This window comes from Phyllostomus hastatus, unplaced genomic scaffold (assembly GCF_019186645.2).
Source record: "Phyllostomus hastatus isolate PE091 unplaced genomic scaffold, TTU_PhHast_1.1 phas_scaffold_190, whole genome shotgun sequence".
Classification (NCBI taxonomy): domain Eukaryota; kingdom Metazoa; phylum Chordata; class Mammalia; order Chiroptera; family Phyllostomidae; genus Phyllostomus; species Phyllostomus hastatus.
In genome coordinates, this window is record NW_025334014.1 from 261508 (window position 1) to 405686 (window position 144179).

General features: G+C 37.5%; 8 protein-coding genes and 6 pseudogenes across 8 annotated transcripts; 2 read left to right on the forward strand and 12 right to left on the reverse strand.

Moving 5' to 3' along the window:
• Nucleotides 1-3750: 3750 nt before the first annotated feature.
• Nucleotides 3751-6702, reverse strand: LOC123832448 (annotated as a pseudogene).
• A 45-nt stretch (nucleotides 6703-6747) lies between these two features.
• On the reverse strand, nucleotides 6748-7707 carry LOC123832469 (olfactory receptor 4C15-like). The gene has a single exon (XM_045860114.1). The coding sequence runs from the start codon at nucleotides 7681-7683 to the stop codon at nucleotides 6748-6750; it is 936 nt and encodes a 311-aa protein (XP_045716070.1). The 5' UTR covers nucleotides 7684-7707.
• Nucleotides 7708-23838: 16131 nt separating this feature from the next.
• LOC123832449 (olfactory receptor 4P4-like) lies at nucleotides 23839-24777 on the reverse strand. The gene has a single exon (XM_045860096.1). It carries the CDS (start codon nucleotides 24775-24777, stop codon nucleotides 23839-23841), a length of 939 nt encoding a protein of 312 aa, XP_045716052.1.
• Nucleotides 24778-28990: 4213 nt separating this feature from the next.
• On the forward strand, nucleotides 28991-30421 carry LOC123832450 (annotated as a pseudogene).
• Nucleotides 30422-40310: 9889 nt separating this feature from the next.
• LOC123832451 (olfactory receptor 4S2-like) lies at nucleotides 40311-41248 on the forward strand. Its single transcript, XM_045860097.1, is given in 2 exon segments — nucleotides 40311-40616; nucleotides 40619-41248. Coding segments are annotated over 2 exon segments (936 nt in total).
• A 5481-nt stretch (nucleotides 41249-46729) lies between these two features.
• Nucleotides 46730-47662, reverse strand: LOC123832473 (olfactory receptor 4C16-like). The gene has a single exon (XM_045860118.1). It carries the CDS (start codon nucleotides 47660-47662, stop codon nucleotides 46730-46732), a length of 933 nt encoding a protein of 310 aa, XP_045716074.1.
• An 8656-nt stretch (nucleotides 47663-56318) lies between these two features.
• LOC123832452 lies at nucleotides 56319-58130 on the reverse strand (annotated as a pseudogene).
• A 584-nt stretch (nucleotides 58131-58714) lies between these two features.
• Nucleotides 58715-59650, reverse strand: LOC123832459 (olfactory receptor 4C15-like). The gene has a single exon (XM_045860104.1). It carries the CDS (start codon nucleotides 59648-59650, stop codon nucleotides 58715-58717), a length of 936 nt encoding a protein of 311 aa, XP_045716060.1.
• A 9782-nt stretch (nucleotides 59651-69432) lies between these two features.
• LOC123832453 (olfactory receptor 140-like) lies at nucleotides 69433-70359 on the reverse strand. The gene is given in 3 exon segments (XM_045860099.1): nucleotides 69433-69906; nucleotides 69908-70269; nucleotides 70272-70359. Coding segments are annotated over 3 exon segments (924 nt in total).
• Nucleotides 70360-80308: 9949 nt separating this feature from the next.
• LOC123832460 (olfactory receptor 4A5-like) lies at nucleotides 80309-81259 on the reverse strand. The gene has a single exon (XM_045860105.1). The coding sequence runs from the start codon at nucleotides 81254-81256 to the stop codon at nucleotides 80309-80311; it is 948 nt and encodes a 315-aa protein (XP_045716061.1). The 5' UTR covers nucleotides 81257-81259.
• Nucleotides 81260-92343: 11084 nt separating this feature from the next.
• LOC123832464 lies at nucleotides 92344-93283 on the reverse strand (annotated as a pseudogene).
• Nucleotides 93284-103862: 10579 nt separating this feature from the next.
• LOC123832462 (olfactory receptor 4C15-like) lies at nucleotides 103863-104801 on the reverse strand. Its single transcript, XM_045860107.1, has one exon. The coding sequence runs from the start codon at nucleotides 104796-104798 to the stop codon at nucleotides 103863-103865; it is 936 nt and encodes a 311-aa protein (XP_045716063.1). The 5' UTR covers nucleotides 104799-104801.
• An 8850-nt stretch (nucleotides 104802-113651) lies between these two features.
• LOC123832454 lies at nucleotides 113652-114606 on the reverse strand (annotated as a pseudogene).
• A 19958-nt stretch (nucleotides 114607-134564) lies between these two features.
• LOC123832471 lies at nucleotides 134565-135503 on the reverse strand (annotated as a pseudogene).
• Nucleotides 135504-144179: the final 8676 nt, after the last annotated feature.

Genomic DNA, 144179 nt, shown 5'->3' on the forward strand with positions numbered 1-144179 from the left:
AAATCAGTCATGCATTCAGATTCATTGCTAATATATGAACATTTATTCTCAAATATTAGTGAACAATGTAGTCATGACTTAGAGAGAATGTCTCCTTATTTGTTTTATTATTTTCACTTTGGTTCCTTTTGCATATGAAACATGAAGCAGATGGACACTCATATCAATAATGGTAATACTAACTTCTTTTCCAAAATGTGAACTCAGACACAAGAACCACAGCTCCATTGCAAATAACAGCAAATCACCTCAGGAACACCACAAATAAAGTCACAAAGAAAAATGAAATTGCACCACTTTTTCTTCATTCATTTTTTTAAACTAACACACATTATTGATAAAGAATGGAACCCTATCTCTGTTGCTTGCCTCAAACTAATTAATTATATGAATAGGGTTTGCACAGCTCTGTACTAGTAATTGTGGGTATGAATGCACATACACATATAATCCCTTTTTTATTTTTTATTTTTTATTTTATTTTTTATTTTATTGTTGTTTAAGTACAGTGGTCTGCATTTTCACCCCACCTCTCCTCCTCACCCCAGCCATCCCCACCTCACTCCCTTGATTTCACCACCCCTTGCATTTGTCCATGTGTCCCTTATCATTGTTCCTGAAAACCCTTCACCCTTTCCCCCCTCATTATTCCCTCCCATCTCCCCCTCTGTTTACTGTCTACTTATTCTTAATTTCAATGTCTCTGGTTATATGTTGCTTGCTTCTTTGTTTTATTGATTAGGTTCCACTTCAAGGTGAGATCATATGGTATTTGTCTTAAAGTATGTTTTAAAATTTTAATATTTCACTTTTTGTTTGTTTTGGACAGTTATAGAAAATAATGGCCATTGGAAGGGGTTTTGGTGAATTCTTCCAGTAAGATGTTGAAGAAAGTTTCCAGGATAGGGCAGGAAGGATGAGAAGAGAAAACAAAGTTAAGTGCAGGATACTGGATCAAGTTAAAAAATATACAGTCTTTGAACAGAAGGAAAATAAGCTCTTCCTGAAACCACCTGGGGATGGTGGACACTCTAGGTACCACTTCTGTTGCCTACAAAGATTTTCAAAATTCTCTTTTTGATTACTTCCCAGCAGACCATGCTAGAGCAGAAATAACCTAGTGTTCGCAGCTACTGGGGTAAGACTGAAGAACTAACAACTGCCAAGATTTCTACTCGTGCTGAGTGGCATCAGGGAAAGGTGCTAGCACACTGAGTATGTAGGAAGGTTACTGTCATATCAGTGCGGTGTGGAAAGTTAACTCGTCCTGGGTAATATTGGGAATCAGGTTGCAGAGAAGATCCAGAAAAATGGCATTAAAGCTCCCCCTGATGTCTAGGAATCCATGATGAAATGTGTTCTCAGATTAGAATGGACTTTGGCTGGATTTCAAGTCATCATGAGTTTGCTCTTTGTCATTTTGGAATTGGCATTGGCAAACTCTAATCTGGGGGTCTATGGATTCTTGGAACAGAAGCAAATGCTTTTCTCAGTTATTTGGGCACTTCTGCTTCCATCCCAGTTGTGAAAAGTGGCAAAACCAACTAGCTGTATGGATGTAAACTCAAGTATTTTAAAGATGTCACTCTACTGTCTCCTAGTTTACACTGTTTCTGGTGAGAATTCTGCTGTAATTTTTATCTTTATTTCCCTGTGCACCAGTGCCTTTTCTCTTTAGCTCCTTTTAACAATTTGCTGCTGCTTTTGATCAATTTATTATAATTTACCTTTTATTGTAATTTCCATGATTTTTATGCTTGGGATTTGTTAGATTCTTGGGTTTATGCATATACAGCTTTTATTAAACTTGAGGGAAACTTGCCCTGGCTGTTGTAGCTCAGTGGATTGAGCATGGGGGGCAAACTAAAAGGTCGCTGTTTCCATTCCCAGTCAGGGCACATGCCTGGGTTGCAGGCTGGGTCCCCAGTGGGGACCACCTGAGAGGCAACCACACATTGATGTTTCTCTCCCCGTCTTTCTCCCTCCCTTCCCCTCTAAATATAAATCAATAAACTTCATAATTAATTAATTAATTAATTGGGGGGGGGATTGGCTGATATTTCTTTTAGCATTTTTCCCTGTCTTTCCTCCCATTCATTCTATTCTTTGACAATTTCCAAATCAAGTAAAGGAACAGCCACACAATCTCATCCTTGCCCAGGTTGGGGCATCCTGGTTCACGGTCATTTCTATAGCTCTCCAACCCTTTTATTATTTTGACCTTCATTATTATTCTTCCCACAAGGTGTTGCTTTAACAAACTAGTCACAGCTCTGAGTTTCACCTCATCATAGAAGATATTGTAGATTTGCTTGTCTTCAGGAAATATTAATGTACACATTTTTAACCAAGCTGTGCTTCATCCTTTGATTCTAGTCTATTTATTCCATTATGTTTCTCTTATCTTTTCTAATCAAGCCCTTATCTAAAATATAAGATCTGGGATCTCTATTATTTAATAATGAGAAGGAAATTCCTGAAGCTTTCTGAGTTATCATTTAGTCACAAATAAACATTTTTCTCACTCTATAATAAATTTGAAGGAATAACAAGAGATAAGAATTTAGGTTTTATTTTGAGTGTCTCGGTTACTTGAGAATCATTTTCACTTAAGTATAATCTTCATAAGACCAGATTCAAATGCTCTCAAAACAGAACTGTAAGAAATTAGGAAAATTCTTCATTTGAAAGAAGTATGAAACTAAATAGGTATTTCTGAATATGGCATTGAGAGCTCTGAAAAATGTCCCATTTGGGACTAAAATATTTATTATGCCACTGCTTACCTGAACCAGAACTATTGGGACTCTTTGGTGCAATATAATATTTTGTCTTCAGCTGATGGAAATGCTTCACATACTTATGAGTTTATTGTGTCTCTTTCTCAATAGTCCATATGACTAGGAGTAATACTTTCTGGTGCCAACTTGATGGTAATTATAAACCTCGGTACTGAAATGGCATGACAGTACTTGATTATGAGATTATGAAGTTGAAGTGGAGTTGGTGGGGGATGTGAATTATGCACATGGATTAGGTTGTCTTCCATATGAAAAAACACATTTTAAAATATTCTCCTGTAAAACTAAAAGACCAAATTTGAGAAGTACTAGGCCTCACTTTTAATACCAGATTCTTCTCCAAAAATCTGAATTTTGACTTTTGAGATACTATAGAAACAAACAACAAAAACAAAACTTCTTTCTTGATACCCAAATAAACATAAGAGCCAAGGAAAATTATTTGCCTGCAAATGTTCATACACCCAAAAGTAATGCTCAGGAAATAAGAAAGATAAAGCTCTTTCTCTCCCAACTGGACAAGATTTCTGCTTCCCTTTCTCCTTTTCTCTCTCTTCATCATGCATGTTTCTCTGTCCTCCCTCCTTTCCTGACCTTCACTTATTTCTGCTGCCAAACCCTCTACTGCCTCTTCCTTTCCTTTGTGAGGAGCAGTGGAAAGACCCCAAAGAGCAATTGACTCACTGACAGCACTGTCTTGCCCAAATATCACAGTCCTCCCTCCCTCACCATGCACAGAATTAATTTTGAGAGGTTTTCCAGGGACAGTGTAGGTTTTCACTTCTGTTTCCAGTTTTTATCGGAGTTGGAGGGTTCATCAGTGTAGACACCCCCAGTGAAGGAGGCTCAGGAACAGATTTCCAGAGGAGTAATTTCTCAGAACATCTTTTCTAATCATCAGCTTGTCTATATGGCACCCTTGAGTCTGTCAGTGTCCATGCCCTAGGGATTAACTCTGATGACTGCATTTATAGGAATGAAATGTAGGGGAAAAAAATGGTGCGTATACACACATGCAAGCACATGCACTTATTCTGTCATTTGTCAGTACTTTTCTTTCCAAAGAAAAAAATGTATAGGAAGCTAAATTACCTAATGAGTATGACCAAATGTTGATAGAATTTAAGCAAGGGTCATCCTAGGTTGTTCAAAATGATTATGGGACTTTAAGTGATACCATATTCTAATGCAATCCTCTCAGATTTCTTGTTTATTTCTCCCAAAGAATATTTTACCTTTCCTGCCCATGAAACAAAAAAATAAGATATTAAGGAAGCATACATTGGAGTCCCTGTATAGTATTTATTAACTGAAGTCATACTTTGCTACACCTTAAGTTTTTTCATGGCATTTTTCACCTTGGCATTCCTCAGTGTATAGATCAGAGGGTTGAGCAAGGGTGTCCCAATTGTGTAAAATACAGCCACCATCTTGTCTGCTGGAAACGTGGTTGGTGGGCATGTATATATGAATACATATGGACAGAAAAATATAATAACCACAATAAAGTGGGATGTGCATGTGGAAAGGACTTTTCACCTTCCTTCTATGTTGGGGTTTCTCAGAGAGTACAAGATGACAACATAGGAGATAAGCAGGATTATAAAACTCACCATGCAAATGGCCCCACTATTAGAGACAGCTAGCAAATTGATCACATATGGGTCCACACAGGCAAGTTTCAACAAAAGCTGCAAGTCACAAAAATAGTGATCAACCACATTGGGGTTGACCCACAAAAGGGCAATTGCAAAGCCAGGAAAATCTGTGCTGAAGAGTGGATACAAGATCCCACCCAGGCCAGAACACCAACACACCAGAGACTTGCTGGCTCATGATGATTCAGTATTGCAAGGGTCTGCAAATGTCAATGCAGCAATCAAAGGCCATGAGGATGAGCACAAAGATCTCCATGCACCCACAGAAGTGGACTGTGAAGACCTGAGTCATGCACTCACTGTAGGAAATGGTCTTCTTCTGAGAAAGGGCATTCACAATCAATCTGAGGGCTGTGGTTGTACAGAGGCAGGCATCAGCATAGGACAGATAGAACAGGAAGAAGTACATGGGATTCCCAAGGGTCTGGCTTGTTTTAATAGTCACTACAATGAGAAAGTTCACTGACAGTGCTGTAAGGAAAAGAATCAAAAAGACCACAAATATTGCTTTGATCAATAATAGAGATCAAATATAGAGATGATCTCCCTAAAAACTGATGTTGTTAATCAAAAACTTGTAAGAGATAAAATTATGGACAGATGTTGGACAACCATGAAAGCCAGGTCATATAATTCTCCTTTGTTTTATTTTCAATAAGCAAAGAGAAGTTTCGGGGACATAAGACACGAACTTAGCTCCTGAAAAGATGTACACATTAGATCAGACCAACACTTTCGGAGGTTTTATCACTGAACTCACTCATTCATGTTGCCTAACACTCCTGCACTTTCCTAACTCCCTGATCCAGGGAGAGAACACAGTAGTGGAGAATGTAATTTTCCCTTCTTTAATTGTTACTTTTACCTCTTGAAATTTTAAACCAGTTCAAATATATTTGATACCACAAGTCTCCCCTTTTTTCCAAGATGGGCAAATGCCTCTATCACCTTTTCATCTGTATTGCTGTGTGTTATTAACTATATATTGAATTAAATGACACAATCCTAGATTATATATCATTCTTGTTGTATAATCTTATTATTCAAACAATTTTCACTAAGGTTATTTCATTTGACCTGCACATTCTTTTATAAGGTAAATGTGCCCATTTTCTTGGTCCTTTCAATGTGGAAACTTTGACCTGAGATACAGAAACTTTTCCCACTTATAGGTGAGATCATATGATATTTCTCTTTTACCACTTGGCTTATTTCACTTAGCATAATGCTCTCCAGTTCAATTCATGCTGTCAGAAAGGGTAGGACTCTTTCTTTCCTTCTGCTGCATACTATTCCATCATGTAAATGTATCATACTTTTTTCATCCACTCATTTACTGGGGAAACAACAAAACAAACAAGAAATCAAAATATAATCAGAGACATTGAAATTAAGAACACACTGACAGTACCAGAGGGGAGATGGGAGGAGATAATAGGGGGAGGAGGAAAGGGTTGTCATCAACATGTACAAAGGACTCAGGGACAAAACGAAAGAGGGGTATGATCAAGGGTGGGGAGTGGGATGGCTGGGTGAGGAGAAGTGGTTGTGGGGAAATGGAGACAACTGTACTTGAACAAAAATTAAAAAGAAGGAAGGAAGGAAGGGAGGAAGGAAGGAAGGAAATTTTTCCAAGTACAGTTAGGTTAAAATTAGAGTGGAGTACTACTAGGTAGCCTCTCTCGCTAGCATTCACCAACCATGTCACATAAAACTTCAAGCCCATTTCATGTACATTTCATGTAGACTTTCTAGGATCATGTAGATCCTAGAAAAGAAAAATTCTGATCCCTCCAAGAATTACATGAATTAATACCTTAATTTTCTGGTTTAACTCCAGAATCAAGTTCTGTATATTGCAAGTTGAAGCAAATATCCAAGCAGAAAATAGAAACCTAAATAAATAAGATTGCTGAAGAATCAAGAGGACAGAATGGGTGAAGTGAGTACAGGAGAGAGGAGAGAGTGAGAGTGAGCAGAACCAAGGAAAGAAAACTCAGAGAGTAGCATACAGAAAGACAGACAGGGGAGGGAGCAAATGAAAATATTACAGAGGATAGTTTGATGCAAGATTTCATCACAAAACTCAGTTACTGTCTCTATGACCTACTGCAATATCACTGCCCCCAAACCAGAAAGAAAGTGCAGTTATGAATCATGGACAAGGGTTCTTGAAAACCCAGGTATGGAGAAAGATCAGCCCTGTCCTCGTTCATTGCAGGAACTACATTCAGCAGCTCCATCATGTCTTAGAACACACACTGAGTGTAGATTCCATTGAATCAGTCTCACCTTTCATTACAAACTACCATTACTCTGTTCCACACATTCTTCATGGCATTTTTCACTTCCTTATTCCTGATGGTGTAAATCAAAGGATTGAGCAAGGGGGTTAGGATGGTGTAAAATATTGTCACCATTTTGTCAAAGGAGAAAGTGGATGGAGGTCGGGCATATGTGAATATGCAGGGGACAAAGAACAAAACCACAACAGTAATGTGAGATCCACAAGTGGAGAGAGCCTTCAACCGCCCTGCAGTACTGTGGGTTCTCAGAGAGCACAGGATGATGCCATAGGAGACAAGCAACAAAGAGAAGATTATGATGCAGATAAACCCACTGTTGGCCACCACCAAAAGGCCAAACACATGAGTGTCAGTGCAGGCCAGCTCTAGTAAAGGGTACAAGTCACATATGAAATGATCGATGACATTGGGGCCACAGAAGGGCAGCTGTAAAGCAAAGAGAATTTGTATTGTGGAATGCAGGAAGCCCCCTGTCCAGGCCACCCCCATCAGAATGCCACAGAGCCTCCAGTTCATGATAGACGAGTAATGCAAGGGCATGCAGATGGCCACATAGCGGTCATAGGCCATGACTGTGAGGACAATAACCTCTGCTCCAGCAAAGAAGTGTTCAGCAAAGAGCTGGGTCATGCAGCCCTCAAAGGAGATGGTCTTCCTCTCAGAGAGAGAGTCCACAATCATCTTTGGGGCAATGGCGGTGGAAAAGCAGGCATCCAGGAAGGACAAGAAAACCAAGAAGAAGTACATGGGGTAGCTGAGGAGTGCTGGGCTGCTGCTGATGGTCACCACAATTAGCAAGTTGCCCCCAAGAGTTGCCATGTAGCTGAACAAAAATATAACAAATACTATTTTCTGAACGTTTGGATTCTGTGAAAGTCCCAAGAGGACGAACTCAGTTACGAAGCTTTGGTTTTGCATGATTTCCAAAGAAAAGCTAAATGCTGCCAGTGTAAGCATATAAAATCTGCAATAATGAGAAAAAGAAAAATTCACTTGGGACCAGTTTATGATACCATTGCATCACAGTCATCAACCAGTTGGTGCATCCATGTGAAAAGCTGATTACATGTTTCTGTTGTAAAGGAAAAGAGAAAATTAGAAATTTATTGAAGGCTGTAGTAGGAGGTCAGGCAGAAGTCAGGAGGAGATAAATTCTTCAATACTTTAAAGTGACCAGAGCTTATCTGTGGGAGAAGTATTCATATACCATAGGGAAGAGACATAGTTTTAATCTCCACTGCCAAAGTAGATTGCTTAGCAGTCGTTTCCTGGACTGAATTGCTGAGGAGGGTTCTGAAGTCACATCCACACTGAAGACAAAGAACTTGTAATTTATTGGTCATTCCTGTCATTAGTGTGGAATGGGAATGGGGTAGCTCGCATGTCACCACTTACCAGGAGATGACCTTATCTACACAGAGAAGAAGAAATAACCCTTAGTTTAAGAGTCATTTGAAAATCATCACTACTTATCCAATTTTTTTTAACATTGAACTGAATTGGGCCTTTAAGATGAATACAGAAAGCAGACTGACAGCTGTCAGAGTGGAGGTGGGTTAGGGGACTAGATAAAAAGGTGAAAGGATTAAGAAAAACAACTCATGGACAGACAATAGTATGGTGATTACCAGAGGGAAGGGGGGTGCCCACAGAAGGTATGTAGAAAAGCTTAAAGGGTGAATAAATGGTGATAGAAGGAGTCTTGACTTTTGATGGTGAACACACAATACAATATATAGGTGATGTATTATAGAATTGTACACTTGATGTCTATATAATTTTATTAACCACTGTCACCCCAATAAGTTCATTAAGAAAACAAAACAAAAAAAGATGAATTAATTCATTACCTATAAAAAAGGAAAACTCTATGGAAAAGTGCCTAGCTCTGCACTAACACATAATAAGTATGCACATGCTGAGTTAGGTTCTTTCTTCATTCATCATTTAAAAAAAGAACAATTTGTTTATGAAAAATAATAATACCTACTTAAGGGTATTGTAAGCATGACCAAGTTAACTAATGTAAAGAAAGCAGCTGTTTAAGAAATAGTCCTAAGAAACAATTCATGTTATATCTTATTATCCCTATTTTTCTGAAAGACAGTCCATACTTAAAAAGAAAATGTCAAATAACATGCTGGGTCTGGAACTGAAACACAGAATCCTGGCTCCAACACTTAAGTATTTTTAATGGATCTAGAGAGAAAAGAGCAGAGCTGGCCCTTCTGCTGCCTTCATACACCTGTGGAAATCAAAGTCTTTGATTCCTTTCCTTGTGCTTGAAGGAGGCCCCTTAATGACACAGAGCAAGATATGTAGATTCAGAAAGTAATAGTCCAATTATTACAGATACAAATTGGCAACAACCACATAGGTAAGGAATAGAAACAGTATGTTCAGAATAGCTAGAGTCTTGAGACTTTTTAAAATATTTATTAATTGCTTATACTATGTGGCCCAATCTAATATTATACAAGTTATCATTTATATAACTTTATTGCAAACTAAGTATGTTCATGTATAACCTATGAGCTCATCCCACAGGATTATGGTGTCAAATTGGCAAAATGCAAAACTTGCTTATGACAAGTGCCCTCACCAATTTTAGTCACTATTCTCTCACTTAGCAAGACAGCAACCTCATCCATAAGTCTTCCAGATAGTTACTCCAACTACTGACTATTTTCCATAGCCAGACATCAGTTTCCAAGAATGGTTGTTCCTCACCTGTACATATAACAGAAATTTATTTCTCAAATGTGTGTGTGCATATACATATAATCAGTCTATTAAATCAGTAAATAAAATAATAATGAGGCTTACTGTGAGAATGAAAAATAACCTGATCTTTGTGAAAACCATTCAGAGCTAACAAAAAGATTTTACAATAAAGGTATGATTGTTTATGGTAATATATGTTTTCATGCTTACTTTAAAATAACCATTCCCATTATATTCCCAAGGTACTAGATATTCTTTTAAAAAGCTGCACTGTGAACACCATATTCAACTACAAATTGCCAGCAAGAAAACAAGAGTATAAAGCCAACCCTGGAAGGTCACTGAATCAGTCAATGACCATTTGTTAAAAAGTAAAAGATACCAATGTATGATCCAGCATTTATCAGCTTGTCAGCAATGAACATAGTGGGCATATATTCTTTCAAATCAGTGTTGTGGGATTTTTCAGATAAATTCGCAGAAATAGAATCACTGGGTTATAAGACAATTACATGATTAATTTTTGAGGTAACTCCATAGTGTTTTCCAAAATGGTTGTGCCAATCTGCATTCCCAACAACAGTGCAGCAGGGTTCCCTATTCTCCACATCCTCACCCTCACTAAAGATACATTCACACAAGAGAATACTTCTGGGCTGTAAAAAAAAAGAAAATCTTACCCTCTGAGACAATATGGATGGATCCAAAGAGCATCATGCTGAGTGAAGTAAGCCAGTCAGAGAAAGACAAGTACCATATCATCTCAGTCATATGTAGAATCTAATGAACAAAGTGAATGAACAAACAAAATAGAGACAGACTCATAGATAGAAAGAACAGGATGACAGCTGTTGAGGGAGAGGGCTGCTAGGTGGGAGAAGTGAGGGCACTGAGCAAAAAAAAAAAAAGAAAAGACAGAACACTCATGGTCATGGACAACAATGTGGTGATCGTCAGGGAGAGGAAAGGGGGGTGTGGTGGAAGAGGGAATGGGGGGATAAATAAATGGTGACAGACAGAAACTACACTTGTAGTGCTAAACACACACTACAGTGTACAGATGATGTGTTGTTGAATTGTTTGCCTGAAAATTGTATAATTTTGTTAACCAGTGTCACCCCAATCAATTCAATAAAAAGGGGCAAAATTATATTAATTCTAAAATTGCAATCGAACTACTTGATTTCATGTAATCCTTTCAGAAACATTTTAACAAATATTTCCAGGATTATAAACCTGTTTCTATTCCTTTTTTTAGAACCCAATCCTGAAAAATTTTCTAAAGATGAAATGAGGGAGTGTAAGTTCTGTAACTGAAGATGATGCATGCTTTTCATAAGAGTAAAACTTTAGAAATACATAATATGTTCAATAATAGGAAGATGTTTATGCAACTCAGGGTACTACAAATTAAGATGCTGTGAATACTAAATAATACAAGGACATAGATGGTGAGGCATGTTTATAATATGTTAATTGAGAAAATAAAAAATTGTAATAATTCTGCTTCTTTGCACAGACATTTTAATATAATTTTGAAATTTAGAAGAGAACATATGGTAGACTTACTTTTGGCACGTAGAGTTAACATTAAGGGTCAAGCTTAAACCCTGACTGGTGTAGCTCAGTGGGTTGAGAGTCATCCAGAAAACCAAAAAGAATCAAGTTTAATACCCTGAACACCACATTATCCTCTATCTCTACTGTTAAAAACAAAGCAGATGAGTGTTGAGTACAATTTTATTACCTCCAGTATAGTTAATTTGCATAAGTGGAACTAACATGCTAACATACATAGAATCTTACACTAAAAATCGTAAACTAGTGGAAATCTTCTATAAATAGCCAATCATTGGCCCAGCCCTTCCCAATCTTTATACTCACTTTGAAATCAATTTGTAGCTCATACAGTCCTACAGAAAGCAGCTGATTCTGTTCATATTTTCCCTAGAAGATTCCAAGGTCCTTCCTTTCTTCATAGCCATGTATTTTAATATACTGGAGCAGCACCAGATTGTGCAGGGCCCCTCCCACCCATGGACTGTAGGCTTTAGTCCACCTCATGGGGCTATGGCCTTGGGAATTTGGCCTCCCCTCTCTCCCCAGTGCCCACTATTTCTTTCTCATCCATTCTGGCAGCAAACTGATGCTAGCATCCATTGTTCCAAAAACAATAGAAATTCCTCTTTCAATTTCAAAGTACATATAACATTCCAAAGTATGAAAAATTAGTAGTAAGGTTCTCATAAGTAGTACTTTGTAATTATATTGCAAGCAGTGAATTTTAGATGCATTTATGCATACCTATTTGTACATATCAGTCACATTTGCATGTATTTTTCTAAGGAAATATAATTATTAAAAATTTTAAAAATAGATCTAAACCACATTAAAACTACTCCCGTACTTAAGTTCCCTAAATCCAGTGTATTCTTTACTTTCGCAATAAAAGATTTATTTTCTAGCTAACTAATTCTGTTCTTTTTTGACTATCTGGGAAATGTTTTCTTCAGATTTCAGAGCCCTTTCTCTCCTCTCCATAATAATCTGCTGATGTCCCTAAGTGTCTCAACTTGTACACCATTAATGATTCTGGAATTTGAAAGAAAATAACTTTCTCTGTGCCCTCCTATGTCCTTCCTGACAGATGCCCGAACTGTCTTTTCTTCTATTGCCCTAGCGATTTGGTTCACTTTAAGAAAGAGGCAAAGCCACAACCACTAGCACTAAACCATTTTAAGTTCAGCCATGTAACTATTCCTGAAGAGTTCTGATGCAGAAATCTGAGGCTACTTATGACATCAAATGCACTGGGGAAGATTAAGTGAACATAATTAAAAGTAGAAGATTCTGCTCTGTGACTTCAGTAAGACACTCTTTCCTACCCTTAATGAATGGCTGTGTGCCTTTAGTATGGAAATATTAGTGCAATCTTATATCTACAAATGTGAATGATAAACAGCAGTTGAATTATCCTGCTTCTACAACAGTATTTTTTATACAGCCTCTGAAAATTCCACTTTTTAATCTAAAACACCAGGATAGTAATATTCAAAACTACACGAGGACATTCATCCTCACATGAATGGTAATTGAGAATACAACTAGAAAGAATAAATTAAATGCTGTTTGAAAGTCAAGACAGAAATATGCACTTGTTGCATTTCTAAGGTATTTGGATTTAACATAAAGATGGAAAACTAAACACAGGTCTGATTTCGTTAGATGAATTAATAGGGCCTCCTAACCTTCCAAAAACAGTTTGCATTCTAACAGCTGATATTTATTGAGCATGGACAGTATTATGTGTCAAGCACTCTCCTATTGACTCCACATGTATTATTGGTTTCTAAACCCTGTGAACTTGGTGATATAACCCCCATCAAAAATAAAGATTCTGAGAGCCAGAAGGTTATGTATGAAACTAGTCCAAGTGTGCACAGTTAAATGACAGACTCACACTTTGCATTAAACCTCATACCTGGACCATGACACCTTACTTTTAAGTACAGCATTACAACTTCGGATTTTCTCTAAAAAGGAAAAACTGTGAATTATAGATCCCACCATGAGTGAGTTCCTTGAAAGTGCTGGTGATGGCCATCTCTATTCTCTATAAATAAAAGTCCATTCAGTGGCTGGAAAAAAAATGTGAAGGTATTTTCCAAGTCTTACTTTTACATCTGAGAGAGAGGAAGAACATCTGGCAGGGTAAACAGAATTAGCTGAAATGCATGGCTGGGGACTGTATTTTCTCCATGGTCTGAACTGAGCAGTTCTGCTGTCACCCGCTTCTACCTACACATTCCAGAAGGACTCATTCTGGACAAAAACACACATCTTTTTTATGTGAATGGATACCTGCTGTGGTGCTACATTTCTCATTCACACAATGGAAGCATTATTTTTCTATAGCAAATGAATGCCTCATTAATTGCCTCTGCAATTGTTTCCCTGTCCTTGATACAAATCTAATTATTTAAGTAACTGCCTATACCTGCAAGTGTGTTCTGGAGTGTGTGCATGCATGAGCTTTAGGTAAAGGACTGTGCATAGGGGTTTAAAAAATATCTCTGATGTTGATGAATTCATAAAATTAAGGAAAGGAAAGATCCAAGGCAGAAAGACATCTGTATTAAAAATTATAATTAAGCACTGGCTGGGGTGGCTCAGTGGATTGAGCACTGGCCAGTGAAAAAGGGTCAACAGTTCGATTCCCAGCCAGGGCATATGCCTGGGCTGGAGGTCAGATCCCGGGTCTGGGGCACACTAGAGACAACCACACATTGATGTTTCTCTCCCCATATTTCTCCTTCCCTTTCCTTCCTTTCTCTTTAAAAATAAACAAATAAAATCTTTAAGTTTAAAAAAAGTTATAATTAAGAAACTATTGTTTATTGATTATAAATCCTTGTTTATTGCTCTAGTTTGGTCATATACTCACTGGGTCTCCATGAAACTCCATTTGCTCAGTTTTAAAATGATGATCAGATCAGCACTTCTCAACCTCAACTGACCATTGGAATCATCGTGAGGGATTTTTGAGCAGATAATAGTATGTATTCTAAGAGTTTCCAAACCAATAAGCCTGGATACGAATATCTTGGTTACATCTTTCCAAAACCAAGAGGAGACTCTATGAACTCCTCTGTTTTGTATTCCCCCTGAGGAACTTTTGTGAACAAGAACAAGTTTATAAGGTCACTAGTGGAAACTTGAGTACTATTTCATATGTTTCACTTCCTGGTTTTTGAGACTAATGAGGCTCTCAGTTTTTCCCTTCTTAGGAACTTCACCCTCAACATCACTAATATGCCTTGATAGTCAACACCTTCATGCAAAGACATAAAAGCAAGAGCATAGTGTACAAAAGTTATCAGATGAATAACATTTATTTTTCCATAGTGTTCTAAACTCAGTTCAAGTATAGCTTCCTTTGTGTTCATTAGCCAAGCAGGTAGGGATATCTGACAAGGTCTGTCCAGAAAAAGTCCAGCAATTGTTAATATAATGAAAATTATAATTCTATGTTAACATAATGAGAATGTTGTTTGAACAACATTGATGTAACCTGGCAGAAAAGAAGAGTGGACTGGAATGCAAATGCATGAACAATCATGATTTCACTGTACTAGTCAGTGGGGGTGGTAAGTACTGTTGAGTGAGCATGTGTACTGTGTAGCCATCACATTCAAAATGACTGAGCAATTAGAGCAATGGATCTGCATCAAATTTTGCTTTAAGCTTGAACATTCCTCTGTGGAAACTATTTGGATGATTCGTGAACCCGCAACTCTGGGCAACTGGTAATTGTCAGCTTCATCACAATAACACACCTGTTCATGCATCATGTCTCCTGTAGAGTTTTTTGGCAAACCATCAAATCACCCAGATGACTCAGTTCCACTACAGCCCAGATTTGACACCCTGCAACTTCTGGCTTTTCCCAAAACTAAAATCACCTTTGAAAGGGAAAAGAGTTCAGACCGTTAATGAATTCAGGAAACTACCACAGGACAGCTGATGGCAATTGGGAGAACTGTGTGAGATCCCAAGGTGCCTACTTTGAAGGGGACTGAGGTATCATTATCCCATGTACAATGTTTCCTGTATCTTGTATCTTCTTCAATAAATGTCTCCATTTGGCATATTACATGGCTGGATGCCACCTGGACAGAACTTGTCTATCCAAAGGTACAGCTCTTTGCATTTCATTGTCTCATAGACCTCTTGTGCTCTAAGAACATCCAGTATTATCTAGTCTCAATGTTTCCAAATCTAAATGCCCAATGTGCCATGAACTGCATAAAAATGATGACAGGGCCTTGTTACAAAGACAGGCTTATTAAAATAAACACCAGAACTAGATACTGCCCATGCAGCTACAGACATTTCTGGTCATCTTCACCTTCCAGAGTTGGGTGATCTCCCCAGAAGGTAACTGACTAAGGTCAACATCAAAACTAACCCCTGATTTGATCAGCCTTTGTCTTCATCACCCTTTCAATATACTTCATTACTTTTCTGCCTCCCCTAGCTCTAAGCTCTCTACTTTTTCAGGCAGTACATATGTTTCTTTGAAAGAGATAAACTATTGTTAAAAATCTTCATCAACTTAGGGCTAATCTCTGCAAATGTAATTCTCACCTGAAAACTTGGATTTCAGTTACACAAGGCACAATGATGCATTAAGTTTATACAATACAATTTTGCCCTGCCTGGTGTGCCTCAATGGGTTAAGTGCCAGCCTGCAAACCAAAAGGTCACCAGTCAAATCCCCATCAGGGCACATGCCTGGTTTGCAAGCCAGGTCCCCTGTAGAGGGAGTGTGAGAGGCAATGACACATTGATATTTCTCTTTCTCTTTCTCCTTCCCTTCCCCTATCTCTAAAAATAAGTAAGTAAAATCTTTTTTAAAAAGGTATATACAATACAATGTCTTCTTGGAAACTGAGATGAACAGAATGAGCACGAGAAAATATCAGGTCCATGTCTCTCATATTTGATATATTGGGTTTCCCACCCTCTCAGCCTTGGTTCCTCAGGTGTACAATGTGCTAATGGATGACCCTAGAGAATGTCAGAAGTCCCTTGTAATTCACAGAGCTATAGGATTCTGAAATAAATTAAGGAAACACATCAATGTACCAAAGGTGACCTTGTCCTAGGCCAGTTTTCAAGTGGTTATCTCTGCTTCTTAGTTCAATCTTCTTTATTTTTCCCTAATGTCAGGACCTACCTGAGTGGAAATTAGACGTATGTGCACAGTATTAAAGTAACGTCAACATATGCCTTTTGCATAAGGAACACTGAAGATTAGCAAAATTAACCTGGGAACACCCATCTCTTTAGCATTATCCTTTCTTTTTTTTTTAAAGATTTTATTTATTTGTTTCTAGAGAGGGAAGGGAGGGAGGAAGAGAGAGAGAGAGAAACATCAATGTGCGGTTGCTGGGAGTCATGGCCTGCAACCCAGGTATGTGTCCTGACTGGGAACCGAACCTGCAACACTTTGGTTCGCAGCCCGCGCTCAATCCACTGAGCTACGCCAGCCAGGGCTGCAATATCCCTTCTTAAATTAGGGCCTTACACAGGAAGGGACATCTCCTATGTTGCACATTTATAAAAACCATCAGTTTGTTCACTCTGGGACAATTTAAAGATTGGATTATAAATACAGTCATAAAATTAAATTTCTATCATTGAATAAAAAGTGGTTCATCATCCCATTTGAAACTTCTAAAGACAGGATATACTATTGGTAGGGTACTAAGACTTAATCAAGATAACTTCCATAAGTATAGTGCAAATAGTATAATTATACCACCATTGCAATGTTTTAGAAGTATGATTTGTTAATGTAAAGAGTTCAAATATAAAATACTAGTATGTGTTTTGGCATTGCTTTATTTTTCATTGCAATGGAAACCTCAGACAAATGGAAGTGCTTAGGACCTCTCTGTCTATCTGAGAGGCATGTCAGTCAAGATATCTATTTCCTAAAGCAAGGCACAACTGCCAGACCATGCTGTCTTTATGATTTGCCCTGACAAAAGTGCTTATAGGGCTCACTATGTCTGGGATTATAATGTGCAGAGTATTCCAGAATCTCAGGCATAAGTTACTGAATGTCAGAGCTTGAGGGGACCTGGAGATCGTTTGGCCAACTCCCATGGTATAGAGACCTAGGCAGGTAAAGGGAGAGGAATTGAGTGACTGAAGGCCTTCTCTCTTCACACTTGCAGCCTTTGCTGACAACACATCACTCTCTGTCCCTGCAGTTATACCTGTCAACATTAACAATTCTGTGTGTAGAAGGAGACCTACAAAGGGTCACACACCAGAGGCTTCACTTTCCTTCATATAATCCATATCAAACATCACCTTTCCTCATGGCATTCTTCATGTCTGTGTTTCTCAGCTTTCAGATGAAAGAGTTAAACATAGGGGGAATCATGGTGTAAAACAGGTCAAAAGCCTTGTTATTACTGACAGAATAGACCATGGGGACCTAAGTGAAGATGAAAGTCAAGAACATGAACACAACAGTGATGTGTGAGCCACAGGTGGAAAGGGCTTTGCAGCAGCTCTCAGAGGAGCATGTCCTGGGGGTGGACAGGATGATGAAGTAAGAAATTACCAAGATAGCAAAGGTCAGAATGGACAGCACCCTGGTGGTGGTGGTGACTGCAATAACCAACAGGCTGGTGCTGGTTCAGGCCAGCTTCATCAGGGAGAACACGTCAAAGAAATGGTGGTCTATCTGTTTAGAGCCACTAAGGGAAGTTCGCTAATAATCAGAACATGGAGGGTTGATGGATAAATGCCTCAAAAATTAAGCCATCACAAGGACATACCACACCTGTCTGCTCATGATGACCATAGAGTGAAGGGGTCTGCAGATGGTTGCATAGTAGTCATATGTCATGACCACCACATGAAGGTCTCAATGGCACCAAAGAAGTACACGTAAAACATCTGGGCCATGCAGCTGTCATAGGAGATAGTCTTCCATGGGGCCAGTAAGTCTGTGATCAGTTTGGGGGACAATGTAGAGGTGAAGCAGATATCCATCAAGGACAGGTAGCTGAGAAAAATGTGTAGTACAAGAGGCTTTTCACTGAAGCAACTGCCCCTGATGGTGGAAAGAATGAGCAGGATTCCTGAGAGAATTATAATCTAGCACAGCAAGAGGAGCACAAAGCAGGCGACCTTTGCATCCTCATGACTAAATGCTTTCAGGAGGAGAAATCCTGTGCTTGTTGTTATATTCCATGGTTGCTTTTGGTTTGATCATTGGCAAGGGGAAATTAATATACCTGAAAAATTCAACTTGTTGAAATTATTGATTTATTTTAAAAGTCTCTGATTTATTCAATAAATATACTTTGTTATGATACTGATCCAATAGCAATAATCAGTGCTAAGGGTAAACAGTTACAAAGTACATACAATCACTATTCATAATTAGGGGACTGTTCATTAGGACAAACAGACTGTAACAGTAATAGCACAAATAATCAATCACTTGCAATCATAGTAAATCCCGAAGTCTCACATGTACCATGAACAATAGAAGAAATTCTTAAAAGATGAAACATCCTTTTTCAGGAAAATTTTGGCATGCAATTTCACAATTATACAATAAGGGTGATTTTTAAATCTTTGAGATAGTCATTTCTTCTTCAAAAGCAGTGAAGTCAGTATCATTTTCAGATCTTCCCAGTGACTAATTCTGTGCTAAATCGCAAAAGTTCCGTCACATCATTAGACTTCAATAAGCTCATAATTTTAAATATTGGACATGTGGGTGACAATTTTAGAAAGTACCTTTAGAACGTTTTCACCTTTTCCAAATGAATGAAGTCAGCAAAGAAAAAAATAACTCATAGACACAACAGTATGGTGATGATTATCAGAGGGTAAATATTTTCACATTAATTGGTTACTATTTTTAAATTCCCTATCATTAACAACTGTGCCTTTACTTCTAGCCCACATGAATATGTCTACCTTATTTGGGCCATCTATGTGGAAATCATAAGAATACAATGTTATAAATAAATTATTATTATTGGTATGATTCAAGAGAAAAAATATTTCCCCAAAATTCTAAGGGGAATTTCTTTAGAAGAAAAAAAGTAGTTTTTACAAAAAGAATAATGAGTACAATCTCAATAGTTAAAAGTTTTCTAAGATAAAAAGTCTCCTTCAGCCCTGGCTTGGTGGCTCAGTTGGTTAGAGCATCCCTCCAATACACCAAGGTTTTAGGTTAAATCCCTGTTCAGGACACATACAGGAATCAATCAATGAGTGCATAAATAAATGGAACAAAAAACCAGATCTTTCTCTCTCTCTTTCTGCTGTTTCTCTAAATTTTTTTTTAAAACTCCTTCAGAAATGTGAATTTTCTCACTGTATTCTGTCATTATTCTAGAAGGATCTAGGTAAACATGAGAAAAATTCAAAATATAATCCCAAGTAACAACAGGGATAGTAGCTAGATTATATACATTGTCCCTTAAAACATAGAGATCTTCCTATTATTGTAATCTGGTGCATCTTTGTTCGTCAGGAAGAACAACCAAGTTGAAAGTCCATGTTCAGATACTAAAAGAACAGAGTCTAATAAATGAGCTGCTAGGAAGGGGAACCTGCCAGACTGTGGATATAAGTATATCAAGTGTAAGTATAAACAGAGAACACTGCAAGTCAACATGAAGCAGGCAACGAAAGCACCAGATCAAAGTCACAATGCTAGTAGTCAGGCAAGAATGGCTGATACACAGCAGTGAACATCGATAGCTGTTTGTACCTGGGCTGTATCTTCTATTTTAAATTGACTCTGGCCCTGGCTGTACAGTTCAATTGCTTAGAAGATTGTCTAATATGCCAAGACTGCAGTTTCTATCCCCAGTCAGGACACATACAAGTGTCAACCAATGAATGCATAAGTGGGTAGAACAACAAATCTCTCTCTCTCTCTCTCTCAAAATCAATATATAAAAGAGGTATGTTGAAATTGACTCAACATCACTCCATACATGTGTTCACATTGCCTATTTTCCTGAAGAAACTAATTCTCATTTCCCGAGTTAGGATTAAATTAACTGCACAATAAGAAGATAATATCCTCTATGGTCTTCTTCTAGATCAGTCCAAACTCTGAAGAAAAATTGGAAAGATCCATTCATAGTCTGTCATCAGAGACCAGTGCCTTGCTCCAGAACTTCCTCATGGCATTTTTCACTTCTGCGTTTTGCAGCATATAAATCAAAGGGTTGAGCAAAGGTGTTCCAAGTGTATAAAATACAGCCACCAAAAATGCAAATCTTTCTAAAAGCAAAGCACAAACAAAACAAACTAAATGGTGAGAAGCCATTTATTTATATGGTACACATTAAGGGGGCATATATACATACACATATAAAATATCATATATATTACATAAGATACTACAGAAATAAAGCAGAACATATTAATTACATTAATAAATTTAATGACAAAGTTAAATCCAACATTGTCCTATATATGAGAGAAACTCAGCAAAGAGATTCAGTAAAGTTAAAATTAAAGAATAAGTTAGTAATTTCTAAATTAATTACATTATTGTCACAGAATATATTCTGAATGATTTGAGCCCATTGTAACTTGTTGTGGCTTGCTTTATAATCCAGCAAATGACCAACGATGGCAAATATTTTGTGTGCACTGAACAACAAGTATATGCTGGTTTTCTTGGGAGTCCTATCCTGTAACTGTTAAGGAGGTCAAATAAGTCAGATGAGTCACTTAGAAGTTCTATATCCTTAGACATTGTATTGATGCCATCATGCTTGAGGCCAACATTTAAAAACTTACACTGGGTGTCTCTTAATTAGCATTAAGTTTAATTTTGCTTATAGTAAACTGCATGTGATTAAATACAAAAGGCAGAAGCATCAATGATATTTAAACATTTTAATTCATTTAAACTGATTGAATGAAGGATGATCTAAAATCTACAAATGCCCCCACTATGCCATCATCATGAGCCAGCAAAGGTGTAAGTCCACCCTCATAGCATCGTGCCGGCGTCAGGGGGTTTGCATTCCTTGGACCTGTTTCTTTTTACAATTGTCTTACTTTCTGCACCATGTACCCTTTGTTGAAACTGGCCTGCCCTGATACACACAAAACGGGTTTCTTGATTGTTGTCAACTCCATCCTCATGGGTCCAAGGATCTATATATATAGATAGATATATTTATATATCTATCTATATATATTTTTTGGGGGGGGGGTGAAGCACCTTCAAGGATTTCAACAAAGAATTTTCCTAAAAAGGAAGAGGTCCTCATGCTCAAGGAAATATAGTGGACAATCTGTAATGATTCTTCTGGGGGGTCATGGGGAGCAATCCTTTGACAGAATTTAATGCAATGAAGATCATCTTTGGGGAATGGGATTCACTCACCCAAATACATGTTTTGCCTAAAAATTTTAACCAGATATTCCTCCATTGTATCTAGTCTGAAAATTTCATCCAATTCTCCCTTCTACTTTTTCTTCTATATATTATACATCACTATCAAGAGTAAAATCTTTAATCTCATTTGTATGAAGACTTGTCCCTTGCTGGCAAGCTTGAAATAAAACTTTGACAGCTACCACCAATTTAAGATTTATTTTTACCTAAATATTCAACTTCTCCTCTAGGTTGGAGTTTGATAATTAGACAAATTTTAATTCTGAGAGTTTCAGTTTATCCATTTGCAAAATGAAGCAGATAATTAGATCATTAATTCAGAACTAAAGTTTATATAGCTTTTTAAGAAAAAAATTCTCATAAATACCAAGTGTTGATTAAAATCATATTTTATTATAATGTTACTTAAACATGATGGATATGTCACAAAAACCTTATGTTTATATGTCTAATACAAAAACATTTAGAATACAAAATGAAATATTCATGTTAAAAATTTTATTCATCTGTTTCACAAAATTAATTTACCAATATTAAAAACTAACAACAATAAAATTATTTTCAGCAGTTTCTATTTGAAGAACAATACTCTTTTCCATTTACCCTCAAAATTCCCTTATAGGATAGCTACTATCATCCCTTTTTTATAGAGGAAGAAAAAGAAGAGAAAGCAAAATTGCCTTTCTAGGGCCCCTCAACTAGCATTTTCATTCATCTATGTGTTTAGTGTTCAACTGTACCCACTTTGTATTTTTTATTTTGAGCAAAATGAGAAATCTTTTCACTACAATTGTCATCTTTGTTATTACTTTATAATAATTTATAAAAGACAATTATTTTATTGGGTGATAAATTTAAGGCTCTACCAAAGTAAAGTGTTTTAAAAAATAAAACATTTGTTAATAATGTATTCATTGCTTCAAAATTATCTTTGAAAACTGACTGGTATCATGGTGTAGATTGCATATAATTTCACTAGAAATTCAGTTACAAACTGCTCTAATAACAATTCTCTTAAATTTCTAATATACCAACAAACATGCACTGTTTAAGGATGTCTCCAATTTTCTCTCTATTTGAAGTTCTTTATAACTTTTCATTAGACACTATGTCCAAACTAAGCCATATTTGAGTACAAAAGTGGGGGGTCTACTTAGAATGACACTGAGATACTAGGCATGAATGGGATTGTCCCAGAGGAGTGGGATGTCTGGCTACTTTCAAATGTCTGAGAAGAATGGACAGCTTAGGGAAATGCTACTGGCAGTGATATTGTGGCTTAGTTTGGACAATAAATTATATGGCTACTTTATCCATAATCAATACCATGATTTCATTACCATATAAATGAGAATTTTATAGCAAATTTTTATATAATGATTAAAATTTTATGATTTTAAAATGATTTTATTAAAATCACTTTAGAAAAACTCTTCCAGTTTTTATATAACCATATCTGCACATAAATTATATTTTTTCTAGAGCTTTTTTCTGTTGTTTTCATCACCTTTTATTTGGCTCTATACCCTCTTCCACCTCCACCCATCCTCCACCCCCTCCAATTACCATATTGTTGTCCATGTCTTTTTTTTTCCATTTTCACTCAATCCCTCCACCCCCTCCCAAACGTCCCCAGAGCTGTTGGCCTGCTCTCTATTCATGAGTCTGTCTCTATTTTGCTTTTTAGTTCATTTTGTTCATTAGATTCACTTGCGTGAAATCATATGGTACTTGTCTTTCTCTGACTGGCTTATTTCACTTAGCATAATGATACATACATCCCTATATTCATTGCAGCATCAATTACTATATCCAAGATTTGAAAACAGCCCATGTTCATTAGTATAGTAGTGGATAAAATAACTATTGTACATTTGCACAATGGAAAACTACTCAGCTATAAAAAAGAAGGGGGAAGAATGGAGGAGGAAAAAATAGTTCTAAATTTCTGAGGCTTCTTTTTGATGAGAATGCAGGAGGGGGACAACAAGGTATTATGGACTCTCTGGGTCTGGGATGGTCTGTATGATATTGCTTACATACATTTGGAGACTCATTCATGGGACCCAAGTGCAGAGAGATTAAAATGGTGACCCCAGTTAGCAACTCAGGGAAATCTGAAGGAAAAAAATATCAAAGCAAAGCATAACAGAACTTGAACAAGGAAATGGTGACTCAAATTATTAGGCAAATATATAAATAAGGAACAGACTAAGAAACAAAGGAGAAAGTATGGTATAGTAAATTTTAATGTTAATGAAATGACATCATTATTTTTTATTTTTCTGGCTATTTTTCTCACAGCAAAGTTCCTGGTTTAATAAACTGAAATGGAACAAGTATCACTTGAACAGGGTCTGTGGTGAGAAGGGAAAATGCTTTCAGATGATTTGCCTTCCAATCAAAAATGCTTTCTGGCACCACACTTTCCTCAAAGCAGTCTTCATCTCCATGTTTCTGAGTGTGTAGATCAGAGGATTGAACATGGGCGCAATGATGGTGTAGAAAAGGGCAAGCACTTTATCTTCTGGAAAAGTTGTGGCTGGTCTAATGTAAATGAAGAGAACAGGCCCAAAAAACAGGACCACAACTGTAATGTGAGAACTGCAGGTGGAAAGAGCTTTGGCACGGCTCTCTGCAGGGAAAGCCCTGATGGTATGTAGTATCAGAAAATAAGACACCATCAAAATCACAAATGTCACCAAAGCAATCAGACCTGAATTGACAATTACCAAGAGACTGATTCTGGAGGTGTCAGTGCAAGCCAGTTTCAACAAAGGATACACATCACAGAAGTAGTGATCTATCTCGTTGGGGCCACAGAACGGCAGAAAGATGGTGAGAAGAAACTGACTGGCAGAGTGTAGAAATCCCCCAGTGCAACAAGCTCCAATGATCGTGTTACACCTTTGCCTGCTCATGATGATGGAGTAGTGCAGGGGCTTGCAGATGGCCACATAGCGGTCATAGGCCATCCCTGTGAGGATGAAGATTTCGATGCCTCCAAGGAAGTGAAGGATAAAAAGCTGTGTCATGCAGTTATTATAGGAAATGGTCTTCCTTTCTGCCAGTAAATCAGTCATTAGTTTGGGCGTCACTGTTGATGTATAGCAAAGGTCGGAGAGGGAGAGGTAATTAAGGAAGAAATACATGGGTTGGTCAACTAGCAGACTGAATGTGATAGAAATCATTATGAGCAAATTTCCCATCCAAATAGCAACATAGCAAAATAAAAACAACACAAAGCAGAGGATTTCAATGTTCCTGTTTTGAGATAGTCCTAAGAGAATAAACACAGTAACATTACTTCCACTTTCCATGGTCCAGTGCAGTAAAAATGCATTCACAGGGCCCTGGAAAGACATGATGCATAAGTCAATGACAGAAATGTTCATGGACAAGATTTGTGCTAACACTAATATCATGAAACTATGTTTAATGGACATGATCCAGTGTTCCAGAAAATAAAAATCCAATAGTATTTTTCCTAATTAGTCTTGTGATGATTTCCATAGGTCAGCCTTTCAGATAATTATATTTAATCTTCATATTAATAAAAATGAATGCATTCAATCAATTCAAAATATTGCAAAGCTATTATTACTTGCCAAATATTTTCCAATTCTAAAGTAATGTACATCTAAGTCCTTGGAAAAGACATCACTCTAAATCCTTTCAAACTCAGATTTGTTGAAGATGCAAGTCCAAGTCCTACAAAGTTTTTGTTTAATGGTACAAAAATAAATGCAAAGCTTAGCAGTGGTCACTAGTGGAATACATGCTCCTCAAAGTAATTTAGCACAATGTAGAAAACAAAATTAAAGCTTTATGTACTGATATAGCTATATTTACATGGTGGAAGATAAAACCTCTCTACAAGAGGCCTATGCAATTAGTTTAAATAATTTTTGATTGTTTGTTTACTTTTTTCTTAGTGATTTGTGAAGATAAAATGCTGATATTTCATAATGGAAGTATACTTATTTTTACAGACATCAAATAACCATATATGTAAAAGAACCACAGAACAAAGCAACAGTTAAAATTGTTTAAAGGGAGCAGGCAGCAGTTATTTATTGCATGGTTTTGCTCTTGACTAGGTATACCAAATTTTGAAAGTCAATTTGTTCTTAGTGGTTTGGATCGAAATATGAATTTCCAGTCTATTTTTGTCCAACTGATGTGTTTGCCAAAACCCATAAAGAATCTTGACACTACATAGTTTGTTTTTTAAAAAGTTCATGGGAAGTTTGTGGAAAAGGTTCATATGAAGACAAACAGTTGGGACCTATAGGTTCTATTACTAATTATACCAGTGCATGAATTTGGGCATCAATCACTTTATTTCTTTGAATTTAAGTTATCTCACTTGTGAAAGGAGGAAATTTGTTACAGAATGAAACTCAAACAAACCATTAAATGATCATTAATTTTTCTCACCATAAAAGTATTCACTGTTGATTTTATTATCTTGGTGTTAGTGTTACCAAATCAGTAATCTAAAGTTATCAATAATAAAGTCCAGTGAATATGACCCCTATAGAGACAATGATATTTCAACACGATAAAATTATTTTGAATAGGAGGGAAACTTTGAGATCTACTAGTTCTAAATAAGAGATATTTTAACAAAGTATATAGAAAATATGTAGGATAATAAGGGTGTTGAGGTCCTCCCTACCTGGTCTCAGGAAACTGTAACCGCCTGTGGCTAAGGCTGAGTAAGAGGCCTCCAAACCAGGAGACACTAAGGAGACAAAACTTATTTCCCTGGCATGAACGCTGCCTGGTCTGTGCCTGCCCCCAATGCTTGATCAGTTAGCCAATGACGGGTAAGATTTCCCACGGGGGACGCGGGGAATCGCCTAAGACAGTCATGATCACATGGAGGCCTCAGGGTAGGACTTGGGGGGCTGTGGAAATGAAGGGGTGATTGACATCAACCCTTTCCCCCTCAGCTTTGCCAAAGCCTGAGTCCTTGAGAAATCCAAGTCTCCTGGCTGCCTTTGTCTCCTCTGCCCAACTCAGGCCTGTGGAAATAACAGGGTTGGTGCAGTCCAGACCAGAGTCAGCGGTACCTCTATGGTAATCAGACCTGGGACATAGAATAAGAATGATCCTGTAAGATCTGCTTGCTGGAGGATGCTCTTAATTAGAATATGAGGGCACAGGCAGGAAATGAAACTAGCCTTTTAGGTCCTATAGTATTTTTAAACGATAAAACCCCCAAATCTCAGAATCCCAGTGGGAGATCTGCCACTCCCTTTCAGAGCTACTTGTTTTATCTTTCTGGTCAGACTGTAATTCAAAAAACTGTATTGGTATGTTTAATAAAAGCCTGCTCAGGCAGGAAAATGAGGCACTTTCCAATAGAGAGAGTGGCCGTTTTGTGCCTATTTCTCCACAGGACTCAGTTGTCCATGTGTATGTTTTCCTCATGTTTCAATGAGCATCTGCAGTGATGGATACCGCTGGCCAGGTATCTGTCTCATAAGGGTAGTTGGAATTTCTTCATTATTTAGCAATTATATTAAACCAACATGATTTCATACCTTGAAATGTAGGTAGCTCAGTAGGGGTTGAGCATACCTTCTGCTAACTTATTTTCAGTCAATACAGATGAAAAAAAATAACATAGAACTTGTAACCACACGGTGCAATGCTCTTCACTATAAATTTTGACCCCAAACTGTATTATTAGTATATATCACTGTCTCTTAAAACTTGTGCTATACCTTCTGTCTTAACTTGTAGCTATATTTTCTTATTAATTAATTTTTAAATTCGTATCACTTTTTATGGATTAAGTTAATTGTGTCACCTTCCAATTAAAAAATATTTTGCCATGGAGCTTTAAAACAAATGAAATTATTTCTATAACTGAATTTTAAGATTTAGAATTAGTTTATAGAAGAGTCATTTAAAGGTAAGTTTTCATGACTCCAAATATACCATGTAAAGATTTCCTTACTTACAAATAAATAAATACTATTCTTAAAGTAATATTTAAAATCTTGGTTTAAAATTTACTCTTAAAGTTATTGTTTGTTCATTAGACAGAAATAGAAAACATTATTTTAATTATGTGCATGAAAATAACAATCACTTGAATTGCTTTCTCCTCCTCCTCCCCTGAAACTAAACAAGAAAACATTAGTTCATACATAAAATTAGGCTTTTGAAGAAAATAAGGTTGTTAGAATATTCAGGGAAAGCCAATCATTCTATCTTCCCTTGAAACAAAATTGATTTTCATGCTAATTAAACATGGTTTGGTCTCCTAACCAAACAATTTTGCTAAATATCTGTTGAATCTTTCATTTTCTCCATTCTCAAGTCCACAGATAATGCTTTTTTCCCCTTCTTGACAATCTCTTTTCATTTCCACTTGCCCTCATCCACATTCTCCACCATGTGTAAACCACCTATGTTCCTGGCTTCTCAATCTTAGACTCTGAGAAGATCTCTAGTTTCTATTCTTGATGCAGTCATCAATTTTAAGTGTGAACTCTCAACTTTATATCCTTCAACACTCTTCTTTATCTAAAATGTAGAGAAATAATTCTTCCCCTAAATAAAAGTTATGAGTTTCAAATTTAAAAATGAATGAAGAATTTAAAAAAATAAAACATTATGCAAATGCCTACAATATTAAGTTCATTTAGAAGCACAGACAAGAGTAATAGTACCTTAGACTCTAAGGCTTAGAGAGGTAAAATTTAGGTGAGGCTCTTCTAATAAAGTATTTACAGAACACCTAACTGGTATTTAGCAAATCAGAACTTGAAACCAGAATTCTGAGTCTAGAGCCTGAGTTCTTACATTAAAAAAAAATGGAGTCAAACCAACAAATTTATGTTAACAATCCCACTTTTTCACTTAATTATTATCTGATTTTTTTAACCTAATTATTTCATGTAAAACCAGATGACTTCCAAAGTTATGGTCCTTGAACCATTTCAGGTATTCTTATTTTGACACACAGATGATAAAATGAGATAATAAATTAAGCCAAACTCTCTGAGTCTACAAAAAAAATGGCGCATACTCAGACAAAACTACACACTCAATCTGTTCCTCTCCTCTACCTATGTAGCTCGTTTATAAAGAGTAAAACCATTATGCTCACATAGGTGAATTAAGGGCCCTGAAATCCTCCTGCTCACAGACATGAGGGATGCACTTGGCTGCAAAGAGTCTCTCTGGGAGAACAACAGCTAGAGAAAGAGAGAGAGACTGGGATTTACTCTGTGGTATAGGCAGCTCTTTAGTTCATTTTGGGGGCTTGTATGCACTTATTCTAAGGTTTCTATCATTTAAATGATGAAACTAGGGCACCAAGGCCCCACCTCCTCCTCCATTGTCCCTTTGCAGGAGGGACGTTGGAGAGAAGGGGACCAGAAGATGAAACTGGAGCCCTGCTCTTGAACACTGGCACACCTGGGTCAAGAGGACATTGATCCATTAGGCTCTTCCTCGGTCCCCGAGTCCTCTCTTCTCGCCACATGCCAGACCCGGCCTCCCACCCTGGGCATGCCGCCATTGGAGCGCAAAGACAGCAGGACCTTCAGTCTGGGGAAGACGATTTCAGCTAAACCAGGGACAACACATGATTACAACAGGAAGACCAAGGACATCCTGGTTTATGAATATGAAAGATCCAATGGCAAATTACACGTGCCCACTTCTACCTTCAGAGTAACCGTTGGTGACATAACCTGTACCAGTAAGCAAAACATGGGGTTGCAGAGGCTGCCATAAACATTTGGAAAGCCAGTGGAAGTATTTGCTTTACAGTTCCTGACCCCTTAATGCCGGGCCCTTCTGAGCAACCAAAGAACCAGCTTAATCCTGTTGGTTCATTACAGGAATTGGCTACTCATCATGACTGAAGATTTCCTGAATCTACCCTTTCCTTGGAGAGAGGACCTGCGCATAAGAGAGAATAAACAACAATTTGCAGGCTAGAGTCATTTATGGAAACAGGAAAGGGGGCATCAAAAAACAAGCCAAGAGAAATGCTGCTGAGAAATTTCTCAACAAATTCAGTGACGCTTCTCCAGAGAACCACATTTCTTTAGCGAATGTGGTGGGACATTCCTTAGGATATACTTGGCATTCCATAAGGAATTCTGGTGAAAAGACCAACCTACTGAAAAGAAGCCTCCCCAGTATTCCAAATACAGGTTACATCCAACTGCTTAGTGAAATCGCCAAGGAGCAAGGTTTTAATAGAACATATTTGGACATAGAAGAACTGAGCCCCAACAGACAGTACTGGCATCTCACTGACATGTCCACCAGTGGCATTATAATCTGTCACAGCCCAGGGAGCTGCTGCAGCAAGGCACAGAGGGATGCCGCTCACAATGCTTTGCAGTATTTAAAGACAGTAGCAGAGAGCCATCAGGGAACATGTATAAAGAGCACGTGGACAAAGCCAAAGTGGGTAGGATAGAGGGTGGGAGGTGAGGGTGGGTGGGTGGGGTGGGGTCAAGGTGGAGTGAAAATGGAGACAACTCTACTTGAACAACATTAAGAAGATAAAATTTAAAATAAATAAAGATAATAGTAGAAAGAGAGTAAACTTGGAACAACTTAGAAAACCTTTCAGCTTCACATGAAAAGTTCCTCTTTCACCCCTTCCCTAATAAAACATTTAAGTGTATGTGTTGTTTCTAAATCTTTCATACATTCCCTCAACATTCCAGATTTAATTATCTCCTAGTTGTTATTAAACTCTTTTTAATAGCTTCAACTTTGTATTGGCGTATTGCTTTGGTAGACTTTGTCCCTAGGCAGAGGGTAGCACCATTTGACAGTGCAGTGCACATAGAAGGAAGAAACTGCATGTTTATAGGTGATGATGATGAAATAAAACTACTGTTAACAAGTTTTTCTAACTGGTGCTTAACCTCTTCTTTGTGCAAGGCACTGCAAAGAGGATTGGAAGGTAGCCCCTAAGGACTAGAGTGTTGAGGAATGCACTGGCAGGTTTTTACTGAATGTGATTATTCAATGTCAGGGAACATGACTGGTCTGCTGTGGATTTGAATCTATGCAATAAAGAGCAGTTGTTATAATGGGTTCTATTCATTTAATGAATGTGATACTGACTTGAAAAAATGATCAGTCTAGAAGTTTTATAAGACAGGTTTCAGTTAAGATTTTGCATAACCCTTAGACTCTACAATTGTTTAAAAATTGGAAAAACCTTGAACATAATGAAATGAAATTTATTAGTTTTATGTTCCAGCTTTGTTGTGAATGACTGTATGGCCTCAATACATTATTTAACTACACTATCAGCAGGTCTAATAATTCTCATGTTAGCTTACAATTTCATAATTCTTGTGTATCTAACACTCCTCTAAACACTTTATAGGCATAAACTTTTTATATCCTCACAACACTAAGAAGTAAATGTTAATAGTAAACATTTCATAGAAGAGAAAAATGAATCATAGAGATATTCATTAGGACAGGACCATTGACCTAAGAAGTTAATAGTGTCAAGATCTAAAACCACATAATCCCACTTGGCAATATACTTAGTAAAATGTTATACACTTAGCACAGTTCCTGATGCATAGGGTATATTCAATAAATATATGATACTATTAGGATTTAAAACAGAGGGTCTCAGTGACTCCAATAATGCAATCTGTAACCAAAGTAAATTACGTCCATTATTATTTTGCATGATCCTAAATTCCTCAATGACAGAGAGACTTTCTTACATTCTACTTTGAAATAATAAGAAGCATTTACACAAATTTAATTTTGAATTCTGGCCACCTGTGCCTTACCTATGTGAGTTTTAGCAAGTATTGTTTTCTCTCAGATCATCACATTGCTGATGCGTCCATCTATCTCTCAACATTTTTGTGAGAAATAACTAGATAAAGTATGTGTCACCCAGGACATGGTAGGAGGCTGATAAATATTTTCAATTATTTTATCTTTGTTCTATTTCTTTTCAAATACAGACTATCATTCATTTAACTAATGATCAGTAGGCTGCCATTCAGTTAGCCAATAATCAGTAAATGTGTTAAGTTATTAGAATAAATGTGTTCAGTGATTTAAAGAGTATATAAGTAAAATATTTAATAAAATTATCGTCACAGTTTTTACAAGCAACAAGGGCAGGCAACATAATAAATAGAGACAGGGTAAACAGAGACTCAAGTTTTCAGATTCTTCTATTTGATTTTATAGTGACCTGCAGGGAGTCTTTGGTTAATTCCTAGGCCAACTTTTGTCTTGGGGAAGAAGGGAATAGTGGTCATGGTAGTGGTTACAGAAGCGAGCTTATTTTCCCTTTCATTTTGGGTTTTCTCACTTTCTTGGGAACCTGTGAATCACTTTTATTCTTAATCAGTGCTTTGTCGATCTTGGATAATGATTTCTTGTTATTTGAAATTTATTATCCAGTCAAGCATCAATTCTCTGTCACTGTCTTCCTGTCCTTTTAGAGTGTTCTATCACACCCTCAGTGGGAAATTTCTTGAATTTATCACTGCCATAATCTCAAAACATGGTCTATTAAATTCAGAGAAGATGCCTGTATTTAACTTTAACTGCGGCCAAGCTGCTGTCTATACAATAAAGACAAATATATATCAACTGCCATCACGCATTCAGGCAGGATCATGGAAAGGAAAGAGAAACAATTCACCAAACGTGCTCTTACATTTCAGTTGTTATCAATTGATTCCTGTTCCTTGCTTTCAGTGTTTTCTCTCCTCATCACAATTCTGGTCATGTAACTGCTGTTCAGAGTCTATCATTTCAGCTTCTTGAATTCATATTTCACTCAGAACAGTCCATCGGCCATTCAAAGGGAAGAAAAAACTTTGTACCATTTCAGAAACAACTGTCATTCAGTTGTTCAACTGACACCTGTCATTCAACTGACACCTGTTACCTAATCAATTTTCACATGAGCAGTGAGCAGTCATGTGCTCAGAGAAAGAGTTTAAAGACAAGTGAAATGATTTTAATGCCTGAACAAGTCAAATCACAATCTATATTTTCAGCACTAAAATTATTCTTAGAGATGTCCAGGCTCACATGTCCAGGCTAAATGCTTCATAGAAAATATATTCTAAAACAGAATTTCTTTTATTCCGGAGCATTAATTAGTCCTTGCAAGCTGTTTTGACTTACCTTCCCAAATCAAAAGCTCACCAGGTGGACTTCCTTTACATCCAAGTCATCGACCTGCTGCTGCTAGGGTAGAATCTGAATTATAAATAGTAATCGAGCCACAATAACCTCTGTAGGATTGCATTTTCTCTCCCCCTTGCCTCCCCCTTTCCCTCTCTCTGTCTCTGACTCTGTGTGTGTGTGTGTGTGTGTGTGTGTGTGTGTGTGTGTGTGTGTGTTTGGATTTTGCTAAGGAAGACACTATCAAATGTTTCTCTATCATTTCTTGAATGTTCAAGATATCTACCAGGAGATGTATTATCACTGAGTACTAAGTTCAAGTAATTGAAACCATATTATGCTAAATTGTGCATAAGCTTTCTGTGTATTTGCAACATGCTACCTTAACAGGTACTAGTTAAACACTAAAGAAACACATTTACCTCAGAAAGTACTAAACTTCTTAACTTAATGTTCATTATGCCAAGTAAAGAATTATTTAATTTTTCATTCTTTATATATTTCATAGTTTTTTATGCAATATGATAAATAGATTGCATAAACATATGGTTTACATAATCCCGAGGGCTCAATTCTAGCATCACTGACTGCAAACCACACCTCCCAACACAGAATACACTCTGGTTTGATAAGGAGAAAGACATTCACACAGTCACAACTGTTCAAACATATGAGTACCCACCAATAAAGGGTAGCTAGCTCTATGATTTGTAATTCCCTATAGCACAGTTCAAATAGGATATCCCACCTTCTCTTCTTGATCACTTCCAGTGGAAAGGAAGTAACTTTGTGTATCAAGATGTTCATTTCAACATATCATTAGTTTATTTTTGAAAAGTACTATTCATACTATTGAATCAAAGGCTTTTTATGTAATGCCATTCTAAAATAATTTTTCTTCAGATAATGGAGACATTATGTAAGGGATTTTTGAAATGTAGTGTTACAAAGGCCTTTAGATAGGCAGCTATTTGTGTGATTGGTATATAGAAACCACAACAATAGAATTCTGTAACTCTAAGTGTAAAGGTAAGAAAGTAAAATAGTGTTGTTAAGACTAAATGAAAAGTAAAAATATACCAGGGATACCACATATTTTCTGAGATTGAAATACAGAATAGCAAAACCTAGTTTGAAAAAAAAGGCATGCTATCTTATTTAAAGCTATATTGTGTTAATGAAAACAAAAGAAAGTACCACAAGCATGTTAGAAACTACTCACTACACTTGTCTCTGGTGAATAGGGTGAAAAAGAACCCACATAGTGTAACAGGAAGCCACTTCATTTCTCTCTTTCACATTTAGTTATTTTAGATTTCACATATAAGCAATATTATGCAGTTATGTTTTTCTCTGATTTATTTCACTTGTCATTACTCCCTCAAGGTCTATCCATGTTTTCCCAAGTAACAGAATTTTCTTCTTTTTCGTGGCTTAATAATATTCCACTTTTATAGATACATTCTGTTTCTTTATCCAGTCATCTTTTGAGAGATACTTAGTTTCTGGCCATTTTCTGGCTATTTTGAATAATGTTCCAATAAACTTGAGAGTGCAAAAATCTCTTTGAGATTCTGTTTTTATTTCTTGTGGATAAATAGCCAGAAATGGAATTTCTGGATCATATGGTGATTCTATTTTTAATTTTTTGAGAAACTTCCAGACTGTTTTCCTTGTGGCTGCACTAATTTATACCCCCATCAACACTGCACAAGGGTCCCCTTTTTCTCACAGCCTCACCAAACACTTCTTATCTCTTGTCTCCTTTGTAATAGTCATTCTCACAGATATGAGGTGAAATCTCATTACACTTTTGATTTGCTTTTCCCTAATGATTAGTGATTTTGAACACATTTCCATGTACCTGTTGGCCATTGGTATATCTTTGGAAAAATGTTATTAGCTTTTTGGTATTGAATCATGTATGTTCTTCATATACTTTGGATATTAATCCTTTATCAGGAAGAAGTTTATCAAATATTTTTTCCCATTTAAGTTTTGTTTTTTTTACTTTTGTTATGCTTTCAATTAGTACTATAGGCCTAAATGCAAGAATTGATTGAGTTTTAAATTTAGCAAATAGAAAATAGTTTTAAATATTTTTAACAAATCAAACAGGTATCTAGAAATTAAAGTTCATTGTCAGCTGTCTGCTCTGGTTCTGCTTACGAAGGGAGACTAGGGGAAAGGTTTTCCCCAAAGTCATTAACATTTTGCATCATTCCTTTTAAATAGATCTTATAAAAGGAAAGGAAAGACCATTTGTTGCCAAAGATTCTGTGAAATGGCAGATTTCAGTAGGTGAAAGACAGAGCCTGAATAACCAAGACACAATTCCTATCAGCCTTTGCCTTTTGGGGGTCAGGACTTCTCTGGTAGTAATTATTCAGAAAGCAAGTTCTAAGATCCCATTCTTTATTTTGGACAGCTGCACAAATATTACCTCAGAAGACAGAGGAAAATAAAGCAAAACTCTACCTCTAGACAATACTGGTGAGATTTTTTTTTTCTTCTGAAACTAATATAAAAGGTTTGTGAAAGGGGGATTCAATCTAATTATTTTATTTTGAAAACTTGTAATGTAATAGCAAGACCCTTATTCTCAGAGATAAGGGGGGAGGATAAAGTTATAAGATAATGACAAGTTAATAAGTTAATAAAATACATCTAGACATGTCTATGAGACAGGGTAGCATGATTGCAAATAAGAAAGTGACAATAATTTCAAAGGCACTTGAGGCAGCATCATGTTTGAAATGCTCAGAAAGTGGAGGAAGGAATTTTTTGTGATGAGTCTTGATTCCAGGAGAAAGAAGAATTCTTCTAGGACCTTAAGGTATGAACAATGGAGGCAGAATTCCCAGGCTTGTGTTTAAATACCCAGTTTGTTTTAGATGAAAACCAAGCAACACAATTAACAGTTTTCAAAAGCTGCTATTTGAACACTCAGACTGCACGGTGTTCAGTGAGAAAATAACTGTAATTTTTACATGAATGAAAGTCTGGTGTGCAGCAGCATACCAAATCTTTTTTATTTTATTTTATTGTTGTTCAAGTACAGTGCTCTGTCTTTTCACCCCACCCCAGCCATCCCCACCTCCCTCCCCTGATTCTACCTCCCCTTGGTTTTGTCCCTGTGTTCCTGAAAACCCTTGCCCCTTTCCCCCCATTACCCCCTCCCACCTCCCCTCTGGTTACTGTCAGGATGTACTTGGATACTTGAAGTCTCTGGGAGAAATAAAAAAGTTTGTTCTTGATTTCAGTGTTTCTGGTTATATTTCTCTCACTTGTTCATTTTATTGATTAGGTTCCACTTAAAGGTGATATCATATGATATTTGTCTTTCATTGCCTGGCTTATTTCACTTAGCATAATGCTCTCCAGTTCCATCCATGCTGTTGGAAAGAGTAGGAATTCCTTCTTTCTTTCTGCTGTGCAGTATTCCATTGTGTAAATGCACCATAGATTTCCGATCCATTCATTTACTGATGGACATTTAGGTTGCTTCCAGCACTTGGCTATTGTCAGTTGTGCCCCTATGAACATTGGGATGCATAGGTTCTTATGGATTGGTGTTTCAGGGTTCTTTGGATATAATCCCAGGAGTGGAATTGCCTTGTCAAAAGGCAGTTCCAGTTTCAGTTTTCTGAGGAAATTCCATACTGTTTTCCACAGTGGCTGCACCAGTCTGCATTCCCACCAACAGTGCACTAAGGCTCCCTTTTCTCCACATCCTCTCCAACACTTGTTGTTTGTTGCTTCGTGTATGATGGCCATTCTCAATGGTGTGAAGTGGCATCTCACTGTGGTTTTAATTTGCATCTCTCTGATAGGTAGTGATGCTCAGCATTTTGTCCTATGACTGTGGGCCCTCAGTATGTCCTCCTTAGAGAAGTGTCTGTTCAGATCTTTTACCCATTTTTTTAATTGTTTTTTTTTTTTGTCTTCCTGGAATGGAGTTGTGTGAGTTCTTTATACATTTTGGAGCCCAAACCCTTGTCCAAGATATGATTGGCAAATATATTTTCCCATACAAGCCTTTAAGCAGACTCATCAAGAAAAAAGAGAGAGGACCCAAATAAACACAATCAGAAATGAAAGAAGACAGATTACAACTGATACCACAGAAATACAAAGGATTGTAAGAAATTACTACAAAGAACTATATGCCAAGAAATTTGAAAACCTAGGTAAAGTGGACAGATTTCTAGAAAAATATAATCTTCCAAAACTCAATGAAGAAGAGACAAAAAGCCTGAGTAGACCAATAACAGCTGAAGAAATTGAAGCAGGAATCAGAAAACTCCCGGCACACAAAAGCCCTGGACTGGACAGTTTCACAGGAGAATATTACCAAGCATTTAAGGAGGAGCTAACCCCTATCCTTCACAGACTATTCAAAAAAAATTCAATAAAATGGTCATTTTTTTAATTCATAAGGAAAATTCAAAGGAGAATGACCAGGTAAAACCAGCAGGATGTGTCTGAGTCTGAATTGGAATGGTTATTATTACTATTACTATTATTATTACTTTGTGTTGTATAATAGAGGGCACACCTATAATGACTACCCTACCAACTCTGATATACAGACCTGAGGAGAGCCAGCCCTGTAGTTTCCTGAAAGCTAGACATGCCAGTGCAATAGTGCTGCAAAGGGAGAGCTGAGAGCACTGAACTTGACACACCTTGGGAGGATGTGGCCTCAGATGGACCAAACTTCTCATGAGTACCTCAGGTGCTGTGTAACCCGATCCTAAGATATAAGTAAAGGAATCATGTACATCTGTAGCTTCTTTGATGAATACCTCGCAAGCCCCTTTAATCAAAACTCTTCCACATAACTCCATTCCACAGCTCCTGTGACTTTACTAGAGTGCCTGAAATTCCACCACTGAAAGTTCATCTATTTAAATTAAATATTTTCTCCTCCTAAACCCCTTCAAAGTATCTTTTAGTGATGACCTCTTCCAAAAATACTTAATTCCTATTTGTAATGATGATACATAATTTATAATTCTGTGTAAGTATATAATTATACTTAAAATAAAATAGCATAAAATTGAAAGATTAAAGAGAATGCATGAAGAGACACCAACATCAGTATGGTGGTTACCAGAGGGAAGAAGGGGGGAAGAGAGTAAAGGGTAAAGGGGGTCAAATATATGGTGATGGAAGAAGATTTGACTTTGGGTGGTGGGCACACAATGCAATATACAGATGATGTATCATTGAAATGTACTTTGGAAATCTGTATAATCTTATTAACCAATGTCACCTGGATACATTTAATTTTTAAAAAAGGTAATTAAAAAAAGGTGCATGAAGGAATGCTGAGATTAAAAGCAGAGTCTTTCCTTTCTTCTTGCGTTTTGTCTCTTTGGGCTTTTTTCCAGTTAACGAAGCTTTAAGTCACGATTACAATCAGGTTTCTTCCATGCATATATGTGCTCCAGTAACACTAGTAAGATGGCGTTGCAATGCAGTTGCATAGACAAAACTTTGCTTAAAAAAGATCCCTGGGTCTGGACTATGCATATTTTACTTATTTTTATACATAGAACATGTATATCCTACAGTCTGCTCTTCATTAGCTGTGAATATTTTCTTATGTACCAGAGCTAACTACTTTATATTTAATAAGTATATTTGGAACTTATTAAGATGCATTTTAATTTATATCATGTATTGTCTTTTAATGACTTGCTAAAAACTTGAGATAAATTACATTTATTTGGGCTTTGAAGGAGCCCACTTAAGTTTGACAGAAATGTATTCCTTTAAAATGAATTTTTAAAAGTGAAAATCATAACAGTGGTTATTATATCACCTGTACATCCTGCTTACATGAAAATCCAATTTTATACTATTTGTGTATTATAGTCTGCTAAGACAAAATGCAATATTCAAATCCATAATGTGAAATGGTTATTAAATAAATTGTGATGATCAGTTTAGAGCTATAAGAGGAATTTGTTTTTTTCTATTATGGAAGCATTGCCTAATAATTAAAAACAAAAATTGCCCAATATTTCTCCCAAATTTTACTGCACTTTTAAAAAGCTACTTTTCCTTATAAATTGTTTATATAAACAGTGACAAAACAACATAGATAAAAAACACACACTAAGCCTTTACTTCTGTTTGAATTGTCACACCCTTATTTTTCTCAAATATTTGAATGGCTTCTCTCCCCTGTGTGTATGCCTCTTTTAAACATGACCATATTTACTCCCCTAATATAAAAAGGGAAACTGAAGAACCATCATATTGAAGTCTTTTGTTAATTGAGTTAAAGAAAAGGTATTTCTTAAAATAAAACTTTTGGGCTCCTATCAGTGTACCATCTAATTCTCTTTTTCTGGAGCATTTGCTTGTATTTTGAAGTGAAGATGAAAGATGAATATGACTTTTATTATTTACATTTTCATTGTTTTATCTCATTTTTTATAATTATAAAATATTTTAAATATCATTGTGGGTGAATGATGCCTTTCAAAGCATTCCATTTTTCTTTAAAACTCTCCCTTGTTCATAAATGAAAATCTAATGTAATAGTGTTTAATTCTAGCCTTCCAGCAAACAAAATAGTTTTCTCCCTTTTTTTCAAATCTCTTTCCTTTTTTTGTTTTATTTTAATCATTATTTAAGTACAGTTTTTTCTTTTTCAGTGCTATTAAAAGTATAATAGCATTATACTTTTTGTAAAAGTATAAAGAAAAATACCAAGTCAAAGTAATCCCTAGAGAAAGCACCTGAAACTTCACTTCCATTCCTCTCAAATCAGACAGGTCCTGTTGTGTCTACAGCAGTTTCTTTTATTGCTTTATCTTCTCTTATCTCTGCAGCCTTATCAGGGATTCCAGGTTATTCTAGGCTGACACAATAGACTTAATTTCATGGTAGAAATAACTGAATATGATAGATGGTAGTGAAGTTAAAGCACTCACATTTCATAAACGGGATAACAGAAGCTCCAGGAAGCTACACAATTTGTCTCAAGATACAGCAACATTACCCCAGAATCAGGTTGCATAATTTTGGTCCTCTTTCCACTACATCATACCATCATTCTGGTTCTAAGAACTTAGTATCAAGTAGGGGCATACATTCATATAGCCAGAGATCAGAGTTTCATAAGAAGACTAACCAGCAGAGGTCAAACTTTCTCAACGACTTGAAACATTCATGGCAGTACTCAGAGGGAAAAATGTGAGCATGTGTTTCTGTGTCAAAAATCAGACAAATTTTTCCTGATAGATAAGTGTTACCATATCCCTAAATACAGAAGTTGTTTTCAAAATAAGGTTGCATGCCTTCTACAGAATAAGAAGTAAGTAAATTTAAAAAAATAAACAGATTTTTAAAAACCCTTAATAAAAGGTGAGGGAGGTAAGACTCTTGGCTAGATGTGTGACTTAGATGGCCTGCATTATCTCCTTGAATTTATTTACTAGTCTCAAGTGAAGGAAAGAACTGTCATACTCAGGTAGAATGATCAGAATGTGCACACTCCAAGTCCTTTATGTATACTTGCCAAGCAGCAGGAAGAACCCATTTTTCTGTTTGCAACTACTGTGATTATCCTTTTTATTTTGAGTTAGAAATAAATGTTGTTGGTCTCTGTTACATTTTTCTTTCAGATAACTTAATTGGGAACTTGGCCTGCTAGACTAATTCCATGGAAAAAATAAACAATGTAACTGAATTTGTTTTCTGGGGTCTTTCTCAAAACCCAGAGGTTGAAGAAATTTGTTTCCTGCTGTTTTCTCTCTTCTACACAGTCATTCTCCTGGGAAACCTCCTCATCATGCTGACAGTTTACATGGGCAACCTTTTCAAGTCTCCTATGTATTTCTTTCTCAACTACCTGTCTTTTGTGGACATTTGCTACTCTTCAGTCACAGCTCCTAAGATGATAGTTGACCTGTTAGCCAAGAACAAAACCATCTCCTATGAAGGGTGCATGATGCAACTCTTTCGGGGGTACATTTCTTTGGTTGCACAGAGATCTTCATCCTCACTGTAATGGCCTATGATCGTTATGTGGCCATCTGTAAACCTCTATACTATGTGGTCATCATGGACCAGGACAGCTGCAATAAAATGTTACTGGGGACCTGGTTAGGTGGGTTCCTCCACTCCATCATCCAGGTGGCTCTGGTAGTCCAACTGCCCTTTTGTGGGCCCAATGAGATTGATCACTACTTTTGTGATGTCCACCCCCTGCTGAGCCTTGCCTGTACAGATACGTACGTTGTTGGTGTTGTTGTGACAGTCAACAGTGGGACCATTGCTCTGGGAAGCTGTGTTATTTTGCTAATCTCCTACACTGTCATCCTGGTGTCCCTGAGAAAGCAGTCAGCAGAGGGCAGGCGCAAAGCCCTCTCCACCTGTGGCTCTCACATTGCCGTGGTCATCATCTTTTTTGGTCCCTGTACTTTCATGTATATGCGCCCTGATACTACCTTTTCTGAAGATAAGATGGTGGCTGTATTTTACACCATTATCACCCCCATGTTAAATCCGCTGATTTATACAATGAGAAATGCTGAAGTAAAGAATGTAATGAAAAAACTATGGGGCAGGAAGGGTTTCTGGGGATCTAACCATAAATAGGTGGAAGTAGCAATTCAAGCTGGATAATCTTAAATTTCCTCATCTGTACAGTAAAGAAAATAACAATTCATGGATTTCATGGATGAAATTGACACATTATACAAAAGTAAATTATTTATCATTATTATGTTATTTGTTCTAGTGCGCTATAATCAGATCATTTTCTGAAACATCTGGACCAGAAACATCGTATTTAAACTCAGGAACTCACCCAGATCATTCTTAGCATCATTATTTTCTCTCCGTTTTTGCCTTTTTGCTATTTTCTTTAAAGAATGAGTTTATTGTGAAGTTCTTAAGGCTCTTTTCTAGTGGCTAGAACTGCGATTGCATATACTAATCATTTGCTAGGTATATCTTTAGGAAAGAAGTGATACATGAAAAAATAACACAGATCTGACTAAAACTTGTTTATATAAGCCCTCCAAAACAGAATGAAAATAAAACCTAGTAAAGCTGTAGCGGGAGGAAGCATGTCTGCAAAATGTAAAAGAGATAAAACATAGGTATAAAAAATAAATGACTTGATTTCATCTTCTGGTCTTGGGAAAAAAACTTTTCCTTTCTCTAGGACTCATTTTCTTTACCAAAACAATAAGGGAATTGGAAGAAATTACCTCTAAGATCTTTCTTTTAATTGCAACATCCCAATATGTTTCCACTAACCCTGATGTTGTAGCCTATAGGCTGCCATCCCTATTAACAAAAAGTGACTAACAGGAAAAATTAAGAAAATAATAAAAAGTAAGCCATTGGTGACAAATAGATGACTGTGACTCAGTTGGCAGGGTAAACAGAATTTGCTGAAATGCATGGCTGGGAACTGTATTTTCTCCATGGTCTCAACTGAGCAGTTCTGCTGTCACCCTCTTCCAGCTACACATTCCAGAAGGACTCATTCTGGACAAACACACACATCTTTTTTATATGAACTGATACCTGCTGTGGTGCTACATTTCTTATTCACACAATCGAAGAATCATTTTTCTAGAGTAAATGAATGCATCATTAATTACCTCTGCAATTGTTTCCTCGTCCTTCATACAAATCTGATTGTTTAAGTAACTGCCTATACCTGCAAGTGTGTTCTGGAGTGTGTGCATGCATGAGCTTTAGGTAAAGGACTGTGCATAGGGCTTTAAAAATTATCTGTGATGTTGATGAATTCATTACATTAAAGAAAGGAAAGATCCAAGGCAGAAAGACATCTGTATTAAAAATTATAAATAAGCACTGGCTGGGGTGGCTCAGTGGATTGAGTGATGGCCTATCACCCAAAGGTCACCAGTTCAAATCCCCATCAGGGCACATGCCTGGGTTGCAAGCCAGGGCCCCAGTAGAGGGAGTGTGAGAGGCAATGACACATTGATATTTCTCTCTTTCTCTTTCTCCTTCTCTTCCCCTATCACTAAAAATAAGTAAGTAAAATTTTTTTTAAAAAGGTATATACAACACAATTTCTTCATGGAACCTGAGATGAACAGAATGAGTACCAGAAAATATCAGGTCCATGTCTCTCATATTTGATATATTGGGTCCCCCATCCTCTCAGCCTCAGTTCTTCACGTGCATATTGTGCTAATGGATGACCCTAGAGAATGTCAGAAGTCCCTTGTAATTCACAAAGCTATAGGATTCTGGTATAAATTAAGGAAACACATCAACATACCAAAGATGACCTTGTCCTAGGCCAGTTTTCAATTGGTTATCTCTGCTTCTTAGTTCAATCTTCTTTATTTCTCCCTAATGTCAAGGCCTACCTGAGGGGAAATTAGACAGATGTGCACAGCTTTAAAGAAACCTCAACATATGCCATTTGCATAAGGAGCACTGAAGATTAGCAAAATTAACCTGGGAACACCCATCTCTTTAGCATTATCCCTTCTTAAATCAGGAACTTACACAGGAAGGGACATCTCCTATGTTGCACATTTATAAAAAGCATCAGTTTGTTCAGTCTTGGACAATTTAAAAATTGAATTATAAATACAGTCATAAAATTAAATTTCTATCATTGCATAAAAAGTGGTTCATCATCCCATTTGAAATTTCTAAAGACAAGAATACACCATTGATAGGATACTAAGAATAAATTACAATAACTTGCATAATTTGAGTGCAAACAGTATAATTACTTCACTATTGCAATGTCTTAGAAGTATGATTTGTTAATGTAAAGAGTTCAAATATAAAATACTAATATATATTTTGGCATTGCTTTACTTTTTTATTGCAATGGAAACCTCAGACAAATGGAAGTGCTTAGGACCTCTCTGTCTATCTGAGAGGCATGTCAGTCAAGATATCTGTTTCCTAAAGCAGGACACAACTGCCAGACCATGCTGTCTTTATGATTTGCCCTGACAAAAAGTGCTTATAGGGCTCACTATGTCTGGGATTATAATGTGCAGAGTATTCCAGAATCTCAGGCGTAAGTTACTGTATGTCAGAGCTTGAGGGGACCTGGAGATTGTTTGGCCAACTCCCATGGTATAGAGACCGAGGCAGGTAAAGGGAGAGGAAGTGAGTGACTGAAGGCCTTCTCTCTTCATACTTGCAGCCTTTGCTGACAACACATCACTCTCTGTCCCTGCTGTTATACCTGTCAACATTAACAATTCTGAGTGTAGAAGGAGACCTACAAAGGGCCACACACCAGAGGCTTCACTTTCCTTCATATAATCCATATCAAACATCACCTTTCCTCATGGCATTCTTCATGTCTGTGTTTCTCAGTTTGCAGATGAAAGAGTTAAACATGGGGGGAAATCATGGTGTAAAACAGGGAAAAGCCTTCTTGTTACTGACAGAATAGACTATGGGGACCTAAGTGAAGATGAGAGTCAAGAACATGAACACAACAGTGATGTGTGAGCCACAGGTAGAAAGGGCTTTGCAGCAGCTCTCAGAGGAGCATGTCCTGGGGGTGGACAGGATGATGAAGTAAGAAATTACCAAGATAGCAAAGGTCAGAATGGACTGCACCCTGGTGGTGGTGGTGACTGCAATAACCACCAGGCTGGTGCTGGTTCAGGCCAGCTTCAGCAGGGAGAACATGTCACAGAAATGGTGGTCTATCTGTTTAGAGCCACTAAGGGAAGTTCGCTAATAATCAGAACATGGAGGGTTGATGGATAAATGCCTCAAAAATTAAGCCATCACAAGGACATACCACACCTGTCTGCTCATGATGACCATAGAGTGAAGGGGTCTGCAGATGGCTGCATAGTGGTCATATGTCATGACCACCACATGAAGGTCTCAGTGGCACCAAAGAAGTACACATAAAACATTTGGGCCATGCAGCTGTCATGGGGGATAGTCTTCCATGGGGCCAGTAAGTCTGGGATCAGTTTGGGGGACAATATAGAGGTGAAGCAGATACCCATAAAGGAGAGGTAGCTGAGCAAACTGTGTTGTACAAGGGGCTTTTCACTGAAGCAACTGCCCCTGATGGTGGAAAGAATGAGCAGGATTCCTGAGAGAATTATAATCTAGCACAGCAAGAGGAGCACAAAGCAGGCGACCTTTGCATCCTCATGACTAAATGCTTTCGGGAGGAAAAATCCTGTGCTTGTTGTCATATCCCATGGTTGCTGTTGGTTTGATCATTGGCAGGGGGAAATTAATATACCTAAAAACTCAACTTGTTGAAATTAGTAATTTATTTTGAAAGTCTCTGATTTATTGAATAAATTTACATTGTTTGTTGTCATACTAATACAATAACAATAATCAGTGCTAGGGATAAGCAGTTACAAAAAACATACAATCACTATCCATAAGTAGGGGACTGTTCATTAGGAAAAACAGACTGTAACAATAATAGCACAAATAATCAATCAGCTGCAATCATGGTAAATCCCGAAGTCTCACATATACCATGAACAACAGAAGAAATTCTTAAAAGATGAAACATCCTTTTTAAGAAAAATTTTGGCATGCACATTCAGAATTATACATAAGAGTGATTTTTAAATCTTTGAGATATTTCTTCTTCAAAAGCAGTGAAGTCAGTATAATTTTCAGATCTTCCCAATGACTAATTCTGTGCTAAATCCCAAAAGTTCAGTAATGTCACTAGACTTCAATGAGCTCATAATTTTAAATACTGGACATCTGGGTGACAATTTCAGAAAGTACCTTTAGAATTTTTTCCAAATGAATGAAGTCAGCAAACAAAAGAACAACTCATAGACACAACAGTATGGTGGTGATTATCAGAGGGTAAATATTTTCACATTAATTGGTTATTGTTTTTAAACTCCCTATCATTAACAACTGTACCTTTACTTCTAGCCCACATGAATATATCTACCTTAGTTTGAGCCATCTATGTGACAATTGTAAGAACTCAATGTTATAAATAAATTATTATTATTGCTATGATTCAAGAGAAAACCTACTATTTCACCAAAATTCTAAGAGGAATTTCTTTAGAAGAAAAAAAGTAGTTTTTACAAAAAGAATAATGAGTACAATCTCAATAGCCAAAAGTTTTCTAAGATAAAAAGTCACCTTCAGCCCTGGCTTGGTAGCTTGGTTAGTAAGAGCATCCCTCCAATACACCAAGGTTTTAGGTTAAATCCCTGTTCTGGGTACATAAAGGAATCAATCAATGAATGCATAAATAGATGGAACAAAAATCTGGTCTCTCTCTCTCTTTCTCATTCCCCTCTCTCTCAAAAAAAAAATTTTTAAAGACTCCTTCAGAAATGTGAATTTTCTCATTGTATTCTGTCATTATTCTAGGAGGATCTAGGTAAACATGAGAAAAATTCAAAATATAATCCCAAGAAACAGAAGGGATAGTATCTAGATTATATACATTGTCCCTTAAAACATAAACATCCTACTATTATTTTAATCTGGCACTTCCTAGTGAGTGAGGAAGAACAATCAAGTTGAAAGTCCATGTTCAGATACTAAAAGAACAGAGTCTAATAAATGAGCTGCTAGGAAGAGAAACTTGCCAGACTGTTGATATACATATATAAAGTATAAGTATAAACAGAGAACACTGCAAATCAACATGAAGCAGTCAAGGAAAGCACCAGATCAAGTCACAATGCTAGTAGTCAGGCAAGAATGGCTGATACACAGCAGTGAACATCGATGGCTGTTTGTACCTAGGCTGTATCTTCTTTTTTAAATGGACTCTAGCCCTGGCTGTACAGTTCAATTGCTTAGAGGATTGTCTAATATGCCAAGACTGTAGTTTCTATTCCCAGTCCTCTCTCTCTCTCTCTGTCCCTCTCCCTCTCCCTCTCCCTCTCTCAAAATCAATATATAAAAGAGGTATGTTGAAATTGACTCAACATCACTCCATACATGTGTTCACATTGCCTATTTTCCTGAAGAAACTAATTCTCATTTCCCGAGTTAGTTAGGATTAAATTAACTGCACAATAAGAAGATAATATCCTCTATGGTCTTCTTCTAGATCAGTCCAAACTCTGAAGAACAATTTGAAAGATCCATTCATAGTCTGTCATCAGAGACCAGTGCCTTGCTCCAGAACTTCCTCATGGCATTTTTCACTTCTTCGTTTCGCAGCGTATAAATCAAAGGGTTGAGCAAAGGTGTTCCAAGTGTATAAAATATAGCCACCAACTTATCCACAGAGAAGGTGGTTGCAGGGCGGGTGTATATAAATATGCAAGGACCAAAGAACAAGACTACCACAATGATATGGGAGATGCAGGTGGAGAGAGCTTTTCTCCTCCCTTCAGCACTGTGGTTGCTCAGAGAATGCAAGATGAAAATGTAGGAGAACATCAGCGTGACAAAACTCACTGTACAAATGGCCCCACTGTTGGACACCAGGAGCAGATTGATCATGTAGGTGTCTGTACAAGCAAGCTGCAACAAGGGCTGCAAGTCACAAAAATAGTGATCGATCACATTGGGACCACAGAAAGGTAAACTCAAGGCCAGAAAAATCTGAGCTAAAGAATGCACACACGACCCCATCCAGGCCATAGCCACCAACACACCACAGACCTGTCGACTCATGGTGGTCATGTAGTGCAGGGGCTTACAGATGGCCACATAGCGGTCAACAGCCATGAGTATCAGGATGAAGATCTCCAGACAGCCAAAGAAATGGAATGAAAAGACTTGGATTAGGCACTCACTGAAAGAGATTGTGGCGTCCTTCAAAAGGGTGTCCACTATCATTCTTGGGGCTATGGAAGTAGAGAAGCAGGTATCCGATAAAGTCAAGTGGAAAAGGAAGAAATCCATTGTACTCCCAAGTTCCCGGCTGGTCTTGATAGTAGCCAGAATCAGAAAGTTACCCAGCAATGTCCCCAAATAGAAAAGCAAGAAAGTGACAAACACTATTTTCTTCCTAACAGGATCCTGGGTCAACCCAAGCAGAATGAATTCAGTCACATTGTTATTCAGCTGCATAATTTCATGAATGAGGATGAGGGGTGAGTGTGAAGTTGTTTATCTGCAAAAAAATAAAGGAAGTAATTCATGGTGCAATACGTGATTTTATGACATATCTTAAGAAAAATAAATATTCCTCAACATAGGCATTTTGGTTGTGGTTTCTTAATGTGTCATCTCAGCATTTTGTCTTTGAACTTGTAATGACCACTTCATAGGGCCCTATGAGTCTCAAATAAGCTTGTGAAATTTATATTTTTCTACAGTGCTCTTCAAATACAACTCTTCTCTGGGAGCCTTTGGTGACCACTTTGTGATAAAGGAAATTCTCTCTCCTCTTCTCTAAAAGCTCCTTTTGTAGCTTTTCTTATAATAGTACACACTAAAATTTAGTTATATGTGTGATTCCTCTGGCTCCCTTTTTAAAAATAAGAATCTTTAGAAATTACATTCCTGGGATTTGCTTCTCCATAGTTCCAAACTCAATGTCTTGTACACTGTAGGCACTTCAAGTGTTCTTAAAGTGAACATTCTCTAGCACCTTTTACAATATCACATTTATATGATATGTCAGTACTATTCTGATTACTGAACACATTCAGATCATTAACCTACTGTGACCTTCCATCTATTATGTATGCTAAAGAGATAAACATGATCCCAATGTATAAATCCAGGAAAAATATTCTGAGATCAATTTTTAAATAAGTGAGTTAATCAGCTTCACAAGCTGGAGCAGGTGTTGCACTCTGTATGGCCATGGAAGACTGGGGGACTCTGCCACCCAGAGAAATGATTATGTTACACATTTGACACTTTTTACATGAATCCTTGGCCTTTAAAGAATGCAAGGAGAGCTTTGACAGTGTTCATGTCCTCTGATCCTGATGCAGGGTTTAGTGCATGTCTTTGTGGATGATCACATTCACTTTTCCCAGAGGTGCATTAACACCTTTTGTCATGGGGTTCTCAAAGCAATTTGTCCCAAAAATGGGCAACAATGATCAGATATGAAACAGCATTAGTAAAATAGTGCTTCTTCTAATAACATACCTCAACTTCCCCAGCAAGTTTGGCCAACTTTAGAGTAGCTGGATTTGTCAAAACTATAGCAAACAGATGACATGTTGGGTTGGGAGGTAACAGGAATGAGCTGAAAGGAAAGCAGACAGTGGGGAATAGGTGAGAGAATAGATGAGGGTGGAATACGGAGGGTAGGCATGCCTTCCCATCCTAAAAGTCGCTTTTGTTGCACAGGCCACAGTGAGAATCAGCATTTTCCTCTTCAACTACCCAACCCTCGCTGACTCAGTTCTACTACACTTCTACCTCTGGGAAACTCCCTATACTCATTTCATGTCTATGCAAAATTTACCACTCTCTGCTGGAAAGCTAATAGATTGTATCACAATTCTTCATCCCTCAAAAGCCCAAATTAAAGAACATAAAAACTCCCTCTCATGCACATGACACATTACCTTTCCCTTTCATTGTAGTTTTTCACCTTCACATTGTCATGGTTTCTCTAAACTTTCCACGAGAAGTAGTTATTCAGCCTTTCAGACTGCATCTCAGATGTGTTTTGACTGCAAATTGTGTTCTTATTATATCATTCTAGCAACATGCAAACAGTAATCATTTGAAACTGTGCTATACAACATTCCACTTAAAACTGTCACTCCTTTATTAACCATTTCCCCAGCTTCTAATTAGATATAATCTCTTCTAACGTTTAACACATATAATGAGGATGAATCTTGCTCAGCTATCACACATGAAAAGCATTTGAGAACTTGTCTGCACTCTGCCACCTCAAGTAACTTTAGGACATGGAATTCATTCTTCTCTCCCTACACAAGGATGGCTTATCACTTAATTGGAGCTCATAAAATATTTGTTGAATTCAAAAGATTGTTTTATTCCAAAGCTGATTTTCATTCTAGCTATTTACTACATTAATAGTACACTTCTAAAAACATTACTTTTTCTGTTCATCTCTCAGAGAAAGTAGGTACAGCATAAGACATACAGAAATGTACTTTTAAACCATGTTGGATTAGTTTGTAATGATACATTTCTGAGTTCAAAGATATCAATCTGTCACTTACCTGTGACAACATTCTAAATTGGTGTAAAGTGTTTTTAGCCCTCTTTAGAAGCAGCTTTCCATGATATACAAGGGGTAAAATCCCTTTCTGCATTCCCAAGGGAAAATTTTAAGGCATAATGACATACAATATTAGCATCCTGGAGAGTGGCATTCCCTAGAGTCCCCTTCCTTCACTGATCAGAAACATCCCACAGGTTGTAGTAAACTTAACTGGGGTTTATCTATTTAGACTACAGAAGAGGAAATCAACCCTCCTCAACCTCAGTAACCAAATGCAAACAATGTTTGTGAGGTATTAGGTGCCTCAGGATGACCAAACATATCAGGCGATAGGAGCCCAATACAAAGGATGATTGAAGGTGATAAAGAAAAAACAGGAAGAAGAAATAGAAGTGTCTTTGGTAGAAGAGGAAGTACATCAGCAAGAAACTACTTTGCTCCCATCCAGGGCCCTAAGATGACCTTCCAGCATTTGGAGAAAAAACGTTTCTATTTCCTCTCATTTATTTGCAAGTACAATCCAAGGAAGGCAGTGTGGTGCCTGAAACCTGAGGTTCAATTCTTACCCAATTTATCTGTATCATATTTGGAGAAAAAATTTGCACACTAAAATAGGCAGGTGTTCTGTGAAGGAAGAAAGTCTTTGAAGCAGACTTTCCCTTATATATTAAATATTATTAAAATATTTGAGCTAGAAATTTAAATCTGAGTTATGTGATTATGATCCTATTAATAAGAAACATATTTATAAAAATGTTTCCATCTAAGTCCACATACCTATATTAATTGTGACTTGTGGATGTTCAGAGAGGCAGGACAGTAAAGCACCTTAGAATATTGCGTGATATCCTAAAGTTCTGTGCTCCCCAGAATTTAGCCTGGGCTCAAAAGCCTACCAAGTAAAACAAGATCTTCTTTTTGGAAAATAATCATGAGATGTATCATCTCTACTCTCTTACTGATTTGTTGCAGACCTCCATAAACAGATGAACCTCCAGAATCTTGAGTCTGCATGTCCTTCAGCAGACAAGAAATTCCTTAAAAGTGAACAGCTCAAAAAGATGTCCTGATTAAAGATAGAATTACCTTAATCATGTTTTGTAACTTAATAATTCAATACGAAGATTGGCAGGATAGGGTGAGTAGAGGAATAAGTGAGCACAGAGGATTATTAGGGCAGTGAAACTGCTCTGTAGAATACTATCATGATGGATTCATGTCATTATACATCTGTTCAAACTCACAGAATGCACACCACCAAGAGAGAACCGTAAGGTGAACTGTGGACTTGGGTGATTACCATGTGCCAATGTAGGTTCACCAAGGGTAACAAATGCAGTGCTCTGGTAGAGGACATTGATAAAGGGGGGAGGCTGTACATGTGTATATGAGGCTACGTATACACAAGGTATATGGGAATTCTCTGTACCTTCCACTCACTGTTGCTACGAAACAAAAAAAATGCTCTAAATAATGTCTTTAATTTTTAAAAAAATCCAATGTGACTTGTTAGCTGATGTATAGACTTTTACATACATGTGCCAAGTGTCTCTCTGAGGTGTAACTCCTTGGGTTCATGAGCTATATTGAGGCAATGATGGTGATGTATTGTTCAGATCATTCTTAGTTACAGACAGCTGGACTGTAGCCCTGCCTTTGGTTCACAAAGCAGGGAAGGAAAAGTATATTCCCTGTGGTACATGGCCAACTGTAATCACTATCTCCTTCCAACATGGACTCATGGTCTCCAAGGCTGATGCAATGCTTTAATTATTTAGAATGCTTGGTGCCAAAACTACTTCAACAATAATGGGAACTTTTTTTTTAATCAACTCTCCAGTGATACCTTCTTATAGCAATCCAAGATTTTTTGGCAAGCTTTGGTGCTGAATCTTCCTATTGAACTACTGAAAATGGCTCCTACTTGCAGACACAATTCCCCAACATAGTGAATTGTCTGAAGATACTACATCAGCCACCTTGAATGGCATCTCTGGGTCCAGTGACCTGCCCTGGTATGAACCATGTCTGAGCACTCTTTCCTTTCTCCGCGTTATTGAGTTCATGCCAGCTCTCTGCCTTTACACAAAATATCTTCCTGAGATCCCTCTCCTCACCTTCCTGTCATTCAGAGCACTGGCCCAGCACCGCTGTTTACATACATGGCATTTAAGGTCACCCTTTTAGTGTATGAACAACTGTTTCTCAAATATGAATATCTTGTAAAAGATTTTAAAAAATCATTCTGAGAAGTTCAGCTTCAGCTTGATATTCAGCCCAAATGATTTATCAGCCCAAATGATTTATCAGTGTAAACTTCAGTGTTTGAAAGGCTGAAGAGCTCAATGCCATTCCAGGGTCATTTCTGGTATTTCTGCCCATCAGGGATATGACAGCTTAGGTTACTGTCACATCCAATCAGCAAAATGTTTCTGTTTACAAATCAGTCATGCATTCAGATTCATTGCTAATATATGAACATTTATTCTCAAATATTAGTGAACAATGTAGTCATGACTTAGAGAGAATGTCTCCTTATTTGTTTTATTATTTTCACTTTGGTTCCTTTTGCATATGAAACATGAAGCAGATGGACACTCATATCAATAATGGTAATACTAACTTCTTTTCCAAAATGTGAACTCAGACACAAGGACCACAGCTCAGCTGCAAATAACAGTAAATCACCTCAGGAACAACCACAAATAAAGTCACAAAATAAAATGAATTGCACCACTTTTTCTTCATTCATTTTTTTAAACTAACACACATTATTGATAAAGAATGGAACCCTATCTCTGTTGCTTGCCTCAAACTAATTAATTATATGAATAGGGTTTGCACAGCTCTGTACTAGTAATTGTGGGTATGAATGCACATACACATATAATCCCTTTTTGTTTTTTATTTTTTTTTATTTTTTATTTTATTGTTGTTTAAGTACAGTGGTCTGCATTTTCACCCCACCTCTCCTCCTCACCCCAGCCATCCCCACCTCACTCCCCTGATTTCACCACCCCTTGCATTTGTCCATGTGTCCCTTATCATTGTTCCTGAAAACCCTTCACCCTTTCCCCCCCATTATTCCCTCCCATCTCCCCTCTGTTTACTGTCTACTTATTCTTAATTTCAATGTCTCTGGTTATATTTTGCTTGCTTCTTTGTTTTGTTGATTAGGTTCCACTTCAAGGTGAGATCATATGGTATTTGTCTTAAAGTATGTTTTAAAATTTTAATATTTCACTTTTTGTTTGTTTTGGACAGTTGTAGAAAATAATGGCCATTGGAAGGGGTTTTGGTGAATTCTTCCAGTAAGATGTTGAAGAAAGTTTCCAGGATAGGGCAGGAAGGGTGAGAAGAGAAAACAAAGTTAAGTGCAGGATACTGGACCAAGTTAAAAAAATATACAGTCTTTGAACAGAAGGAAAATAAGCTCTTCCTGAAACCACCTGGGGATGGTGGACACTCTAGGTACCACTTCTGTTGCCTACAAAGATTTTCAAAATTCTCTTTTTGATTACTTCCCAGCAGACCATGCTAGAGCAGAAATAACCTAGTGTTCACAGCTACTGGGGTAAGACTGAAGAACTAACAACTGCCAAGATTTCTACTCGTGCTGAGTGGCATCAGGGAAAGGTGCTAGCACACTGAGTATGTAGGAAGGTTACTGTCATATCAGTGCGGTGTGGAAAGTTAACTCGTCCTGGGTAATATTGGGAATCAGGTTGCAGAGAAGATCCAGAAAAATGGCATTAAAGCTCCCCCTGATGTCTAGGAATCCATGATGAAATGTGTTCTCAGATTAGAATGGACTTTGGCTGGATTTCAAGTCATCATGAGTTTGCTCTTTTGTCATTTTGGAATTGGCATTGGCAAACTCTAATCTGGGGGTCTATGGATTCTTGGAACAGAAGCAAATGCTTTTTCTCAGTTATTTGGGCACTTCTGCTTCCATCCCAGTTGTGAAAAGTGGCAAAACCAACTAGCTGTATGGATGTAAACTCAAGTATTTTAAAGATGTCACTCTACTGTCTCCTAGTTTACACTGTTTCTGGTGAGAATTCTGCTGTAATTTTTTATCTTTATTTCCCTGTGCACCAGTGCCTTTTCTCTTTAGCTCCTTTTAACAATTTGCTGCTGCTTTTGATCAATTTATTATAATTTACCTTTTATTGTAATTTCCATGATTTTTATGCTTGGGATTTGTTAGATTCTTGGGTTTATGCATATACAGCTTTTATTAAACTTGAGGGAAACTTGCCCTGGCTGTTGTAGCTCAGTGGATTGAGCATGGGGGGCAAACTAAAAGGTCGCTGTTTCCATTCCCAGTCAGGGCACATGCCTGGGTTGCAGGCTGGGTCCCCAGTGGGGACCACCTGAGAGGCAACCACACATTGATTTTTCTCTCCCCGTCTTTCTCCCTCCCTTCCCCTCTAAAAATAAATCAATAAACTTCATAATTAATTAATTAATTAATTGGGGGGGATTGGCTGATATTTCTTTTAGTATTTTTTTCCCTGTCTTTCCTCCCATTCATTCTATTCTTTGACAATTTCCAAATCAAGTAAAGGAACAGCCACACAATCTCATCCTTGCCCAGGTTGGGGCATCCTGGTTCACGGTCATTTCTATAGCTCTCCAACCCTTTTATTATTTTGACCTTCATTATTATTCTTCCCACAAGGTGTTGCTTTAGTCAAATAACAAACTAGTCACAGCTCTGAGTTTCACCTCATCATAGAAGATATTGTAGATTTGCTTGTCTTCAGGAAATATTAATGTATACATTTTTAACCAAGCTGTGCTTCATCCTTTGATTCTAGTCTATTTATTCCATTATGTTTCTCTTATCTTTTCTAATCAAGACCCTTATCTAAAATATAAGATCTGGGATCTCTATTATTTAATAATGAGAAGGAAATTCCTGAAGCTTTCTGAGTTATCATTTAGTCACAAATAAACATTTTTCTCACTCTATAATAAATTTGAAGGAATAACAAGAGATAAGAATTTAGGTTTTATTTTGAGTGTCTCGGTTACTTGAGAATCATTTTCACTTAAGTATAATCTTCATAAGACCAGATTCAAATGCTCTCAAAACAGAACTGTAAGAAATTAGGAAAATTCTTCATTTGAAAGAAGTATGAAACTAAATAGGTATTTCTGAATATGGCATTGAGAGCTCTGAAAAATGTCCCATTTGGGACTAAAATATTTATTATGCCACTGCTTACCTGAACCAGAACTATTGGGACTCTTTGGTGCAATATAATATTTTGTCTTCAGCTGATGGAAATGCTTCACATACTTATGAGTTTATTGTGTCTCTTTCTCAATAGTCCATATGACTAGGAGTAATACTTTCTGGTGCCAACTTGATGGTAATTATAAACCTCGGTACTGAAATGGCATGACAGTACTTGATTATGAGATTATGAAGTTGAAGTGGAGTTGGTGGGGGATGTGAATTATGCACATGGATTAGGTTGTCTTCCATATGAAAAAAACACATTTTTAAAATATTCTCCTGTAAAACTAAAAGACCAAATTTGAGAAGTACTAGGCCTCACTTTTAATACCAGTTTCTTCTCCAAAAATCTGAATTTTGACTTTTGAGATACTATAGAAACAAACAACAAAAACAAAACTTCTTTCTTGATACCCAAATAAACATAAGAGCCAAGGAAAATTATTTGCTTGCAAATGTTCATACCCCCAAAAGTAATGCTCAGGAAATAAGAAAGATAAAGCTCTTTCTCTCCCAACTGGACAAGATTTCTGCTTTCCTTTCTCCTTTTCTCTCTCTTCATCATGCATGTTTCTCTGTCCTCCCTCCTTTCCTGACCTTCACTTATTTCTGCTGCCAAACCCTCTACTGCCTCTTCCTTTCCTTTGTGAGGAGCAGTGGAAAGACCCCAAAGAGCAATTGACTCACTGACAGCACTGTCTTGTCCAAATATCACAGTCCTCCCTCCCTTCACCATGCACAGAATTAATTTTGAGAGGTTTTCCAGGGACAGTGTAGGTTTTCACTTCTGTTTCCAGTTTTTATCAGAGTTGGAGGGTTCATCAGTGTAGACACCCCCAGTGAAGGAGGCTCAGGCACAGATTTCCAGAGGAGTAATTTCTCAGAACATCTTTTCTAATCATCAGCTTGTCTATATGGCACCCTTGAGTCTGTAAGTGTCCATGCCCTAGGGATTAACTCTGATGACTGCATTTATAGGAATGAAATGTAGGGGAAAAATATGGTGCGTATACACACATGCAAGCACATGCACTTATTCTGTCATTTGTCAGTACTTTTCTTTCCAAAGAAAAAAATGTATAGGAAGCTAAATTACCTAATGAGTATGACCAAATGTTGATAGAATTTAAGCAAGGGTCATCCTAGGTTGTTCAAAATGATTATGGACTTTAAGTGATACCATATTCTAATGCAATCCTCTCAGATTTCTTGTTTATTTCTCCCAAAGAATATTTTACCTTTCCTGCCCATGAAACAAAAATAAGATATTAAGGAAGCATACATTGGAGTCCCTGTATAGTATTTATTAACTGAAGTCATACTTTGATACACCATAAGTTTTTCATGGCATTTTTAACCTAGGCATTCCTCGGTGTATAGATTAGAGGGTTGAGCAAGGGTGTCCCAATTGTGTAAAATACAGCCACCATCTTGTCTACTGGAAACGTGGTTGGTGGGCATGTATATATGAATACACATGGACAGAAAAATATGACAACCACAATAAAGTGGGATGTGCATGTAGAAAGGGCTTTTCACCTTCCTTCTATGTTGGGGTTTCTCAGAGAGTACAAGATGACAACATAGGAGATAAGCAGGATTATAAAACTCACCATGCAAATGGCCCCACTATTAGAGACAACTAGCAAATTGATCACATATGTGTCCACACAGACAAGTTTCAACAAGGGCTGCAAGTCACAAAAATAGTGGTCAACCACATCAGGGTTGACCCACAAAAGGGCAATTGCAAAGCCAGGAAAATCTGTGCTGAAGAGTGGATACAAGATCCCACCCAGGCCAGAATCACCAACACACCAGAGACTTGCTGGCTCATGACGATTCAGTATTGCAAGGGCTTGCAAATGGCAATGCAGCAATCAAAGGTCATGAGGATGAGCACAAAGATCTCCATGCACCCCAAAAAAATGGACTGTGAAGACCTGAGTCATGCACTCACTGTAGGAAATGGTCTTCTTCTGAGAAAGGGCATTCACAATCAATCTGAGGGCTGTGGTTGTACAGAGGCAGGCATCAGCAAAGGACAGATAGAACAGAAAGAAGTACGTAGAACTCCTAAGGGTCTGGTTTGTTTTAATAATCACTACAATGAGAAAGCTCACTGACAGTGTTGTAAGGTAAAGGATCAAAAAGACCACAAATATTGCTTTGATCAATAATAGAGATCAAATATAGAGATGATCTCCCTAAAAACTGCTGTTGTTAATCAAAAACTTATAAGAGTTAAAATTATAGACAGATGTTGGACAACCATGAAAGACAGTACATATAATTCTCCTTTCTTTTATTTTCAATAAGCGAAGAGAAGTTTTGGGGACATAAGACACGAAGTTAGCTCCTGAAAAGATATACACATTAGATCAGACCAACACTTTTGGAGGTTTTATCACTGAACTAACTCATTCATGTTGCCTAATACTCCTGCACTTTCCTAACTCCCTGATCTGGGGGGACATCACAGTAGTGGAGAATGTAAATTTCTCCTCTTTAATTCTTACTTTTACCTCTTGAAATTTTAAACCAGTTCAAATATATTTGATACTATAAGTCTCCCCTTTTTTCCAACACACAAGCAAGCAAAATATAATCAGAGACATTGAAATTAAGAACAAACTCACAGTAACCAGTGGGGAGGGGGGAGGAGTTAATGGGCGTAAGGGGGATAGGGTTGTCAGGAACATGTACAAAGGACTCATGGAAAAAAACAAAGAGGGGTATGATCAAGGGTGGGGAGCGGGGTGGCTGGGATGAGGGGGAGTAGTTGGGGGAGAAATGGAGACAACAGTACTTGAACAACAATAAAAAAATAATAAAGGAAGGATGGAAAGAAGGATGGGAAAAAGGAAGGAATGAACAAAGGAGAGAAGGAAGTTTTTTGAAGTATGGCTAAGTTAACATTAGAGTGGGGTACTGCTAAATAGCCTCTGTCTCTAACATTCACCATCCATATCACATAAAACTTCAAACTTATTTCATGTAGATTTCATGTATACCTTCTAGGATCATATAGATCCTAGAAAAGAGACATCCTGAGCCCTCCAAGAAAGACATGAATTGAAACCTTCATTATCTGGTCTAACTCCAGAATCAAGTTCTGTATGCTTCATGGTGAAGCAAATATCAAAGCAGAAAATAGATACCTAAATGAATGAGTGTTGAAGAGGCAAGAGTAGAGAATGAGTGAAGTGAGTACAGGAGAGAGGAGAGATTGAGAGTGAGCAGAACCAAGGAAAAAAGAGTAAGAGAGTAGCATACAGAAAGACAGAGAGGGGAGGGAGCAAAAGAAAATATCAGGGAAGATATTTTCATGCAAGATTTCATCATAGAACTTGCTTTCTGTCTCTATGACTTACTGCAATATCAGTGCCCCAACACAAGAAAGAGTGTGTAGTTATGAATCATGGACAAGGATTCTTGAAAACCCAGGTGTGGAGAAAGAACAGCCCTATCCTGTTTTCATTCTAAATCACTTCAAGTGAGGGGTCCTTCAAGACAGAAATTTCTGCCAATCTGGCCTCAAATCCGTCTACAGTTACTGGACCATCAGGGAGTAGAGATGCTATTGAGAGTGCTGAAGCCAGGAAAGACTTAGGGATCCTTGACCACTCTAACTCTTTACTGCAGAAACTACATTCAGCATCTCCATCATGTCTTGGAATACACATTGAGTGTACATTCCAACAAATCAGTCTCACCTTTCATTACAAACTACCATTACTCTGTTCCACACATTCTTCATGGCATTTTTCACTTCCTTATTCCTGATGGTATAAATCAAAGGATTAAGCAAAGGGGTTAGGATGGTGTAAAATATTGTCACCATTTTGTCAAAGGAGAAAGTGGATGGAGGCCTAGCATATGTGAATATGCAGGGGACAAAGAACAAAACCACAACAGTAATGTGAGATCCACAAGTAGAGAGAGCTTTCAACCGCCCTTCAGTACTGTGGGTTCTCAGAGAGCACAGGATGACGCCATAGGAGACAAGCAACAAAGAGAAGATTATGATGCACATAAACCCACTGTTGGCCACCACCAAAAGGCCAAACACATGAGTGTCAGTGCAGGCCAGCTCTAGTAAAGGGTACAAGTCACACATAAAATGGTCGATGACATTGGGGCCACAGAAGGGCAGCTGTAAAGCAAAGAGAATTTGTATTATGGAATGCAGGAAGCCCCCTGTCCAGGCCACCCCCACCAGAATGCCACAGAGCCTCCAGTTCATGATAGAAGAGTAATGCAAAGGCCTGCAGATGGCCACATAGCGGTCATAGGCCATGACTGTGAGGACAATAACCTCTGCTCCAGCAAAGAAGTGTCCAGCAAAGAGCTGGGTCATACAGCCCTCAAAGGAGATGGTCTTCCTCTCATAGAGAGAGTCCACAATCATCTTCGGTGCAATGGCAGTGGAGAAGCAGGCATCCAGGAAGGACAAGAAAACCAAGAAGAAGTACATAGGGGAGCCCAGGAGTGCTGGGCTGTTGCTGATGGTCACCACAATTAGCAAGTTGCCCCCAAGAGTTGCCATGTAGCTGAACAAAAATATAACAAATACTATTTTTTGAACGTTTGCATTCTGTGAAAGTCCCAAGAGGATGAACTCAGTTACAAAGCTTTGGTTTTGCATGATTACCAATGAAAAGCTAAATCCTGCCGGACTAAGCATACAAAATCTGCAATAATGAGAAAAAGAAAAATTCACTTGGGACCAGTTTGTGACACCATTTATCAGAGTCATCGACCAGTTGGTGCATCCATGTGAAAAGCTGATTACATGCTTCTGTTGTAAATGAGAACAGAAAATTAGAAATTTGTTGAAGGCTGTAATGGGAGGTCAGGCAGAAGTCAGGAGGAGATGAATTCTTCAATACTTTAAATTGGCCAGAGTTTATGTATAGGAAAAGTATTCATATACAGTAGAGAAGAGACATATTTTTAATCTCCACTGCCAAAGCAGATCACTTAGTAGTGGTATCCTGGAGTGAATTGCTGAGGAGGGTTCTGAAGTCACATCCACATTGATGACAAAGAACTTATAATTTATTGGTCATTCCTGCCAATAGTATGGAAAGGGAATGGGGTGACTCACATGTCACCACTTACCAGGAGATGACCTTATCTACAAAGAGAAGAAGAAATAACCCCTAGTTTAAGAATCATTTGAAAATCATCGCTACTTATCCAATTGTTTTTAACTCTGAACTGAATTGGGCCTTTAAGATGAATACAGAAAGCAGACTGACAGCAATCACAGGGGAGGTGGGTTAGGGGACTGGATGAAAAGGTGAAAGGATTAAGAAAAACAACTCATGGACAGACGATAGTATGGTGATTACCAGAGGGAAGGAGAGGTGGGCACAGGGGGTATGTAGAAAAGCTAAAGGGTGAATAAATGGTGATAGAAGGAGGCTTGACTTTTGATGAAGAACATACAGGTGATGTATTATAGAATTGTACACTTTTTTCTTTTTTTAATGTTTTATTTATTTATTTTTAGAGAGGGAAGGGAGGGAGATAGAGAGAGAGAGAGAGAGAGAGAGAAACATCAATGTGCGGTTGCTGGGGGTTATGGCCTGCAACCCAGGAATGTACCCTGGCTGGGAATCGAACCTGGGACACTTTGGTTCCCAGCCCATGCTATAGAATTGTACACTTGATGTCTGTATAATTTTGTTAACCACTGTCACCCCAATAAATTCACTAAAAAAAAAACAATGAAAGATGAATTAATTCATTCTCTATAAAAAAATAAAAGCTGTATGGAAATGTGCCTAGCTCTACACTAACATGTAACAAGTATGTACATGCTGAGTTGGGTTCTTTCTTCATTCATCATTTAAAATAAGAATGGTTGTGCCCTGCCTGGCATAGTTCAGTGGATTTAGCGTGGGCTGAGAACCAAATTGTTGCAGGTTCAATGCCCAGTCAGGGTACATGCCTGGGTTTCAGGCCATGACCCCCAGCAACCACACATTGATGTTTCTCTCTCTCTCTATCTCCATCCCTTTCCTGTCTAAAAATAAAAATAAAATCTTAAAAATAAATACTTATCACTTTCCCAACTACATATTTAAAAAAAAAATAAGAATAGTTGTTTGGAAAGAAAATACCTACTTAAGGGTATTGTCAGCATGACCAAGTTAACTAATGTAAAGAAATTTGCTGTTCAAGAAATAGTCCTAGGAAACAATTCATGTTATATGTTATTGTCCCTATTTTCCTGAAAGGCAATCCATGCTTAAAGAGAAAATGTCAAATAACATGCTGGGTCTAGAATTTAAACACAGAATGCCAGCTCCAACATTTAAGTATTTCTAATGGATCAAGACAGAAAGGAGCAGAGCTGGCCCTTCTGCTGTCTTCATACACCTGTGGAAATCAAAGTCTTCTAATTCTTTTGGTCATGATTGAAGGAGGCCCTTTGATCACACAGAGCAAATGATGTACATTCAGAAAGTAATAGTCCAATTCTTACAGATACAAATTGCCAACAACCACATAGGTGAGGAATAGAAACAGTATGTTGAGTATAGCTAGAGTCTTGAGAGTTTTTAAAAATATTTACTAATTATTTATACTATGTGGCCCTATCTGATATTGTACAACTTGTCATTTATATGACTTTATTGTAAACTAAGTATGTTCATGTATAACTTACGTGCTCATCCCACAGGATTATGGTGAGTGTCAAATTGGCAAAATGCAAAACTTGCTTATGACAAGTGCCCTCACCAATTTTAGTCACTATTCTCTCATGTAGCAAGACAGCACCTCATCCATAAGTCTTCCAGATAGTTACTCCAACTATTGACTGTTTTCCATAGCTAGACATCAGTTTTAAAGAATGGTTGTGTCCTCATCTGTACATAAAACAGAAACTTATTTCTGAAATGTGTGTGTGCATATACATATAACCTGTGTGTTAAATCAATAAATAAAATAATAATGAGACTTACTGTGACAATTAAAAATAAGCTGGTCTTTGGGAAAACCATTCAAAGCTAAAAAAAAAACAATTTACAATGAAGATACAATTGTTTACTGTTAATATATGTCTTCATGCTTACTTTAAAAAAACCATTTCCACTACATTTCCAAGGTACTAGACATTCTTATAAACATTCTGTACTGTGAACACCATATTCAGCTAGAAATTATCACCCAGAAAACAAGAGTATAAAGCAAAAGCTGGAAGGTCATTATATCAGTCAACAACCATTTGTTAAAAAAATAAAAGATACCAATGTATGATCCAGCAGTTATCAGCTTGTCAGCAATGAACATAGTGGGCATGTATTCTTTCAAATTAGTGTTTCAGTTTTTTTCAGATAAATTCCAGAAACAGAATCACTGGGTCATAAGGCAATTACATTATTAATTTTTGAGGTAACTCCATAGTGTTTTCCACAGTGGTTGTGCCAATCTGCATTCCCACCAACAGTGCATCAGGGTTCCCTTTTCTCCACATCCTCACCCTCACTAAAGGTACATTTATACAATAGAATACTACTGGGCTGTAAAAAAGAAGAAAATCTTACCCTCTGCGACAATATGGCTGGACCTGAAGAGCATTATGCTGACTGAAGTAAGCCAGTCAGAGAAAGACAAGTACCATATGATCTCAGTCATATGTGGAATCTAATGAACAAAATGAATGAACAAACAAAATAGAGACAGACTCATAAATAAAAAGAACAGGCTGACTGCTGTTGAGGGTGAGGGCTGCTAGGCAGAAGAAGTGAGGGGACTGAGCAAAAAAGAAAAAGAAAAGACAGAACATTTATGACCACAGACAACAATGTGGTGATTTTCAGGGAGAGGAAAGGGGGCGTGGGGTGGAAGAGGGTATATGGGGAGATAAATAGCAACAGGCAGAAATGAGACTTGGGGTGCTGAACCCACAATACAGTGTACAGGTGATGTGTTGTTGAATTGTGTGCCTGAAAATTGTATAATTTTGTTAACCAGTGTCACCCCAATCAATTCAATAAAAAGGAAGAAAATTATATTAATTCTAAAATTGCAATCAAATTACTTGATATCATGTAATCCTTCTGGAAATGTTTTAACAAATACTTCCATGATTGTTAGCTTGTTTCTATTCCATTTATTAGAACCCAGTCTTAAAAAATTTTCTAATGGTGAAATGAGGTAGTGTAAGTTCTGTAATTGTAGATGATAAATGTCTTTTATAACAGTAAAACTTTAGAAATATATAAAATGTTCAATAATAGGAAGATGTTTCTGCAAATCAGAGTACTACAAATAAAGATGCTATGAATACTAAATAATACAAGGACATAAATGATGAGGCATGTTTACAATATGTCAAATGAGAAAATTAAAATTGTAATAATTCTGCTTCTTTGCACAGACATTTTAATATAATTTTAAATTTTAGAAGAGAACATATGGTAGACTTACTTTTGGTACATAGAGTTAACATTAAGGGTCAAGCTTAAGCCCTGACTAGTATAGCTCAGTGGGTTGAGTGTTGTCCTGAAAACCAAAAACACTCAAGTTTAAAACCCACAACACCATATTATCTTCTATCTAAACAGTTAAAAACAAAGGAGATGGGTTTTGAATATAATGTTATTATCTCCAGTATAGTTAATTTGCACAAGTGGAACTAACATGCTAACATACATAGAATCTTACACTAAAAATCGTAAACTAACATAAACCTTCCATAAATAGCCAGATCATTGGCCCAGCCCTTCCCAATCTCTATACTCACTTTGACATCAATTTGTAGTTCATACAGTCCTGTAGGAAGCAGCTGATTCTGTTCATATTTTCCCTAGAAGATTCTAAGGTCTTTCCTTTCTTCATAGCCATGAATTTTAATATACTGGAGCAGCACCAGATTGTGCATGGCCCCTTCCAGCCATGGACTGTGGGCTTTAGTCCACTTCATGGGGCTGTGGCCTTGGGAATGTGCCCCCACCCCGATTCTCCCCAGCATACACTATTTCTTTCTCATCCATTTTCTCAGCAAACTGATGGTAGCATCCGTTGTTCAAAAAACAATAGAAATTCCTGTTTCAACTGCAAAGTACATATAGTATTTGAAAGTATATGAAAAATAGTAGTAAGGTTGTCATAAGCAGTACTTTGTAATTATATTTCAAGTGGTGAATTTTAGATGCATTTATATATACCTGTATGTGCATATCAGTCACATTAGCATGAAATTTTCAAAGTAAATATAATTATTAAAAATTAAAAGAATAGAGTAAAGCCCTATTGAAACTACTGTCTTAATTAAGTTCCCTAAATCCAGTGTATTCTTTACTTTAGCAATAAAAGATTTATTCTCTATCTAGCTAATCCTGTTCTTTTTTGACTATTTGGGAAATGTTTTCTTCAGATTTCAGAGCACTCTCTCCCCTCTCCATAATAATCTGCTGCCCTGGCTGGCATAGCTCAGTGGATTGAGTGTGGGCTGGGAACCAAAGTGTCCCAGGTTCAATTCCCAGCCAGATTACATGCCTGGGTTGCAGGCCATAACCCCCAGCAACCGCACATTGATGTTTCTCTCTCTCTCTCTATCTCCCTCCCTTCCCTCTCTAAAAATAAATAAATAAAATCTTTAAAAATAATAATAATAATCTGCTGATGTTTCTAAATATCTCAACTTGTAAACCATTACTGATTCTGGAATTTGAAAAAAAATAAGCTTTCTCTGTGTTCTCCTATGTCCTTCCTGACAGATGCCTGAAACGTATTTTTTTTCTGTTGCCCTAGCGATTTAGTTCATTTTAAGAAAGAGGCAAAGCCAAAACCACTAGCACTAAACCATTTTAAGTTTAGCCATGTAACTATTCCTGAAGAGTTCTGATGCAGAAATCTGAGGCTACTTATGACATCAAATGCACTAGGGGAAATTAAGTAAACATAATTAAATTGAAAGATTCTGCTCTGTGACTTAAGTGAGACACTCTTTCCTACCCTTAATGAATGGCTGTGTGCCTTTGCTGGGGATTTAGTACTAGGAATATTAGTGCAATATTATATCAATAATTGTGAAAGGTAAATAGCAGTTGAATTATCATGCTCCTACAACATGATTCTTTATGCAGCTTCTGAAAATGCCACTTTTTAATTGAAAACACCAGGATGGGAATATTCAAAACTATACCAGGACATTCATCCTCATATGAAAGATAATTGAGAATACAACTAAAAAGAATAAATTAAATGCTGTTAGAAAGTCAAGACAGAAATATGCACTTGTTGCATTTCTAAGGTATATGGATTTAACCTAAAGGTGAAAAACTGAAGACAGGTCTGATTTCATTAGATTTGAGTTAATAGGACCTCCTAAACTTCCAAAAACAGTTTGCATTCTGACAGCTGCTATTTATTGAGCATAGACAGTATTATGTGTCAAGCACTCTAATGACTCCACATGTATTATTGGTTTCTTAGCCCTCTGAACTTGGTGATATAACCCCCATCAAAAATAAAGATTCTGAGAGCCAGAAAGGTTATGTAACCAGTCCAAGTGTGTACAGTTAAATGATAGACTCATATGTTGCATTAAACCTCATACCTGGACCATGACACCCTACTTTTAAGTACAGCATCACAACTTCACATTTTCTCTAAAAAAGAAAAACTGTGAATTATAGATCTCACCATGTGTGAGTTCCTTGAAAGTGCTGGTGATGGCCATCTCTATTCTCTATAAATAAAAGTCCATTCAGCAACTGGGAAAGAATGTGAATCTTTTTTCCAAGTGTCACTTTTACATCTGAGAGAGAGGAAGAACATCTCTGGCAGACAAACTAGAGAATGTTCCCTGCTGCCTCAAGCACCATCTTCAACATGATCTCAGGGAAAACAATCAATAAAGAGGCAAAGTTTCTTCCTTGATTTCCAATTGGTATTTAAAGAGGTTTCTCCGAGAGTTCATCAACCTTTAGAATTGCCTCTGAGTTACTGGCAGGGTTTGGAAATTGGAAATCAGGGAAGCTAAAACAGTTAAAAGAAGAACATGGCCTCCAAAATAAGAGGAGAAAGCCTTAAGGACAATCTTGAAAATGTGACTAGTGATCAATTCTATGTTTGAATATTTTCACACCATGCTAGTGAGGTGAATTGTGAAGTGGGAAGACTAGAGGAGGTGGAATCTAAAAGACTTGCCTTTATTGTGTAGCTAGATTGAGGCTCACCTTTTTCTGTAAAATATGGAGTTAAGATCCAATAAAACTTGTTTCTACATTCAGAGAGTTAAAACGTATAAAGAACAAACTGCTTCATAGTTGGCCTTGAACAATAGTAGCTCACTCCCTTCACTTAACATTTTCACTGAATTAAAAGTCCAAATTAAACTAAAGTACCCTTATATAATAGATCCAAACAACATTTATCTTATTAATTTTTAGCAGTAAACATACTTGCTTCCTCACATGCTGTGTTAAGTATCAAAAATAATCAAATGACAGTGGATCCTCATGAGAAAATTTTGATGCTGAGTGCAAAAGGACTTCTTAACATTCTTTAAAACTATCCCCACAGCAGCAAACTCCATCCACTAAGAATGTCAGACCACCTGACATTTCCTCCTCCAGTTCTTGCACCTTCCAACTTTGCTGTTGACCATTTGTAACTTGTGCCTCATCAGTCTCCTCACTCCTCCACTGAGTACTCTGTATGGCCCATAAGACACAATCACTGGCTCTAGTTTCCCTCTTCAAACCCTCCTCTTTGTCTTAGAGTGGAAAGGACATTTGCTCAGTACTCTTCTTATCCTTACTGCTGGCTTACTCTCATCTCCTAAACATGTGTCATTTAGTCCAGATTCTGTAAAATTGTTTCTCACTCAGCTGCTGCAGACTTGACCATATTTAATAGACTAAGTGTTGGTTACATCTCTTCCAGACCTAGACATTGTAGAAAAATGTTCTATTTCTTATGAATTTAATAGCCATGCATAAAATGAAACACAGAGGTACCCCGAAAGAACAGATGTATTATCCTCTGACATTACTTTATGGTCAAATTATGGAAGAGATTCCCCCAAATGACCAGTGAGTTTAAGAAAGGTTTATTCATAAAAAGTAACATGGTGCAAAACATCATAGCGAGAAGCTTTGCTTTATAAAGTGTTGTATGGTAATGTAAATTGCCCTGACATTTTCCATGTACACAGAGGGGCATTGTTGCTGAAATATGTGGCTACATGAAAGATAACTCTACAAAAATTTTGACACAACTTTCTTGAAGGATAAAGTAAATCTGTAAGGCTGCTGATAATATTACTTACAGCTATAAACAGCTAAGTGCATTTTGTTGAAAGATGGTAAGACTGAATTTTGGAAGATCTGAATTCAAGTTGTGTAGCTCAAACTCTTAGCTGTGTGAACTGAGGCAAGTAAGTGATCAAACCTCCCTTGGCTTCAGTTTGCTTCTCTGTAAAATGAGGATAATAATATGGAGTCTGCAAACCTAGTACGTGGATGAGTCACCTAAATATCTATGATAGATAATAAAGCATTTATTTAATATAAATATATTTAATCACACCTCCAGAGAAATAGCTTTGGAACCTAAGCATATGCACTTTTCTTGGGATTAGATAAAGGAATGTTCACCTCTGTTTCTTCAAATAGCTCCTCAAATCTTTAAAAGGAAAAATAAAAAAAAAGTTCATACAAGAAAAACTGTGAGCCACAAGGAATTTAAGAAAATAAGGACAAATTAAGAACAATTTTAATAACTTTAAATATTACGGCTTATTTTTTTGGCCAAGAAAAGAAACAGAGTAAGGTCATGAATCATTATTTCTTCCTTCTTGGGGGTCTTTCTTTTCACTTTTGGTAGATACATAGTGCCAAAAGGGAAGAAATCAACAGGGATTCTCTAATTCCCCAAATATCCCTTTCCCCATATATTCTAAGAATTTCTATCCTCTTTTTTTTTCTGAAAATCCTGAAAAACCAATCCAAAAGAACCTATGCACCCCAATGTTTATAGCAGCACAATTTACAATAGGCAAGTACTGGAAGCAACCTAGGTGCCCATGAGTAAATGAGTGGATCAAAAAACTATGGTACATTTACACAATGGAATTCTATGTAGCAGAAAGAAAGAAGGAGCCCCTACCTTTGAGAGAACATGGATGAAACTGGAAAGCATTATTCTAAGCAACATAAGCCAAGCAGTGAAAGACAAATACTATATGATCTCACCTTTAACAGGAACCTAAACAAAACAAACAAACAAGCAAAATATAACCAAAGACACTGGCTGTGAACAGTAGAGGACAGGCTGACAGTGACCAGAGGGTAGATGGGAGAGAATTTCAGGGTAATATCAGGGAAAAAGGGAAAGGGTTTAGAGAAACAAATATAAGGGACACATGGACAAAAACTAAAGAGGGTGGAAATGGAAGTGGGGTGGGAAGGGATGGATAGGTGGGCTGGGATGGGAGTAAAAGACACAAAACTGTACTTGAACAACAGTTAAAATAAAATTTTAAAATAAAAATAAAAATAAAAGAATCCTAATATCAAAGTCCTATGGAAAAGCCAATTTAATCCACATAACATGTATGAAGAATTTTGAAACATAGCATAAGACTCTGGAGAAAAACTTACTCTAACAGGGATGTCCAACCTGTGGCACACGGGCTGCATGAGGCTCAGGATAGCTATGAATACAGCCCAACACAAAATTGTAAATTTACCTAAAACATTATGAGATCTTTTTGTGATCATGTGTCGCAATGTATTTAATGTGTTGCCCAAGAAAACTCTTCTTGCCAGTGTGGCCCAGAGAAACCAAAAGTTTGGACACCCCTGCTAGAATCATCATGCTAGGGATTTAGCAGTGATTTTTCCACTGCATACCCTGAATCTATACAAATGAACAACAAGGTGGTGGAAAAGTACATTAAAAGTTATCAAAAGCATAGTAGCAGAATAATCTCTAGGACCATCTATGGTGTGGCAAAAGATAGAGTTCCTTCCTTTTGATGGCAAGAAGTATTCCATTGTGTAAATGTACTACAGCTTTATAATCCACTCATCTACTGATGAGCACTTGGGCTGTTTCCAGATCTTGGCTATTGCAAATGCTGCTGCTATGAACATAGGGTGCATATATTCTTTCAGTCATGATGGTCTGAGGGAAGGAGGTTGAGGGATACTTGGTGGTGGCCAAAAGGAGGAAAATGGCACAATTTTAATATTCTAAACAATAAAAACAAAGTTTAAAAAGGCTATCAAAATACCTAGCAAAAAGCCTAGTGATTAGTAAGTGCTCAACAAGTGTTAGTTTCTGGGCCTCTTTTTTTCCCTACCAATGATTTGCAAAATTTGTTCATTTTCTTTCACAGTGTGCAATAGATATAATCCTCCCTGTTTATATACATCATCACGTTCTTGGCATTTGAACAGGCTAAGCTGCTCTCTTCTTCAACAAACTCCTCATGGCATTTTTCACCTCTGTGTTTCTCACTGTGTAAATGACAGGATTAAACATGGGAGTTAGGATTGCAAAGAACACAATCACCAGCATGTCCACAGGGTAGGTGACCACAGGACGCATGTAGGTGAATATGCAAGGCACAAAAAAGAGTACAACTACCATAAAGTGGGCTCCACATGTAGAGAGGGCTTTGTGCTGTCCTTCAGAGCCATGGGATTTCAGGGAGCTCAGGATGGCTATGTAGGAGGTGAGCAGCATGGAAAAAATAAGCAAGCACATGGCCCCACTATTGGCTGCCACTATCATTCCGAGCCTATAGGTGTCTCTGCAGGCAAGTTTCAGCAGTGGGAAGAGATCACACATGAAGTGGTCAATGACATTGGGACTACAGAAGGGCAAGTAGAGCATGAAAAGAATCTGTACAGAGGCATGAAGGACCCCCCCCCACAATCCAGGCCACTAGCACCAGGAGGCAGCAGAGCCCCTGCCTCATGATGGTCACATAGTGAAGGGGTTTGCAGATGGCCACATAGTGGTTATAGGCCATGACAATGAGGAGGATGATCTCTGAGCCTCCCAGGAAGTGCTCCACAAACAGCTGAGTCAGGCAGCTGCCCAAAGAGATGGTTCTCCTCTGGTACAAGAGGTCGATGATCATTTTGGGGGTGGTGACAGAGGTGTAGAGGGCATCTATGACAGACAAGCAAGTGAGGAAGAAGTACATGGGAGCTGAAATGGAGCTGAGGGAAATGGTAACGGCGATCAGCAGATTGGCCAGAACAGTAATTAGGAAAATGAACAAAAGCCAATGAAGAGTATTTTCTGTAGTTGTGGATTCTTTGTGAGTCCCAAGAGAATAAACTCAGTCAGATTGTTAGAATATGTGAGGCAATCCATATAAGAAGTAGTACTTTCTTGGGGCCTAAATTACCTATAACGAGAGAAAAAATGAGACCTGTTATACATGAAGGATTGTTGTGTGAATTTCACAATACAGAAATAGGATTTTCACTATAACTCTGGAGTGTGTCCTTGGCACCCCTCACCCCACTAATGGTTTCAACTCTTTCTCACTTCTTCCATAATGCTTTCCATCTCTTCAGACACCTACTACCTATCACCTAAAAAAAAAATCTATAGGGCAACATTTGATGTGTAATTTACCATAAAAATACTGGGCTATATACAAGAGATCCAGGTTCTCTTTCTGGTTCCTGCTCCACGTGACTTTGTGAAGTCAGTTCAGTGCCCTAGGCTTCCCAGCCTTTTCCTGTATCTGTCTGTACAAATTGAAAATCTCAGTTGCATTTTGTAAGTTGTAAAGTGCTGCACAGAAGACTTATTCCTTCTTCCAGAATTTATATTTGAACCCACAGTTCTAGCTGTGGGGAGAAAGACATGGTAAATAAGCATCTATTATAAGCAGACATGTGGAAGTGGTTGGAAGATACACCCTCGCTGGTGTCTTCCATCACACATATGCTGTTCATGCATAGTTCCTCGCTGACCCTAGAATAGTGCTTGGCATGATATCTGCACCATCTGGCACCTATTGGTTGATGAATAAATGGTCAGTAAATTGTCACCTTCTTTCATCTCCCTGTGTAAGAACAGGCCTGCTCCCCCAGGCTGTAAACCTAGGAATTCAAGTGCTTTCATCGCCTGCTCTGTTTATCATTGCTCTCTATTTTATGAGAAACATAAATAAGCTTTTGAAGGAAAGCTGCATTCTAGTTTAATAGTATATTGTTTAGAAATTTAAAAATAGTTCATTTTTCTTGTTTAAAACTAATCTAACACAATTTTAACACAGTCACATTCAGTAAATTTACAGCTTCCATAGACTGGGATCAAAAACAACACTTGGATAGGTGCTCAAAACATGAGGACTTATCAGGCAAAGGAAGCCCTTATTGTCAAAGTTTTAAAAACAGAAATTGAATATAGAAAATAGAAGTTGTATGCTAGATAAGACAGACAAAGTGTTGTACATATAAATAGAATCACATATATTGAGTACTTACTTTAAGTACCTAATACACATTCACTCATAAAACAAATATTTATTGGACAATTACTATGCATATATTAATGCATGCTTGTCCACATAAATATTAAAAAGTGTCTTTGTTAAATGCCTTTTGTAACCGCTCCCCAACATTTTATTACCAAACAGCAGCAGCTCATCCATCCATGGTATGAATGATTCTCCCCACTCCTGTAGCCTTCTGCTATGGGCATTCTCATGTCTTCCTCTCCCACCCTCCCAGCACATCCTTCGTCCATCATGCCTGCTTGCAGGAAGATGTGCCATCACTAATAGAATGAGGAAAGATGGGGACAAAAATTTTCCAAAAGAAACAGGGGAGAAAAGATAAATATACTCTGAAAAAATATACTTATTTTCCTTTTAAAGGTAAATAGATAAACACCTGTATCTTTTAATTACCCCAGATGAAAATGTTATACACATGTGAAAACAACATACAGCAGCTTCATTCAATTTCCTTATTTATTCTGAGGTGGACTCCCCCAACAGAGCAGAAAATACCATAGTGCACATAGTGAAAATAACATATAATAAAAATGGTTTGGAAAGAGCTATGAAAAAATAAAAGTTACCCTGTCTTTTTTCTTTAACTCTATGATATTCTTTGTAAGAGTCAACTCTAAAGACAAATTTTTTAAAGAGAAAACTCACTAGGTACAAATATGTTCAACATAATTATTAAGAGCTGTGGAAAATCAGAAACAGCTTGGAATGTCCTACACTAAGACCTCAATAGGTAAAATATTGTACATCACTTTGAATAATATGTGGGTATTAACAGAGATTATTTTTAAAATTGAGTAATATCAGAGGAAAATTTTGAGGTTATAATATTCAGTGGAGAAAAATTTGAATATATAATAGGATTCTAATTTAAATATTTATCAGTAAAAAAGACCTCAAAATATTTTTACTTCTGCATTTATCAGATACAATTGACTATATCTTTCCTCATGCTTCACGTACTGAAAGAGAGATTTAAACCTAATATTGGAGGGGGCAGGGATGATTATATGATTTCTAAGATGCATTTAAACCTGAGATTCTATAATTATGTGATTTAGTTTTGGGGGACAGGGTTCGGAATCTCATCTATGAACTTGTCTGACATAGCTCCATGATCAGGGTCTCAGGCCTTATTAGTTCACCAAGAAAGGAGAAAAGATGCAAGTTTAAAAATGACAACTAGCTCAGCCACTGTGTCTTTGTTCACCCATAAATGGCACCTCTGGATAAGGCCCTTCTCCCAGGCCTTGCAAGAGTGCTACTGCATATCCTTTGTAGGCAAATTCCATGACCTTTCTTAGCTGTGGCTAATTAGACCTCAAGGGTATTTCACCATCATTAGCACATCTTGCCAACAAGCCAATTATTTCATATAACTTAAATGAACTTTGAGAACTTTTATACCATTCATCTTTAATGTTTAATTCCCTCCTTAAGTCTACATGAAGATAAACCATCATGGCAAAAGAGGAAAAAATGTTGGCCATTTATGAATTTAGATATTTGATAACAAATGAACCTAATCTAGAGTTTATATATTTGGTATTGTATAAGTTAAATATTTAGGTGGGTAACTAACTAAATGACTTTTAAATTTTTATTATAATAGTTTGTTTTTTTAATCAATCCACCACTCATGGTGATCATAGTTTTTAAATATTGTTAATGTATGATGAAGGCAGATTCAATTGAATTTTCTGGTGGACTTCAAATACTCCAAAGTGTTTGGACCACATCACCTAAAGACAGAGTTATCTTTACTGAGACAATTTCTAGTCTAGAAGCCAACATTTGTTTGTGTGCTTATCAAGTGCCAGACACATTTAGTCTTTTTATCAACATTGACTCAGATACTATTATTCTCCTTTTTCAACAGGTGAAATAACTAAGAGTAAAGAAGCTATTTGATCTAAGTCAGTTGGCTGTGACCCTTGACTTACATTGACTTAAACAGCAAAGGTAATTCCCTCAAATTCATTGAAGCTCTGAAACCTTGACTATTTGCTATGAAATGAAGATAAGTTGGCTCAAAAAAATGGCTGTGAGACTGAAGACACTACTAGCTCAGTAAATGGCACAAGGTAGGTGTTTAGTGCAGAATATCATCACTGACTATGAAATGGATGACACTTGCCCATGACTGTTAAAATTGTGTTATTTCTATGAGGCTGTACCTATGCCACCCAAATCAATGAATTATTTAAAAGAATGAGAATATGTTTTCATTTTAACCATGCAGCACAAATTTTTTTTGTTCTTACCAAAGTGACTATTTGTAACCTATTTGATACACACACAACACACACTCCACACACATCAGAATTATTAGTTTTGGCATTAGGCAAATATAGACAGTGTTTGTTGCACAGACTTACAGTTTTAACATAAATGTTAAATATGATATTGTGAGATAAAGAAATAGATTTACTTACAAGTGTTGTCATTCACTGATATTTTTCCTTTTGAGCAAATTTACTTCTACTTTATTGTTCAGCACATCACTCTCCCACAAAAAAAAAAAAAGAAAAGATCTCTACTTCTTGACTGCTTGCCAGCTTCTTCTCATGTTGGTAGATTTTCCTCATAGACTTATCCTTTAATCCTTAATAGTATATACTTGAGCAGATAATATTTCTTCTCTAAGGGTTCCAGAAAATATTGCTTCAGTCCCTTCTGAAGAAGGCTGGTGAGAATTACCTTAGTAGCCTCTAGGTGAGGCAAAGCTATCAAAAAGGCCAGTGAATGTGAAGACTGTAGTCTGTGCCCACAAAGGATGCAGGTAATAGGACAGACACTAGAGTGGTTGTACTGCACAAACTCTAAGCAGCCACCTCTTCCAACCTCTAGGCTGAAAAATACGGATATAGTGATAGGCTGTATCACCAGAGATGAAATCAGGCAATGTAGTTTTTCTAAAAATCCAATGTTTTCTCTCTTGCAGACATTAGTGTTTTGGTCTCTGGCTTTCCCTTGCAATGATTATCTCTTAAACATTTTGGAAAATTAATAGAGAATTTATGATAAAAATGTAGTTGCAGTATTATCACAACCAGGTATAATCGACTTGTTCCTTTTGTGAAAAGCATTTCCTTATTTCTCAGAATGCTTTATTTAGTCATTCACCCATTCATTCGCTTTACTCTCCAAACCTTCATTGGTTCCCATACTAATTCAATACTATTTATGAAGGCCCTGATTGGTGTGGAATGGCTTCTACAAGGAAGGATTCAGAAACACGGGCCTGCTCCCAAACACCCCCTTGCCTACTATATGTACAGCCAACATTCTAAAGAAAAAGAGAGAAAAATTTAACAGTGTCAGAGAGATGCACTCAAAGCATGTAGAGAGGCCACAATGTGATGTTCTTTAGAAAAATATAAGCAGAGTAGTGTAAAATTACACATGAAAAATACAAAAAAGTAAGTAGAGGAAAACAGTATAGTTTTATAGGTTTATGGTAATGCTGAAACAACATGTGTTTCTCTTTTTACTTAGCTGTACTTTTTATTTTTTATCATGGTCATACATTAGTATAACTTTTAAAAAGATACTACTTTTAGAAAAATTTTAATAATTTTTTGAATGTTCCAATAGCACTTTTTTCATCTTGATTTTCATTTTTGTGCTCTTAGAATTATGACAATCTCTGAGAAGATTAAGGAGTAAGGAGGTTAAGCCTATTTTCCTATTAAGAGATGTGAATGATTTGATAAATTATAAATAAAGTTCTGTGTAGAGGTTAGTCATTATTACAAGTAATAATAAAAAATTAGTGTTGACTACTTCATGTATGCTAGGGCACTGTGCAAAGCATTATATAAATTATCTCATTCAATATTTTTTAAAATTATATGGGGTTGAAATTTACATGTGTTTTAAATTTCCCTCTTACTTTACAGATAGAAAAGTTGAAGCATGGTTAGGTTGGGCCTTCTATTCTGGACATAGAGTTAATGAGGTGCAAGGACATAGAGTTAGTGAGGAGCAGACATGTAGATATAATCAAGTCTGCCTGGCCACAAGTCTTGATCTTAACCTTGGCCCACATTACCTCACACATAAAGGCTTACCTTGGTTGCCAAGACACCTTCTTCAACATCCACCTTTCAACACAGATTTTAAGAAAACTTTCTCATCCCAAACCATGGGGCATAAAAAACAGATTCAAAGACACTTGGGGATTTGAAATATGTCAGCTTTTCTCTCTGAGAATTTCCCAACAATCTTCTCAAGAGAATTTAGAATTATGAATCTACTTATTCATTTACTTTGTTAAATCAGTTAATAACATTAGTATCCTTGTCCATTTCTAATCTGCCCTAAATTCACTGTTAGTCATATTGTATCTTATATTTAATGCTTATTATTTGCAATCCACTTTCATACTCAATCAGAAAAGAACCTCATGAATGCATTATTTCCTGTGAATATAGAAAAGTTGAGACTTAGAGTGGTTTGACTTTGTCCAGCATGATGTAACTAGTAAATGATAGAACTAGAAGCCAGTTTCCTTTTCAGTGGTCTCTAATGAATTTAAGAGCTGTCTAAAATCTGAACTCTCTGGAAGTGTTGGGCCTTGTTTCACTTCATGCAGAATAATAACACTGTATTTCATATTATATTATAATAAGCGTTCTCTGGTAATTCAAGTACATGGAGGCCAGAATTTGATCTTAAAAAATAAACAATAAAATCTTAAGCATTGAGAATTGAATGGGTTAAAGGGGGAAAAGGAGGTAGAGGAGTTTAAGGAGGGATAAATAGTGATGGAAAGAGACTTGGGGTGGTGAGCACACAGCAGAGTGTACAGATGATGAGTTGTAGAATTGTGCACCTGAAACCTACATAATTTTGTTAATCAGTGTCATCCTGAGAAATTCAATAAAAATTAAAAAATAATTGAATGGGTAATTAGAGATTATCTAATTCATTCTTTTTATTTTGCATATAGAGAAACTGAGACCCAGGGAGGGGAAGGAACATTTCCAAAATTGCACATTCAAATGGTTACAGATTTAAGAATGACACAGTGGAATACTATGCAGCAGAAAGGAAGGAGGAACTCCTACCCTTCACAACACCATGGATGGAACTGGAGAGTGTTATGCTAAGTAAAATAAGCCAGGCAGTGAAAGACAAGTATCATTTGGTCTCACCTAAAAGGGGAACCTAATCAACACAACAAACAAGTGAGCAAAATAGAACCAGACATGGAAATGAAGAACAAACCAACAGTGACCAGAAGTGGGGAGAGGGGAATGATGGGGGACAGGAGGGGAAGGGTCAAGTCAAGGAATATGTATAAAGGACCTATGGACAAAGTCAATGAGAGGGGGGAGGATTGAATGCGGGAGGTGGGGAGTGGGTAGGGCCGGGAAAATTAATGGGGGAAAATGAGAACAACTGTAATTGAACAATATAAAAATAAAATAAATAAAAACACAATCATCAACAAAAAATTTAAAAAGGAAGAAGAAATTACATGTCCTAAATCCTGACCTGTTTATCTTTTCCTACATGGAATAGCTGATATTCTCACTTACTACAGAGCAATTGAAATAAAAGATATTGTTTTGTTTGCCTAATTCATTGATGTAATTACTTCAATGAGCCTCTTTATTTTCCAAGTGAGACCTGCCTTAGGAAATACAGATGCTGAGAGATCATAACCAAATCTATTCTTCTATTTTGTCCATTAGGATTTTCTCATATGAAGAAAAATTGCAAATGTAAAGTTTAATGATACAAAATTTCTTTATGCTCTCCTTTTTCAAACAGATGTAGCCTGTTTCTCCATTTTATTCCCAAACCAAGCCTGTAAATTAAATGGGAATATAATGAGATTCACGCCTTCCATTTGTCCAATCTCTTTGGTAGACCAAGGATGTGGTGCAGCTTTTCACTTACTGTCTTGGAAAGAAATATTAGTACCAAATATTTCCATCAGTCCTTCATACCATGATAACTTTACTCCAGTGATCAGAGACCCACTATGGAAACATATGCTCCTGTAGAGTACATTTCATCTAACTACATATGCAGAAGTGACACACTGTAACAGCTCAGCCCCATACTGTTTCACCTTCAATCTGCTTTCTGACTAGTGAATTACACTGGCAATCTGCCACCCAAGAATGAGTTTTAGCTTAGAACCTATTTCCAGTAATCTCCAGAAAGATTTGGGTATTTACCTTTGCTCAGAGCACATATACCCTGCTAAAGGGTCTCAGGTCACTCAGAGAAAAGATTAGGATACAGATTCACAGCAACTATTTGTCATGACATCACGGAGTTCTTAATCAAGGATACCTGAGGGCTCCTTCATTCAAAAAGCTCTGGATTTGGAAACTATTCCCATCTGGTGGCTGGAAGAGGAGCTGTTATTTGAATTGAATCCTGGTGATTCAATAACCAATTTAGATTCATTTTTAGCATCATCACACTCATCTGTTTAGGTTCACATCACAGAATACCATAGACTGGGTAGCTTGCTCATGAGACACTTATTTTCTCACAGTTCTGGATTTTGAAAGTTCAAGATCAAGGTACCAGCAGAGCTGATTTCTGGTGAGGCCTCTCCTCCTGGCTTGCAGATGGCCAGTTTCTCAGTCTTCCCTGACATGGCCTTTCCTCTGTGCACATGGCGAGAGAGAGCTCTGCTGTTCCTTATAAGGATACCAGCTCTATTGGATTAGGACTACACCCTTAGGATCTCGAGTAGTGCCAGCTATTCCAGTCCCCAGGATCCAAGACTTTCAAACCCCAGTATCAAATATAAGAAAAAATAAACTTTTTAGATGAGTTTTGCCTCAGCCAATTTCTGACAACTTGAGAGATGCTGAGCCACACATACCCAGCTGAGCTGCTCAAGTACTTGACCCACCGAAACCATCTGAAATAATAAAATGATTGATGGTGTTTGAAGCCAATAAATTTGGGAGTGCTTTTTTTGTACTGCAATAATTCTGAAACACCACAGTAATGTAACATAGTAGTATCGGCTCACAGATAGATAGAATAATTGAACAAAACAAAATTAGTGGATCAAAATTTCAGAAAACTATGTACTATGTGGCATAATTTTAATAAAGATAAGGAATATGTAACTGTATACTCTATAACTTAAGGATACATACATGTACAGTTAAACTATTTTTAACTATGATTAATAAAAAAATCAACATTAGGATTACCTCTGGAAAGAGGGAGAGGAATCATATACATAGGCAGTTTCAATATTGATTGTATTCTGGGAATACATTGCATATATTATTGGTATGAATGAAAAACTAATAATAAAATTTTAAAATAAAAATGTTCAAAGTTTTTAATTAGCATAAAAACTCTTAGAAAACATAGATGATGTTGCTACAATACAGTGAAAACAATTCCATCTTCTTTCTAGTTTGTGATGTTCTGGAGGGGCTACATGATGAGAAAAAAAATTTTAAGGTAAGATTGAAAACCAAAATTTGGTTTATATAAAAACACATGATTATTAGGTTTATAATTTGAAGTACTGAAGTTGAATTCAACTTTTAGGGAACACACTGCTGTGCAAAATAATACATCTCTTTACCCAATCTTCAGTGTCATGAAAACAAAATAAGCTTCATCTACTCTTTGAAGAATAGCAAAAAGGCAAATAATAACTGAGGAGGAAAAGCATGAAAATATGTTTACCACTTGGATTAGTATGGTATTCTGTACTCTCACCAACAGCTACAATCTGTTTTCATTGTCGACCATCCCATTCGGGTTGATCCCAACCTCTGAATATATCGAACATCCTGCCTGACAGAACTGTTCCACGATTGTGCATTTAGCCTAATGTGGTATCATCTCCCATCTAAACATCCTGAACTTCAAATGCACAGACATCAAAATGAGAAACAAAAGTAACCTTGAAGGCAAAATGCTTAATTCAAGGCAGCTGCAAAATCCTGTTGTATGCATACAACAACAAACATTAAAATTTTGAAATAAAGAACAAACTGACAATAACCAGAGGGGATGGGAGAGAAGGATGCTGGGGGAAATAGGAGAAGGGCCATCAAAGAGTATGTATGAAATACACAGGGACAAAGCCAAAGTGGGTAAGCTCAAGGGTGGAAGGTGGAGATGGGTGGGGCAGGGAAGTGGTGGGGTGAAAATGGAGACAACTGTCTTTGAATAACAACAAAATAAAGTAAATAAAAACCACTGTTTTAACCTTAGAAATCTGTTCTAAATATTAGCAAAATTGCTTTCTCATTCTTTAAGGTAGAAGCAAATTTTTAAAAGTAGCTTGTTTTTCACAATTCAAAGGAAAAAACTCTTCTAAATCCTCATTTCAATATAAACCATAGAGAACAAGTTAACAGTGACCACAGGGGAGGAAGATGGCGTTAGCGGGGAAAAGCTGAAGAGGCAAGCCAAGAAATAACAATAAGAGACACATGGCATGGAATATGTGGCAGGCATTGACTGTGGGAGGTGGGGGTGGGTGGTATGGGGCAGGGGAGAGCAATGGGGAAAAAATCAGGACAACTCTAACTGCACAATAAAAAATTTACAAGGGGAACTTAGTTTATTTTTTCCTAAAAATGGGAAAAATACCTGTGCCTTTTATTCAACCTTCAGAATTCCTGTATTAGATTGAGTCTAACCTCAAAGGATAATTTGCTCTACTTTTTGATACCTTTGTACAAAAAAAGAAAAGCATCCCAAGAGAATGCATTGAGTTGACTAAGTCATCCATTGTTAGAATGCACTGCCTGTTTGTTGCTTCAGAATTAGTACCAAGTGCATTCAATATGAGTGACACAGTCTCATTCTATTTATAGCTAACTTCTTATACCAGAGTTTTTTCATAGCATTTGTCATTTCTGAATTTCTCAAAGTGTATATTAGAGGATTCAACATGGGAGTGATAACAGTATAAGCCACAGTTAAGAATTTATCAATGGGGAAGTTAGAAACAGGTCTCACATACATAAAAATGCAGGGAACAAAAAAGAGAACAACCACTGTGATATGGGAACCACAGGTAGACAGGGCTTTGCGCCTGCCTTCCAGACTGTGAGTTTTAAGGGAACTTAGGATGACTCCATAGGATATTAGTAGACAAATAAAGATGACCACACAGATTGCTCCACCATTGGCAACCACAGTGAGGCCTAAGATGTAGGTGTCAGTGCAGGCAAGTTGTAATAGTGGGTACATGTCACAGGCAAAGTGGTCAATCACATTGGGGCCACAAAAGGGAAGGTTGTACACAAAGAGAATATGGACCACAGAATGCAAAAAACCTCCAGCCCAGGACACCACCAACAGCAGGATGCAAACCTGTCTATTCATGATGGTTATGTAGTGCAGTGGCTTACAGATGGCCACAAACCGATCATAGGCCATGGCCACCAGAAGGAACACCTCAGCACCTCCAAAAAGGTGTTCCAGAAACAGCTGTCCCATGCAAGCTGAGAAAGAAATTGTCTTTTGACCATAGAGTAAGTCTATGATCAATTTGGGTGAAACGACAGTGGAATACACTGCATCAATGAATGACAGACAGATAAGGAAGAAGTACATGGGGGAGCCGAGGGAGGGGCTGGCAAGGACAGTCACCACAATGAGCAGGTTGCCCCCCATTGTCACAATATAAATGAGCAAAAATATCACAAATAATGCTTTTTGGCCCCCAGGATCCTGAGTGAGGCCCAGGAGGACAAATTCTGTCACATTGTTACTATGTCCCATTTAGTCTTCTCTAAAGCCTGTTTCTGGAATGAGAGGTCAGGAGAAGGGACCTGTAATGAAACCATAAACAAATATGAATACATCCATTACATTTTGGAGCACATCTTCATTTTTGTATCTTCTACAGAGGGTTACACACAGTAAACGTTTGGTGAAGATCTATGATTTCTTCTTCCTAATAGCCTATTGCACTTTCCCTTGACAATTCTGTTTCTCCTCAGATGATTTTGTTTGGGCTACAAGTCAGAGATTTCTCCTCTAAGTCTTAGTGGATTGGTGACAGAGAAAAGTATCAAAGGCCCCAAATCCAGTTGTGTCTTTAATAGAGCCCTATTTAAACTGTCAGTCCTGGGCACGCAAGTCAGCAATGACTTACTTTCTGGTGGTGGCAAAAAAACATCTCTCAATAAATTGTCATGAAGTCAGTCCTCTGAGTTTGTAGTATTTGTAGTGAGAACCATTAAAATAAAATTTATGTAGCACCAAAAATAATGTCTCTTTTGGAATAACTCACTTAATACTATGATGATTTGCTACAGGTATGCAGTCCTTTATACCTCAAAGGATGCTCAGTCTTCATGGATCTCTCATGAAATTTCCACAGACAGGACTGTATCCAACAATGACATAATTAGCGCATTGTTCCCTGAAGCAACTACTTAGTTGGATTCTGTGGCTGTCAGCAATTTTTCTGTCCTTCTTTTTTTACTATCAGCTTTTTAAGAAGTTGCAATTCTCTCCATGTAATCTTTGTCTATCCTACAACTCTTAAACCGGAGACACTAGATACTCACCAAATATTTCTGAACTTCACTGACTCGTGACTGTCATGAACTCTTATGTTACCAGTGGGTATTATTTTTTTTTCAAAAATCTCGGTGAGGCTGAGGTATTGAGGAAAGACAATGTAGAAACTGAAAAGAGAGCTAGAAGACAATGAGACATGATTATATTTCTAATTCTTCCAAGGTACCAAGAGTGCTCAGAAATGGAGCTTCGGTGCCCAGGTTACAAAAGGACTCCCAAGGTTCTTGCTTGTTTTGATAGTCACTGCAATGAGAAAGTTCCCTGTCAGTGTCACAAGGTAAAAGATCAAGAAGACCACAAATATTGCTTTCTCCTTTCCTGTATCCTGTGTCAACCCAAACAAAATGAATTCAATCACACTGTTATTCATTGTTATGCTGGTGGCTGTAGATAAGATGGAGTAGACCAAGGTTTGATCTGCAGAAAGAAGAAGAGTCAACTTGAGATCAGTGACTAAACTCTAAATTTTTTATTTCTGCTCCATCCTGTTACCTCCTACTGCCTTTAATTCCCTATGAATCTTTGTAAATCTGCAGATGTCCAAGACCCTCCCAGATCTATCTGTTGTTCAGAAACTCACTACATTGGACCAAACCTTTTGCATTTGGCATATGCCTATTAATATGCATAAAGCAATTTTTTGTCAGAAAATAGAAAAAGATCAATAAAGAAACTGCTATTACAGCCAGGTTCTCAAGCTTCAGGAAGAAATCTTGGAAAAGTAAGTTTCTTCCCAGCTAAAAGCCAAGAAGCTCAGGTTATCAGGTTTGAATACATTGGTATTGGTGAAATGCAAATTTTTGAGGCATACAAAACATGAAAATAGATTTTATTAAGATTTATCCAGCACCTAAGAGAAAACTACCACTCTGATTTATTTAACAAAAGTTAGTCATCATTTGTTTCTAAACTTAGTCCAACCAGAATTTGAGCTGATCTGTAGTGAAGTGCCTACCTTCTTCAAGATGTCCAAATTACTCTGAAGACATCTGCCTTTCTATTCCTTGCACTTAGAAACTCAGTGAGAAGCATACAAGTGGCCCCAACAAAATGCAGACTGCCTGCAGGCACACCAAATGTGATGGGACAGTGGCTCTGACATGTCACTTCCTTTCTGACAGAAGGATCAGGTACTCGCTTTCAATCACTTTCTGTGGGGCAAAGAGAAATTAAAATCTCCTCTCAGTCTCACTAGGACCATCTACTGTCAATATCGTTGTTAAGACTTTATATTTCAGAGAAGTTTTAGGTTCACAGAAAAACTGAGAGCAAGCTACAGAGATTATCCATACAGTCTCTGCCTCCACACATGCATGGCACCCCACACACCACTATCCACATCCTCCACCACAGTGGTGCACCTGCGATAATGGTGAACCTGCAGTGACGCATCATAATTACCCCAAATCCATAGTTTCCCTTAGGGCTCACTCATGGTGATAGATGTTATGAGTTGGGATAAATGTGTGATGATACGGCTCCATCATTATAAAAACCTACAGAGTATTTTCACTGTCTTAAAACAGAGTTATTTTTATATTCACAACACAGAGAATGTAATCCCTTTCACGTACCATCCAATACTCAATAAATAATATCTCACACAATTTAGAAGAAACTAACAATTTGAGTGAGATGTCTATGTGAGTTTTTAATGTGGGAATGATTAACTCATACATATGAGACAGCCGGCATGTTCCATAAATGTCAGTATTACAAAAAGCCAATCCTAGAATTCTGAAATGAATCCTCACATGGGCCCTCTCTATTTCTAAACAGAAAGAAAAGGCTCAATTTCAGATATGTCCTCTTCTCACCCCTTTTGTCCTCTCCCTCTTTTTACCTCCTTGTCACCCCTTGAAAAGAAAAAGTTTTGAAAATACAATGAATCCTAAATATAATGAAATGGTTACTATGGTTTTCAAATGCAATGACTGAAATACTCACTATGGCTGTCAGAGCCCTCTAACTCTTGCCAACACCCTCTTCTCTACTAGTTCTTCTTGGTGCTTCTGTTTGTGCATGTTCCAGCCAAGCCTGACACTGCCCAGAGCATCTGACCTCAGAATTTCCCATATCTCACAACAGCTAGATGACCTTCTTCAGATACAACCTCCCTCCCCATAGCTACCTGTATACAGAGTACCCAGTTGAAATGCCATCTCCTCAGCAGAGCCATCTCCTCAGCAGAGTCTGCCATCTCCTCAGCAGAGTCTTACCAGTCAAATCACTTTCTTGCTCATGGCCTTCCAATGTTAAAGTGTGTGTGTGTGTGTGTGTGTGTGTGTGTGTGTGTGTGGAATCATGCATTCTTCATTGCAGCCCTCCCCTCATGTTTTTGTTCGTATCTTTTGTTCATTGGATATCACCGTATCCCACAAGGCAAGTTCATGTTGTCTTATTTTGTGTACTTCAGGCTGAGCTGACAGGCAGAGGTTAGCAGACAGTAGTGAGAGAGGAGCCAGGGTCAAAACTCGAGACTTGGGGCTCCATGGCAATTTGCTAACAGTCTACCTCACCCTGTAGTGCAAAGCAGAAGACTTCAACCACCAGGCAGAGCATTTCAAACCCACAAACCTTAAACAGGTAGAGGAGAAACCACTGCTGTGTGTGGTATGTATCCTGATGACCCAATGGATGTAAACTTGAGGATGGAGCAAAGAAATCAGCATTTTATATGTATATTCAGTAACTAATAGTGAGGAAGATAGGATAGAGAGGTTAGAGAGTGATGACAGGAATCAAAGCCAAAGGAGGAAAATGTGCACATGGGGAAAAGAAGGAAGAGGAATCAAGGGCTCATTCAAGGCAAAACCCACAGTACAAGGTGAGCACAAACCATGTTGGGGATAAAGCACAATTACTTAGTCCTAGGGTTTCAGTAGACAATTTCATTTCCATTTGTTCCATGCCCCATGTTGTCCCATCCTCCATCCCAACAAAGAAGTTGTGATTTTTCTCTGGAAGCAGCAGTCACGGTGGGTCTTGTACAGCCAATGTTGGTATCATTAATACTAGAAGAATCAGCATTATAGTATTATAGAATCACATTATTGATCATTAGTATTGATACATACTGATTTGTATATTATTAATATCCACCTCCATTCTTTTCCTGGCCCTAAGACCTGCAGGTATATGATACTATGCCACTGCTCCCTTCAGTGTACCCCCCTTTTCCAGTAAGAATCAGACCTCAGACAGCGCTGCATCAACCAGAGGCCTGTGGCAGCTGGGGGGCTCTAATGATCAGAATCTCTCAGCACTGTGGGGAATATTGTCCTGGAACGTCAACTTTTTCAGGAGACAGACCTGGATGATGGCAACTTTCTGAAACCCAGTCCTGAGTGGGAGGCAAGAAAAAAGAAAACAGTTCAGTGTGGCTTGAAGACCTTTGTCATTGAAACAAGGAGGCAATATCCAAAAGGGAGCTCACAGTTCTCACTCTGGTAGCTCTGATTCACCTTCACATGTGTGTGCAACATGTAAACTGCACAATATACAGGGACCCACTTGGCTGTCTGTTGCAGGACCTATGGGGAGGGGAGAAACTCTGTGGATGGCCAACCTGTCCACAATGTCTCCATAAGACTCACCAAAAGGGTCTGGAATACCAGCAGAAAGTTTCTTACAATTTTCTAGAGTAAAAACAAAATGTCCCCACTAGTATACCCAATATTCTGTGGTAAAAACATCTCTAAGGCCAGTCCTGTTACACCAAACATTCCCCTGCAGGGCATGCATATTAAAGAATTCTGGTTTCCTTCATCAGATATTTATAGCAATTTCATAAAAGTTCAGAAATGCCAGCCTCAGGAGAGACAAGCACTCCACCCAACCCACCCAAGCCTGACCAATTTGCTCAGCCAGCTACTTAGCCCAGTTAATACAGGATCACAGCAAAGCATGGGGCCAATTTATCCCAAACAAGGTTATCAATAGGCAGAGTTTGCCCTCAGAGTCCTCCTCCCCTCCCAGTCTGCCCTAAGGGACACCATCCCTTTCAGTTACCATGTGCTCCACCCAGTACCCTGCTCTGAGGGAAAATCATGTTTTTTAAGTCATACTTAGGCCTAGACTTCTAAAATTTACCAAAGGCTCTGTGTTTTAAGTGAAATCTTTTCTAATGGCAGACAAAGCTCAGAGCCCAGGTGAAGGTTCAGGCAGATGGGATATCATTGAATTAGAGCTCCATCCTTTTCTTTCTGTGACCTAAGGCAAGCTTTGTCTCCTAGTTTCCTATACTAGAAAATGTGATCATTAGATATAATCATTATTACAAATCACAATGATATTGATAAAACACAATATAATTACAATGGAAACTACTACTTAAAGTTTCTATAATTTCTAAAATAATGTGAAGTCAGTGAATCAGTAAGTAAAGAAAGTATCATTTATATACAATGAGATACACCAATTTGAAGCGTATAGCAAATGGGTTTTGAGAAATGGATATACACAAGTAATGTCTCCACATGGTAGGAGTTTATCAACTTTATTCTGTTCATAAAATGAGATTTTAATTTTTTTGTCTTCTCTTCATATTCATATATTTTGCCTCTGCTCTTCATTACTTGGTTTTATTTTTATTTTTTATTAACCAATGTTTTTCTCTAGCAGAATGCTTGTAGTTCCTAACTTTCTATTTTATTACTTAAGTATATTGAGGTAACATTGGATAATAAAATTATGTAAGTGACAAGAGTCCATTTCTATGATACATCACCTATATATTGCATTGTGTATCCCACATATGAGTGAAATCATATGATTCTTAACTTCTTCTCTCTGACTTATTTCACTTAGCCTGGTATTCTCCAAGCCCATTCATGTTGTCACAAATGGCTGTATTTCATCTTTTCATTTGGCTTTATTATACACTTCCTCCTGGGGATATGAGGGCAGTCTGTTCCTAGCCTCACCCAAGCTCCTAGTGGCTTCATGGCAATCTTTGGAGTTCCATGGCTTGTAGATGCATCACCCCAGTCTCTGCCTCCATCTTCACATGGCATGTGTGCTTGTGTGTCCCTAACCAAATTTCCCCTTTTTATGAAGACACAAGTCATATTGGATTAGGGCTTCCCCAATGACCTTACCTTAATATGATGGTAACATTCACAGCCACTGGGGTTAGGACTTCAACATCTTTTGGGAGGATGCAATTCAACCCACAGCAAACCCTAGGATTAGAGAAATCTTCTGAGGGAAAACATACTGTATGGTTGAAGCTCTCCAAATTTCCTCCAAAAGACTTGCTGTTGCCCCTGCCCTCCCTCAGCACCCTCCACCTGTGAAGCCCAGATTCCCATGTCCTACCAATGCCCAGATTCAACTAATGCTCCCAGGAGAAAAGCAGTCACATAATTCGACTTTTTGAAGGTCTTCTCTCTGAAGCCTATGCCTTTCACTTAGGTTGTCTCCAGTAGCCCATACAGGTGATCTGTCTATCGTATTTGGCTTTCTAGGTGTTCATGACAAGAGAATTTTTGGCCACAAGTTATTTAACCTCACCCAGGAGCAGAAGTTCACTTACATATTTTATTATTTATTCAAAAAATAGTTATTAACCACACACTATGGCCAGACGCTATTTTAGGCATTGTGGGTCTAATGGTAAATCTTTTCCAAAAAGACACAAATCCCTACCTTCAACCATATTCTAGTATATACACAAAAAAATGAATTCAAAACTATTTGACATGTTAGGGGATGATACTACCTAAGGAGAAAAATTAAGCAGAGATGGAAGAATAGGACATACAGAATGTTAGTAGGTGGGAATTGCTCAACTATGAGTTAGTCAGAAAACTCATTATTGAGAAGACACATTTTAACAATAAACCAAAGAATATGAGGAGGTAAGCCATACATATTCCAGAGGACAGATAATGAAGACACAGAAAACAACTGTGAAGCTCCTCAGGCAGGAGCATGCCGATGTCATGTAAAAGGTTGTCAGGGACAATGTTTTCTATGTCACATTGGATCAAACAATTGTTAGAGTGGAGCAGCAGTAGACACAAGCTGGAAATGATGGACGTGTACTCAAAAATTCATGGATATGAAACTGAGAGATTTTGAAAGGATTTGAATCATAGGTAATGACCAGGTCTAGGGTACAACCATGGGGGAAGCAGCTGAGACAGATTAGAGGACAAGTTGGTCATAAATTGACATACCAAAATTTCATACTATAAATTCAACCATTTACTTTAAATTGCTTTCAAAGTTTTACCCTAACAACATACTTTTGAATATGTCTTCTCATGTATTATTTTTAATAATGTCATCAAAACAAATGTCCATGGTTTGGTGGGATCAGGGGTGGGAAGTGGGGATTTCTGGGTTGGGGGAAATTAATGGGGGGAGAATGGACACAACTGTAGTTGAACAACAATACAAAAAAGAAAGAAAGTTAAAAAAGCTTCAAAAAGTCAGAACATATTAGCTTATGTTCAGAGAGAATACAATTTAAATACTCCAAGTATATTAAAGTGATCTGATTCTCAGCAAATCCATTTTTCCTTAGTTATTGATCAAAGAGAGAAAGACAGAGGGTTTTTCAGAGCATGAGAAATGTCAAGGGGTAATTTCACATCTAGTACAAATGGCTTGATCATTAAAAACTTCCATTAGTGACTGAAGTATCATAAAAAACATTTCCAGGGGACTAAAGAACATAAAATAAGAATATTTTCAAAATTATTAACTATTGTCAAAGAGCCTTCCACTTGGATTGTTTCATTATTTAATGGAAATACTTTTATTACAGAACAATATATTTATAATAATATCTCCATCAAATTTACATAGATTACAAGGTGAAAAGAATACCCTTCAAAAATTCATAATTTTCCAGCTCCACACTCCAAAAGTAACTGTTAATTGCTTGCATATTGTTCCAGATTTTTCAGGGTCACATATATCTCTTTTTATGTCAAAACCTGGATCATGTTCCATCATTTCTAAAATTATAGCAATACAGCATAGATTTCTAATAAAATTTTAAAATGGAGTATTGTCTGGTTTATTTGGTTAGATTTATGATAGATATTTATTACTAATTTGGGAAAGTATTTTTGTATACTTTTTCTTCTTACGTTTCACCTATTTGAATTATGCATATCTTTTGTCAGTTTGTTTTGTAATGTCTTTGTTTTAAACTCTAGCTTTTTTTCATTTTATACAGTCAAATTTATCAACTTTTCCCCTTTCTAGTTTAGTGAGTTGTCATCTTTATTCTCTCTCATAATATTTCTGTGCCTTTTACTGTTAATGTCAAATGACCCAAAATTTATGTCAGTATGAGGTTTGAGATACTTGTCTTCTTTCTAATTAATCATCAGTCCTTCAGTGAATCAATAACACTTTCAAATCACCCTGGCTGATGTGGCTCAGTGGATTGACTGCTGGCCTGTGAACCAAGGGGTTGCTAGTTCAATTCCCAGTCAGGGCATATGCCTGGGTTTTGGGCCAGGTCCCCAGTAGGGAGCATGCAAAAGGCAACCACACATTGATGTTTCTCTCCCTATCTTTCTCCCTCCCTACTCCTCTCTGTAAAAATAAAACAAAATAATCATTTTAATCTTTCATCTTAGTGCATGTACTAAGAGTCAATATATACCTGCAGTCCAGATAACAGAAGAAATCCTTTAAAATCATTTCTTTATTCATTTATTTTTATTTTTGGTCAAAAAAATAAATCAAAGAAGTCCTCAACCTCTTTACAATAATGTTGGTAAAATAACATACCTTTAGATAAGATCATTAACTACATAAGAATTACACCCAACTGAACACAGTACTCCCAAAATGAATATTGGTTCAAAAAAATAGAAATACTCCTGGAGAATGAATTGATTGGTCAATCAAAGTTCAAAAACAAGAAAGAAGTGAAGTTATGGCTTTATGTGTTAAAATTCCCAACAAGGTTCTCTGAAACTCAATATTCAGTAAACTTATTCTGACTTGGCCTAAGTAAAATATTTAAATACTAGTAAATGAAATTTCCCATGTACCTCTAATGAAGTTACACATCTAATTAAAACTTTGTTTGCTTGCAGTCCAACTAAAATAGTATTAGTTGAGTGTGATAAACTGAAGATGTTATACTAATTACAAGCTCTGGTTGGCAGTTTCAATCATCTCTGATGACTATAAAAGAAAAAAATTAATTGATTACTACTTATTTCAATATAAGTTCCTTTAGTTCCTACAGAAAGTAAACACCAAATGGAGGAAGCTTTTGACTGTGAAGACAGGAGGAGTTAGGGGACAACAGTCAGCAAAACATCACAAGGGAAAAACATGCATTGCTTCAGGTAAACATACACATGATCTCCCTAAAAACTGCTGTCATTAATCAAAACATTGTAAGATATCAAATTATGGACAGATGTTGGACAACCATGAAAGCCAGGTCATATAATTCTACTTCATTTTATTTTCAATAAGCAAAAAGGAGTTTTGGGGACATAAGACACGAACTTAACTCCTGACATAGATGTACACATTAGATCAGACCAACACTTTTGGAGGTTTTATCACTAAACTCATTAATGTTTCCTAACACTCCTGAACTTTCCTAACTCTCTGACCTGCAGGTACATCACAGTACTGGAGAATGCAATTTTCCCTTCTTTAATTCTTACTTTTACCTCCTGAAATTTTAAACCAGTTCAAATATATTTGATACTACAAGTCTCCCCTTTTTTCCCAGATGGACAAAGGCCTCTATCATGTATTCACCTGTATCACTGTGCATTATTAACTGTATATTAAATCAAATAACACAATCCTAGATTACATATTATTCTTGTTGTATAACCTTACTATTCAATCACTTTTCACTTTCATTATTTCATTTGACCTGCACACTCTTTGTAAGGTAAGTGTGTCCATTTTCCTGGTTCTTTCAATGTGGAAAATTTGACCTGAGATACAGAAAGTTTTTCCTATTAGAGATAAAATCATATGGTATTTCTATTTCACTGCCTGGATTATTTCACTTAGCATAATACTCTCCAGTTCCACCCATGCTGTCACAAAGGGTAAGACTCTTTCTTTTATTCTCTTGCATAGTATTCCATCATGTAAATGTATCATCATTTTTTAATCCATTCATGTACTAGGGAATCTAACCAACATAACAAACAAACAAGCAAAATATAGCCAGAGACATTGATTAGGAACAAACTGACAGAAACCAGAGGGGAGTTGGGAAGGAATAATGTGGGGTGAAAAGAAGGAAGGGTTGTCAGGAACATGTACAAAGGACATGTGGACAAAACCAAAGGAGGGTAAGATCAAGGGTGGGGAGTGGGGTGGCTGGGAAGAGGGGGAGCAGTGGGGGGGAATGGAGACAACTGTACTTGAACAACAATAAAAAATAAATGATAATGGAAGAAAGGGAGAAAGGAATGAAGGAACGAAGGAGAGAAGGAAGTATTCCGGAGTATAGCTAAGTTAAAAATAGAGTGGGGTACTGCTAAATAGCCTCTGTCTCTAACATTCACCATCTGTGTCACATAAAACTTCAAATCCATTTCATGTAGATTTCATGTAGATTTTCTAGGATCATGTAGATCCTAGAAAAGAGAAAACAACCTGAGCCCTCCAAGAAAGACATGAATTGATACCTTAATTTTCTGGTCTAACTCCAGAATCAAGTTCTGTATGCTGCATGGTGAAGCAAATATCAAAGCAGAAAATAGATACCTAAATGCATAAGAGTGTTGAAGAGGCAAGAGTAGAGAATGGGTGAAGTGAGTACAGGAGAGAGAAGAGTGAGAGTGAGCTGACCCAAGGAAAGAAGAGTCAGAGGGTAGCATACAGAAAGACAGAGAGGGGAAGAAGCAAAAAAAAATATTAGGGAAGATAGTGTGATGCAAGATTTCATTGAAGAAATCAACTTCGGCCTCTATGACATAGTGCAATACCACTGCCCCAAAACCAGAAAGAGGGTACAGTTCTGGGTCATGGGCAAGGGTTCCCAAGGGTCTTGAAAACCCAGGTGTGGAGAAAGAACAGCCCTTCCTATTCTCATCCTAAATCTATTCAAGTGATGGGTCCCCCAAGACATAATCTTCTGCCAATCTGGCCTCAATGCTGTCTACAGTTCAATGGCACCTCGAGGAGCAGAGATGGTTTTGAGAGTGCTGAAGCCAGGGAAGACTTAGGAACCCTGGACCACTCTAACTCTTCATTGCAGAAACTACATTCAGCATCTCCATCATATCTTGAAACACACACTGAGTGTAGATGCCATTGAATCAGTCTCACCTTTCAGTAGAAACTACCATTACTCTGTTCCACACATTCTTCATGGCATTTTTCACTTCCTTATTCCTGATGGTGTAAATCAAAGGATTAAGCAAGGGGGTTAGGATGGTGTAAACTATTGTCACTATTTTGTCAAAGGAGAAAGTGGATGGAGGTCGGGCATACGTGAATATGCAGGGGACAAAGAACAAAACCACAACAGTAATGTGAGATCCACAAGTGGAGAGGGCTTTCAACCGCCCTTCAGTTCTGTGGGTTCTCAGAGAGCACAGGATGACACCATAGGAGACAAGCAACAAGGAGAAGATTATGATGCACATAAACCCACTGTTGGCCACCACCAAAAGGCCAAACACATGAGTGTCAGTGCAGGCCAGCTCTAGTAAAGGGTACAAGTCACATATGAAATGATCAATGACATTGGGGCCACAGAAGGGCAGCTGCAAAGCAAAGAGAATTTGTATTATGGAATGCAGGAAGCCCCCTGTCCAGGCCACCCCCATCAGAATGCCACAGAGCCTCCAGTTCATGATAGAAGAGTAATGCAAGGGCTTGCAGATGGCCACATAGCGGTCATAGGCCATGACTGTGAGGACAATCACCTCCACTCCAGCAAAGAAATGTCCAGCAAAGAGCTGGGTCATGCAGCCCTCAAAGGAGATGGTCTTCCTCTCATAGAGAGAGTCCACAATCATCTTCGGCGCATTGGCGGTGGAGTAGCAGACATCCAGGAAGGACAAGAAAGCCAAGAAGAAGTACATGGGGGAGCCCAGGAGTGCTGGGCTGCTGCTGATGGTCACCACAATTAGCAAGTTGCCCCCAAGAGTCGCCATGTAGCTGAACAAAAAATATAACAAATACTATTTTCTGAACGTTTGGATTCTGTGAAAGCCCCAAGAGGATGAACTCAGTTACAAAGCTTTGGTTTTGCATGATTTCCAAGGAAAAGCTAAATGCTTCTAGAGTAAACATATAAAATCTGCAATAATGATACAAAGAAAAATTCACCTTGGACCAGTTTATAATAATACCATTGTCTCACAGTCATCGACCAGTTGGTGCATCCATGTGAAAAGCTGATTACATGCTTCTGTTGTAAATGAGAATAGAAAATTAGAAATTTGCTGAAGGCTATAGTGGGAGGTCAGGCAGATGTAAGGAGATAAATTATTCAATACTTTAAAGTGGACACAGCTTATTTGTAGGAGAAGTATTCATATACAGTATGGAAATGACATACTTTTTATCACCACTGCCAAAGGAGATCACTTTTCCTGGAGTGAATTGTTGAGGAGAATTCTGAAGCCATATCCACACTGAGCCAAAGAACTTGCAATTTATTGGTCATTCCTGACATTAGCATGGAATGGGAATGGGGTGACTCACATGCCATCACTGACCAGGAGATGACCTTGTCTACAAAGAGAAGGAGAAATAACCCCTAGTTTAAGAGTCATTTGAAAATCATCACTACTTATCCAATTGTTTTTAACTCTGAGCTGAATTGGGCCTTTAAGATGAATACAGAAAGCAGACTGACAGCTATCAGTGGGGAGGTGGGTTAGCGGACTGTGTGAAAAGGTGAAAAGATTAAGAAAAACAAGTCAGGGACACAGACAATAGTATGGTGATTACCAGAGGGAAGGAGGGGTGGGCACAGAGGGTATGTAGAAAAGCTCAAAGGGTGAATAAATGGTGGTAGAAGGAGGCTTGACTTTTGATGGTGAACACACAGTACAATATACAGGTGATGTATTATAGAATTGTACACTTGATGACTATATAATTTTGTTAACCAATGTCACCCCAATAAATTCATTAAAAAACACAAAAAAGATAAATTAATTCATTCCCTGTAAAAAAGGAAAGCTCTATGGGAAAGTGCCTAGCTCTACACTCACACTTAACAAGTATGCACATGATGAGTTGGGTTCTTTCTTCATTCATCATTTTAAAAAAGAACAGTTGTTTATTAAAAACAATAATACCTACTTAAGGGTATTGTCAGCATGGCCAAGTTAACTAATGTAAAGAAAGCAGCTGTTCAAGAAATAGTCCTAGGAAACAGTCCATGTTATATGTTATTATCCCTGTTTTCCTGGAAGACAATCCATGCTTAAAGAGAAAACATCAAATAACATGCTGGGTCTGGAATTTAAACACAGAATCCCAGCTCCAACAGTGAAGTATTCCTAATGGATGAAGACAGAAAGGAGAAGAGCTGGCTCTTCTGCTGTCTTCAAACACCTTTGGAAATCAAAGTCTTTAATTCCTTTCCTCATGTTTGAAGGGGATCCCTTCATGACACAGAGCAAGTGCTATAGATTCCGAAAGTAATAGTCCAATTATTACAGATACAAATTGGCACCAACCACATAGGTAAGGAATGGAAAGAGTATGCTGAGTATAGCTAGAGTCTTGAGACTTTTTAATATATTTACTAATTACTTATACTATGTGGCCCAATCTGATAATGTACAACTTGTCATTTATATGACTTTACTGCAAACCAAGTATGTTCACGTATAACCTATGAGCTCATCCCACAGGATTATTATGAGTGTCAAAGTGGAAAAATGCAAAACTTGCTTAAAATCAGTGCCAATTTTAGTCACTATTCTCTCACTTAGCAAGACCACCACCTTACCCATGAGCTGTCCAGAGAAGTACTCCAACTATTGACTATTTTCCATAGCTAGACATCAGTTTTTGAGAATGGTTGTGTCCTCACTTGTACGTATGACAGAAATTTATGTCTGAAATATGTGTGTACATATACATATAATTTGTTAAATCAGTAAATAAAATAATAATGAGGCTTATTGTGAGAATTTAAAATAACCTGATCTTTGTGAAAACCATTCAGAGCTAACAAAGAGAATTTACAATAAAGATACAATTGTTTGTCATAATATATGTCTTCATGCTTACTTTGAAATAACCATTTCCACTACATTCCCAAGGTACTAGACATTCTTTAAAAAAGCTGCACTATGAACACCATATTCAGCTACAAATTGTCACCCAAAAAACAAGAGTACAAAGCAAACCCTGGAAGGTCACTGGATCAGTCAATGACCATTTGTTAAAAAGTAAAGGATACCAATGTACAATCCAGCAGTTATCAGCTTGTCAGCAATGAACATAGTGGGCATATATTCTTTCAAATTAGTGTTGCAGGTTTTTTTCAGATAAATTTGAAGAAATAGAATCACTGGGTCATAAAACAATTACATTACATTACATTAATTTTTTGAGGTAACTCCGTAATGTTTTCCATAGTGGTTACGCCAATTTGTGTTCCCACCATCATTGCACCACAGTTCCCTTTCTCCACATCCTCACCCTCACTAAAGGTACATTCACACAATAGAATACTACTGGGATGTAAAAAAGAAGAAAAGCTTACCCTTTGTGACAGTATGGATGGACCTGAAGAGAATCATACTGAGTGAAGTAAGCCAGTAAGAGAAAGACAAATACCGTATGATCTCACTCATATGAGGAATCTAATGAACAAAATGAATGAACAAACAAAATAGAGACAGACTCATAGATAGAGAGAAGAAGCTGACAGCTGTTGAGGCTGAGGGCTGCTAAGTGGGAGAGGTGAGGGGACAGAGTAAGAAAGAAGAAGAAATGACAGAACACTCAGGGCCACAGACAACAATGTGCTGATTGTCAGGGAGAGGGAAGGTGGGAGTGGTGGAGGTGGGTAAAGGGGGAATCAATGGCAACAACAGATACTACACTTGGGGTGCTGAACACACAGTAGAATGTACAGATGATGTGTTGTTGAATTGTGAGCCTGAGAATTGTATCATTTTGTTAACCAGGGTTACCCCAATCAATTCAATAAAAAGGGGGAAAATTATATTAATTCTAAAATTGCAATCAAACTACTTGATTTCATGTAATCCTTTCAGAAATGTTTTAACAAATACTTCCAGAATTATATACCTGTTTCTATTCCTTTTTTAGAACCCAATCCTAAAAAATTTTTCTAAAGGTGAAATGAGGTAGTGTAAGTTCTGTAATTGAAGACAAAGCATGTTTTTCATAACAGTAAAACTTTAGAAATATATAAAATGTTCAATAATGGGAAGATGTTTCTGCAAAGCAGTACTACAAATTAAGATGCTGTGAATACTAAATAATACAAGGACATACATGGTGAGGCCTGTTTACAATACATTAAAATGAGAAAATAAAACATTGTAATAATTCTGCTTCTTTGCACAGACATTTTAATATAATTTTAAAATTTAGAAGAGAACCTATGGTAGACTTACTTTTGGCATGTAGAGTTAACATTAAGGGTCGAGCTTAAGCCCTGACTGGTATAGCTCAGTGGGTTGAGTGTTGTCCCAAAAACCAAAGACTCAAGTTTAAAACCCACAACAACATATTATCCTCTATCTAAACAGTTAAAAACAAAGGAGATGGGTTTTTACTATAATTTTATTACATCCAGTATAGTTAATTTGTGTCAGTGGAACTAACATGCTAACATACACAGAAATTACACTAAAAACCGTAAACTAATGTAAACCTTCTATAGATAGCCATAGCATTGGCCCAGCCCTTCCCAATCTCTATACTCACTTTGACATCAATTTGTAGCTCATACAGTCCTATAGGAAGCAGCTGATTCTGTTCATATTTTCACTAGAAGATTCCAAGGTCTTTCCTTTCTTCATAGCCATGTATTTTAATATACTGGAGCTACACCAGATTGTGCAGGGCCCCTCCCAGCCATGGACTGTGGGCTTCAGGCCACCTCATGGGGCTGTGGCCTTGGGAATTTGGCCTCCCCTCTCTCCCCAGTGCCCACTATTTCTTTCTCATCCATTCTGGCAGCAAACTGATGCTAGCATCCATTGTTCCAAAAACAATAGAAATTCCTCTTTCAATTTCAAACTACATATAACATTCCAAAGTATGAAAAATTAGTAGTAAGGTTGTCATAAGGAGTATTTTGTAATTATATTTCAAATAGTTAATTTTAGATGCATTTATATGTACCTGTATGTTCATATCAGTCACATTTCCATGTAATTTTCTAAGTAAATATAATTATTAAAAATTAAAAGAATAGACTAAAACCATATTCAAACTTCTCTCCTAGTTAAGTTCCTTAAATCCAGTGTACTTTTTCCTTTAGCAATAAAAGTTTTATTCTCTATCTACCTAATCATGTTCCTTTTTGACTATCTTGGAAATACTCTCTTCAGATTTCAGAGCCCTTTCCCTCTTCTCCATAATCTTCTCCTGATGTCCCTAAATGTCTCAACATGTACACCCTTACTGATTCTGGAATTTGGAAAACTAATAACCCTTCTCTGTGTCCACCTATGTCCTTGCTGACTGATGCCTGAACCTTTTTTTCTTCTATTGCCCTAGTGATTCAGTTCACTTTAAGAAAAGGGCAAAGCCACAACCCCTAGCACTAAAGCATTTTAAGTTCAGCCATGTAACTATTCCTGAACAGTTCTGGTGCAGAAATCTAAGGCTATTTATGATATCAAATACACTAGGGAAAATTAAGTGAACATGATGAAAATTAGGAGATTATGCTCTGTGACTTGACTGAGACACTCTTTCCTACCCTTAATGAATGGCTGTGTGCCTTTGCTGGAGATTTAGTACTGGGAATATTAGTGCAATATTGTATCAGTAATTGTGAAAGGTGAACAGCAGTTGAATTATCATGCTCCCACAACAGAATTCTTTATGCAGCCTCTGATATTCCACCTTTTAATCGAAAACACCAGGATGGGAATATTTAAAACTACATTAGGACATTCATCCTCATATGAAAGATAATTGAGAATACAACTAGAAAGAATAAATTAAATGCTGTTAGAAAGTCAAGACAGAAATATGCACTTGTTGCATTTTTAAGGTATTTGGATTTAACCTAAAGGTGAAAAACTCAAGACAGGTCTGATTTCATTAGACTTGAGTTAATAGGACCTCCTAACCTTCCAAAAACAGTTTGCATTCTGACAGCTGCTATTTATTGAGCATGGACAGTATCATGTGTCAAGCACTCTCCTTTGACTCCACATGTATTATTGGTTTCTTAGCCCTCTGAACTTGGTAATATAAACCCCATCAAAACTAAAGATTCTGAGAGCCAGAAAGGTTATGTAACCAGTCCAAGTGTGCACAGTTAAATGATAGACTCACATGTTGCATTAAACCTCATACCTGGACCATGACAACCTACTTTTAAATACAGCATCACAACTTCACATTTTCTCTGAAAAGGAAAAACTGTGAATTACACATCTCATCATGTGTGAGTTCCTTGAAAGTGCTGGTGATGGCCACCTCTATTCTCTATAAATAAAAGTCCACTCAGTGGCTGGAAGAAAAATGCGAAGGTCTTTTCCAAGTGTTACTTTTACATCTCAGAGAGAGGAAGAACATCTCTGTCAGACAAACTAGAGAATGTTCCCTGCTGCCTCAAGCACCATCTTCAACATGGTCTCAGGGAAAACAATCAATAAAGAAGCAAAGTTGCTTCCTTGATTTCCAATTGGAATTTAAAGAGGTTTCTCCAAGAGATCATGAACCTTTAGAATTGCCTCTGAGTTGCTGGCAGGGTTTGGAAATTGGAAATCAGGGGAGGTAAAACAGTTAAAAGAAGAACTTGGCCCCCAAAATAAGAGGAGAAAGCTTTAAGGACATCTTCAAAATGTGACTAGTAGTCGGTTCTGTGTTTGAATATTTTCACACCATGCTAGTGAGGTGAATTGTGAAGTGGGAAGACTAGGGGAGGCAGAGTCTAAAAGACTTGCCTTTTTTGCTAAGCTGGATTGAGTCTCACTTTATTCTATAAAAAAATGGAGTAAAAATCCAACAAAACTTGTTTCTACGTTTAAGGAGTTAAAACACATAAAGAACAAACTTCATAGTTGGCCTTGAACAATAGGAGCTCACTCCCTTCACTTAACATTTTCACTGAATTAAAAGTCCAAATTAAACTAAACTACCCTCATACAATAGATCCAAACAACATTTATCTCACTCATTTTAGGGGTAAACAATCTTGGATCCATACATGCTGTGTTAAGTATCAAAAATAATCAAATGACAGTTGATCCTCATCAGAAAAACTTGATGCTGAGTTCAAAGGGACATCTTAACATTCTTTAAAATTATCCCCACAGCAGCAAACTCCATCCACTAAGAATGTCAGACCACCTGACATTTCCTCCTCCAGTTCTTGCACCTTCCAACTTTGCTGTTGACCATTTGTAACTTGTGCCTCATCAGTCTCCTCACTCCTCCACTGAGTACTCTGTATGGCCCATAAGACACAATCCCTGGCTGTAGTTTCCCTCTTCAAACCCTCCTCTTTGTCTTAGAGTGGAAAGAACATTTGCTCAGTACTCTTCTTATCCTTACTGCTGGCTTACTCTCATCTCCTAAACATGGGCCATTTAGTCCAGATTCTGTGAAATTGTTTCTCACCAGCTGCTGCAGACTTGACCATATTTAATACATTAAGTGTTGGTTATATCTCTTCCAGACCTAGGCTTTGTAAAAAAAATGTTCTATTTCTTATGAATTTAATAACCATGCATGAAGTGGAACACAGAGGTACCCCCAAAGAACACACATATTATCCTCTGACATTACTTCATGGTCAAATTATGGAAGAGATTCCCCCAGATGACCAGTGAGTTTAAGAAACGTTTATTCACAAAAAGTAACATGGGGCAGAATGTCACAGTGAGAAGCTTTGCTTTATAAATGTTATATAGTAATGGAGAGTGCCCTGATATTTTCCATGTACACAGAGGGGATTGTTGCTGAAATATGTGGCTATGTGTGAGATAAGTCTACAAAATATGAGACAAAATCTTTGTGGTAGGAAGCCTTGGCTGGTGTAGGTCAGTTTGTTGAACTCGGACTGTGAACCAATGAGTCACTGATTCTATTCCCACTCAGGGCATATGCCTGGGTTGCAGGCCAGGTCCCCAGTGGGGTCCATGTGAGAGACAACCACACACTGATGTTTCTCTCCCTCGCTTTTTCCTTCCCCTTTCCTATAAATAAATAAATAAATAAGTAAATAAGTAAATAAATAAATAATAAACAGTAATAAATAAGTAAACAAACTAACTTTCTGGAAAGATAATGTAAATCTATAAGGCTATTAATATTATCTATAGACATAAACAGGCAAGTGCTTTTTGTTGAAAGATGGTAAGACTGACTTTTGGAAGACCTGAATTCAAGTTGTGTGGCTATAACTCTTAGCTGTGTGAACTGAGGCAAGTAAGTGATCAAACCTCCCTTGGCTTCAGTTTGCTTCTCTGTAAAATGAGGATAATAATAGTATGGAGTCTGCCGACTTAGTACATGGATGAGTCACCTAACTCACCTAAATATCTATGATTGATAATAAAGCATTTATTTAATGTAAATACATGTATCACACCTCCAGAGAAACAGCTTTGGAACCTATTCATATGCACTTTTCTTGAGATTAGTTAAAAGAATGTTCACCTTTGTTGCTTTGAATAGCTCCTAAAGTCTTTGAAAGGAGAAATGAAAAAAAAACCTTCCTTTTCTACAAGAGAAACTGTGAGCCATAAGGAATTTAAGAAAATAAGGCCAAATTCAGAATAATTTGAGTAACTTCAAATTTTATGGCTTATTTTTGTGCTGAGAAAAAAAAACAGAGATAGGTCATGAATGATTATTTCTTCCTTCTGTGGGGGTCTTTCTTTTCATTTTTGGTAGATACATAGTGCCAAAAAGGGAAAAACTCAGCAGGGATTCTCTAATTCCCCAAATATCCTTTTCCCCATATATTTTAAGAATTTCTATCCTCTGGGGGTTTTTTTGTTTGTTTTTGGGGGGTATTTTTGTTTGTTTGTTTTGTTTTGCTTTGCTTTACCACAAGCTAAGCAAAAATAAAAGAATCCTAATATCAAAGTCCTATGGAAAAGCCAATTTCATCCACGTAACAGGTATAAAGAATTTCAAAACATAGCAATGACATTCTGGAGAAGAACTTAGTCTAACAGGGGTGTCCAGCCTGTGGCCCACAGGCTGCATGAGGCTTAGGATAGCTATGAATGCAGCCCAACACAAAATCATAAATTTACCTAAAACATTTTGAGATTTCTTTGTGATTAGGTGTCACAATGTATTTAATATGTTGCCCAAGAAAACTCTTCTTGCCAGTGTGGCCCAGAGACACCAAAAGTTTGGACACACCTGCTAGAATCATCACACTAGGGAATAGCATTGATTTTTCCACTGCATACCCTGAATCTATACAAATGAACAACAAGGTGGTGGAAAAGTGCATTAAAAGTTATCAAAAGCATACTAGCATGCCTTTAGATAGGATAATTAACTATGTAAGAATGTACATAGAATTAACTACTCAACTGAATGTAATACTACCAAATGAATACCAGTTCAAAGTTTAGAAATATCCCTGGAGAATGAATTGATTAGTCATTGAAAGTTCAAAAATGCAAAAGAAGTGAAGTTATGGCTTTGTGTGTTAAAATTCCCAACAAGGTTCTCTGAAATTAAACATTCAATAAGCTTATATTGGATTTTTCTAAGTAAAATATTTAAATATTAGTAAATAAAATCTCCCATGTACCTCTAATGAAGTTACACTTCTAAATGAAACTTTGTTTGCTTGCAGTCCAGTTAAAGTAGTATTAGTTGAGTGTGATAAACTAGAGATGTTATAATAGTTACAAGCTCTGGTTGGCAGTTCAGATCATCTCTGATAACTATAAAAGAAATAATTAATTGCTTACTACTTAATTTAAATATGTTAGTTCCTAATTGAAAGTAAACACCGCCCTGGCTGACATAGCTCAGTGGATTGAGCTCGGGCTGTGAACCAAAGTGTCCCAGGTTCTATTCCCAGGCAGGGTACATGCCTGGGTTGCAGGCCGTGACCCCCAGCAACCGCACATTGATGTTTCTCTCTCTCTCTCTATCTCCCTCCCTTCCCTCTCTAAAAATAAATAAATAAAATATTTAAAAAGAAAAGAAAGTAAACACCAAATGGAGGGAGCTTTAGGCTGTGAAGACAGGACGAGTTAGGGGACAACAGTCAGCAAAACATCAAAAAGGAGAAACATGGATTGGTTCAGGTAAACAGACACATGATCTCCCTAAAAACTGTTGTCATTAATCAAAACATTGTAATAGATCAAATTATGGACAGGTGTTTTACAACCATGAAAGCCAGGTAATATAATTCTACTTTGTTTTACTTTCAATAAGCAAAGAGAAGTTTTGAGGACATAAAACATGAACTTACCTCCTGACAAGATATACACATTAGATCAGACCAACACTTCCACGGGTTTTAGCACTAAACTCATTGATGTTTCCTAACACTCCTGCACTTTCCTAACTCTCTGTTCTGGGGGACACCAAAGTAGTGGAGAATGTAACTTTCCCTTCTTTAATTTTTACTTTTACCTCTTGAAATTTTGAACCAGTTCAAATATATTTGATACCACAAGTCTCTCCTTTTTTCCAAGATGAAAAAATGCCTCTATCACGTATTCACCTGTATTGCTATGTGTTATTAACTGTATATTAAATTGAATAACACAATCCTAGATTACATATTATTCTTGTTGTATAATCTTACTATTCAAACACTTTTCACTAACATTATTTAGTTTGACCTGCACATTCTATTACAAGGTAAGTGTTCCCATTTTCCTGGTCCTTTCAATGAGATACAGAAAGTTTTTCCACTTAAAGGTAAAATCATATGGTATTTCTCTTTTACTGCCTGGATTATTTCACTTAGCATAATTCTCTCCAGTTCCACCCATGCTGTCACAAAAGGTAAGACATAAATTGATACCTTAATTTACTGGTCTAACTCCAGAATCAAGTTCTGTATGCTGCATGGTGAAGCAAATATCAAAGCAGAAAATAGATGCCTACATGAATAAGAGTGCAGAAGAGACAAGAGTAGAGAATGGGTGAAGAGAGTACAGGAGAGAGAAGAGTGAGAGTGAGCTGAACCAAAGAAAGAAGAGTCAGAGGGTAGCATACAGAAAGACAGAGAGGGGAGGGAGCAAAAGAAAATATTAGAGAGGACAGTTTGATACAAGATTTCATCACAGAACTCAACATCTATCTCTATGACATAGTGCAATACCACTGCCCCAAAACCAGAAAGAGGGTATGGTTCTGGGTCATGGACAAGGGTTCCCAAGGGTCTTGAAAACCCAGGTGTGGAGAAAGAACAGCCCTTCCTATTCTCATCCTAAATCTCCTCAAGTGAGGGGTCCCCAAAGACAGAAACTTCTGCCAATGTAGCCTCAAGGCCATCTACAGTTAATTGTCCCCTCGAGGACCAGAGACATTTTCAAGAGCACTGAAGCCAAGGAAGACTTAGGGACCCTGGACCACTCTAAGTCTTCATTGCAGACACTACATTCAGCATCTCCATCATGTCTTAGAACACACACTGAGTGTAGATGCCATTGAATCAGTCTCATCTTTCATTACAAACTACCATTAGTCTGTTCCACACATTCTTCATGGCATTTTTCACTTCTTTGTTCCTGATGGTGTAAATCAAAGGATTGAGCAAGGGGGTTAGGATGGTGTAAAATATTGTCACCATTTTGTCAAAAGAGAAAGTGGATGGAGGTCGGGAATACGTGAATATGCAGGGGACAAAGAACAAAACCACAACAGTAATGTGAGATCCACAAGTGGAGAGAGCCTTCAACCGCCCTTCAGTACTGTGGGTTCTCAGAGAGCACAGGATGACACCATAGGAGACAAGCAACAAAGAGAAGATTATGATGCACATAAACCCACTGTTGGCCACCACCAAAAGGCCAAACACGTGAGTGTCAGTGCAGGCCAGCTCCAGTAGCAGGTGCAAGTCACATATGAAATGATCAATGACATTGGGGCCACAGAAGGGCAGCTGCAAAGCAAAGAGAATTTGTATTGTGGAATGCAGGAAGCCCCCTGTCCAGGCCACCCCCATCAGAATGCCACAGAGCCTCCTGTTCATGATAGAAGAGTAATGCAAGGGCTTGCAGATGGCCACATAGCGGTCATAGGCCATGACTGTGAGGACAATCACCTCCACTCCAGCAAAGAAATGTCCAGCAAAGAGTTGGGTCATGCAGCCCTCAAAGGAGATGGTCTTCCTCTCAGAGAGAGAGTCCACAATCATCTTTGGGGCAGTGACTGTGGAGAAGCAGGCATCCAGGAAAGACAAGAAAGCCAAGAAGAAGTACATGGGGGAGTCCAGGAGTGCTGGGCTGCTGCTGATGGTCACCACAATTAATAAGTTGCCCCCAAGAGTTGCCATATAGCTGAACAAAAGTATAACAAATACTGTTTTCCGAATATTTGGATTCTGTGAAAGGCCCAAGAGGATGAACTCAGTTACAAAGCTTTGGTTTTGCATGATTTCCAAGGAAATGCTAAATGCTACTAGAATAAGCATATAAAATCTGCAATTATGAGAAAAAGAAAAATTCACCTGGGACCAGTTTATGATACCATTTTGTCACAGTCATCAAGCAGTTGGTGCATCCATGTGAAAATCTGGTTACATGCTTCTGTTGTAAATGAGAACAGGAAATTAGAAATTTGCTGAAGGCTATAGTGGGAGGTCAGGCAGAAGTCATGAGGAGAAAAATTATTCAATGCTTTAAAGTGGATAGAGCTTATTTATATGAGAGGTATTCATATACAATAGGGAAGAGACATGGTTTTTATCCCCACTGCCAAAGGAGATCACTTTTCCTGGAGTGAATTGTTGAAGAGGATTCTGAAGCCATATCCACACTGAGCCAAAGAACTTGCAATTTATTGGTCATTCCTGTCATTAGTATGGAATGGGAATGGGGTGACTCACATGCCATCACTGACCAGGAGATGACCTTATCTACAAAGAGAAGGAGAAATAACCCTTAGTTTAAGAGTCATTTGAAAATCATCACTACTTATCCAATTGTTTTGAACTCTGAGCTGAATTGGGCCTTTAAGATGAATACAGAAAGCAGACTGACAGCTATCACAGGGGAGGTGGGTTAGAGGACTGGATGAAAAGGTGAAAAGATTAAGAAAAACAAGTCAGGGACACAGACAATAGTATGGTGATTACCAGAGGGAAGGAGAGGTGGGCACAGGGAGTATGTAGAAGAGGTTAAAGGGTGAATAAATGGTGACAAAAGGAGGCTCAACTTTTGATGGTGAACACACAATACAATATACAGGTGATGAATTATAGAATTGTACACTTGATGACTATATAATTTTGTTAACCAATGTCATCCCAATAAATGCATTACAAAAAGATGAATTAATTCATTCCCTATAAAAAAAGAAAGCTCTATGGAAAAGTGCCTAGCTCTGCACTAACATGTAACAAGTATGCACATACTGAGCTGGGTTCTTTCTTCACTCATCAGTTAAAATAAGAACGGTTGTTTATGAAAAACAATAATACCTACTTAAGGGTATTGTCAACATGACCAAGTTTACTAATGTAAAGAAGTTTGCTGTTCAAGAAATAGCCCTAGAAAACAGTCCATGTTATATGATATTATCCCTATTTTCCTGGAAGACAATCCATGCTTAAAGAGAAAATGTCAAATAACATGCTGGGCCTGGAATTTAAACACAGAATCCCAGCTCCAACACTTAAGTATTCCTAATGGATGTAGACAGAAAGGAGCACAGCTGGCCCTGCTACTGTCTTCATACTCCTGTGGAAATCAAAGTATTCTGATTCTTTTGCTCACGCTTGAAGGAGACCCCTTGATTACACAGAGCAAGTGCTATAGATTCAGAAAGTAATAGTCCAATTACTACAGATACAAATTGGCACCAACCACATAGGTAAGGAATGGAAAGGTTATGCTGAGTATAGCTAGAGTCTTCAGTCTTTTAAAAATATTTACTAATTATTTATACTATGTGGCCCAATCTGATATTGTACAAATTGTCATTTATATGACTTTACTGCAAACCAAGTATGTTCATGTATAACCTACATGCTCATCCCACAAGATTATGGTGAGTGACAAATTGGAAAAATGCAAAACTTGCTTATGATAACTGCCCTCACCAATTTTAGTCACTATTCTCTCACTTAGCAATTCAGCCACCTTACCTATGAGTTGTCCAGGGAAGTACTCCAACTATTGACTACTTTCTATAGCTAAACTTCAGTTTTTGAGAATGTTTGCATCCTCACCTGTACATAAAACAGAAATTTATGTCTCAAAAGTATGTGTGTACATATATATATAATCTGTTTGTTAAATCAGTAAATAAAATAATAATGAGGTTTACAGTGAGAATTAAAAATAACCTAATCTTTGTGAAAACCATTCAGAGCTAACAAGAACAATTTTACAATAGAGATATGATTGTTTATGGTAATATACATCTTTGTGCTTACTTTAAAATAACCATTTCCATTAAATTCCCAAGGTACTAGACATTCTTATACAAACTTGCTCTATGAACAACATATTCAGCTACAAATTGTCTCCCAAAAAACAAGAGTACAAAGCAAACCCTGGAAGGTCACTGGATCACTCAAGGACCATTTGTTAAAAAATCAAAAATACCAATGTACGATCCAGCAGTTGTCAGCTTCTCAGCAATGAACATAGTGGGCATATATTCTTTCAAATTAGTGTTGTGGGTTTTTTCAAATAAATTCTCAGAAGTAGAAACACTGAGTTATAAGTCAATTACATTATTAATTTGTTGAGGTAACTCCATATTGTTTTCCACAGTAGTTGCACCAATCTATGCTGTTCCTAACAACAGTGCACCAGGGTTCCCTTTTCTCCACCTCCTCACCCTCACTAAAGGTACATTTACACAATAGAATACTATTGGGCTGTAAAAACGAAGAAAAGCTTACCCTTTGTGACAGTATGGTTGGACCTGAAGAACATTATGCTGAGTGAAGAAAGCCAGTCAGAGAAGGACAAGTACCATATGATCTCACTCATATGAGGAATCTAATGAACAAAATGAACAAACAAAACAGAGACAGACTCATAGATAGAGAGAACATGGTAACAGCTGTTGAGGCTGAGGGCTGCTAAGTGGGAGAGGTGAAGGGACAGAGCAAAAAAAGAAAAAGAAATGACAGAACACTTGGAGCCACAGACATCAATGTGGTGATTGTCAGGGAGAGGGAATGTGGGAGTGGTGGAGGAGGGTATAGGGGGAATCAATGGCGACAACAGATACTACACTTGGGGTGCTGAACACACAGTACAGTGTACAGGTGATGTGCTGCTGAATTATGTGCCTGAAAATTATATAATTTTGTTAACCAGTGTCACCCCAATCAATTCAATAAAAAGGGAGAAAATTATATTAATTCTAAAATTGCAATTAAACTATTTGATTTCATGTAACCCTTTCACAAATGTTTTAACAAATACTTCCAGGATTGTATACCTGTTTCTATTTCTTTATTAGAACCCAATCCTAAAAAATTTCTAAATGTGAAATGAGGTACTGTAAGTTCTATAATTGAAGAAGATGCATGTTTTTCATAACAGTAAAACTTTAGAAATATATAAAATGTTCAATAATGGGAAGATGTTTCTGCAAATCAGAGTACTACAAATTAAAATGCTGTGAATACTAAATAATACAAGGACATAGATGGTGAGGCCTGTTTACAATACATTAAAAGAGAAAATAAAACATTGTAATAATTCTGCTTTGCACAGACATTTTAATATAATTTTAAAATTTAGAAGAGAACCTATGGTAGACTTACTTTCAGCACGTAGAGTTAACATTAAGGGTCAAACTTAAGCCCTGACTGGTGTAGCTCAGTGGGTTGAGTGTTATCCCAAAAACCAAAAAGACTCAACTTCAAAACCCACAACACCATATTGTCCTCTATCTAAAAAGTTAAAAACAAAGGAGATGGGTTTTTACTATAATTTTAGTATCTCCATTATGGTTAATTTGCATAACTGGAACTAACATGCTAACATACATAGAATCTTACACTGAAAATTGTAAACTAACGTAAACCTTCCATAAATAGCCATATAATTGGCCCAGCCCTTCCCAATCTCTATACTCACTTTGACATCAATTTGTAGCTCATACAGTCCTATAGGAAGCAGTTGATTCTGTTCATATTGTCCCTAGAAGATTCCAAGGTCTTTCCTTTCTTCATAGCCATGTATTTTAATATACTGGAGCTGCACCAGATTGTGCAGGGCCCCTCCCAGCCATGGACTGTGGGTTTTAGGCCACCTCATGGGGCTGTGGCCTTGGGAATTTGGCCTCCCTTCTCTCCCCAGTGCTCACTATTTCTTTCTCATCCATTCTGGCAGCAAACTGATGCTAGCATCTGTTGTTCCAAAAACAATAGAAATTCCTCTTTCAATTTCAAAGTACATATAATAATTGAAAATATATGAAAATTAGTAGTAAGGTTGTCATAAGGAGTACTTTGTAATTATATTTCAAATAGTTAATTTTAGATGCATTTATATGTACCTATCTGTGCATATCAGTCATACTTGCATGTATTTTTCTAAGTAAATATAATTATTAAAAATTAAAAGAATAGACTAAAACCATATTCAAATTTCTCTCCTAGTTAAGTTCCTTAATTCCAGTGTATTCTTTACTTTAGCAATAAAAGTTTTATTCTCTATCTACCTAATCATGTTCCTTTTTGACTATCTTGGAAATGTTCTCTTCAGATTTCAGAGCCCTTTCCCTCTTCTCCATAATCTTCTCCTGATGTCCCTAAATGTCTCAACTTGTACACCCTTACTGATTCTGGAATTTGGAAAACTAATAACCCTTCTCTGTGTCCACCTATGTCCTTCCTGACTGATGCCTGAAACTTTTATTCTTCTATTGACCTAGTGATTCAGTTCACTTTAAGAAAGAGGCAAAGCCACAACCCCTAGCACTAAAGCATTTTAAGTTCAGCCATGTAACTATTCCTGAAGAGTTCCAGTGCAGAAATCTAAGGCTATTTATGATCTCAAATGCACTAGGGAAAATTAAGTGAACATGATGAAAATTAGGAGATTCTGCACCGTGACTTGACTGAGACAGTCTTTCCTACCCTTAATGAATGGCTGTGTGCCTTTGCTGGGGATTTAGTACTGGGAATATTAGTGCAATATTATATCAGTAATTGTGAAAGGTAAACGGCAGTTGAATTATCATGCTCCCACAACAGAATTCTTTATACAGCCTCTGAAAATTCCACTTTTAAATCAAAAATACCAGGATGGGAATATTCAAAACTACACCAGGACATTCATCCTCATATGAAAGATAATTGAGAATACAACTAGAAAGAATAAATTAAATGCTGTTAGAAAGTCAAGACAGAAATATGCACTTGTTGTATTTTTAAGGCATTTGGATTTAACCTAAAGGTGAAAAACTGAAGACAGGTCTGATTTCATTGGACTTGAGTTAATAGGACCTCCTAACCTTCCAAAAACAGTTTGCATTCTGACAGCTGCTATTTATTGAGCATGCACTATACTATGTATCGAGCACTCTCCTAATGACTCCACATGTATTATTGGTTTCTTAGCCCTCTGAACTTGGTGATATAACCCCCATCAGATATAAAGATTCTGAGAGCCAGAAAGGTTATGTAACTAGTCCAAGTGTGCACAGTTAAATGATAGACTCACATGTTGCATTAAACCTCATACCTGGACCATGACAACCTACTTTTAAATACAGAATCACAACTTCACATTTTCTCTGAAAAGGAAAAACTGTGAATTACACATCTCATCATGTGTGAGTTCCTTGAAAGTGCTGGTGATGGCCATCTCTATTCTCTATAAATAAAAGTCTACTCAGTGGCTGGGAAAAAAATGTGAAGGTCTTTTCCAAGTCTTACTATTACATCTGAAAGAGAGGAAGAACATCTCTGGCAGACAAACTAGAGAATGTTCCCTGCTGCCTCAAGCACCATCCTCAACGTGGTCTCAGGGAAAACAATCAATAAAGAAGCAAAGTTGCTTCCTTGATTTCCAATTGGAATTTAAAGAGGTTTCTCCAAGAGATCATCAACCTTTAGAATTGCCTCTGAGTTGCTGGCAGGGTTTGGAACTTGGAAATCAGGGGAGGTGAAACAGTTTAAAGAAGAACTTGGCCCCCAAAATAAGAGGAGAAAGCTTTAAGGACATCTTCAAAATGTGACTAGTGGTCGGTTCTGTGTTTGAATATTTTCACACCATGCTAGTGAGGTGAATTGTGAAGTGGGAAGACTAGAGGAGGCAGAGTCTAAAAGACTTGCCTTTATTGTGTAGCTAGATTGAGTCTCACTTTTTTCTGTAAAATATGGAGTAAAGATCCAATAAAACTTGTTTCTACATTCAGAGAGTTAAAATGTATGAAGAACAAACTGCTTCATAGTTGGCCTTGAACAATAGTACCTCACTCCCTTCACCTAACATTTTCACTGAATTAAAAGTCCAAATTAAACTAAAGCACGCTTATACAATAGATCCAAACAGCATTTATCTTACTAATTTTTAGGAGTAAACAATCTTGGATCCTTATATGCTGTGTTAAGTATCAAAAATAATCAAATGACAGTTGATCCTCATGAGAAAATCTTGATGCTGAGTGCAAAGGGACATCTTCACATTCTTTAAAACTATCCCCACAGCAGCAAACTCCATCCACTAAGAATGTCAGACCACCTGACATTTCCTCCTCCAGTTCTTGCACCTTCCAACTTTGCTGTTGACCATTTGTAACTTGTGCCTCATCAGTCTCCTCACTCCTCCACTGAGTACTCTGTATGGCCCATAAGACACAATCCCTGGCTGTAGTTTCCCTCTTCAAACCCTCCTCTTTGTCTTAGAGTGGAAAGAACATTTGCTCAGTACTCTTCTTATCCTTACTGCTGGCTTACTCTCATCTCCTAAACATGTGCCATTTAGTCCAGATTCTGTGAAATTGTTTCTCACCAGCTGCTGCAGACTTGACCATATTTAATACATTAAGTGTTGGTTATATCTCTTCCAGACCTAGGCTTTGTAGAAAATGTTCTATTTCTTATGAATTTAATAACCATGCATGAAGTGGAACACAGAGGTACCCCCAAAGAACACACATATTATCCTCTGACATTACTTCATGGTCAAATTATGGAAGAGATTCCCCCAGATGACCAGTGAGTTTAAGAAACGTTTATTCACAAAAAGTAACATGGGGCAGAATGTCACAGTGAGAAGCTTTGCTTTATAAATGTTATATAGTAATGGAGAGTGCCCTGATATTTTCCATGTACACAGAGGGGCATTGTTGCTGAAATATGTGGCTATGTGTGAGATAAGTCTACAAAATATGAGACAAAAACTTTCTGGAAGCAAGCCTTGGCTGGTGTAGCTCAGTGGATGGAACTCGGGCTGTGAGCCAAAGAGTCACTGATTTGATTCCCAGTCAGGGCATATGCATGGGTTGCAGACCAGGTCCCCAGTGGGGGCCATGTGAGAGGCAACCACACACTGATGTTTCTCTCCCTTTCTTTCTCCCTCCCTTTTCCTATAAATAAATTAATTAATTAACTAACTAACTTTCTGGAAAGATAATGTAAATCTGTAAGGCTGTTAATATTATCTATAGACATAAACAGGCAAGTGCTTTTTGTTGAAAGATGGTAAGACTGACTTTTGGAAGACCTAAATTCAAGTAGTGTAGCTCAAACTCTTAGCTGTGTGAACTGAGGCAAGTAAGTGATCAAACTCCCTTGGCTTCAGTTTGCTTCTCTGTAAAATGAGGATAATAATAGTATGGAGCCTGCCGACTTAGTACGTGGATGAGTCACCTAACTCACCTAAATATCTATGATTGGTAATAAAGCATTTATTTAATGTAAATACATGTATCACACCTCCAGAGAAACAGCTTTGGAACCTAAGCATATGCACTTTTTCTTGAGATTAGTTAAAAGAATGTTCACCTTTTTTGCTTCAAATAGCTCCTAAAGTCTTTGAAAGGAGAAATGAAAAAAAAACTTCCTTTACTACAAGAGAAACTGTGAGCCATAAGGAATTTAAGAAAAATAAGGCCAAATTCAGAATAATTTGAGTAACTTCAAATTTTATCGCTTATTTTTGTGCTGAGGTAAAAAAAACAAAGATAGGTCACAAATTATTATTTCTTCCTCCTGTGAGGGTCTTTCTTTTCACTTTTGGTAGATACATAGTGCCAAAAAGGGAAAAACTCAGCAGGGATTTTCTAATTCCCCAAATATCCCTTTCCCCATATATTCTTAGAATTTCCATCCTCTGGGGTTTTTTTGTTTATTTGTGTTTTTAGGGGGGTAGGTTGTTTGTTTGTTTGTTTTGCTTTGCTTTACCACATGCTAAGCAAAAATAAAAGAATCCTAATATCACAGTCCTATGGAAAAGCCAATTTCATCCACGTAACAGGTATAAAGAATTTCGAAACATAGCAATGACATTCTGGAGAAAAACTTACTCTAACAGGGGTGTCCAACCTGTGGCCCACAGGCTGCATGAGGCTCAGGATATCTATCAATGCAGCCCAACACAAAATCATAAATTTACCTAAAACATTTTGAGATCTTTTTGTGATTACGTGTCACAATGTATTTAATGTGTTGCCAGAAAAACTCTTCCTGCCAGTGTGGCCCAGAGACACCAAAAGGTTGGACACCCCTGCTAGAAGCATCACAGTAGGGATTTATCATCGATTTTTCCACTGCATACCCTCAGTCTATGCACATGAACATCCAGGCTGTGGAAAAGTACATTGAAAGTTATCAAAAGCATAATAGCACGATAATCTCTAGGACCATCCATGCTGTTGCAAAAGATAGAGTTCCTTTCTTTTTACAGCAAGTAGCATTCCATTGTGTAAATGTACCACAGTTTATTAATTTGCTCATCTACTGATGGACACCTGGGCTCTTTCCAGATCTTGGCTATTGTAAATACCACTGCTATGAACACGGGGTGCATATATTCTTAAAATCATGATGGTCTGAAGGAAGGAGGGTGAGGGCTAGGTGGAGGTGGGCAAAGGGAGGAAATGGTGCAATTATAATACTGTAAACAATAAAAACAAAGTTAAAAAAAAGTTATCAGACTTTTTTACCAAGGAAAAAAGCCCAAACCATTTCTTAGTGCTCAATAAGCGTTCATTTCAGAACTTCTTTTTTTCCCTACCAATGATCTGCAAAATCTGTTAATTTTTTTTCACAGTGTGCAATAGATATAATCCTCCCTGTTTATATACATCATCACGGTCTTGGCATATGAACAGGATAAGCTGCTCTCTTCTTCAACAAACTCCTCATGGCATTTTTCACCTCTGTGTTTCTCACTGTGTAAATGACAGGATTAAACATGGGAGTTAGGATTGCAAAGAACACAGTCACCAGCTTGTCCACAGGGTAGGTGACCACAGGACGCATGTAGGTGAATATGCAAGGCACAAAAAAGAGTACAACTACCATAAAGTGGGCTCCACATGTAGAGAGGGCTTTGCGCTGTCCTTCAGAGCCATGGGATTTCAGGGAGCTCAGGATGGCTATGTAGGAGGTGAGCAGCATGGAGAAAATAAGCAAGCACATGGCCCCACTATTGGCTGCCACTATCATTCCGAGCCTATAGGTGTCTCTGCAGGCAAGTTTCAGCAGTGGGAAGAGATCACACATGAAGTGGTCAATGACATTGGGACCACAGAAGGGCAAGTGGACCATGAAAAGAATCTGTACAGTGGCATGCAGGACCCCCCCAATCCAGGCCACTAGCACCAGGAGGCAGCAGAGCCCCTGCCTCATGATGGTCACATAGTGAAGGGGGTTTGCAGATGGCCACATAGCGGTCATAGGCCATGACAATGAGGAGGATGATCTCTGAGCCTCCCAGGAAGTGCTCCACAAAAAGCTGAGTCAGGCAGCTGCCCAAAGAGATGGTTCTCCTCTGGTACAAGAGGTCGATGATCATTTTTGGGGGGTGGTGACAGAGGTGTAGAGGGCATCTATGACAGACAAGCAAGTGAGAAAGAAGTACATGGGAGCTGAAAGTGTGGGGGCTGAGGGAAATGGTAATGATGATGAGCAGATTGGCCAGAACAGTAAATAAGAAAATGAACAAAAAGACAATAAAGAGTATTTTCTGCAATTGTGGATTCTGTGTGAGTCCCAAGAGAATAAACTCGGTCACATTGTTGGGATGTGTGAGGTGATCCATGTAAGAAGTAACACTTTCTTGGGGCCTACATTACCTATAAAGAGATAAAAAAATGAGACCTGTTAACACATGAAGGATTGTTGTGTGAATTTCACAATACAGAAATAGGATATTCACTGTAAATGTGGAGCTTGTCCTTGGCACCCCCCACCCCACTAATGGTTTCAACTCTTTCTCACTTCCTCCATAATGCTTTCCATCTCTTCAGACCCCTAGTACCCATCTCCCAAAAAAAATCTATAGGGCAACAATTTGATGTGTAATTTACCATAAACATACTGGGCTATATACAGGATATCTAGGTTCTCTTTCTGGTCCCTACTCCATGTGACTTTGTGAAGTCAGTTCAGTGCCCTAGGCTTCCCAGCTTTCTCCCGTATCTGTCTGTACAAATTGAAAATCTCAGTTGCATTTTGTAAGTTGTAAAGTGCTGCACAGAAGACTTATTCCTTCTTCCAGAATTTATATTTGAACCCATAGTTCTAACTGTGGGGAGAAAGACATGGTAAATAAGCATCTATTATAAGCAGACACGTGGAAGTGGTTGGAAGATACATCCTTGCTGGTGTCTTCCATCACACATATGCTGTTCATGGATATTTCTTCACTGCCCTAGCATAGTGCCTGGCATGATATCTGCAGAGTCTGGCACCTATTGGATGACAAATAAATAGCCAGAAAATTGCCACCTTCTCTCATCTCCATGTGTAGAAACAGGCCTGTTCCCCCAGCCTGTAAACCTAGGAATTCAAGTGCTTTCATCCCCCAACTCTGTTTATCATTACTCTCTATTTTATGAGAAACATTAATAAGCTTTTGAAAGAAAGCTGCATTCTTGTTTAATAATTTATTGTTTAGAAATTTAAAAATACTTCATTTTGGACCTGGCTGGAGTACCTCAGTGGATTGAGTGCAGACTGTGAACCAAAGCATGGCAGGTTCGATTCCCAGTCAGGGCACATGCCTGGGTTGCAGGCCTGGCCCCTAGCAACAGCACATTGATGTTTCTCTCTCTCTCTCTTTCTCCCTACCTTTGCTCTCTAAAAATAAATAAATAAAATCTTTCAAAAATAGTTCATTTTTCTTGTTTAAATCTAATCTAACAAAATTTTAACATAGTCACATTCAGTAAATTTACAGCTTCCATAGACTGAGATTAAAAACAACCCTTGGGATAGGTAGGTGCTCAATACAGGAGGACTTATCAAGCAAAGGAAGCCCTTATTTTCACAGTTTTAAAAACATAGAAATTTAATATAGACAATAAAAGTTGTCTGCTACCTAAGACATATAAAGTATCATTCATATAAATACAATCACATATATGGAGTACTTACTTTAAGTATCTAATACACATTCACTCATTCAGCAAATATTTATTGGACAATTACTATGCATATATTAATGTATGTTTATCCACATAAATCATAAAAATTGTCCTTGTTAAATGCCTTTTGTAACCGCTCCCTCCCCAACATTTTATTACCAAACAGCAGCAGCTCATCCATCCATGGTATGAATGATTCTCCCCACTCCTGTAGCTTTCTGCTGTGGGCATTCTCGTGCCTTCCTCTCCCACCCTCCCAGCACATCCTTCGTCCATCATGCCTGCTTGCAGGAAGATGTGCCATCACTAATAGAATGAGGAAAAATGGGGACAAAAATTTTCCAAAAGAAACAGGGGAGAAAAGATAAATATATTCTGAAAAAAATATATTTATTTTCCTTTTAAAGGTAAATGGATAAGGAGCTGTATCTTTTAATTACCCCAAATGAAAATGTTATACACATGTGAAAACAAAGTGCAGCAGCTTCATTGAATTCCCTTATTTATTCTGAGGTGGACTCTCCCAACAGAGCAGAAAACACCATAGTGCACGTAGTGAAAATAAGATATAAGAAAAATGGTTTAGAAATAGCAATGAAAAAATGAAAGTTACCTTGTCTTTTTTCTTTAACTCTACAATATTCTTTGTAGGAGTAAACTCTAAAGAAGAATTTTTAAAAGAGGAAACTCATGAGGTACAAATATGTTCAACATAATTATTAAGAGCTGTGGCAAATCAGAAACAGCTTGGAATGTCCTACACTAAGACATCAATAGGTAAAATATTGTATACTTCTTTGAATAATATGTGGGTTTTAACAGAGATGATTTTTGAAATTGTGCAATATCATAGGAAAATTCTGAGGTTGGAAAATTCAGTGGAAAAAATGTGAATATATAATGTGATTCTAACTTAAATATTTATCAGTAAAAAAAGACCTCAAAATATTTTTATTTCTACATTTATCATATTGAATTGATTATATCTTTTCTGATTCTTGACATACTGAAAAAGAGATTTTAACCTAATATTGGTGGGGGCAGGGGTGACTATATGATTTTTAAGATGCATTTAAACCTAAGGTTCTGTAATTATGTGATTTAGTTTTGGGAGGCAGGGTTGGGAATCTCACCTATGAACTTGTCTGACATAGCTCCATGATCAGGGCCTCGGGCAGCTGTTAGTTCACCAAGAAAGGAGAAAAGATGCAAGTTTAAAAATGACAACTAGCTCAGCCACTGTGTCTTTGTTCACCCATAAATGGCACCTCTGGATAAGGCCCTTCTCCCAGGCCTTGCAAGAGTGCTACTGCATATCCTTTTGTAGGCAAATTTCCATGACCTTTCTTAGCTGTGGCTAATTAGACCTCAAGGGTATTTCACCATCATTAGCACATCTTGCCAACAAGCCAATTATTTCATATAACTTAAATGAACTCTGAGAACTTTTATACCATTCATCTTTAATGTTCAATTCCCTCCTTAAGTCTACATGAAGATAAACCATCATGGCAAAAGGGAAAAAATGTTGGCCACTTATGAATTTGGATATTTGATAACAAATGAACCTAATATGGAATTTGTGTATTCGGTATTGTATAAGCTAAACATTTGGGTGGGTAACTAACTATATGACTTTTAAATTTTTATTATAATAGTTTGGTTTTTTAATCAATCCACCACTCATGGTGATCATAATTTTTAAATATTGTTAATGTATTATGAAAGCAGATTCAATTGAATTTTCTGGTGGACTTGAATTACTCCAAAGTGTTTGGACCACATCACCTGAACACTGAGTTATCTTTGCTGAGACAATTTCTAGTCTAGAAGCCAACATTTGTTTGAGTGCTTATCAAATGCCAGACACATTTATTCTTTTTATCAACATTGACTCAGATACTATTATTCTCCTTTTTCAACAGGTTAAATAACTAAGAGTAAAGAAGCTATTTGATCTAAGTCAATAGGCTGTAACCTTGCCTTACATTGACTTAAAGAGCAATTGTAATTCCCTCAAGTGTATTCAAGCTCTGAAACCTTGACTATTTGCTGTAAAATGAAGATAAGTTGGCTCAAAAACATGACTGTGATTGTGAAGACACTACTAGCTCAGTAAATGGCACAAAGTTGATACAAAGCAAGTGTTTAGTGCAGATTATCATCACTGACTGTGAAATGGATGACACTTGCCCATGACTGTTAAAATTGTGTTATTTCTATGAGGCTGTACCTATGCCACCCATATCAATGAATTATTTAAAAGAATGAGAATATGTTTTCATTTTAACCATGCAGCACAAATTTTTTTCTTCTTACCAAACTGACTATTGTAATCTATTTGATACACACACACAACACACACTCCACACACATCAGAATTATTAGTTTTGACATTAGACAAGTAGAGACAGTGTTTGTTGCACAGGCTTACAGTTTTAACATAAATGTTAAATATAATATTGTGAGATAAAGAAATAGATTTACTTACAAGTGTGGTCACTCACTGATATTTTTCCCTTTGAGCAAATTTACTTCCACTTTATTGCTCAGCACATCACTCTCCCACAAAAAGATCTCTACTTCTCAACTGCTCGCCAGCTTCTTCTCATGTTGCTAGATTTTCCCCCCTAGACTTATCCTTTAACCCTTAATAGTATATACTTGAGGAGCAGATAATATTTCTTCTCTAAGGGTTCCAGAAAATATTGCTTCAGTCCCTTCTGAAGAAGGCTAGTGAGAATTACCTTAGTAGCCTCTAGGCGAGGCAAAGCTATCAAAAAGGCCAGTGAATGTGAAGACTGTAGTCTGTGCTCATGAAGGATGCAGGTAATAGGACAGACTCTAGAGTGGCTATACTGCACAAACTCTAAGCAGCCACCTCTTCCATCCCCTAGGCTGAAAAATAAGGATATATTGATAGGCTGTATCACCGGAGATGAAATCAGGCAATGTAGTTTTTCTAAAAATCCAATGTTTTCTCTCTTGCAGACATTAGTGTTTTGGTCTCTGGCTTTTCCCCTTGCAATGATTATCTCTTAAACATTTTGGAAAATTAATAGAGAATTTATGATAAAAATGTAGTTGCAGTATTATCACAACCAGGTAAAATCCACTTGTTCCTTTTGTGAAAAGCACTTCCTTATTTCTCAGAATGCTTTATTTAGTCATTCCCCCATTCATTCATTTGCTTTACTGTCCAAACGCTCCTTGGTTCCCACACTAATTCAATACGATTTATGAAGGCCCTGATTGGTGTGGAATGGCTCCTACAAGGAAGGATGCAGAAACATGGGCCTGCTCCCAAAGACCCCCTTGCCTACTATATGTACAGCCAACATTCTGAAGAAAAAGAGAGAAAATTTTAACAGTGTCAGAGAGATGCACTCAAAGTATGTAGAGAGGCCACAATGTGATGTTTTTTAGAAAAATATAGGCAGAGTAGTGTAAAATTACACATGAAAAATACAAAAAAGTAAGTAGAGCAAAGCAGTATAATTTTATAGGTTTATGGTAATGCTGAAACAACATGTGTTTCTCTTTTTACTTATCTGTACTTTTTATTTTTTATGATGGTCATACATTAGTCTAACTTTTAAAAAGATATTACTTTTAGAAAAATTTTAATAATGTTTCTGAATGTTCCAATAGCACTTTTTTCATCTTGGTTTTCATTTGTTTGCTCTCAGAAATATGAGAATCTCTGAGAAGATTAAGGAGTAAGGAAATTAAGCCTATGTAACCTCTGTGTAGAGGTTAGTCATTAGTACTACTAGTAATAATCAAATGTGGAGGATATCGGCCTGCAGTATCCATCTGGGTTGCAGATGTTCGACGAAACATGCTAAAAACGTACACAAAGACAACCAGGTCCTGTGGGGGAATAGGGACAGAAGGGACACTCCCTCTTGTGGGGAGGGCCCTGTGTCCATACCCAAGCAGATTTTTATTGAGAAAACAGATTTAGTTTGTGGATTCACAGCCTGGCAGAAAAGATCAAAGATGTAGGCAAGTTACAAAGGTGGGGACGGAACTGCTGAGATTCTGGGCAAGGTTTGTGGTCTTTAACATATGAGAGAGCTACAGGTTCCAAAAGTTTCCTGCCTGTGCTTTTAAATTCCAAGATAATAGCATCCTCCAACAAACAGATCTCACAGGATCTTGCATATTCTATGTCCCAGGCCTGATTACCCCGGGGGTCTGCAGTTTCTGGCCTGGGCTGTTTAGCCCCTGCAGGCCTGAGAAGGGCAGGAGGCAGAGGCAGCCAGGAGACTTGGATTTCTCACAACCAAGAACAAAGACTCAGTCTTTGACAAAGCCAAGGGGGCAGGGGTTGATGTCTGATCACCCCTTCATTTCCAAAGCCCCTTCTCTCAGGGCATTCTCACATGATAGTGTCTGTCTTAGGTTCCTTCTCTTTCTTAGAGAATTGTTACCCATCATTGACTGCCGATCATGCCAGGGAAATAAGTTTTGTCTCCTTCAGTGGCTCCTGGTCCGGAGGTCTTTCACTCAGCCTAAGTCACAGGGGGTTACAACTTCCTGGGACCAGGCAGGGTGGTCCCCAATAATCAAATAATTAATGTTGGCTACTTCATGTATGGTAGGGCATTGTGCAAAGCATTATATAAATTAGCTCATTCAATATTTTTTAAAATTATATAGCATTGAAACTTATGTGTGTTTGAAAGTTCCTTCTTATTTTATAGATAGAAAAGTTGAAATGTGGATAGGTTGGGCCTTTATGAAGGCCCTGAAGGGCCTTCATGAAGGCCTCCATTCTGGACATAGAGTTAATGAGGAGCAAGGACATAGAGTTAGTGAGGAGCAGACATGTAGATACAATCAAGTCTGTCTGGCCACAAGTCTTGATCTTAACCTTGGCCCCACATTACCTCACACATAAAGGCTTACCTTGGTTGCCAAGATACTTCTTTAACATCCACCTTTCAACAAAGGCTTTAAGAAGACTTTCTCATCCCAAACCATGGGGCATAAAAAACAGATTCAAAGACACTTGGGGATTTGAAATATGTCAGCTTTTCTCTCTGAGAATTTCCCAACAATCTTCTCAAGAGAATTTAGAATTATGAATCTACTTATTCATTTACTTTGTTAAATCACTTAATAACATTAGTATCCTTGTCCATTTCTAATCTGCCCTAAATTCACTATTACTCATATCGTATCATATATTTAATGCTTATTATTTGCAATCCACTTTCATACTCAATCAGAAAAGAACCTCATGAATGCATTATTTCCCGTGAATATAGAAAAGTTGAGACTTAGAGTGGTTTGTTTGACTTTGTCCAGCATGATGTAACTAGTAAATGGTAGAACTAGAAGCCAGTTTCCTTTTCAGTAGTCTCTAACGAATTTAAGAGCTGTCCAAAACCTGAAGTCTCTGAAAGTGTTGGGCCTTGTTTCACTTCATGCAGAATAATAATGCTGTATTTCATATTATGTTATAATAAAAGTTCTCTGGTAATTCAAGTACATGGAGGCCAGAATTTGATCTTAAAAAATAAACAATAAAATCTTAAGCATTGAGAATTGAATGGGTTAAGGGGGAAAAGGAGGTAGAGGAGTGTACGGAGGGATAAATAGTGATGGAAAGAGACTTGGGGTGGTGAGCACACAGCACAATGTACAGATGATGAGTTGTAGAATTGTGCACCTGAAACCTGCATAATTTTGTTAACCAGTGTCATCCTGAGAAATTCAATATAAAGGAAAAAAATAATTGAATGGGTAATTAGAGATTATCTAATTCATTCTTTTTATTTTGCACATAAAGAAACTGAGACCCAGAACAGAAAAAAAAAACATTTCCAAGATTGCACATTCAAATGATTACAGCTTTAGGAATTACACAGTGGAGTCCTATGCAGAAGAAGGAAAGGAGGAACTCCTTCTCTTCACAACACCATGGATAGAACTAGAGAGTATTATGCTAAGTGAAATAATCCAGGCACTGAAAGAGGAATATTGCTTGATCTCACCTGTAAGTGGAACTAAATCAACACAACATACAAGTGACCATAATAGAACCAGACATGGAATTGAAGAATAAACTGACAGTAACCAGAAGAGGGGGGAGGGGAATAATGGGAGACAGGAGGGGAAGGGTCAAGTCAAGGAACACGTATAAAGGACCTATGGACAGAGTCAGTGGGGGTTGGGGAGGATTGGATGTGGGACCTGGGTAGTGGGTAGGGCAAGGGAGAGTAATGGGGGGAAAATGAGGACAACTGTAATTGAATAATATTAAAGAGAAAATAAATAAAAACACAATCATCAACAAAAAAATTAAAAAAGAAGAAGAAATTACATATCTTAAATCCTGACCTGTTTATCTTTTCCCTTCATGGAATAGTTGATATTCTCACTTACTACAGAGGAATTCAAACAAAAGATGTTTTGTTTGCCTAATTCATCTATGTAATTACTTCAATGAGCCTTTTTGTTTTCCAAGTGAGACCTGCCTTGGGAAATACAGATGCTGAGAGATCATAACCAAATCTATTCTTTTACTTTGTCCATTAGGATTTTCTCATAACATAAGATGAAAAATTATAAATGGAAAATTTAATGATACAGATTTTTCTTATGCTCTCATTTTTCAAACACATGTAGCCTGTCTTTCCATTTTATTCCCAAACCAAGCATGTAAATTAAATGGGAATATAATGAGATTAATGCCCTCCATTTGTCTAATTCATGAAATTATGAACTCACTATGAATACATCTGTTATGTTTTGGAGAACATCTTCATTATTGTATCTTCTACAGGTGTTTACACACATAAATGTTTGGTGAAGATCTATGAGTTCTTCTTCCTAATAGCTTAGTGCACCTTCCCTTGACAATTCTGTTTCTCCTCAGATGATTTTGTTTGGGCTACAAGTGAGAGATTTCCCCTCTAAGTCTTAGTGGATTGTCAACAAAGAAAAATATCAAAGGCCCCACAGCCAGTTGTGTCTTTAAGAGAGCCTTATGTAAATTGTCAATCCTAGGCACACAAGTCAGCAATGACTTACTCTCTGGTGGTGGCAAAAAAAAAAATCTCTAAGTAAATTGGCATGAAGTTAGTCCTCTGAGATGGTAGTATTTGTGGTGAGAACCTTTATAATACAATTTATGTGGCACCAAAAATAATGTCTCTTTTGGAATAACTCAGTTAATACTATGATAAGTTGCTATTAGGTATTCAGTCCTCCATGCCTCAAAGGATGTTCAGTCTTCTTGGTCCTCTCATGAAACTTCCACAGACAGGACAGGATTCAACCATGACCTAATTAGCACATTGTTCCCTAAAGCAATTACTCAGTTGGATTCTGTGACTGTCAGAAATTTTTCTGTTCTTTTTTTTTACTATCAACTTTTTAAGAAGTTGTAATTCTCTCCATGTAATCTTTGTCTTATCCTGCAAACCTTTACACAGAGACACTAGTTAGATTTTCACCAAATATTTCTGAACTTCACTGACTCATGACTATCATGAACTCTTATGTTACCAGTGGCTATTGTTTTTTTTCAAAACTCTTTTGGGGTGACCTAGGTATTGAGGAAGGAGAACACAGACACTGAAAAGAGAGGTACGAGACAATGAGACATGGTTATATTTATAATTCCTTCAAGTTGCTGAGAGTGCTCAGAAATGGAGCTTTGGTGCCCGGGTTCCAAAAGGACTCCCAAGGGTCTTGCTTCTTTTTTGATAGTCACTGCAATGAGAAAGTTCCCTGACAGTGTCACAAGGTAAAGAATCAAGAACACAAATATTGCTTTCTGCTTTCCTGCATCCTGTGTCTAACCAGAGAAAATGAATTCAATCATACTGTTATTTATTGCCATGCTGGTAGCTGTAGATAAGATGCAGTTGACCAAGGTCTGATCTGCAGAGAGAAGAAAAGAAGAGACAGCTTGAGATCAGTGACAGAACTCTAAATTTCTTGTTTCTGCTCCATGCTGTTACCTCCTACTACCTTTAATCCCCTATGAATCTTCGTAAATCTGCAGATGTCCAAGACCCTCCCAGATCTATCTGTTGTTCAGAAACTTATGCATAGGACCAAATCTTTTGCATTTGGCATATGCCTATTATGCCATAAAGCAAAAAATATGCATAAAGCAAATTTTTTGTCAGCAAATTGAAAAAGATCAATAAGAAACTGCAATTGTAGCCAGGTTCTCAACCTGCAGGAGGAAATCTTGGAAAAGTTTCTTCCTTTATATATATAAATCTGTAAGTTCTTTATATATTTTATAGATTAAACCCTTGTCTGAGGCATTTTTGTATACTGACAATGAAACTACAGAAGCAGAAATCAAGAAAAAAATCCCATTTGATATAGCAAAAAGATAAATAAAATACCTAGGAATAAATCTAACCAAGGAATTAAAAGGCCTGTATGCAGAAAACTACATAACACTGAAGAAAGAAATCAAGGAAGACACAAACAAATGGAAACATATACCATGTTCATGGATTGGAAGAATTAACATCATCAAAATGTCCATACTACCCAAAGCAACTTACACATTCAATGCAATACCTATTAAAGTATGGCATATTTCACAGACATAGAACAAACACTTCAAAAATTTATATAGAACCATAAATGACCCCAAACAGCTGCTGCAATTTGAGAAAGAAAAGCAGAGTAGGAAGGATCACAATACCTGATACCAAACTGTATTACAAGGCCACTGTAATCAAAACAGCCTGGTACTGGCATAAAAACAGGCACACAGACCAATGGAACAGAACAGAGAGGCCAGAAATAAACCCAAGTCTCTACAGGCAATTAATATTTGAGAAAGGGGGCAGCAACATAAAATGGAGTAAAAACAGTCTCTTCAACAAATGGTGTTGGGAGTACTGGACAGCTATGTGCAAAAAAATGAAACTTGAGCACCAACTTACACCATACACAAAAATAAATTCAAGGTGGATAAAACACTTACATATAAGCCATGTCATTATTAAAGTCCTAGAGGAAAACATAGCCAGGAAAATCTCAGATATTTCATGCAGCAACATTTTTACTGATATGTCTCCCAGAGCAAGGGACATAAAGGAAACAATAAACAAATGGGATCTCATCAAAACAAACAGCTTCTGCACAACTAAATAAAACAGTATTAAAATAAAAACAGAACCAACTGTATGGGAAAACATATTTGCCAATGATACCTCAGAATAGATTTTATTAAGATTTATCCAGCACCTAAGAGAAAACTACCACTCTGATTTATTTAACAAAAGTTAGTCATCATTTGTTTCTAAATTTAGTCCAACTACAATTTGAGCTGATCTGTAGTGAAGTACCTACCTCCTTCAAGATGTTCAAATTCCTCTGAAGACATCTGCCTTTCTATTCCTTGCACTTAGAAACTCGGTGGGAAGCATACAAGTGGCCCCAACAAAATGCAGACTGCCTGCAGGCACCCCAAATGTGATGGGACAGTGGCTCTGACATGTCACTTCCTTTCTGACAGAAGGATCAGGTACTCGCTTTCAATCACTTTCTGTGGGGCACAGAGAAATTAAAATCTCCTCTCAGCTTCAATATGACCATCTGTTGTCAATATCATTGTTAAAACTTTATGTTTCAGAGAAGTTTTAGGTTCACAGAAAAACTGAGAGCAAGCTACAGAGATTATCCATACAGTCTCTGCCTCCACACATGCATGGCACCCCACACACCACTATCCACATCCTCCACCACAGTGGTGCACCTGCGATAATGGTGAACCTGCAGTGACGCATCATAATTACCCCAAATCCATAGTTTCCCTTAGGGCTCACTCATGGTGATAGATGTTATGGGTTCAGATAAATGTGTGATGATTCGTCTCCATCATTATAAAACCTACAGAGTATTTTCACTGTCCTAAAACAGAGTTACTTTTATATTCACAACACAGAGAAAGTAATTCCTTTCACATACTATCTAATACTCAATAAATAATGCCACACACAATTTAGAAGAAAATAACACTTTGAGTGAGATGTCTATGGGAGTTTTTAATGTGCGAATGATTAGCTCATACATATGAGACAGCCAGCATGTTCCATAAGTGTCAGTATTACAAAAAGCCAATCCTAGAATTCTGAAATGAATCCTCACATGGGCCCTCTCTATTTCTAAACAGAAAGAAAAGGCTCAATTTCAGATATGTCCTCTTCTCACTCCTGTCCTTTGCTTCCTTTAATCCCCTTGTCAACCCTTGAAAAACAAATTTTGAAAATATAATGATCCCTAAATATAATAAAATGGTTACTCTGGTTTTCAAATGCAGTGACTGAAATACTCACTGTGGCTGTCAGAGCCCTCTAACTCTTGCCAACACCCTCGTCTCCACTAGTACTTCTCAGTGCTTCTGTCTGTGCACATTCCAGCCAAGCCTGACACTGCCTAGAGCATCTGACCTCCAAATTTCCCATATCTCACAGCAGCTAGATGACCTTCTTCAGACACAACCTCTCTCCCCCTAGCTACCTGAATATAGAGTACCCAGTTGAAATGCCATCTCCTCAGCAAAGTCTTCATGGTTTTACCAGAAAAATTACTTTCTTGCTAATGGCCTTCCAATGTTAAAGTGTGTGTGTGTGTGTGTGTGTGTGTGTAATCATGCATTCTTCATTACAGCCCTGCCCTCGTGTTTTTGTTCGTATCTTTTGTTCATTGGATATCACTGTATCCCATAAGGCAAGTTCATGTTGTCTTATTTTGTGTACTTCAGGCTGAGCTGAGAGGCAGAGGTTAGCAGACAGTAGTGAGAGAGGAGCCAGGGTCAGAACTCGAGCCTTGGGGCTCCATGGCAATTTGCTAACAGTCTACCTTACCCTGTTGTGCAAAGCAACAGACTTCAACCATCAGGCAGAGCAGTTCAAAGCCACAAACCTTAAACAGATAGAGGAGAAACCACTGCTGTGTGTGGTACGTATCCTGATGACTCAATGGATGCAAACTTCAGGATGGGGCCAAGAAATCAGCATTTTATATGTATATTCAGAAATTAATAGTGGAGAAGATAGGCTAGAAAGGTTAGAGAGTGATGACAGGAATCAGAGCCAAAGGAGGAAAATGTGCACAAGGGAAAAAGAAGGAAGAGGAATCAAAGGCTAAGACAAGGCAAAACCCACAGTGAAAGGTGAGCACAAACCATATGGGGCATAAAGCACAATTACTTAGTCCTAGGGTTTCAGTAGACAATTTCATTTCCATCTTTTCCATGCCCCATGTTGTCCCTTCCTCCATCCCAACAAAGAAGTTGTGATTTTTCTCTGGAAGCAGCAGTCACGGTGGGGCTTCTACAGCCAATGTTGGTATCATTAATACTAGAAGAATCAGCATTATACTATTATAGAATCACATTATTGATTATTAGTATTGATACATACTGATTTGTATATTATTAATATCCACCTCCATTCTTTTCCTGGCCCTAAGACCTGCAGGTATATGATACTATGCCACTGCTCCCTTCAGTGTACCCCCTTTTCCAGTAAGAATCAGACCTCAGACAGCGCTGCATCAACCAGAGGCCTGTGGCAGCTGGGGGCTCTGATGATCAGAATCTCTCAGCACTGTGGGGAATATTGTCCTGGAACGTCAACTTTTTCAGGAGACAGACCTGGATGATGGCAACTTTCTGAAACCCAGTCCTGAGTGGGAGGCAAGAAAAAGAAAACAGTTCAGTGTGGCTTGAAGACCTTTGTCATTGAAACAAGGAGGCAATATCCAAAAGGGAGCTCACAGTTCTCACTCTGGTAGCTCTGATTCACCTTCACATGTGTGTGCAACATGTAAACTGCACAATATACAGGGACCCACTTGGCTGTCTGTTGCAGGACCTATGGGGAGGGGAGAAACTCTGTGGATGGCCAACCTGTCCACAATGTCTCCATAAGACTCACCAAAAGGGTCTGGAATACCAGCAGAAAGTTTCTTACAATTTTCTAGAGTAAAAAGGAAATGTCCCCACTAGTATACCCAATATTCTGTGGTAGAAACATCTCTAAGGCCAGTCCTGTTACACCAAACATTCCCCTGCAGAGCGCCCAAATTAAAGGATTCTGGTTTCCTTCATCAGATATTTATAGCAATTTCATAAAAGTTCAGAAATGCCAGCCTCAGGAGAGACAAGCACTCCACCCAACCCACCCAAGCCTGACCAATTTGCTCAGCCAGCTACTTAGCCCAGTTAATATGGGATCACAGCAAAGCTATGGGGCCAATTTTCCCAAACAAGGCTTTCAACAGACAGAGTCTGCCTTCAGAGCCCTCCTCCCACCCCTGTCTGCCCTAAGGGACACCTTCCATTTCAGTTGCCATGTGCTCCACCCAGTACCCTGCTCTGAGGGAAAATCATGTTTTCTAAGTCATACTTAGGCCTAGACTTCTAAAATTTACCAAAGGCTCTGTCTTTTAAGTGAAATCTTTTCTAATGGCAGACAAAGCTCAGAGCCCAGGTGAAGGTTCAGACAGATGGGATATCATTGAATTCAAGCTCCATCCTTTTCCTTCTGTGACCTAAGGCAAGCTTTTTCTCCTAGTTTCCTGTTCTAGAAAATGTGATCATTAGATATAATCATTGTTACAAATCACAATAATATTAATAAAACACAATATAATTACAATGAAAACTACTAAAGTTTCTATAATTTCTAAAATAATGTGAAGTCAGTGAATCAGTAAGTAAAGAAAGTATCTCTTCAATGAGATACACCATTTTTGAAGTGTATAGCAAATGGATTTTGAGAAATGGATACACACAAGTAATGTCTCCACATGGTAGGAGTTTATCAACTTTATTCTTCTGTTCATAGAATGAGATGTTCATTTTTTGTCTTCTCTTCATATTCATATATTTTGCCTCTGCTCTTCATTACATGGTTTTATTTTTATTTTTCATTAACCAATGTTTTTCTTTAGGAGAATTCTAGTAGTTGCTAACTTTCTATTTTCTTACTTAAATATATTGAGGTAACATTGGATAATAAAATTACATAGGTATCAAGGGTCCATTTCTATGATACATCACCTACATGTTGCATTGTGTATCCCACATATGAGTGAAATCATATGATTCTTAACTTCTCCTCTCTGACTTATTTCACTTAGCCTGGTATTCTCCAGGCCCATTCATGTTGTCACAAATGGCTGTATTTCATCTTTTCATTTGGCATTATTATACACTTCCTCCTGGGAATATGAGGGCAGTCTGTTCCAAGCCTCACCCAATCTCCTAATAGCTTCATGGCAATCTTTCGAGTTCCATGGCTTGTAGATGCATCACCCCAGTCTCTGCCTCCATCTTCACCTGGCATGTGTGCTTGTGTCTCTGTGTCCAAATTTCCCCTTTTTATGAAGACACAGGTCATATTGCATTAGGGCCACCCCAATGACCTTACCTTAATATGATGGTCACATTCACTGTCACTGGGGTTAGGGCTTCAACATCTTTTGGGAGGATGCAATTCAACCCACAGCAAACCCTAGGATTAGAGAAATCTTCTGAGGGAAAACATACTGCATGATTGAAGCTCTCCAGATTTACTCCAAAAGACTTGCTGTTGCCCCTAGCTCCCTTAGCACCCTCCACCTGTGAAGCCCAGATTCCCATGCCCTACTGATGCCCAGATTCAACTAATGCTCCCAGGGGAAAAGCAGTCACACAATTCAACTTTTTGAAGGTCTTCTCTCTGGAGTTTATGCCTTTCACTTAGGTTGTCACCAGCAGCCCATACAGGTATTCTCTTGATCAGATTTGACTTTCTAGGTGTTCACAACAAGAACATTTTTGGTCACAAGTTATTTAACCTCACCCAGGAGCAGAAGTTCACTTAAATATTTTATTATTATTCAATGAGTAGTTATTAACCACACACTATGGGCCAGATGCTATTTTAGGCATTGTGGATCTAATGCTAAATCTATTCTGAAAAAACACAAATCCCTAACTTCGTGTAAGCTGTATTCTGGCATATACACACACAAAAAAATAAATCTAAAACTATTTAGGACATGATAGGGAATGATACTTTCTAAGGAGAAAAATTAAGCAGAGATGGAAGAATAGGACATACAGAATGTTAGTAGGTGGGAGTTGCTCATCTATGACTTAGTCAGAAAACTCATTATTGAGAAGACACATTTTAACAATAAACCAAAGAATACGAGGAGGTAAGCCATACGGATATTCAGAGGACAGATAATGAAGACACAGAAAACAACTGTGAAGCTCCTCAGGCAGGAGCATGCCTGATGTCATGTATAAAGTTGTCAGGGACAATGTTTTGTATGTGACGTCAGGTCAAACAATTGTTAGAGTGGAGCAGCAGTAGACACAAGCTGGAAATGATGAACATGTAGTTCAAAATTCATGGATATGAAACTGAGAGATTTTGAAAGGATTTGAATCATAGGTAATGACCAGGTCTAGGGTACAACCATGAGGGGAGCAGCTGAGACAGATTAAAGGACAAGTTGGTTATAAATTGACATATCAAAACTTCATACTATAAATTCAAACATTTACTTTAAATTGCTTTCAAAGTTTTACCCTAACAGCATACTTTTGAATATGTCTTCTCATGTATATTATTTTTAATAATTTCATCAAAACAAATGTCCATGGTTTGGTGGGATCAGGGGTGAGAGGTGGGGATGGCTGGGTTGGGGGGAAGTAGTGGGGGGGAAATGGACAAACTGTATTTGAACAACAATACAAAAAAGAAAGTAAGAAAGTTAAAAAAGCTTCACAAAGTGGGAAAATTAGCATATTAGCCTACATTCAGAGAGATACAATTTAAATACTCCAAGTATATTAAAGTGGTCTGATTCTCAGCAAATCCATTTTCCCTCAGTTATTAATCAAAGAGAGAAAGACAGGGCTTTTCAGACCATGAGAAATGTCAAAGGGTAATTTCTCATCTAGTACAAATGACTTGATCATTAAAAATTTCCATTAGTGACTGAAGTATCATAAAAAACATTTCCAGGGGATTACAGAACATAAAATAAGAATATTTTCAAAATCATTAACTATTGTCAAAGGCCCACTTGGATTGTTTCATTATTTATTAGAAATACTTTTATTACAGAAAGAATATATTTACAATAAAATCTCCATCAAAGTTTACATAGATTACAGGGCAAAAAAGAGTACCCTTCAAAAGTTCATAATTTCCCAACCCCACACTCCAAAAGTAACTGTTAATTGCTTGCATATTGTTCCAGGTTTTTCAGGGTCATATATATCCTTTTTTGTGTAAAAACCTGGATCATTTTCCATCATTTCTAAAATCACAGCAATACAGCATAGATTTCTAATAAAATTTTAAACTGGAGAATTAACTGATTGATTTGGTTAGAATTATGATAGACATTTATTACTAACTTGGGACAATATTTTTGTGTATTTTTTCTGCTTATATTTCACCTATTTGAATTATGTATATCTTTTGTCAGTTTGTTTTGTAATGTCTTTGTTTTGAACTCTAGCTTTTTTCATTTTATACAGTCAAATTTATCAACTATTCCCCTTTCTAGTTTAATCTGTTGTACCAGTTTCTGAGTTATCATCCTTATTCTCTCTCATAATATTTCTATGCCTTTTACTGTTAATGTCAAATGACCCAGAATTTATGTCAGTATGAGGTTTGAGATACTTATCTTCTTTCTAATTAATCATCAGTCCTTCAATGAATCAATAACACTTTCAAATCACCCTGGCTGGTGTGGCTCAGTGGATTGACTGCTGGCCTGTGAACCAAGGGGTTGCTAGTTCAATTCCCAGTCAGGGCATATGCCTGGGTTTTGGGTAGGTCCCCAGTAAGGGGCATGCAAAAGGCAACCACACATTGATGTTTCTCTCCCTGTCTTTCTCCCTCCCTTCTCCTCTCTGTGAAAATATAACAAAATAATCATTTTTAAAAAATAGCATCTTCAAATCAGTCATCATATATGTACTAAGAACCAATATATACCTGCAGTCAAGATAACAGAAGAAATCCTTTAAAATCATTTCTTTATTCATTTATTTTTATTATTAATCAAAAAGTAAATCAAAGAAGTCCTCAACCTCTTTACAATAAAGTTGGTAAAATAACATGCCTTTAGATAAGAACATTAACTACATAAGAATTACACCCAACTGAATGTAGTACTCCCAAAATGAATATTGGTTCAAAAAATAGAAATACTCCTGGAGAATGAATTGATTGGTCAATCAAAGTTCAAAAGCAAGAAAAAAGTGAAGTTATGGCTTAATGTGTTAAAATTCCCAACAAGGTTCTCTGAAACTCAATATTCAGTAAACTTATACTGACTTGGCCTAAGTAAAATATTTAAATACTACTAAATAAAATTTCCCATGTACCTCTAATGAAGTTACACATCTAATTAAAACTTTGTTTGCTTGCAGTCCAACTAAAATAGTATTAGTTGAGTGTGATAAACTAGAGATGTTATACTAATTACAAGCTCTGGTTGGCAGTTTCAATCATCTCTGATGACTATAAAAGAAAAAATTAATTGATTACTACTCATTTCAATATATTGGTTCCTACAGAAAGTAAACACCAAATGGAGGGAGCTTTTGACTGTGAAGACAGGAGGAGTTAGGGGACAACAGTCAGCAAAACATCACAAGGGAAAAACATGCATTGCTTCAGGTAAACATACACATGATCTCCCTAAACACTGCTGTCATTAATCAAAACGTTGTAAGATATCAAATTATGGACAGATGTTGGACAACCATGAAAGCCAGGTCATATAATTCTACTTCATTTTATTTTCAATAAGCAAAAAGGAGTTTTGGGGACATAAGACACAAACTTAGCTCCTGACAAGATGAACACATTAGATCAGACCAACACTTTTGGAGGTTTTATCACTGAACTCATTCATGTTTCCTAACACTCCTGAACTTTCCTAACTCTCTGACCTGGGGGTACATCACAGTACTGGAGAATGCAATTTCCCCTTTTTTAATTCTTACTTTTACCTCCTGAAATTTTAAACCAGTTCAAATATACTTGATACTACAAGTCTCCCCCTTTTCTCCAAATGGACAAAGGCCTCTATCATGTATTCACCTGTATTGCTGTGTGTTATTAACTGTTTATTAAATTGAATAACACAATCCCAGATTACATATTATTCTTGTTGTATAATTATATTATTCAAACAATTTTTACTTTCATTATTTCATTTGACCTGCACACTCTTTTAAGGTAAGTGTGCCCATTTTCCTGGTTCTTTCAATGTGGAAAATCTGACCTGAGATACAGAAAGTTTTTCCTATTAGAGATAAAATCATATGGTATTTCTCTTTCACTGCCTGGATTATTTCACTTAGCATAATACTCTCCAGTTCCATCCATGCTGCCACAAAGGGTAAGACCCTTTCTTTTATTCTCCTGCATAGTATTCCATCATGTAAATGTATCATAGTTTTTTAATCCATTCATGTACTGAGGAACCTAACCAACGTAACAAACAAACAAGCAAAATATAGCCAGAGACATTGATTAAGAACTAACTGACAGAAATCAGGGGGGGTTGGGAAAGGAATAATGTGGGGTGAAAAGAAGGAAGGGTTGTCAGGAATATGTACAAAGGACATGTGGACAAAACCAAAGAGGGGTAGGATCAAGGGTGGGGAGTGGGGTGGCTGGGAAGAGGGGGAGTAGTAGGGGGGGATGAAGACACCCGTACTTGAACAACAATAAAAAATAAATAATAAAGGAAGAAAGGGAGGAAGGAATGAAGGAACGAAGGAGAGAAGGAAGTTTTTCGAAGTATACCTAAGTTAAAATTAGAGTGCAGTTCTGCTAAATAGCCTCTGTCTCTAACATTCACCATCCATGTCACATAAACCTTCAAACTGATTTCATGTAGATGTTCTAGGATCATGTAGATCCTAGAAAAGAGAAATCCTGAGCCCTCCAAGAAAGACATGAATTGATACCTTAATTTTCTGGTCTAACCCCAGAAGCAAGTTCTGTATGCTGCATGGTGAAGCAAATATCAAAGCAGAAAATAGATACCTAAATGAATAAGAGTGTGGAAGAGGCAGGAGTAGAGAATGGGTGAAGTGAGTACAGGAGAGAGGAGAGTGAGAGTGAGCTGACCCAAGGAAAGAAGAGTCAGAGGGTAGCATACAGAAAGATAGAGAGGGGAGGGAGTCAAAGAAAACATTAGGGAGGATAGTTTGGTGAAAGATTTCGTTGCAGAAATCAACTTCTGTCTCCATGACCTAGTGGAATATCACTGCCCCAAAACCAGAAAGAGAGTGCAGTTATGAATCATGGGGAAGGGTTCCCAAGGGTCTTGAAAACCCAGTAGTGGAGAAAAAACAGCCCTTCCTATTCTCATTCTAAATCTCTTCAAATGATGGGTCCCCCAAGACAGAAATTTCTTCCAATCTGGCCTCAAGGCCATCTACAGTATAATGGCCCCTCAGGGAGCAGAGACACTTTTGAGAGTGCTGAAGCCAGAGAAGACTTAAGGACCCTGGACCACTCTAAGTCTTCATTGCAGGAACTACATTCAGCATCTCCATCATGTCTTGAAACACACACTGAGTGTAGATTCCATCAAATCAGTCTCACCTTTCATTACAAACTACCATTAGTCTGTTCCACACATTCTTCATGGCATTTTTCACTTCCTTATTCCTGATGGTGTAAATCAAAGGATTGAGCAAGGGGGTTAGGATGGTGTAAACTATTGTCACCATTTTGTCAAAAGAGAAAGTGGATGGAGGCCTAGCATATGTGAATATGCAGGGGACAAAGAACAAAACCACAACAGTAATGTGAGATCCACAAGTAGAGAGAGCCTTCAACCGCCCTTCAGTTCTGTGGGTTCTCAGAGAGCACAGGATGACACCATAGGAGACAAGCAACAAGGAGAAAATTATGATGCACATAAAGCCACTGTTGGCCACCACCAAAAAGCCAGAGACATGAGTGTCAGTGCAAGCCAGCTCTAGTAAAGGGTACAAGTCACATATGAAATTATCAATGACATTGGGGCCACAGAAGGGCAGCTGCAAAGCAAAGAGAATTTGTATTATGGAATGCAGGAAGCCCCCCTGTCCAGGCCACCCCCCATCAGAATGCCACAGAGCCTCCAGTTCATGATAGAAAGAGTAATGCAAGGATTTGCAGATGGCCACATAGCGGTCATAGGCCATGACTGTGAGGACAATCACCTCCACTCCAGCAAAGAAGTGTCCAGCAAAGAGCTGGGTCATGCAGCCCTCAAAGGAGATGGTCTTCCTCTCATAGAGAGAGTCCACAATCATCTTCGGGGCAATGGCGGTGGAGTAGCAGACATCCAGGAAGGACAAGAAAGCCAAGAAGAAGTACATGGGGGAGCCCAGGAGTGCTGGGCTGCTGCTGATGGTCACCACAATTAGCAAGTTGCCCCCAAGAGTTGCCATGTAGCTGAACAAAAATATAACAAATACTATTTTCTGAACGTTTGGATTCTGTGAAAGCCCCAAGAGGATGAACTCAGTTACAAAGCTTTGGTTTTGCATGATTTCCAAGGAAAAGCTAAATGCTTCTAGAGTAAACATATAAAATCTGAAATAATGAGAAAAAGAAAAATTCACCTTGGACCAGTTTATGATACCATTGTATCACAGTCATCAACCAGTTGGTGCATCCATATGAAAAGCTGATTACATGCTTCTGTTGTAAATGAGAACAGAAAATTGGAAATTTGCTAAAGGTTGTTGTGGAAGGTCAGGCAGATGTAAGGAGGAGATAAATTATTCAATACTTTAACGTGGACAGAGCTTATTTATAGGAGAAGTATTGGTATACAGTAGAGAAGTGACATACTTTTAATCTCCACTGCCAAAGCAGATCATGTAGCTATGGTTTCCTGGAGTGAATTGTTGAGGAGGATTCTGAAGCCATATCCACACTGAGCCAAAGAACTTGTAATTTATTGGTCATTCCTGACATTAGTATGGAATGGGAATGGGGTGACTCACATGCCATCACTGACCAGGAGATGACCTTATCTACAAAGAGAAGAAATAACCCCTAGTTTAAGAGTCATTTGAAAATCATCGCTACTTATCCAATTGTTTTTAACTCTGAGCTGAATTGGGCCTTTAAGATGAATACAGAAAGCAGACTGACAGCTATCACAGGGGAGGTGGGTTATGGGACTGGATGAAAAGGTGAAAAGATTAAGAAAAACAACTCATGGACACAGACAGTAGTGTGGTGATTACCAGAGGGAAGGGGGGGTGGACACAGGGTGTATGTAGAAAAGCTTAAAGGGTGAATAAATGGTGGTAGAAGGAGGCTTGACTTTTGATGGTGAACACACAGTACAATATACAGGTGATGTATTATAGAATTGGACACTTGATGTCTATATAATTTTGTTAACCAATGTCACCCCAATAAATTCATTAAAAAACACCAAAAAAGATAAATTAATTCATTCCCTGTGAAAAAGGAAAGCTCTATGGAAAAGTGCCTAGCTCTACATTAACACTTAACAAGTATGCACATGCTGAGTCAGGTTCTTTCTTCATTCGTCACTTAAAAAAAGAACAGTTGTTTATGAAAAACAATAATACCTACTTAAGGGTATTGTCAGCATGACCAAGTTAACTAATGTAAAGAAATTTGCTGTTCAGGAAATAGTCCTAGGAAACAGTCCATGTTATATGTTATTATCCCTGTTTTCCTGGAAGACAAACCATGCTTAAAAAGAAAACATCAAATAATATGCTGGGTCTGGAATTTAAGCACAGAATCCTGGCTCCAACACTTAAGTATTCCTTCCTAATGGATGAAGACAGAAAGGAGCAGAGCTGGCCCTGCTACTGTCTTCAAACACCTGTGGAAATCAGAGTCTTTAATTCTTTTCCTCATGTTTGAAGGAGACCCCTTGATGACACAGAGCAAGTGATATAGATTCAGAAAAGTAATAGTCCAATTATTACAGATACAAATTGGCACCAACCACATAAGTAAGGAATGCAAAGAGTATGCTGAGTATAGGTAGAGTCTTGAGACTTTTTAATATATTTACTAATTACTTATGTGGCCCAATCTGATCATGTACAAATTGTCATTTATATGACTTTACTGCAAACCAAGTATGTTCACATATAACCTATGAGCTCATCCCACAGGATTATGGTGAGTGTCAAATTGGAAAAATGCAAAACTTGCTATGATCAGTGCCAATTTTAGTCACTATTCTCTCACTTAGCAAGACAGCCACCTTACCCATGAGTTGTCCAGAGAAGTACTCCAACTATTGACTATTTTCTATAGCTAGACATCAGCTTTTGAGAATGGTTGTGTCCTCACCTGTACATATAACAGAAATTCATGTCTGAAATATGTGTGTACATATACATATAATTTGTTAAATCAGTAAATAAAATAATAATGAGGCTTACTGTCAGAATGAAAAATAACCTGATCTTTGTGAAAACCATTCAGAGCTAACAAAGAGAATTTACAATAAAGATACGATTGTTTGTCATAATATATGTCTTCATGCTTACTTTGAAATAACCATTTCCACTACATTCCCAAGGTACTAGACATTCTTTAAAAAAGCCGCAATATGAACACCATATCCAGCTACAAATTGCCACCCAAAAAACAAGAGTACAAAGCAAATCCTGGAAGGTCACTGGATCAGTCAACAACCATTTGTTAAAAGTAAAGGATACCAATGTATGATCCAGTAGTTATCAGCTTGTCAGCAATGAACATAGTGGGCATATATTCTTTCAAATCAGTGTTGTGGGATTTTTCAGATAAATTTGAAGAAATAGAATCACTGGGTCATAAAACAATTATATTAATAATTTGTTGAGGTAACTCCATAGTGTTTTCCACAGTGGTTGCGCCAATCTACATTCCCAACAACAGTGCACCAGAGTTCCCTTTTCTCCACCTCCTCACCCTCACTAAAGGTACATTTACACAATAGAATACTACTGGGATGTAAAAAAGAAGAAAAGCTTACCCTTTGTGACAGTATGGATGGACCTGAAGAGAATCATACTGAGTGAAGTAAGCCAGTCAGAGAAAGACAAGTACCATATGGTCTCACTCATATGAGGAATCTAATGAACAAAATGAATGAACAAACAAAATAGAGACAGACTCATAGATAGAGAGAAGAAGCTGACAGCTGTTGAGGCTGAGGGCTGCTAAGTGGGAGAGGTGAGGGGACAGAGTAAGAAAGAAGAAGAAATGACAGAACACTCAGGGCCACAGACAACAATGTGCTGATTGTCAGGGAGAGGGAAGGTGGGAGTGGTGGAGGTGGGTAAAGAGGGAATCAATGGCAACAACAGATACTACACTTGGGGTGCTGAACACACAGTGGAATGTACAGATGATGTGTTGTTGAATTGTGAGCCTGAAAAATTGTATAATTTTGTTAACCAGGGTTACCCCAATCAATTCAATAAAAAGGGAGAAAATTATATTAATTCTAAAATTGCAATCAAACTACTTGATTTCATGTAACCCTTTCACAAATGTTTTAACAAATACTTCCAGAATTATATACCTGTTTCTATTCCATTTTTAGAACCCAATCCTAAAAAATTTTTCTAAAGGTGAATGAGGTAGTGCAAGTTCTGTAATTGAAGACAATGCATGTTTTTCATAACAGTAAAACTTTAGAAATATATAAAATGTTCAATAATGGGAAGATGTTTCTGCAAATCAGTACTACAAATTAAGATGCTGTGAATACTAAATAATACAAGGACATACATGGTGAGGCCTGTTTACAATATGTTAAATGAAAAAATAAAACATTGTAATAATTCTGCTTCTTTGCACAGACATTTTAATATAATTTTAAAATTTAGAAGAGAACATATGGTAGAATTACTTTTAGCACGTAGAGTTAACATTAAAGGCCAAGCTTAAGCCCTGACTGGTATAGCTCAGTGGGTTGAGTGTTGTCCCAAAAACCAAAAAGACTCAAGTTTAAAACCCACAACACCATATTATCCTCTATCTAAACAGTTAAAAACAAAGGAGATGGGTTATTGACTATAATTTTATTACATCCAGTATAGTTAATTTGTGTCAGTGGAACTAACATGCTAACATACACAGAAATTACACTACAAACAATAAACTAATGTAAACCTTCTATAAATAGCCATATCATTGGCCCAGCCCTTCCCAATCTCTATACTCACTTTGACATCAATTTGTAGTTCATACACTCCTATAGGAGCAGCTGATTCTGTTCATATTTTCACTAGAAGATTCCAAGGTCTTTCCTTTCTTCATAGACGTGTATTTTAATATACTGGAGCAGCACCAGATTGTGCACGGCCCCTCCCAGTCATGGACTGTGGGATTTAGTCCACCTCATGGGGCTGTGGCCTTGGGAATTTGGCCTCCCCTCTCTCCCCAGTGCCCACTATTGTTTTCTTATCCATTTTGGCAGCAAACTGATGCTAGCATCCATTGTTCCAAAAACAATAGAAATTCCTCTTTCAACTTCAAAGTATGTATAATAATTGAAAATATGAAAAATTAGTACTAAGGTTGTCATAAGCAGTACTTTGTAATTATATTTCAAGCAGTGAATTTTAGATGCATTTATATGTACCTATCAGTGCATATCAGTCATATTTGCATGTATTTTTCTAAGTAAATATAATTATTAAAAATTAAAAGAATAGACTAAAACCATATTCAAATTTCTCTCCTAGTTAAGTTCCTTAATTCCAGTGTATTCTTTACTTTAGCAATAAAAGTTTTATTCTCTATCTACCTAATCATGTTCCTTTTTGACTATCTTGGAAATGCTCTCTTCAGATTTCAGAGCCCTTTTCCCTCTTCTCCATAATCTTCTCCTGATGTCCCTAAATGTCTCAACTTGTACACCCTTACTGATTCGGGAATTTGAAAAAACTAATAAGCTTTCTCTCTGTCCACCTGTGTCCTTCCTAATGGATGCCTGAAACCTTTTTATTCTTCTATTGACCTAGTGATTCAGTTCACTTTAAGAAAGAGGCAAAGCCCACAACCCCTAGCACTAAAGCATTTTAATTTCAGCCATGTAACTATTCCTGAAGAGTTCCAGTGCAGAAATCTAAGGCTATTTATGATCTCAAATGCACTAGGGAAAATTAAGTGAACATGATGAAAATTAGGAGATTATGCTCTGTGACTTGACTGAGACACTCTTTCCTACCCTTAATGAATGGCTGTGTGCCTTTGCTGGAGATTTAGTACTGAGAATATTAGTGCAATATTATATCAGTAATTGTGAAAGGTAAATAGCAGTTGAATTATCATGCTCTTACAAGACTATTCTTTATGCAGCCTCTGAAAATTCCACTTTTTAAACGAAAACACCAGGATGGGAATATTTAAAACTATATCATGACATTCATCCTCATATGAAAGATAATTGAGAATACAACTAGAAAGAATAAATTAAATGCTGTTAGAAAGTCAAGACAGAAATATGCACTTGTTGCATTTCTAAGGTATTTGGATTTAACCTAAAGGTGAAAAACTGAAGACAGGTCTGATTTCATTAGACTTGAGTTAATAGGACCTCCTAACCTTCCAAAAACAGTTTGCATTCTGACAGCTGCTATTTATTGAGCATGGACAGTATTATGTGTCAAGCTCTCTCCTAATGACTCCCATATGTATTATTGGTTTCTTAGCCCTCTGAACTTGGTAATATAACCACCATCAAAAATAAAGATTCTGAGAGCCAGAAAGGTTATGTAACTAGTCCATGTGTGCACAGTTAAATGATAGACTCACATGTTGCATTAAACCTCATACCTGGACCATGACACCCTACTTTTAAATACAGCATCACAACTTCAGATTTTCTCTGTAAAGAAAAACTGTGAATTACACATCTCATCATGTTTGAGTTCCTTGAAAGTGCTGGTGATGGCCATCTCTATTCTCTATAAATAAAAGTCCACTCAGTGGCTGCGAAAAAAATGCAAAAGTCTTTTCCAAGTGTTACTTTTACATCTGAGAGAGAGGAAGAATATCTCTGGAAGACAAACTAGAGAATGTTCCCTGCTGCCTCAAGTACCATCTTCGACATGGGCTCAGGGAAAACAATCAATAAGGAAGCAAAGTATCTTTGTTTCTTCCTTGATTTCCAATTGGAATTTAAAGAGTTTTCTCCGAGAGATCATCAGCCTTTAGAATGGCCCCTGAGTTGCTGGCAGGGTTTGGAAATTGGAAATCAGGGGAGGTAAAACAGTTAAAAGAAGAACTTGGCCCCCAAAATAAGAGGAGAAAGCTTTAAGGACATCTTCAAAATGTGACTAGTGGTCGGTTCTGTGTTTGAATATTTTCACACCATGCTAGTGAGGTGAATTGTGAAGTGGGAAGACTAGAGGAGGCAGAGTCTAAAAGACTTGCCTTTATTGCTAAGCTGGATTGAGTCTCACTTTATTCTGTAAAAAATGGAGTAAAAATCCAATAAAACTTGTTTCTACATTCAGAGAGTTAAAACATATAAAGAACAAAATGCTTTATAGTTGGCCTTGAACAATAGTAGCTCACTCCCTTCACTTAACATTTTCACTGAATTAAAAGTCCAAATTAAACTAAAGAACCCTTATACAATAGATCCAAACAGCATTTATCTTACTAATTTTTAGGGGTAAACATACTTGCTTCCTTACATGCTGTGTTAAGTATCAAAAATAATCAAATGACAGTTGATCCTCATGAGAAAATCTTGATGCTGAGTGCAAAGGGACATCTTCACATTCTTTAAAACTATCCCCACAGCAGCAAACTCCATCCACTAAGAATGTCAGACCACCTGACATTTCCTCCTCCAGTTCTTGCACCTTCCAACTTTGCTGTTGACCATTTGTAACTTGTGCCTCATCAGTCTCCTCACTCCTCCACTGAGTACTCTGTATGGCCCATAAGACACAATCACTGGCTGTAGTTTCCCTCTTCAAACCCTCCTCTTTGTCTTAGAGTGGAAAGAACATTTGCTCAGTACTCTTCTTATCCTTACTGCTGGCTTACTCTCATCTCCTAAACATGGGCCATTTAGTCCAGATTCTGTAAAATTGTTTCTCACCAGCTGCTGCAGACTTGACCATATTTAATACATTAAGTGTTGGTTATATCTCTTCCAGACTTAGGCTTTGTAGAAAAATGTTCTATTTCTTATGAATTTAATAACCATGCATGAAGTAGAACACAGAGTTACCCCCAAAGAACACACATATTATCCTCTGACATTACTTTATGGTCAAATTATGGAAGAGATACCCCCAGATGACCAGTGAGTTTAAGAAACGTTTATTCACAAAAAGTAACATGGGGCAGAATGTCACAGTGAGAAGCTTTGCTTTATAAATGTTATATAGTAATGGAGAGTGCCCTGATATTTTCCATGTACACAGAGGGGCATTGTTGCTGAAATATGTGGCTATGTGTGAGATAAGTCTACAAAATATGAGACGAAAACTTTCTGGAAGGAAGCCTTGGCTGGTGTAGGTCAGTGGATGGATATTGGGCTGAGAACCAAAGAGTCACTGATTCGATTCCCAGTCAGGGCATATGCCTGGGTTGCAGGCCAGGTCCTCAGTGGGGGCCATGTGAGAGGCAACCACACATTGATGTTTCTCTCCCTTTCTTTCTCCCTCCCTTTTCCTATAAATAAATAAATTAATTAATTAACTAACTTTCTGGAAAGATAATGTAAATCTGTAAGGCTGTTAATATTGTCTATAGACATAAACAGGCAAGTGCTTTTTGTTGAAAGATGGTAAGACTGACTTTTGGAAGACCTGAATTCAAGTTGTGTGGCTATAACTCTTAGCTGTGTGAACTGAGGAAAGTAAGTGATCAAACCTCCCTTGGCTTCAGTTTGCTTCTCTGTAAAATGAGGATAATAATAGTATGGAGCCTGCCGACTTAGTACGTGGATGAGTCACCTAACTCACCTAAATATCTATGATTGATAATAAAGCATTTATTTAATGTAAATACATGTATCACACCTCCAGAGAAACAGCTTTGGAACCTAAGCATATGCACTTTTCTTGAGATTAGTTAAAAGAATGTTCACCTTTGTTGCTTTGAATAGCTCCTAAAGTCTTTGAAAGGAGAAATGAAAATAAAAACCTTCCTTTTCTACAAGAGACACTGTGAGCCATAAGGAATTTAAGAAAATAAGGCCAAATTCAGAATAATTTGAGTAACTTCAAATTTTATGGCTTATTTTTGTGCTGAGATAAAAAAAAACAGAGATAGGTCATGAATGATTATTTCTTCCTTCTGTGGGGGTCTTTCTTTTCACTTTTGGTAGATACATAGTGCCAAAAAGGGAAAAACTCAGCAGGGATTTTCTAATTCCCCAAATATCCCTTTCCCCATATATTCTTAGATTTTCCATCCTCTAGGTTTTTTTTGTTTATTTGTGTTTTTAGGGGGGTAGGTTGTTTGTTTGTTTTGCTTTGCTTTACCACAAGCTAAGCAAAAATAAAAGAATCCTAATATCACAGTCCTATGGAAAAGCCAATTTCATCCACGTAACAGGTATAGAGATTTTCAAAACATAGCAATGACATTCTGGAGAAAAACTTGGTCTAACAGGGGTGTCCAACCTGTGGCCCACAGGCTGCATGAGGCTCAGGATATCTATCAATGCAGCCCAACACAAAATCATAAACTTACCTAAAACATTTTGAGATCTTTTTGTGATTACATGTCACAATGTATTTAATGTGTTGCCAGAAAAACTCTTCCTGCCAGTGTGGCCCAGAGACACCAAAATGTTGTACACCCCTGCTAGAAGCATCACAGTAGGGATTTATCATCGATTTTTCCACTGCATACCCTCAGTCTATGCACATGAACATCGAGGCTGTGGAAAAGTACATTGAAAGTTATCAAAAGCATAATAGCACGATAATCTCTAGGTCCATCCATGCTGTTGCAAAAGATAGAGTTCCTTCCTTTTTACAGCAAGTAGCATTCCATTGTGTAAATGTACCACAGTTTATTAATTTGCTCATCTACTGATGGACACCTGGGCTCTTTCCAGATCTTGGCTATTGTAAATATCACTGCTATGAACACGGGGTGCATATGTTCTTAAAATCATGATGGTCTGAAGGAAGGAGGGTGAGGGCTAGGTGGAGGTGGGCAAAGGGAGGAAATGGTGCAATTATAATACTGTA

What these genes read in the sequence shown, in the direction of transcription:
- LOC123832469 (XM_045860114.1), bottom strand. Translation starts at nt 7,683, where the DNA reads ATGCAAAACCAAAGCTTCGTAACTGAGTTCGTCCTCTTGGGACTTTCA.
- LOC123832449 (XM_045860096.1), bottom strand. Translation starts at nt 24,777, where the DNA reads ATGGAAAGTGGAAGTAATGTTACTGTGTTTATTCTCTTAGGACTATCT.
- LOC123832473 (XM_045860118.1), bottom strand. Translation starts at nt 47,662, where the DNA reads ATGCAGCTGAATAACAATGTGACTGAATTCATTCTGCTTGGGTTGACC.
- LOC123832459 (XM_045860104.1), bottom strand. Translation starts at nt 59,650, where the DNA reads ATGCAAAACCAAAGCTTTGTAACTGAGTTCATCCTCTTGGGACTTTCA.
- LOC123832460 (XM_045860105.1), bottom strand. Translation starts at nt 81,256, where the DNA reads ATGGGACATAGTAACAATGTGACAGAATTTGTCCTCCTGGGCCTCACT.
- LOC123832462 (XM_045860107.1), bottom strand. Translation starts at nt 104,798, where the DNA reads ATGCAAAACCAAAGCTTTGTAACTGAGTTCATCCTCTTGGGCCTTTCA.